This window comes from Spea bombifrons, chromosome 3, assembly GCF_027358695.1.
Source record: "Spea bombifrons isolate aSpeBom1 chromosome 3, aSpeBom1.2.pri, whole genome shotgun sequence".
Lineage (NCBI taxonomy): Eukaryota > Metazoa > Chordata > Amphibia > Anura > Pelobatidae > Spea > Spea bombifrons.
Genome location: NC_071089.1, coordinates 70,902,350 through 71,046,528, shown reverse-complemented (window position 1 = coordinate 71,046,528; position 144,179 = coordinate 70,902,350). Strand labels below are relative to the sequence as shown.

Below are 144,179 nucleotides of genomic sequence, written 5' to 3'. Positions count from 1 at the left end.
ACTTATTTTGGCATGCCCTCTACCATCAAGTAAGATGTTGTCTGGTTTCAGGTCCCTATGGATAATGCCGCGGGAATGAAGGTATTGGAGGCCACAGGCTATTTCTGCTGAATAAAACCTTGCTGTTCTCTCCTTCATGCAGCCCACTCTGCGCATGTACTGTTCAAGGCTCCCTGCAGGCATGTATTCCATGATAAAGAAGACACGGGTTTCTGTCTGGAAGGCAGCGTACCCATGGCAGAGAAACGGGCTGTTCCTAGCCAACTCCAATGTCCTCTTCTCTGGTAATATATGCTTTGTGGCTTTCTTGCTAACCATTTTAACTGCTACCATGGAATCATTTCCAGTGAATGAAGCCAACATGACTTTCCCAAATGCCCCCTGTCCTAGCTCAAACTGAAACCTAAGGCTGGACAGTGAAATGGGGAGGGAGTCTCTAGAGCTCTTCACACTTAGACAATCTTCTCCTGATCTATTTGGCTCCTCATATCTATGTATTTTCTTCTCAGGGGCACTGCTGTTTGCACTGATTTTGTGCCGTTTTCTCACATTCCTTCTTGCATCTTTTACAGAATGTTTTGTTTGCGCTGGACTATTTGCCCTGCTTTGGCACTGGATGTTCCCCTTTTCAGTACAACTGCAGCTTTCCTTTTCTCTTCTCCCCCCATTGCTCTTTTGGGGTACTGAGAGTCCTTTGTCCAAGGTCACCCTGTATTCATCTCTTCTCCTCCACCTTACTGCATTAAGTAAAGCATTTCCCGCCCTTCTGAAAAATGCACAGATTGTGCTTGGGCGGCGTTTCTGTGTTCTCCACCTTGGCAAACAGAAGAAGCTACATTCTTCCATAGCTTGTGGTGGGTTCCCACTATTTTCCATCTTGCTATTTCACAAAACTGGCTATAACACTTTTAACTTGCTATCAAAAGCACCTTGTAAGTGTGAAGCGCTGAACTGCACTGAGGCGTGGGGGAGTGGCCTGGAACTATAAACAGTGATGTCACTGGCCTTTATGATGTCATAATGCATAGATCAGGCAAAGGCAGTTTTGTTTAGATGTACGCCAGTGCTATTTAAAACCTCACTTTTCTAATTTAGGTGTTGATTTTTTTGGAAAAAAAAATGTTTTTAATTGTAAGCAATGTGTGCTTTGTATAGGTTTTACCGGAGATATTATAGTTTGATGCCAAAGTAAAATTTTATATGTATCCCAACTTTCTGTGTAGCAAACCATTACATTTTTTTTTTCTGTGGTTACAGTAAAAGGTTATAAGCTCCTCATTTCATTGCATACCTATATCAGATGGGGAGGAATTTTGTTGACCATCCAACAAAATGTCCCTGAGTCTTGATGTGTTTTTGATTAAGGATGAAATGCTATTTATCATATAATGTAAAGTGGTCTTAAAGGTGTTATTCTAGGGCTGTTATTAATGTGAATGGTATAGTGGGTGAGCCTCTGCAGTCCTTTCATATCAGTACTGCTCATATGGGATAGTGCATGTCTTAGCAATGGGCACATACCTAAGCAGTTTGCATCGTCATCAGTGTGCTAGACTTGGTTTCGAATCAGTGCGGCTGTGGGGTTCCGTACATTACTTCAGCCAAGGACAGCAGTCCCTTATCAATGTGCTTAAAGATGACTATGGACATTTATTTTTCATATGTATTTGCCTACTTTGTTGACCCACTAGGCAACCCTAAACACTGGCTCCAACTTGTGTGAGCCAATGTAAGCATAGAAATATGAATAAATAATATAGCAGCTGAATGTCAGTTATTGCGGCTTCTTGACATTGTTCTTGTTAGTTTTTCTGCATAGAGGAAACTCTCCCTGGCTGTGTTAAAATGTCACTTGAAGATGACTATTGGTGCATTCCATGTGCTGCCGGCCACCTAATTCACACAAATGATGCGGCCCATCCTGAAAATAAGTGTGTATTGCCAGGACTGCCTGGACTTTCCAAACACGCATGGATGATGCCGCAAATGCCACTTTCAAGATTAAAATAACAATGGTACAGGAAGAATAGAAATAATGTGCACAAATAGAAGCTGGCGATCATAATGTATAACACATACCTGTGTGTTTCAAGGACCCTTTCCGTGTGTTCTAGTTGGTTTTACAAACTGCTGTATTTTAAATAAGGGGTGCAGCCCTGCTAAAAAGAGGTTCCTGCATGTACAGCAAGCTAGTCTTTTCAGTTTGCATAGGAAATGAGAGAATGGGGAGGGGAAAATCAAAGAGAATCTGGTCCTGGGACCAGTCCTTATTTATACAACCTGGGCAAGTCATATGTATGCAATATGGGTGCTGGGCAAGTTCTATTTGTGCAATCTGGGTGCCAGGGCTGTCATTTGGGGTGTGCGACCTCTGATCCATGACTGCAACTTAGGGTTTTCCTACATTGTTTATTTGACCTATATCTTCAATGCTGAGTTTGCATGTGGTTTACAGTTGATCTATGCCTGCAAGGCTGTGTTTCCATGTGTTTATTTGATCTAAACCTGAACCACATGAGGGGAAGAGAAGTGTGGTACAGTGAAGGAGGGGAACAGAACACCTAAGTGCCTGAACACCTAAGGTTGGCACTGATCGTGACTCACACGTCTGTTTTGGGTTACACGCCAGGATCGTGCCATTGATTTACTATGCTCCTCTCCTGTCCTGCACATGTAGTGTGGGGACGTCTTACGCGGACTCGCGCTAGGGTCAGCAGGAGGAAAGACTACACTGACTCTGACGGTCTCCTCCTAGACTGCAGAGTCAGTATGGCAAGTACGTTTGGTTGTTGGCTTGGGTTGGGTTTGGGGCCAAATTGCATGCTAGGAAGTGTGTGTGTGTGTGTGTGTGTGTGGGGGGGGGGGGGTGAATCAATATTAAAACTGTCCTGAGCATACATTTAACACGCAATCCACTTTCACTGAAACTTTTAGATGACTCATTCAGTCAAGGCTGAAATTACTTTAAACTGATTAACTTCTCATTTCTCACGCTTGATTTGACCAATTAGTTTTTCCCCCCAATTATGGGCCCTTCAGGCTCCCCACAGATTCAGCCCTTTTCTATTGGCATTTGTTCCTCTTATTTCTATGACTTATGTACACCATCAATTTGTTGAAGGATTGTGTTTATCCTGGAATACACAGATCATCTTAAGTTCCATTCCATATATTTTTACAAAATTGTATATTTAAACTTAGGTCAAAGCTTTATTTACATCGCAGGTACCCTAAGTCACAAGGGTCTAGTAGCTGGCCCTTACATATTCTAAAACCTATATAACATGGGGATTATAAATGCTTTGCAAATTGAACTAAGTACACTTGTTATGAAAACCAAATATAGGGCTGCAACAACTAATCGATAAAATCGATGATAATCGATAATGAAATTCGTTGGCAACGAATTTTATTATCGATTAGTTGAATCGATTTTTATCGATTATAAAATGAGGGTTTTTTCAGAGCAAATGCTCTGAAAAATACCCCCCCGTGTTATAATCCGTTTAGTGTGACTCACAGGAGTCACAGCAGCAGTTGCTACTTACAGTTCCTCCCTGCAGTCACTGCCGATTGGCCCGCCCACTTCCTTTTTCCAGTCCCTCCCTGCAATCGCTGCTAGAGAAAGAAAGGGGCGGGGCCAATTGGCAGTGACTGCAGGGAGGCACAGGGAGGAAGAAAGGGGCGGAGCCAAATGGCCGATTGGCTCCGCCCATTTCCTTAGCATCGCCATGGCTGTGACACTCATCTAACTGAGTATAAAATTAATATTTGGGCTGCTGAAAGTTAGGCGAGGTGGGGGTTAATTTAGGGGCAGTTATAGTTAATGGGGTGTTTAGGGTTAACTTAGGGGCAGTTATAGTTAATGGGGTGTTTAGTGTTAACTTAGGGGCAGGTATAGTTAATGGGGTGTTTAGGGTTAACTTAAGGGCAGTTATGGTTAATGGGGTGTTTAGGGTTAACTTAGGGGCAGGTATAGTTAATGGGGTGTTTAGGGTTAACTTAGGGGCAGGTATAGTTAATGGGATGTTTAGGGTTAACTTAGGGGCTGTTAAAGTTAATGGGGTGTTTAGGGTTAACTTAGGGGCAGTTATAGTTAATGGGGTGTTTAGTGTTAACTTAGGGGCAGATACAGTTGATGGGGTGTTTAGGGTTAACTTAGGGGCAGTTATAGTTAATGGGGTGTTTAGGGTTAACTTAGAGGCAGTTATAGTTAATGGGGTGTTTAGTGTTAACTTAGGGGCAGGTATAGTTGATGGGGTGTTTAGGGTTAACTTAGGGGCAGTTATAGTTAATGGGGTGTTTAGGGTTAACTTAGGGGCAGGTATAGTTAATGGGGTGTTTAGGGTTAACTTAGGGGCTGTTATAGTTAATGGGGTTTTTAGGGTTAACTTAGGGGCAGTTATAGTTAATGGGGTGTTTAGGGTTAACGTAGTGGCAGTTATTGTTAATGGGGTGTTTAGGGTTAACCTAGGGGCAGTTATTGTTAATGGGGTGTTTAGGGTTAACCTAGGGGCAGTTATTGTTAATGGGGTGTTTAGGGTTAACTTAGGGGCAGTTATAGTTAATGGGGTGTTTAGGGTTAACTTAGGGGCAGTTATAGTTAATGGGGTGTTTAGGGTTAATTTAGGGGCAGTTATAGTTAATGGGGTGTTTAGGGTTAATTTAGGGGCAGTTATAGTTAATGGGGTGTTTAGGGTTAATTTAGGGGCAGTGGTGATTGATGGGGTGTTTAGGGTTAATTTAGGGGCAGTTATAGTTAATTTAGGGGTAGTTGTGGTTGATGGGGTCTTCAGGGTTAATTTAATGCTGAGGACTGAGGGTTAATTTAATTAATTTAATAAGGTTAACTTAAGGTGCAGTTAGAGGTAAAGGGGGGCAAACTGAGGGGAATCTAAAGCCTGGGGGCAGTGAAGATTAATCCTGTATTTATTTATAAAAGTATTGTGTCTGTGAACGAGTCTGCAAATCTATGAGTGCACTATGGCATATCAGGGGGGTATCCGGCATACCTGACTAGGACGGAGTGACATATCTGGGGGTATAAGGCATATGTGGGGAGGGCAGTGTGGCATGTCTGGGAGGGCAGTGTGGCAAGCCTGGGCTCAAATATGCATAACTGGGGGGCAGGTTGGGGAAATAAACACAAGAAAAAAAAATTATTCTGCCGTTTGTTTTTAACATCCTATGTTACTTTATTAAATAATTTAAAATAAATGAAAAATGTAATTTTTTTTATCCGATTAATCGATTAATCGGAAAAATAATCGGCCAACTAATCGATTATGAAAATAATCGTTAGTTGCAGCCCTAATATTTGGTAAAGCAAACCACTAGGCTCAAGGATCGAATGAATTTTTGTTTATTGTCTAAGCATATGTGAAGAATCTGTCGTCTGAGCATGTCTGTTAAATGTGATCTGTTCACTTGAGAGAGATCATCCAATCTGGACTGACAAAGGAAAGCCCAAACAAGAACTGGTTGTTGCAAAGATGAGGGCATTTCTGGGTGACCTCCAGACATGGTGGCATGCGCTGGAGAGATTTCCGATTGTGCTTTGATCTTAAAGTCCAGTGCCATGGAGGGGCTATCTTGCACTTTTCTAAATCTCCCCACTTGATGTGTTGAAAGAATGGGTGCTGCCTGATGTCACCTGTATTTCCAAGACGATGCTCAGGATCCTTTTTCAGGAGTTCTTTCAAGATGGCCACAGCTCGTTTGCTCAACCCTTGGTGGTAATGAGGGTCATCGTGAATAATTGAACGGGCCGTAGCTTTCTTACAGTTTCCACAATAGAAAGGAAATAGTCCCTCATTGAGCATGCGGAACAGCATCACTCCGAAGGACCACCAGTCCACAGCAGCTCCATATCCCTTGCCCAAATGTATCTCTGGGGCCATGTACAAGAAAGTCCCACGGCGTCCCGTTGTCAGTGTGGCTCCAAAAATATCTTCTGCGACAAGGCCAAAATCACTTATTTTGGCATGCCCTCTACCATCAAGTAAGATGTTGTCTGGTTTCAGGTCCCTATGGATAATGCCGCGGGAATGAAGGTATTGGAGGCCACAGGCTATTTCTGCTGAATAAAACCTTGCTGTTCTCTCCTTCATGCAGCCCACTCTGCGCATGTACTGTTCAAGGCTCCCTGCAGGCATGTATTCCATGATAAAGAAGACACGGGTTTCTGTCTGGAAGGCAGCGTACCCATGGCAGAGAAACGGGCTGTTCCTAGCCAACTCCAATGTCCTCTTCTCTGGTAATATATGCTTTGTGGCTTTCTTGCTAACCATTTTAACTGCTACCATGGAATCATTTCCAGTGAATGAAGCCAACATGACTTTCCCAAATGCCCCCTGTCCTAGCTCAAACTGAAACCTAAGGCTGGACAGTGAAATGGGGAGGGAGTCTCTAGAGCTCTTCACACTTAGACAATCTTCTCCTGATCTATTTGGCTCCTCATATCTATGTATTTTCTTCTCAGGGGCACTGCTGTTTGCACTGATTTTGTGCCGTTTTCTCACATTCCTTCTTGCATCTTTTACAGAATGTTTTGTTTGCGCTGGACTATTTGCCCTGCTTTGGCACTGGATGTTCCCCTTTTCAGTACAACTGCAGCTTTCCTTTTCTCTTCTCCCCCCATTGCTCTTTTGGGGTACTGAGAGTCCTTTGTCCAAGGTCACCCTGTATTCATCTCTTCTCCTCCACCTTACTGCATTAAGTAAAGCATTTCCCGCCCTTCTGAAAAATGCACAGATTGTGCTTGGGCGGCGTTTCTGTGTTCTCCACCTTGGCAAACAGAAGAAGCTACATTCTTCCATAGCTTGTGGTGGGTTCCCACTATTTTCCATCTTGCTATTTCACAAAACTGGCTATAACACTTTTAACTTGCTATCAAAAGCACCTTGTAAGTGTGAAGCGCTGAACTGCACTGAGGCGTGGGGGAGTGGCCTGGAACTATAAACAGTGATGTCACTGGCCTTTATGATGTCATAATGCATAGATCAGGCAAAGGCAGTTTTGTTTAGATGTACGCCAGTGCTATTTAAAACCTCACTTTTCTAATTTAGGTGTTGATTTTTTTGGAAAAAAAAATGTTTTTAATTGTAAGCAATGTGTGCTTTGTATAGGTTTTACCGGAGATATTATAGTTTGATGCCAAAGTAAAATTTTATATGTATCCCAACTTTCTGTGTAGCAAACCATTACATTTTTTTTTTCTGTGGTTACAGTAAAAGGTTATAAGCTCCTCATTTCATTGCATACCTATATCAGATGGGGAGGAATTTTGTTGACCATCCAACAAAATGTCCCTGAGTCTTGATGTGTTTTTGATTAAGGATGAAATGCTATTTATCATATAATGTAAAGTGGTCTTAAAGGTGTTATTCTAGGGCTGTTATTAATGTGAATGGTATAGTGGGTGAGCCTCTGCAGTCCTTTCATATCAGTACTGCTCATATGGGATAGTGCATGTCTTAGCAATGGGCACATACCTAAGCAGTTTGCATCGTCATCAGTGTGCTAGACTTGGTTTAGAATCAGTGCGGCTGTGGGGTTCCGTACATTACTTCAGCCAAGGACAGCAGTCCCTTATCAATGTGCTTAAAGATGACTATGGACATTTATTTTTCATATGTATTTGCCTACTTTGTTGACCCACTAGGCAACCCTAAACACTGGCTCCAACTTGTGTGAGCCAATGTAAGCATAGAAATATGAATAAATAATATAGCAGCTGAATGTCAGTTATTGCGGCTTCTTGACATTGTTCTTGTTAGTTTTTCTGCATAGAGGAAACTCTCCCTGGCTGTGTTAAAATGTCACTTGAAGATGACTATTGGTGCATTCCATGTGCTGCCGGCCACCTAATTCACACAAATGATGCGGCCCATCCTGAAAATAAGTGTGTATTGCCAGGACTGCCTGGACTTTCCAAACACGCATGGATGATGCCGCAAATGCCACTTTCAAGATTAAAATAACAATGGTACAGGAAGAATAGAAATAATGTGCACAAATAGAAGCTGGCGATCATAATGTATAACACATACCTGTGTGCTTCAAGGACCCTTTCCGTGTGTTCTAGTTGGTTTTACAAACTGCTGTATTTTAAATAAGGGGTGCAGCCCTGCTAAAAAGAGGTTCCTGCATGTACAGCAAGCTAGTCTTTTCAGTTTGCATAGGAAATGAGAGAATGGGGAGGGGAAAATCAAAGAGAATCTGGTCCTGGGACCAGTCCTTATTTATACAACCTGGGCAAGTCATATGTATGCAATATGGGTGCTGGGCAAGTTCTATTTGTGCAATCTGGGTGCCAGCGCTGTCATTTGGGGTGTGCGACCTCTGATCCATGACTGCAACTTAGGGTTTTCCTACATTGTTTATTTGACCTATATCTTCAATGCTGAGTTTGCATGTGGTTTACAGTTGATCTATGCCTGCAAGGCTGTGTTTCCATGTGTTTATTTGATCTAAACCTGAACCACATGAGGGGAAGAGAAGTGTGGTACAGTGAAGGAGGGGAACAGAACACCTAAGTGCCTGAACACCTAAGGTTGGCACTGATCGTGACTCACACGTCTGTTTTGGGTTACACGCCAGGATCGTGCCATTGATTTACTATGCTCCTCTCCTGTCCTGCACATGTAGTGTGGGGACGTCTTACGCGGACTCGCGCTAGGGTCAGCAGGAGGAAAGACTACACTGACTCTGACGGTCTCCTCCTAGACTGCAGAGTCAGTATGGCAAGTACGTTTGGTTGTTGGCTTGGGTTGGGTTTGGGGCCAAATTGCATGCTAGGAAGTGTGTGTGTGTGTGTGTGTGTGTGGGGGGGGGGTGAATCAATATTAAAACTGTCCTGAGCATACATTTAACACGCAATCCACTTTCACTGAAACTTTTAGATGACTCATTCAGTCAAGGCTGAAATTACTTTAAACTGATTAACTTCTCATTTCTCACGCTTGATTTGACCAATTAGTTTTTCCCCCCAATTATGGGCCCTTCAGGCTCCCCACAGATTCAGCCCTTTTCTATTGGCATTTGTTCCTCTTATTTCTATGACTTATGTACACCATCAATTTGTTGAAGGATTGTGTTTATCCTGGAATACACAGATCATCTTAAGTTCCATTCCATATATTTTTACAAAATTGTATATTTAAACTTAGGTCAAAGCTTTATTTACATCGCAGGTACCCTAAGTCACAAGGGTCTAGTAGCTGGCCCTTACATATTCTAAAACCTATATAACATGGGGATTATAAATGCTTTGCAAATTGAACTAAGTACACTTGTTATGAAAACCAAATATAGGGCTGCAACAACTAATCGATAAAATCGATGATAATCGATAATGAAATTCGTTGGCAACGAATTTTATTATCGATTAGTTGAATCGATTTTTATCGATTATAAAATGAGGGTTTTTTCAGAGCAAATGCTCTGAAAAATACCCCCCCGTGTTATAATCCGTTTAGTGTGACTCACAGGAGTCACAGCAGCAGTTGCTACTTACAGTTCCTCCCTGCAGTCACTGCCGATTGGCCCGCCCACTTCCTTTTTCCAGTCCCTCCCTGCAATCGCTGCTAGAGAAAGAAAGGGGCGGGGCCAATTGGCAGTGACTGCAGGGAGGCACAGGGAGGAAGAAAGGGGCGGAGCCAAATGGCCGATTGGCTCCGCCCATTTCCTTAGCATCGCCATGGCTGTGACACTCATCTAACTGAGTATAAAATTAATATTTGGGCTGCTGAAAGTTAGGCGAGGTGGGGGTTAATTTAGGGGCAGTTATAGTTAATGGGGTGTTTAGGGTTAACTTAGGGGCAGTTATAGTTAATGGGGTGTTTAGTGTTAACTTAGGGGCAGGTATAGTTAATGGGGTGTTTAGGGTTAACTTAAGGGCAGTTATGGTTAATGGGGTGTTTAGGGTTAACTTAGGGGCAGGTATAGCTAATGGGGTGTTTAGGGTTAACTTAGGGGCAGGTATAGTTAATGGGATGTTTAGGGTTAACTTAGGGGCTGTTAAAGTTAATGGGGTGTTTAGGGTTAACTTAGGGGCAGTTATAGTTAATGGGGTGTTTAGTGTTAACTTAGGGGCAGATACAGTTGATGGGGTGTTTAGGGTTAACTTAGGGGCAGTTATAGTTAATGGGGTGTTTAGGGTTAACTTAGAGGCAGTTATAGTAAATGGGGTGTTTAGTGTTAACTTAGGGGCAGGTATAGTTGATGGGGTGTTTAGGGTTAACTTAGGGGCAGTTATAGTTAATGGGGTGTTTAGGGTTAACTTAGGGGCAGGTATAGTTAATGGGGTGTTTAGGGTTAACTTAGGGGCTGTTATAGTTAATGGGGTTTTTAGGGTTAACTTAGGGGCAGTTATAGTTAATGGGGTGTTTAGGGTTAACGTAGTGGCAGTTATTGTTAATGGGGTGTTTAGGGTTAACCTAGGGGCAGTTATTGTTAATGGGGTGTTTAGGGTTAACCTAGGGGCAGTTATTGTTAATGGGGTGTTTAGGGTTAACTTAGGGGCAGTTATAGTTAATGGGGTGTTTAGGGTTAACTTAGGGGCAGTTATAGTTAATGGGGTGTTTAGGGTTAATTTAGGGGCAGTTATAGTTAATGGGGTGTTTAGGGTTAATTTAGGGGCAGTTATAGTTAATGGGGTGTTTAGGGTTAATTTAGGGGCAGTGGTGATTGATGGGGTGTTTAGGGTTAATTTAGGGGCAGTTATAGTTAATTTAGGGGTAGTTGTGGTTGATGGGGTCTTCAGGGTTAATTTAATGCTGAGGACTGAGGGTTAATTTAATTAATTTAATAAGGTTAACTTAAGGTGCAGTTAGAGGTAAAGGGGGGCAAACTGAGGGGAATCTAAAGCCTGGGGGCAGTGAAGATTAATCCTGTATTTATTTATAAAAGTATTGTGTCTGTGAACGAGTCTGCAAATCTATGAGTGCACTATGGCATATCAGGGGGGTATCCGGCATACCTGACTAGGACGGAGTGACATATCTGGGGGTATAAGGCATATGTGGGGAGGGCAGTGTGGCATGTCTGGGAGGGCAGTGTGGCAAGCCTGGGCTCAAATATGCATAACTGGGGGGCAGGTTGGGGAAATAAACACAAGAAAAAAAAATTATTCTGCCGTTTGTTTTTAACATCCTATGTTACTTTATTAAATAATTTAAAATAAATGAAAAATGTAATTTTTTTTATCCGATTAATCGATTAATCGGAAAAATAATCGGCCAACTAATCGATTATGAAAATAATCGTTAGTTGCAGCCCTAATATTTGGTAAAGCAAACCACTAGGCTCAAGGATCGAATGAATTTTTGTTTATTGTCTAAGCATATGTGAAGAATCTGTCGTCTGAGCATGTCTGTTAAATGTGATCTGTTCACTTGAGAGAGATCATCCAATCTGGACTGACAAAGGAAAGCCCAAACAAGAACTGGTTGTTGCAAAGATGAGGGCATTTCTGGGTGACCTCCAGACATGGTGGCATGCGCTGGAGAGATTTCCGATTGTGCTTTGATCTTAAAGTCCAGTGCCATGGAGGGGCTATCTTGCACTTTTCTAAATCTCCCCACTTGATGTGTTGAAAGAATGGGTGCTGCCTGATGTCACCTGTATTTCCAAGACGATGCTCAGGATCCTTTTTCAGGAGTTCTTTCAAGATGGCCACAGCTCGTTTGCTCAACCCTTGGTGGTAATGAGGGTCATCGTGAATAATTGAACGGGCCGTAGCTTTCTTACAGTTTCCACAATAGAAAGGAAATAGTCCCTCATTGAGCATGCGGAACAGCATCACTCCGAAGGACCACCAGTCCACAGCAGCTCCATATCCCTTGCCCAAATGTATCTCTGGGGCCATGTACAAGAAAGTCCCACGGCGTCCCGTTGTCAGTGTGGCTCCAAAAATATCTTCTGCGACAAGGCCAAAATCACTTATTTTGGCATGCCCTCTACCATCAAGTAAGATGTTGTCTGGTTTCAGGTCCCTATGGATAATGCCGCGGGAATGAAGGTATTGGAGGCCACAGGCTATTTCTGCTGAATAAAACCTTGCTGTTCTCTCCTTCATGCAGCCCACTCTGCGCATGTACTGTTCAAGGCTCCCTGCAGGCATGTATTCCATGATAAAGAAGACACGGGTTTCTGTCTGGAAGGCAGCGTACCCATGGCAGAGAAACGGGCTGTTCCTAGCCAACTCCAATGTCCTCTTCTCTGGTAATATATGCTTTGTGGCTTTCTTGCTAACCATTTTAACTGCTACCATGGAATCATTTCCAGTGAATGAAGCCAACATGACTTTCCCAAATGCCCCCTGTCCTAGCTCAAACTGAAACCTAAGGCTGGACAGTGAAATGGGGAGGGAGTCTCTAGAGCTCTTCACACTTAGACAATCTTCTCCTGATCTATTTGGCTCCTCATATCTATGTATTTTCTTCTCAGGGGCACTGCTGTTTGCACTGATTTTGTGCCGTTTTCTCACATTCCTTCTTGCATCTTTTACAGAATGTTTTGTTTGCGCTGGACTATTTGCCCTGCTTTGGCACTGGATGTTCCCCTTTTCAGTACAACTGCAGCTTTCCTTTTCTCTTCTCCCCCCATTGCTCTTTTGGGGTACTGAGAGTCCTTTGTCCAAGGTCACCCTGTATTCATCTCTTCTCCTCCACCTTACTGCATTAAGTAAAGCATTTCCCGCCCTTCTGAAAAATGCACAGATTGTGCTTGGGCGGCGTTTCTGTGTTCTCCACCTTGGCAAACAGAAGAAGCTACATTCTTCCATAGCTTGTGGTGGGTTCCCACTATTTTCCATCTTGCTATTTCACAAAACTGGCTATAACACTTTTAACTTGCTATCAAAAGCACCTTGTAAGTGTGAAGCGCTGAACTGCACTGAGGCGTGGGGGAGTGGCCTGGAACTATAAACAGTGATGTCACTGGCCTTTATGATGTCATAATGCATAGATCAGGCAAAGGCAGTTTTGTTTAGATGTACGCCAGTGCTATTTAAAACCTCACTTTTCTAATTTAGGTGTTGATTTTTTTGGAAAAAAAAATGTTTTTAATTGTAAGCAATGTGTGCTTTGTATAGGTTTTACCGGAGATATTATAGTTTGATGCCAAAGTAAAATTTTATATGTATCCCAACTTTCTGTGTAGCAAACCATTACATTTTTTTTTTCTGTGGTTACAGTAAAAGGTTATAAGCTCCTCATTTCATTGCATACCTATATCAGATGGGGAGGAATTTTGTTGACCATCCAACAAAATGTCCCTGAGTCTTGATGTGTTTTTGATTAAGGATGAAATGCTATTTATCATATAATGTAAAGTGGTCTTAAAGGTGTTATTCTAGGGCTGTTATTAATGTGAATGGTATAGTGGGTGAGCCTCTGCAGTCCTTTCATATCAGTACTGCTCATATGGGATAGTGCATGTCTTAGCAATGGGCACATACCTAAGCAGTTTGCATCGTCATCAGTGTGCTAGACTTGGTTTAGAATCAGTGCGGCTGTGGGGTTCCGTACATTACTTCAGCCAAGGACAGCAGTCCCTTATCAATGTGCTTAAAGATGACTATGGACATTTATTTTTCATATGTATTTGCCTACTTTGTTGACCCACTAGGCAACCCTAAACACTGGCTCCAACTTGTGTGAGCCAATGTAAGCATAGAAATATGAATAAATAATATAGCAGCTGAATGTCAGTTATTGCGGCTTCTTGACATTGTTCTTGTTAGTTTTTCTGCATAGAGGAAACTCTCCCTGGCTGTGTTAAAATGTCACTTGAAGATGACTATTGGTGCATTCCATGTGCTGCCGGCCACCTAATTCACACAAATGATGCGGCCCATCCTGAAAATAAGTGTGTATTGCCAGGACTGCCTGGACTTTCCAAACACGCATGGATGATGCCGCAAATGCCACTTTCAAGATTAAAATAACAATGGTACAGGAAGAATAGAAATAATGTGCACAAATAGAAGCTGGCGATCATAATGTATAACACATACCTGTGTGCTTCAAGGACCCTTTCCGTGTGTTCTAGTTGGTTTTACAAACTGCTGTATTTTAAATAAGGGGTGCAGCCCTGCTAAAAAGAGGTTCCTGCATGTACAGCAAGCTAGTCTTTTCAATTTGCATAGGAAATGAGAGAATGGGGAGGGGAAAATCAAAGAGAATCTGGTCCTGGGACCAGTCCTTATTTATACAACCTGGGCAAGTCATATGTATGCAATATGGGTGCTGGGCAAGTTCTATTTGTGCAATCTGGGTGCCAGGGCTGTCATTTGGGGTGTGCGACCTCTGATCCATGACTGCAACTTAGGGTTTTCCTACATTGTTTATTTGACCTATATCTTCAATGCTGAGTTTGCATGTGGTTTACAGTTGATCTATGCCTGCAAGGCTGTGTTTCCATGTGTTTATTTGATCTAAACCTGAACCACATGAGGGGAAGAGAAGTGTGGTACAGTGAAGGAGGGGAACAGAACACCTAAGTGCCTGAACACCTAAGGTTGGCACTGATCGTGACTCACACGTCTGTTTTGGGTTACACGCCAGGATCGTGCCATTGATTTACTATGCTCCTCTCCTGTCCTGCACATGTAGTGTGGGGACGTCTTACGCGGACTCGCGCTAGGGTCAGCAGGAGGAAAGACTACACTGACTCTGACGGTCTCCTCCTAGACTGCAGAGTCAGTATGGCAAGTACGTTTGGTTGTTGGCTTGGGTTGGGTTTGGGGCCAAATTGCATGCTAGGAAGTGTGTGTGTGTGTGTGTGTGTGGGGGGGGGGTGAATCAATATTAAAACTGTCCTGAGCATACATTTAACACGCAATCCACTTTCACTGAAACTTTTAGATGACTCATTCAGTCAAGGCTGAAATTACTTTAAACTGATTAACTTCTCATTTCTCACGCTTGATTTGACCAATTAGTTTTTTCCCCCAATTATGGGCCCTTCAGGCTCCCCACAGATTCAGCCCTTTTCTATTGGCATTTGTTCCTCTTATTTCTATGACTTATGTACACCATCAATTTGTTGAAGGATTGTGTTTATCCTGGAATACACAGATCATCTTAAGTTCCATTCCATATATTTTTACAAAATTGTATATTTAAACTTAGGTCAAAGCTTTATTTACATCGCAGGTACCCTAAGTCACAAGGGTCTAGTAGCTGGCCCTTACATATTCTAAAACCTATATAACATGGGGATTATAAATGCTTTGCAAATTGAACTAAGTACACTTGTTATGAAAACCAAATATAGGGCTGCAACAACTAATCGATAAAATCGATGATAATCGATAATGAAATTCGTTGGCAACGAATTTTATTATCGATTAGTTGAATCGATTTTTATCGATTATAAAATGAGGGTTTTTTCAGAGCAAATGCTCTGAAAAATACCCCCCCGTGTTATAATCCGTTTAGTGTGACTCACAGGAGTCACAGCAGCAGTTGCTACTTACAGTTCCTCCCTGCAGTCACTGCCGATTGGCCCGCCCACTTCCTTTTTCCAGTCCCTCCCTGCAATCGCTGCTAGAGAAAGAAAGGGGCGGGGCCAATTGGCAGTGACTGCAGGGAGGCACAGGGAGGAAGAAAGGGGCGGAGCCAAATGGCCGATTGGCTCCGCCCATTTCCTTAGCATCGCCATGGCTGTGACACTCATCTAACTGAGTATAAAATTAATATTTGGGCTGCTGAAAGTTAGGCGAGGTGGGGGTTAATTTAGGGGCAGTTATAGTTAATGGGGTGTTTAGGGTTAACTTAGGGGCAGTTATAGTTAATGGGGTGTTTAGTGTTAACTTAGGGGCAGGTATAGTTAATGGGGTGTTTAGGGTTAACTTAAGGGCAGTTATGGTTAATGGGGTGTTTAGGGTTAACTTAGGGGCTGTTAAAGTTAATGGGGTGTTTAGGGTTAACTTAGGGGCAGTTATAGTTAATGGGGTGTTTAGGGTTAACTTAGAGGCAGTTATAGTTAATGGGGTGTTTAGTGTTAACTTAGGGGCAGGTATAGTCGATGGGGTGTTTAGGGTTAACTTAGGGGCAGTTATAGTTAATGGGGTGTTTAGGGTTAACTTAGGGGCAGGTATAGTTGATGGGGTGTTTAGGGTTAACTTAGGGGCAGTTATAGTTAATGGGGTGTTTAGGGTTAACTTAGAGGCAGTTATAGTTAATGGGGTGTTTAGTGTTAACTTAGGGGCAGGTATAGTTGATGGGGTGTTTAGGGTTAACTTAGGGGCAGTTATAGTTAATGGGGTGTTTAGGGTTAACTTAGGGGCAGGTATAGTTAATGGGGTGTTTAGGGTTAACTTAGGGGCTGTTATAGTTAATGGGGTTTTTAGGGTTAACTTAGGGGCAGTTATAGTTAATGGGGTGTTTAGGGTTAACGTAGTGGCAGTTATTGTTAATGGGGTGTTTAGGGTTAACCTAGGGGCAGTTATTGTTAATGGGGTGTTTAGGGTTAACCTAGGGGCAGTTATTGTTAATGGGGTGTTTAGGGTTAACTTAGGGGCAGTTATAGTTAATGGGGTGTTTAGGGTTAACTTAGGGGCAGTTATAGTTAATGGGGTGTTTAGGGTTAATTTAGGGGCAGTTATAGTTAATGGGGTGTTTAGGGTTAATTTAGGGGCAGTGGTGATTGATGGGGTGTTTAGGGTTAATTTAGGGGCAGTTGTGGTTGATGGGGTGTTTAGGGTTAATTTAGGGGCAGTTATAGTTAATTTAGGGGTAGTTGTGGTTGATGGGGTCTTCAGGGTTAATTTAATGCTGAGGACTGAGGGTTAATTTAATTAATTTAATAAGGTTAACTTAAGGTGCAGTTAGAGGTAAAGGGGGGCAAACTCAGGGGAATCTAAAGCCTGGGGGCAGTGAAGATTAATCCTGTATTTATTTATAAAAGTATTGTCTGTGAACGAGTCTGCAAATCTATGAGTGCACTATGGCATATCAGGGGGGTATCCGGCATACCTGACTAGGACGGAGTGACATATCTGGGGGTATAAGGCATATGTGGGGAGGGCAGTGTGGCATGTCTGGGAGGGCAGTGTGGCAAGCCTGGGCTCAAATATGCATAACTGGGGGGCAGGTTGGGGAAATAAACACAAGAAAAAAATATTATTCTGCCGTTTGTTTTTAACATCCTATGTTACTTTATTAAATAATTTAAAAGAAATGAAAAATGTAATTTTTTTTATCCGATTAATCGATTAATCGAAAAAATAATCGGCCAACTAATCGATTATGAAAATAATCGTTAGTTGCAGCCCTAACCAAATATTTGGTAAAGCAAACCACTAGGCTCAAGGATCGAATGAATTTTTGTTTATTGTCTAAGCATATGTGAAGAATCTGTCGTCTGAGCATGTCTGTTAAATGTGATCTGTTCACTTGAGAGAGATCATCCAATCTGGACTGACAAAGGAAAGCCCAAACAAGAACTGGTTGTTGCAAAGATGAGGGCATTTCTGGGTGACCTCCAGACATGGTGGCATGCGCTGGAGAGATTTCCGATTGTGCTTTGATCTTAAAGTCCAGTGCCATGGAGGGGCTATCTTGCACTTTTCTAAATCTCCCCACTTGATGTGTTGAAAGAATGGGTGCTGCCTGATGTCACCTGTATTTCCAAGACGATGCTCAGGATCCTTTTTCAGGAGTACTTTCAAGATGGCCACAGCTCGTTTGCTCAACCCTTGGTGGTAATGAGGGTCATCGTGAATAATTGAACGGGCCGTAGCTTTCTTACAGTTTCCACAATAGAAAGGAAATAGTCCCTCATTGAGCATGCGGAACAGCATCACTCCGAAGGACCACCAGTCCACAGCAGCTCCATATCCCTTGCCCAAATGTATCTCTGGGGCCATGTACAAGAAAGTCCCACGGCGTCCCGTTGTCAGTGTGGCTCCAAAAATATCTTCTGCGACAAGGCCAAAATCACTTATTTTGGCATGCCCTCTACCATCAAGTAAGATGTTGTCTGGTTTCAGGTCCCTATGGATAATGCCGCGGGAATGAAGGTATTGGAGGCCACAGGCTATTTCTGCTGAATAAAACCTTGCTGTTCTCTCCTTCATGCAGCCCACTCTGCGCATGTACTGTTCAAGGCTCCCTGCAGGCATGTATTCCATGATAAAGAAGACACGGGTTTCTGTCTGGAAGGCAGCGTACCCATGGCAGAGAAACGGGCTGTTCCTAGCCAACTCCAATGTCCTCTTCTCTGGTAATATATGCTTTGTGGCTTTCTTGCTAACCATTTTAACTGCTACCATGGAATCATTTCCAGTGAATGAAGCCAACATGACTTTCCCAAATGCCCCCTGTCCTAGCTCAAACTGAAACCTAAGGCTGGACAGTGAAATGGGGAGGGAGTCTCTAGAGCTCTTCACACTTAGACAATCTTCTCCTGATCTATTTGGCTCCTCATATCTATGTATTTTCTTCTCAGGGGCACTGCTGTTTGCACTGATTTTGTGCCGTTTTCTCACATTCCTTCTTGCATCTTTTACAGAATGTTTTGTTTGCGCTGGACTATTTGCCCTGCTTTGGCACTGGATGTTCCCCTTTTCAGTACAACTGCAGCTTTCCTTTTCTCTTCTCCCCCCATTGCTCTTTTGGGGTACTGAGAGTCCTTTGTCCAAGGTCACCCTGTATTCATCTCTTCTCCTCCACCTTACTGCATTAAGTAAAGCATTTCCCGCCCTTCTGAAAAATGCACAGATTGTGCTTGGGCGGCGTTTCTGTGTTCTCCACCTTGGCAAACAGAAGAAGCTACATTCTTCCATAGCTTGTGGTGGGTTCCCACTATTTTCCATCTTGCTATTTCACAAAACTGGCTATAACACTTTTAACTTGCTATCAAAAGCACCTTGTAAGTGTGAAGCGCTGAACTGCACTGAGGCGTGGGGGAGTGGCCTGGAACTATAAACAGTGATGTCACTGGCCTTTATGATGTCATAATGCATAGATCAGGCAAAGGCAGTTTTGTTTAGATGTACGCCAGTGCTATTTAAAACCTCACTTTTCTAATTTAGGTGTTGATTTTTTTGGAAAAAATGTTTTTAATTGTAAGCAATGTGTGCTTTGTATAGGTTTTACCGGAGATATTATAGTTTGATGCCAAAGTAAAATTTTATATGTATCCCAACTTTCTGTGTAGCAAACCATTACATTTTTTTTTTCTGTGGTTACAGTAAAAGGTTATAAGCTCCTCATTTCATTGCATACCTATATCAGATGGGGAGGAATTTTGTTGACCATCCAACAAAATGTCCCTGAGTCTTGATGTGTTTTTGATTAAGGATGAAATGCTATTTATCATATAATGTAAAGTGGTCTTAAAGGTGTTATTCTAGGGCTGTTATTAATGTGAATGGTATAGTGGGTGAGCCTCTGCAGTCCTTTCATATCAGTACTGCTCATATGGGATAGTGCATGTCTTAGCAATGGGCACATACCTAAGCAGTTTGCATCGTCATCAGTGTGCTAGACTTGGTTTAGAATCAGTGCGGCTGTGGGGTTCCGTACATTACTTCAGCCAAGGACAGCAGTCCCTTATCAATGTGCTTAAAGATGACTATGGACATTTATTTTTCATATGTATTTGCCTACTTTGTTGACCCACTAGGCAACCCTAAACACTGGCTCCAACTTGTGTGAGCCAATGTAAGCATAGAAATATGAATAAATAATATAGCAGCTGAATGTCAGTTATTGCGGCTTCTTGACATTGTTCTTGTTAGTTTTTCTGCATAGAGGAAACTCTCCCTGGCTGTGTTAAAATGTCACTTGAAGATGACTATTGGTGCATTCCATGTGCTGCCGGCCACCTAATTCACACAAATGATGCGGCCCATCCTGAAAATAAGTGTGTATTGCCAGGACTGCCTGGACTTTCCAAACACGCATGGATGATGCCGCAAATGCCACTTTCAAGATTAAAATAACAATGGTACAGGAAGAATAGAAATAATGTGCACAAATAGAAGCTGGCGATCATAATGTATAACACATACCTGTGTGCTTCAAGGACCCTTTCCGTGTGTTCTAGTTGGTTTTACAAACTGCTGTATTTTAAATAAGGGGTGCAGCCCTGCTAAAAAGAGGTTCCTGCATGTACAGCAAGCTAGTCTTTTCAATTTGCATAGGAAATGAGAGAATGGGGAGGGGAAAATCAAAGAGAATCTGGTCCTGGGACCAGTCCATATTTATACAACCTGGGCAAGTCAAATGTATGCAATATGGGTGCTGGGCAAGTTCTATTTGTGCAATCTGGGTGCCAGGGCTGTCATTTGGGGTGTGCGACCTCTGATCCATGACTGCAACTTAGGGTTTTCCTACATTGTTTATTTGACCTATATCTTCAATGCTGAGTTTGCATGTGGTTTACAGTTGATCTATGCCTGCAAGGCTGTGTTTCCATGTGTTTATTTGATCTAAACCTGAACCACATGAGGGGAAGAGAAGTGTGGTACAGTGAAGGAGGGGAACAGAACACCTAAGTGCCTGAACACCTAAGGTTGGCACTGATCGTGACTCACACGTCTGTTTTGGGTTACACGCCAGGATCGTGCCATTGATTTACTATGCTCCTCTCCTGTCCTGCACATGTAGTGTGGGGACGTCTTACGCGGACTCGCGCTAGGGTCAGCAGGAGGAAAGACTACACTGACTCTGACGGTCTCCTCCTAGACTGCAGAGTCAGTATGGCAAGTACGTTTGGTTGTTGGCTTGGGTTGGGTTTGGGGCCAAATTGCATGCTAGGAAGTGTGTGTGTGTGTGTGTGGGGGGGGGGGGTGAATCAATATTAAAACTGTCCTGAGCATACATTTAACACGCAATCCACTTTCACTGAAACGTTTAGATGACTCATTCAGTCAAGGCTGAAATTACTTTAAACTGATTAACTTCTCATTTCTCACGCTTGATTTGACCAATTAGTTTTTTCCCCCAATTATGGGCCCTTCAGGCTCCCCACAGATTCAGCCCTTTTCTATTGGCATTTGTTCCTCTTATTTCTATGACTTATGTACACCATCAATTTGTTGAAGGATTGTGTTTATCCTGGAATACACAGATCATCTTAAGTTCCATTCCATATATTTTTACAAAATTGTATATTTAAACTTAGGTCAAAGCTTTATTTACATCGCAGGTACCCTAAGTCACAAGGGTCTAGCTGGCCCTTACATATTCTAAAACCTATATAACATGGGGATTATAAATGCTTTGCAAATTGAACTAAGTACACTTGTTATGAAAACCAAATATAGGGCTGCAACAACTAATCGATAAAATCGATGATAATCGATAATGAAATTCGTTGGCAACGAATTTTATTATCGATTAGTTGAATCGATTTTTATCGATTATAAAATGAGGGTTTTTTCAGAGCAAATGCTCTGAAAAATACCCCCCGTGTTATAATCCGTTTAGTGTGACTCACAGGAGTCACAGCAGCAGTTGCTACTTACAGTTCCTCCCTGCAGTCACTGCCGATTGGCCCGCCCACTTCCTTTTTCCAGTCCCTCCCTGCAATCGCTGCTAGAGAAAGAAAGGGGCGGGGCCAATTGACAGTGACTGCAGGGAGGCACAGGGAGGAAGAAAGGGGCGGAGCCAAACGGCCGATTTGCTCCGCCCATTTCCTTAGCATCGCCATGGCTGTGACACTCATCTAACTGTGAGTATAAAATTAATATTTGGGCTGCTGAAAGTTAGGCGAGGTGGGGGTTAATTTAGGGGCAGTTATAGTTAATGGGGTGTTTAGGGTTAACTTAGGGGCAGTTATAGTTAATGGGGTGTTTAGTGTTAACTTAGGGGCAGGTATAGTTAATGTGGTGTTTAGGGTTAACTTAAGGGCAGTTATGGTTAATGGGGTGTTTAGGGTTAACTTAGGGGCAGGTATAGTTAATGGGGTGTTTAGGGTTAACTTAGGGGCAGGTATAGTTAATGGGGTGTTTAGGGTTAACTTAGGGGCTGTTAAAGTTAATGGGGTGTTTAGGGTTAACTTAGGGGCAGTTATAGTTAATGGGGTGTTTAGGGTTAACTTAGAGGCAGTTATAGTTAATGGGGTGTTTAGTGTTAACTTAGGGGCAGGTATAGTTGATGGGGTGTTTAGGGTTAACTTAGGGGCAGTTATAGTTAATGGGGTGTTTAGGGTTAACTTAGAGGCAGTTATAGTTAATGGGGTGTTTAATGTTAACTTAGGGGCAGGTATAGTTGATGGGGTGTTTAGGGTTAACTTAGGGGCAGTTATAGTTAATGGGGTGTTTAGGGTTAACTTAGGGGCAGGTATAGTTAATGGGGTGTTTAGGGTTAACTTAGGGGCTGTTATAGTTAATGGGGTTTTTAGGGTTAACTTAGGGGCAGTTATAGTTAATGGGGTGTTTAGGGTTAACGTAGTGGCAGTTATTGTTAATGGGGTGTTTAGGGTTAACCTAGGGGCAGTTATTGTTAATGGGGTGTTTAGGGTTAACCTAGGGGCAGTTATTGTTAATGGGGTGTTTAGGGTTAACTTAGGGGCAGTTATAGTTAATGGGGTGTTTAGGGTTAACTTAGGGGCAGTTATAGTTAATGGGGTGTTTAGGGTTAATTTAGGGGCAGTTATAGTTAATGGGGTGTTTAGGGTTAATTTAGGGGCAGTGGTGATTGATGGGGTGTTTAGGGTTAATTTAGGGGCAGTGGTGATTGATGGGGTGTTTAGGGTTAATTTAGGGGCAGTTATAGTTAATTTAGGGGTAGTTGTGGTTGATGGGGTCTTCAGGGTTAATTTAATGCTGAGGACTGAGGGTTAATTTAATTAATTTAATAAGGTTAACTTAAGGTGCAGTTAGAGGTAAAGGGGGGCAAACTGAGGGGAATCTAAAGCCTGGGGGCAGTGAAGATTAATCCTGTATTTATTTATAAAAGTATTGTGTCTGTGAACGAGTCTGCAAATCTATGAGTGCACTATGGCATATCAGGGGGGTATCCGGCATACCTGACTAGGACGGAGTGACATATCTGGGGGTATAAGGCATATGTGGGGAGGGCAGTGTGGCATGTCTGGGAGGGCAGTGTGGCAAGCCTGGGCTCAAATATGCATAACTGGGGGGCAGGTTGGGGAAATAAACACAAGAAAAAAAAATTATTCTGCCGTTTGTTTTTAACATCCTATGTTACTTTATTAAATAATTTAAAATAAATGAAAAATGTAATTTTTTTTATCCGATTAATCGATTAATCGAAAAAATAATCGGCCAACTAATCGATTATGAAAATAATCGTTAGTTGCAGCCCTAACCAAATATTTGGTAAAGCAAACCACTAGGCTCAAGGATCGAATGAATTTTTGTTTATTGTCTAAGCATATGTGAAGAATCTGTCGTCTGAGCATGTCTGTTAAATGTGATCTGTTCACTTGAGAGAGATCATCCAATCTGGACTGACAAAGGAAAGCCCAAACAAGAACTGGTTGTTGCAAAGATGAGGGCATTTCTGGGTGACCTCCAGACATGGTGGCATGCGCTGGAGAGATTTCCGATTGTGCTTTGATCTTAAAGTCCAGTGCCATGGAGGGGCTATCTTGCACTTTTCTAAATCTCCCCACTTGATGTGTTGAAAGAATGGGTGCTGCCTGATGTCACCTGTATTTCCAAGACGATGCTCAGGATCCTTTTTCAGGAGTTCTTTCAAGATGGCCACAGCTCGTTTGCTCAACCCTTGGTGGTAATGAGGGTCATCGTGAATAATTGAACGGGCCGTAGCTTTCTTACAGTTTCCACAATAGAAAGGAAATAGTCCCTCATTGAGCATGCGGAACAGCATCACTCCGAAGGACCACCAGTCCACAGCAGCTCCATATCCCTTGCCCAAATGTATCTCTGGGGCCATGTACAAGAAAGTCCCACGGCGTCCCGTTGTCAGTGTGGCTCCAAAAATATCTTCTGCGACAAGGCCAAAATCACTTATTTTGGCATGCCCTCTACCATCAAGTAAGATGTTGTCTGGTTTCAGGTCCCTATGGATAATGCCGCGGGAATGAAGGTATTGGAGGCCACAGGCTATTTCTGCTGAATAAAACCTTGCTGTTCTCTCCTTCATGCAGCCCACTCTGCGCATGTACTGTTCAAGGCTCCCTGCAGGCATGTATTCCATGATAAAGAAGACACGGGTTTCTGTCTGGAAGGCAGCGTACCCATGGCAGAGAAACGGGCTGTTCCTAGCCAACTCCAATGTCCTCTTCTCTGGTAATATATGCTTTGTGGCTTTCTTGCTAACCATTTTAACTGCTACCATGGAATCATTTCCAGTGAATGAAGCCAACATGACTTTCCCAAATGCCCCCTGTCCTAGCTCAAACTGAAACCTAAGGCTGGACAGTGAAATGGGGAGGGAGTCTCTAGAGCTCTTCACACTTAGACAATCTTCTCCTGATCTATTTGGCTCCTCATATCTATGTATTTTCTTCTCAGGGGCACTGCTGTTTGCACTGATTTTGTGCCGTTTTCTCACATTCCTTCTTGCATCTTTTACAGAATGTTTTGTTTGCGCTGGACTATTTGCCCTGCTTTGGCACTGGATGTTCCCCTTTTCAGTACAACTGCAGCTTTCCTTTTCTCTTCTCCCCCCATTGCTCTTTTGGGGTACTGAGAGTCCTTTGTCCAAGGTCACCCTGTATTCATCTCTTCTCCTCCACCTTACTGCATTAAGTAAAGCATTTCCCGCCCTTCTGAAAAATGCACAGATTGTGCTTGGGCGGCGTTTCTGTGTTCTCCACCTTGGCAAACAGAAGAAGCTACATTCTTCCATAGCTTGTGGTGGGTTCCCACTATTTTCCATCTTGCTATTTCACAAAACTGGCTATAACACTTTTAACTTGCTATCAAAAGCACCTTGTAAGTGTGAAGCGCTGAACTGCACTGAGGCGTGGGGGAGTGGCCTGGAACTATAAACAGTGATGTCACTGGCCTTTATGATGTCATAATGCATAGATCAGGCAAAGGCAGTTTTGTTTAGATGTACGCCAGTGCTATTTAAAACCTCACTTTTCTAATTTAGGTGTTGATTTTTTTGGAAAAAAAAATGTTTTTAATTGTAAGCAATGTGTGCTTTGTATAGGTTTTACCGGAGATATTATAGTTTGATGCCAAAGTAAAATTTTATATGTATCCCAACTTTCTGTGTAGCAAACCATTACATTTTTTTTTTCTGTGGTTACAGTAAAAGGTTATAAGCTCCTCATTTCATTGCATACCTATATCAGATGGGGAGGAATTTTGTTGACCATCCAACAAAATGTCCCTGAGTCTTGATGTGTTTTTGATTAAGGATGAAATGCTATTTATCATATAATGTAAAGTGGTCTTAAAGGTGTTATTCTAGGGCTGTTATTAATGTGAATGGTATAGTGGGTGAGCCTCTGCAGTCCTTTCATATCAGTACTGCTCATATGGGATAGTGCATGTCTTAGCAATGGGCACATACCTAAGCAGTTTGCATCGTCATCAGTGTGCTAGACTTGGTTTAGAATCAGTGCGGCTGTGGGGTTCCGTACATTACTTCAGCCAAGGACAGCAGTCCCTTATCAATGTGCTTAAAGATGACTATGGACATTTATTTTTCATATGTATTTGCCTACTTTGTTGACCCACTAGGCAACCCTAAACACTGGCTCCAACTTGTGTGAGCCAATGTAAGCATAGAAATATGAATAAATAATATAGCAGCTGAATGTCAGTTATTGCGGCTTCTTGACATTGTTCTTGTTAGTTTTTCTGCATAGAGGAAACTCTCCCTGGCTGTGTTAAAATGTCACTTGAAGATGACTATTGGTGCATTCCATGTGCTGCCGGCCACCTAATTCACACAAATGATGCGGCCCATCCTGAAAATAAGTGTGTATTGCCAGGACTGCCTGGACTTTCCAAACACGCATGGATGATGCCGCAAATGCCACTTTCAAGATTAAAATAACAATGGTACAGGAAGAATAGAAATAATGTGCACAAATAGAAGCTGGCTATCATAATATATATATATGCTTCAAGGAGCCTTTCTGTGGGTTCTATTTCTTTTTAATACTTTTGTGACAAAATGTAGTATTAGAATAATCATTTCCAGGACTGTGGCATCCCCAAACCCTTCCCACAAACAATTCTGTAGTGAAGGAAAACTTTGCCTCATTCTTAATTTTCACGTGGAGAAAAGCCAATTGTGCACAGCTGAACCAACTGATTGGGTTGCTTCCAGTTGCATCCCAGGGGGATTGGTCACAGTCGAGGCAATGAGAGCTCTCATTCCCTCACCTGAAACTCACATTTTAACGTGTGCCGATAAACAACTTTCATTTTAATGAATTTGTGAGTTGTTTTGTGTGAGTTATGATATGCTTGTGAGGGTATGCAATCTTGCTCAAGCCTGGTCATAACCTTTAACCTGACTTATATCACTCAAGTTTTGAACTGGTCCCTTACTCTCTCTCACATCTTACCTTTTCCAATTATATTTTTTATAACAAAAGTAATGGACTGGATGAAATAGGCTCTAAATCATATGGTGCTAGTTGGGATATGAAAGATAGTCAAACCCTTAAAACAATTATGTCCCAAGAATAATTCCCACCCTACATGTAAATTATAATCTAATTTTGATTTATCTCACAGTTAATTCTATAGAATATTAATGCAGTTAACATTTTTATTTTTGTCTAGGGTAAGGGTATTTCTTGATAAATTGTAATTTCTCGCAAAAAATGACAATTGTGAGCCAGCTCATTGGACAGCTGGTCATAACTGAAACAAAAATGAAGTTTGGATTGCATGTTTTCCCTGTTACTCTTGTTAGATTGGATGTACATGTATATTCAGATGGTAATATTAAAACGCAGTTATGCATTAGCAAATCATTTTACATAATTGTGCCTTCGATGTTGTAATGCATATATGAAATGAAAGAAAAGCTAAATACTATCACAAGGTTAGATGTTAAGAGGACCTAAAAAAAGAAAATTAAGATTTTAGTAATGGTTTAATCTACAATATTTTCAGTCATAAATATATTCAGTATATATTTTTATACATATTCACTCCAAATACAAATGTGAACACAATCCATATGTAGTAGACAGATCAGAATATACAAACACATTTTATAAGTAAAAGAGTTTAAACACACAGAAGAAACTCAGACTCATGATGAAGAGACTAAGATTCAAATCACTCTTTGGTATTGTCTTAAATTCAGGATAACCTTACATCTATCCAGTGCTCACTATTGTAGTCAATTCTATGTCTGCTGCGAAGCTGTTGTAGTTATCTACCACCCTCTGTGTTTATTTGCATTTGAGTTTGAAGTAGTAAGTAATGTGAGCTGGATATTACGCCCAGTTTGTGAAAGGGAAGGTCTGCCAATGGGGCAATTGTTCCTATGGGCCACTAGGCTTGGGTTCCCAAGTAGGCTTGGGTTCTACTTTTACATGTATCCACTGGGGGACTAGAATTACAGAACCTTAATGCAGCATTTAGGTATTAACATGATGCTTGTGTGGACCTCTTACGGGTTTTCTGTGCATTCTCATTCTGTAGATGTGTTCTAGACAGTACAGAATTACACACATTGAGACTATTTGACAGATATGTTATGGGCTGTGTGGTGACTGGGCTGCTTGACTGGGCTTTCCCCCAGGGCTGAATGCTAGCCTCCCATTGAGTACTTGTGCCAACGCGCTTTCATCTCTAGCAATTAAAACATTTTTTTGCAGCTGTATAAATTAGTAAATATATGCCCAAGTCCTAATCATGTACCATACATTGGAAAGATACACAAGAGAAGCAATGATACGTGTGACCCTTTGGATAAGTATTTCCCCATGTCAAGCAATAGACAATTTCCAACTATACATCTGCTCCAATAGCATATCTCCAGTCTCCCTGTGGAAGTCATAGTCCAACGGGCTGCAGAATATCATCCTGTTGGTAAATCCATCTGTGTGTAGTACTTTTATGAGCAGTATGTCCATATACCTGTTTTTTTGTTTTTGTTTGTTGTTTTTAGAAGAAGCATGACAAAATTTCCATTTGCTGAATGCCATTGAAAAGGTCCAAGAGAACACTATCAATATGTGTCCATGGGTCTTGTTCTTTGGCTAGAGCTTACAGATGATGATAGAGTGCTTCCAGAAAGAAACCGTGATCTTTAGTAGCATTTGCTGCATCTGTAATATTAATAAGGTTATCCCAGATAAAATACAACACAGCTCAGTTCTTTGGGAAATAACTTTTACAAAGCTTTTCAGACACTATGGCACTGGACAACCACATAAAACATCTCTATGTGGCACTGAGTGTTCAAACATTAGCTCAGACTTTCATGGACACATTGACTGACATAGCAGTAATAACCGTGTAGTTACTGGTTTTCTGGGGTCAAATGCCCATATGATCAATAGCCATATTAGCCCTGCTCTTTTTAATTGGCTTAATGAATCCTGAAACCGGCTAAGATTATGGTTTTAAAACTAGCAAAATCTAATTCATACAAATGTGATACTGTACAGAAAAGTTCCATGCAAGAAAACTATAATATTAAAAAAAATAATGCAGAAACCTTACAGCTTAGAACAATTTTCTAAATACCCGATATCCATAACCATTTTTTCATCAGATGTTGGACGGCCTTAGCGGATATCCACAAACCAATAACTGTTATAAATCCCAATGCTCTACAGATTTTAATATTACAAGTGACCTTTAAATCAAGCTTTTTTGCAAAATTATTAAACTATACCTTTCATTTACAGTTTCCATGAATATCCGGCCAATTGTTTTTTATCCATTTGCAACCTCTGGATCCAAAATTGCAGATCTTTGATGTAGAAGCTCAAGATCTAAATTGATCTGTGTTAATAAATCAATAAATAAATCTGTATTAAGCAATGTTCTTCTGCTTCAGAATATTCATCTAGGTACTTTTTTGTTTCTAGTACAGCACAAAAGAAAATGCATTTCTGGAATATAATGAATATAGAGTATAATTAAAGAGTGTTCACAATACAGAAACCTATGTGTAGTTGAGCCCTCAGTGGTTCTTCTGATAATGCTCATGTGTATCTTAATATTGCCACCTCTCACAAACTTTTTTCCATGGTGCTTGAGAAGTGCATCAACGGGGAAAGGTAGCAACTGAGTACTATGATCTGGAGTGTTTATCTAACACTGCGGCAATTCATGCCTTTGATCATTTTTTAATCTCTCCATCACATGTATCCTACAGTTAGAGTGAACAGCTCTAGTTTTTGGGGTGTACATATGAAAATGAATGGAATGCAATCATTATTAGACAGTATATACAACATGGTCCACTGAGGAAAATTTTTTACAGGTTCTGGACTCAACGAAGGATACAACGAAGCGCCAGGATATGAAATCATAATCTGGTACATAGCATCAGGCACTGGCACACATCACGAGAGCAGTAAAGCAGAGGTCAATAGGAACATGGCTCACTTTATTTAGGGATGGTTAGAGGGAGATTCATGAGCTCCCCAACAAGCCCTGCTCCTCCAGTGTATTATGTGGTAATCATACTAGGTGGAAAAACAAAGGGTTACAGCAGGAGATGAGGGGTTCAGGGGTGGATCAGATCTAATATGTGATAATCGTAACACATGAAAAACAAGGGGTTACAGCAGGAGATGAGGGGTTCTGGGGTGGATCACATGTACCGTATTTACTTGATTATCAGATTTGCGTAGGCAACTTCTGCTGCAGCCGGAAGGAGGTGCGCTTAGCAGCAGGGGTTGTCTGCGTCCATCGTGCATACACCCTCTGACTGTCAGAGAGAACTCTGCTCTCTGACAGTCGGGGAAGGTCTGCGCGATGGAGTTGCCTGCAGCGGAAATTGCCTACACAACACACCGGGGAGTCAAAAGCACTGGTAAGTTTGGGGGGTACCAGACAGGAGGATCCAGGTCCCCAGCACCGCTGCGGGGGACCTGGATCTTAGTCTCATAGTCAGACCTCTATTTGAGGTCTGATTATTAGACGACCCCGATTATAAGACGAGGGGTATTTTTCAGATCATTGTCTTATAATCGAGCAAATACGGTAATATGTGATAATCGTACCACATGAAAAACAAGGGGTTAGAGCAGGAGATGAGGGAACCAGAGGTGGATCAGATGCACTGAGATATATTTTTTGAATAAATATATTAAGATGAATACAAGTATTAACTGCAGTCAGGTCTTGAGAGACAACGTGTATTAACCCTTTGAGTGCGAGACGTCTGGCCAAGTATTTTCCCCTGGGAGACTGGCACATTTTCAATAAATTCCACATCCTTTTGTTTAATTGTCGTTCACTTTACCCATGGAAATGAACAACACATATACCGTATTGGCTCGAATATAGGCCGCACTTTTTTCCCCCACTTTAAGTTTTAAAAGTGGGGGTGCGGCCTATATTCGGGCTCTAGCGCCCGACGCCCGGGACATGCAGTCCCGGGCGCCGGGCAGGCAGCGGGGTTAAGATACAGATCCCCCGCAGCGGTGCAGGGGACCTGCATCCTTCTCCCCGATACGCTCAGACAGCCTCCCCTGCCAGCACTTCCCACGGGGGGGGGGGGGGGTGCCGGCACGGGAGGTTATCTAAGCGTTTTACCTCTGCCCACCCCCGACTTACCGGAGCAGACTCCCGGGTGTCTTGCGGGGCCGGCGGGAGACATTTACGCAATACGCGCATGCAACTTCCGGTACCGGAAGTTGCATACGCGTATTGCGTAGATGTCCCTCGCCGGCCCCGCAAGACACCCGGGAGTCTGCTCCGGTAAGTCGAGGAGGGGGGGGCAGAGGAGGACAGCGGCAGCGTATCGCGGGGAGGGAGGACAGCGGCAGCGTATCGCGGGGAGGGAGGACAGCGGCAGCGTATCGCGGGGAGGGAGGACAGCGGCAGCGTATCGCGGGGAGGGAGGACAGCGGCAGCGGATCTCGGGGAGGGAGGACAGCGGCAGCGTATCGCGGGGAGGGAGGACAGCGGCAGCGGATCTCGGGGAGGGAGGACAGCGGTAGCGTATCGCGGGGAGGGAGGACAGCGGCAGCGGATCTCGGGGAGGGAGGACAGCGGCAGCGTATCTCGGGGAGGGAGGACAGCGGCAGCGTATCTCGGGGAGGGAGGACAGTGGCAGCATATCTCGGGGGGGGGGACAGAGTGGCAGCATGTTTTTTTTGGTGCTTTTTTAAAGAAAAAAAACTTTTTCTTTAAAAAAGCACCAAACTTTTAGGGTGCGGCCTATATACGGGGGCGGCCTATATCCGAGCCAATACGGTATATATATATATAAAATGTTGTTTCTTCTGACAGATGTTCAACATTTGGCCAGCAGCTGAATTGAGGTAAACTGTCGATCACGGGGTCATAAAAAAAAAACTATTTGTTGTAAAAGGGAAGGTCTTCACTCTGAACAGGGCAGCTTTTCAGCCTCTGATTGGATTCGGGAGGGGGGAAAGTGCAACTAAGAACAGCGTACATTGTTGGCAGTGGAAGACCACTTCGCAAGCTTCATATGATATACGTAGCTAGCACGTAAGGGCTCCATCCCCACTAAAGAAGAATACACATTAAAGTACACTGTCATTCTTTAAAAAAACACCACCACCTGTGGTAGAAGCTTTAACCTTAACCTAAAGGTACTTGACACTGATCGGCTGCTCCAAGGAGCCAATCAGTGGTAGGAAATCATTCTTATGGAAATCATTGGGAAAATGCCTATGTGGGGGCACGAACATTTAAAGGGACAATGTACATATGACGGCTGAAGTATCCTTTTAAGACGGCCACTTTAAATAACGAAAGTCACATGACGTTACACATATTGTTTCGGCTGCACAGACATTCACGTGATGGGCTTCTCTCCCTATTGGCAGAATATGCGCTCCTTGAGACGTCACAACAACATTGCACGGCCCGTCCCTACAGAAGGAGCACATGATTGGCTGTCACAGCCACGCCTCTTGGAGGCCATACTGGTGTTTGACCAATCAACGTCATGCCGCTGTAGCCATTCACCCTGCAGTCCCGTATTGCTGGAGTGAACATGGCGGCGTTACGTGTTGTTGTAGCTTTAAGCGGTGGCCGGGCTGCTCGGCATGTGTTGAAGTGTCCTCTGGGTAGCATGCGAGCCCCGGTCAGAACGGCTGCACACTTCACCTTCCAACCGGACCCGGAACCTACCGAGTATGGTAAGAAAACCGGTGCAGCCTGGGCTAGAAGAGAGGCGCTGCACGGTGACATTGGGGGCCAGGCACCAGCGGTTGTTTGACATGATGTGTACGAAATGCAGAATTTAGCAGTGTGTGTGTGTGTGTGTGTGTGTGTGTGTGTGTGTGTGTGTGTGTCTGCTGTGTTTTAAACTGTGGGCTTTTAGAACGTATGTGTGACATTCCGTGCCATGTACTACTGACAGGTGTATGCAGAGCCGGCCTTAGGTGTTCCGGCGCCCTGTGCGAACTACTCCTCTGGCGCCCCCCCTCACTACCCCCCCCCCTGCCCCTTCAAACTACCCCCCCCTGCCCCTTCAAACTACCCCCCCCTCTGCCCCTTCAAACTACCCCCCCCTCTGCCCCTTCAAACTACCCCCCCTCTGCCCCTTCAAACTACCCCCCCTCTGCCCCTTCAAACTACCCCCCCCTCTGCCCCTTCAAACTACCCCCCCCCCTCTGCCCCTTCAAACCGCACAGGGCGCCACACTCCAGGGGGCGCCGCCGCCGCCGGGTCCTCCCCCGCCGCCACGGGGTCCTCCGCCGCCGCCGCCCCCGCCCCGGGGTCCTCCTCCGCCGCCGCCCCGGGGTCCTCCTCCGCCGCCGCCCCGGGGTCCTCCTCCGCTGCCGCCGCCGCCGCGAGGTCCTCCTCCTCCGCCGCCCCCTCTGCACCTAAATGAAAACGTTGTTTTTTTTGTTGTTGGTTATTTAACTTTATTTAACATCCTCCGTGTTAAATAAAGTTAAAAAAACCAACAACAAAAAAAACAACGTTTTCATTTAGGTGCAGAGGGGGCGGCGGAGGGGGCGGCGGAGGAGGAGGACCCCGCGGCGGCGGCAGCGGAGGAGGACCCCGGGGCGGCGGAGGAGGACCCCGGGGCGGCGGCGGCGGAGGACCCCGTGGCGGCGGAGGACCCCGTGGCGGTGGCGGCGGCGGACCCGGCGGCGGCGCCCCCTGGAGTGTGGCGCCCTGTGCGGTCGCACAGGTCGCACACCCCAAAGGCCGGCCCTGGGTGTATGGCATTTCAAAGGATCCGGTGTGTGACATTGTAGTAATAAACAGAACTTTAATACTGCGAACACACACACACACTGATCAGTCTGAGTTGTACACACACACACACTGATCAGTCTGAGTTGTACACACACACACTGATCAGTCTGAGTTGTACACACACACACACACACACACACACACACACACACACACACTGATCAGTCTGAGTTGTGTGCACACACACACACTGATCGGTCTGAGTTGTACACACACACACTGATCAGTCTGAGTTGTGTGCACACACACACACACACACTGATCGGTCTGAGTTGTACACACACACACACACACACACACACACACACTGATCGGTCTGAGTTGTACACACACACATTGATCAGTCTGAGTTGTACACACACACACACACACACACACACACACACACTGATCAGTGTGCATGTTAGATATTGCGAGATATATGTGCTGATCAGGTAGCGCATTAGACATTATGTGTCCACAGTTGCTTTTGTTTAATTGTTTCCAGCAGGATACCATGTGCGATTTGTACAACTCTTTTTAGCAAGGATGGAGACTTCTTAGAACACTGTAGTAGTTACCAAATTACCAAAATATCTGTGTGTGTATATATTATATATATATATATATATACACATCTATACCAGAGTATATATATTAATGATTATGTACAGTCAGGCTGGTCTTGCAGAAGTCCTGGTTGTCACCAAGGTCGCAGACGTGCACTGCCTTGCTTGTGAGAGTTTGCTGGTGTTATGTTGTCTTTGAGAGAACGTCACAATAACATTCTGTGTTGGAGAAAGGTAACAGGTTTATTCACAAAGCCAGGTGTTTGCAGGCAGTTTTCTCCTCGCCAACCTCTGTGAACTTCTCCAGCATATAGGGCTGAGCTGTGGTGTCGCCCCACCAATTTATGTATGGATTATCCCAGGCCAGCTCGTCCCTTCTAAAAGGAGACACAAGTCAATGTGGACCATCTCCAGAAAACTTCTAATGCACAGAGACAGAGTTGTCCCTGTACAAGGCATATGTTAATTGTACTTGCTTAACTATGGCTAACATGGTCCTTTTTGCAGGAGAAAACTATTTACCCACAAAGTACACTGACAGCTGCTTTCAGTCAAATATAATTTTAAATTAAGTCTATAGTAAAATATCTCCTCAACCCTTCACAACAAGTCCAAGTGATACACTTAGTTTAGGAAACTATGTACTAAACTATCTTTGATAAGGTTGATGTCCCTCAAAAAGGTCATTGATTAACTCAACATCTGGTTCCTGAGTCATAATTTCAGTTGCCAAAAGCACTACAACCGGAGAAACAAAATCATTTTTTGGTTTAGACAGAATGGTAGAAAGAAAGGTGGCTGGAATTGTTTGAGATTTACTACCCTGAAGGTGAACGTGTGTAAGAAAGGCTTGGCTGCGGATCTAGTTGTATGTTATTACCGCACAGTGCAAGTTAGGGAAAGTGACCTCGTTCTGATCACGATAAACACCTTTAATGACCTGTAAAGCAAATAATTGAGCTCAGATGAAGGTAGGCATTCTATTTAAGTTCTTACAATGGGACATGTCTGAGGACAAATAGTAACTGAAATAAGCTACGACAGGGAATAGTATCCTAAATCTACTGGCACATTTACATTCTCTAAAATTTGCGAGAACAAAGGTTTCCTTGATGACGGAGGGCAATAAAAAATGCTTATACCAAGTATAGAAACTGCATTGGATGATTTACCTTCTTTCCATGGACTACCATATCAACTTTGTAATAACAGACAGGTGAAGAATTTTTTATTTTTTTTGCTTTCCTAGATATAGACGTATGAATGAATATCATGCCATCTAAAGAGGGACTGTTGAGGAAAGTTACAGTTTCTTCTACCTGACTTCACTTTTATGTTATGATGGGCTAACCCAAGTAAGCTTCTGTGCCTGGATTGGATGGCCCCGAATAAAGCATTTTGAGTTTGTGAGATTTATTTAAAGTTTCTTCACAAAGTAATGTGGGGCTAGCTCATGCATAGGGGAATTTACGAAGGCTCACCCTTTTATAATACACGGTAAATAAAGCTGAAACTATGCGAACCCCAGCTCTAGTGACTAAACCCTTTAACAAACCATAACCCGGTATTCTCTGATTCAATATTGTGAAGTACACAGGTAAGAAAAAGAGAGGCTATCAAACCTCCCCTCTACCTGCAGCATTTGAGTCATGTGGGGAACATTAACTTGGACACCACTGCCATAAAACTACGAATTAAATATTTTACATAGACTTAAATGCCCTCCAAAATCTGCCCTTTCCACCTGGACACTGCGTTGCATATCATGAAGTGGAACGAATATAATATTTGGGACATTGGATGTACACATTCCCATTGACAATATTTTGGATACAAATACACTAGGAGGCCCATTGTTGCAGTCAAAATCCCTATTCCCCTGTTAATGTAATGTACCAACCTCTAATTAGCCTCACAAAGGGGGAGAAAGATAAGCACCGTACCGAATATGATTACTTTGTAATCGTTTCCTAACATGTGGACAGAGGGAAGGAGAGGAGGACATGCAGGCCCATCAGCTGTATGCATCACTTTTTATGCCAGTGTTGTCGTGATGACATCACTGGGCTCCCATTTTATTTCACTTATATTTGATTCCCCCCCCCTTTTTTGGGAGGGGAGGGGGAGAAACTAGTTTTTTCCCTCCTCCTGATCTGTTTATGCCGATCTCAATGTGACCTGCAAACAGGACTCCATAGCCCTGCTTTGCAGATTTAAGGACAGGGGAACAATTACCTATTGCTGTTAATTTGGGTGTCCTGATAGACGTTATATTTTCAAAGAAAAGGCATAATGTTCTTTTTTTTTAAAAACAAATCACTGTTTTAAAATTTCCCCCTTATATCAGTTAGGGATAAGATTTAAAAAGAAACTAAAACATGATTGGGGAAGAAACTGGCTCCTACATTTTTTTTTTTGGCTGGCTCCTAAGTCCAAACCAAATTTGTCAACCCTTGTTTTGAGGTGTATAAATACGTTGATCTGTTGTTAAAGGTCCATTTGTCCAAAGTGGTTTGGTAATACAACATATGCATTTTATTTTGTATGTCCGATACTCGTTTTACTGCTTGTATCATAGTTATTTAAAACAAATTGTGAATATTTTTTGGAACCGTACAGGTGAAAATGCATTAAAGGAACTGTCATTTAGTAGGTGATTTCAGCGTGACACAGCACAAGTAAAACCGGTGTGACGGAAGGTTATCAAGACTGTGAAGCAGATATCTTTGGAATGTGTTCCTTCAGAGCACCAAGTATAGATTTGTTAACTAATTTAGGGCCGGTCAACAGGAGCTCAGGGTAATGGTGAAAAATCAAACCGATGTGGTTTTTTTCGCCTAGAGCTATCCTATAACAGATTGTGTGGCCTACGCCAAGTGAGCTTAGATGATACGATCTGTCTTTCAGTAGAACTCAAACACAGCTCTTTGATTTTTTTGGTGGCTGCTTCCTAACTTGCAGTAAAGCTGCCCTGGTGGGACTTTTCCTATAGTCGGTTATCCCCTAGTGACTGGATTTAGCAGGGAATCCTCATGCATGTGACCTACAAGCTTGATTGGTGCTGTTGCCTAGCATGCTAGATCACAGGAAAGGAGGGCCATAGCAGGGAGTCTTGGGAAAGGGAAAAAGAGGGCAACACCGATCTCCTTCTCCCTGGTCCATTGAGAGACCGGAGAATCTCCTCAACCAGCCTAGGCTCCCTACTGTCTGTACCCCCTACAGTGCCTGAAAATGGCAACTTTCCCGTGAAAACTGTGCTAGCCAGAAATCGTGGCCCGGCTGCAGCTCTCAAGCCCTGGAGTTGAAAGCCACTGATTTCAGGCAATGGCAGGCAAGCATCACATGCAAAAGAAGTACATTAAATGTGTATGTCTGAAAAAGAAATAAATATTATGTTCTTATTAAAGCCAAACTGTGAGACGCCCTTGGCTAGATGCAAAGTGATAAACTGTTAGTGATATGTAAATACTTATAACTCATACGGTTTTACATTACTTGGTTATACTTGCTTACCTTGAGGACTTATCAGGAGTGTTTAGTCCTTCTTAATATGTAGGACTCTTAAGCTGTCTACAGTGTTGTTAAACCATTCCAATAATTACTACAAAACATAGAAACATGAAGCTAATAGATAATTTCATTAAATTACTGTATTCACCTAATTGTTTAATATTATGGCTTCTATACGTTCTAACTAGAGTGGACGTATGGAATATACCTTCAAATATTATAGGAACCATTTATTGTCTCATCACATATGTACAATAATTCCTATTCAGTCATTTTTTTTGTTTTGATATATGGTTAGATAGGTCTTAGATATTACTTTTCTATATTTTATTGTTCATGCTTTCTGGCAGAAATAATAACAATTTGAAGACAGAAATAATTATTTTCCTTTTTTTTCTGCATAGGAGCAACACAGAAGATGAATCTCTTTCAGTCCATACAGAATGCTTTAGATAATACACTGGCAAAGGATCCAACCGCAGGTATTGTGGCTTTTTATTTATTTTTTTTTTATCATTCCTACCCAAAACAGGGTTAATGTCCAGGTAAAGGATTTTAATTTTTCTATATAAAAAAAAAAAATTAAATAAGCCAGACTTTACCCTTGGGTGCACAGATCACCCTATGTATTTCGGTGTAGCTTCTGTGGCCCAGGTAGCAAGCAGTAGCGAGGAAACTCAGTAATGTTGCTTTTTGAGTTTGTTAAATACTTAATGTTGCTGTTCCGCCAGCAGTAGGTGTTACATCCACTTATGTCCGATAAAGAGGCAGATTAATTCTGGCTGGGTTCTTTTTGGATGCCTATAGGGAAAAAAAATACATTAAGGCCAGTCTTGGGGCTAAAATCATATAGATTATTTAAATTTAAGGCTTAATCTAGTAGCTTTGGGCTGTTTTTTGTGAGGATTTAGTTTTGGGCTGTATTTATAAAACGGTTTCTTGTCCCTGTACTATCAAGTGACACGCCATGATTGTTTTGGCTTTTAGGTAACGGTAGAACTTGTTGTCTGGATATCTTGTTAAGGACTTTTAATACATGAAATAGTTACAGCTTTTTAAACCTGACAATATCAAGGCACGGTCCTATAAAGTTTTTTGTTTTGTTAGGCAAACCTTTTAAAAATCAAGCAGCTGACATTTTTTTTTTTCTTTTTCTTTTCTTTCTCTTGTCAGCTCTTGTTTGTTCCGCGTGACATTTCTCTTTTATTTTTGTACCGGTAGCAGGCGGCTCTGAAATGAGTAGTATACAGAGTTGTGCTGTCTTTGTGTCATGGGTTTTAACATGATGATAGTTATGCTATGAGATACTCTGTATCTTTAGATGTTCATGCTGACATCTGTCACAATCCCACAGAGAGTAGATGACTATTAGAGTCAGGAAGTTATATTTCATCTGTTTTGTTTTTTCTTCTTACCATATTTTTTTGTGAATAATTTTTCCTCCTCTTTAAACCTCTGAGGCTCTTTCTTGGAAGCTGTGTCACATATAATAGGGATTTTATATATCTATATCTATCTATATATATATATATATATAGATATCTATAGATATATATCTATCTATAGATATATAGATATATATATATATATATATATATATATATATATATATATATATATATATATATATATATATATATATATATATATAATATAAATTATTCTTCACAAACATTTTGCTGGGTCTGTCTCTTTCTCCTCACTGAATAAACCCATGTTTATAAGCAGAGGCTGGGACTGGGGATTGCTGTTCCTTTAAAGCTAATTAGATGTTTTAGTATAATTAACAGACATGAGGAACACAGGAGCAGTTGTGTTGCGTTCACACAATCTCATATTATGAATGCTGTCTATATCTGCTTACCTTTTTTTTCTCCTATAGAACTAGGGCAAAAATACTTACAAAAGGACTGTTCTTCGTGGCTTAATTACTCTGCAGTTCTAGGATCAGTATTTCATTTCCAGTTCATACAGCCTTCTTATTTTACTAGTCTTTGTTATTTTGTAATTTTGGGACCAATTAGCGATACAGATAATAAAGGAATAATCATACTTGCACAAAGGGTTGTGAAGGAACAGCCATATGATGTATTTTGTTGGGTTTTTTTTGTTTTGCAGTAATATTTGGAGAGGATGTTGCTTTTGGAGGCGTCTTTCGATGTACTGTTGGGCTGCGAGATAAATATGGTAAGTTAACTTTATAGTTATAAAATATGTAGCTAAATGATCGTTATTGTAGGACAATTCATCTTTTGTTAAAATCGTGTGCCTTATGGAAATTTGCCTGTTGGGTTGGACTATACACTGGTACTTTTCACAGTCTTCTCACCTAGGGCACTTGGATGGGTGCCATCAGCGGGTATGTGAAAATGTGAAATCTTGATTGTATTAAGCTGGAAGTTTCCAGAACCAAATGGAGTAAGGACTGGGTTCTCCCTTGTCCAAAAAAGAGAGCTGCAGATATAAGAAATGCTATTTGAAATAACGGTGGTCTTCGCTACATATTTTGTCTTCCCGAGTTGAAACCAACTGTGGGACAATAACAACCACCAATAGCCAGGAGAATACAGTGGTTGGCCACCGTTTTTCTTTTCTTATTTATTTATTAGAAGACGTACTTCCTCCTCATCCTCTAATGTTACATGCATTGACAGAAACACACTTGGGCTTCTAGTAAATTGTATTTATGGTTGACAGCACTGATAAGCTTGAGTATTTATGACATGCTGGATGAGCATCATTTGTTTTTTATTTGTGACTCATTAATGACGCTATTCCTTGTTTCACCTCCTATTCGTAAATATGAGAACGGGAACAATAAAGATCTATATGAAGAAGAACGTTTTTCTTTCCTGTTGAAATAAGTACTGTTTTCCTGCTACAGCCCTTCTTTCTCTACAAAGACAAGAGAAGCTTGTGTTTCCTATGCATGGTACTAGGATTTCCTTGTGTGTTTAGCACAGGAGATATGAGCCTAATGCAAACTATAGATCTTCATGGAGTAAAGTACTATAAACCATAAATACGCTTGACTAGTTGTCTCAATTAGTGTAACGTACCAGGAGAAAAACCCAAAACACAGCAACAACCCCAGTTTCCAGCCTGCTGTGGTTTAACTTTACGGCTGAATCTACAGGTGAATGTGTTGCTTAAGCTATAAGATGATTTGTGAGACCAAGAGGAGTATTGAATCCTGCAGGTGCACGATTTCTCCTCACCTTAAAGCACCCTGTTGTAAGTAAATATAAATAATACACGGAGAGCATGTGTGCTCCATAAAGTTCGGATGCTGGATTTTTTGTGTGCACGTCAGCTGTCAACTCTGTAAACTGTATTAAAAAGGAAACTCGTTTAGACGCAGAAAATCAGCTTAAGTGTGTTTGGCACTTCAGTTGAAAAAAGGCTCCAATATGACATCAACTTAACACCTGATAAGGCCAGTTGACCTAGAACTTTTATTGTTCTCAAGTACTAGGTTTTTATTTTTCTATGACTGACAAACTCTACATCCAATGATCCAAGTTCCTTGACTTGTGAGCAAGACTTGGGTACTATGGTTATACTATTTTCTAGTGATTTAAATTACTCCTGTAACCTCTCAGGATAGCGCTTCCTGTGTACATGGATGTTTGTGGCCATTTCTTTGTCCAGTTTATGTGATAATTAGAAATGTCTGTTGAAACAGGTGCTATACTGTCATATAACCACAAGGTGGCAGGCAAATATAACATTTTAACTTGTTTATTGTTGCTTTCACCCAATATGAGTGTATAAGGGCTTGTGTTTTTTATTTTAATAGGTTCTTATATTTTGTGTACTATGGATTTGATCTTGTTTCAGTGAACCTTTTGTCACATATACAATGTGCTTTCACATATTGCAACTGTGGCTGATCTAAAGGAATACGCAGTGCATTTTTAAGGAATATAGTTTAAAGAATAGCTGTAGGGCATCATTTTACCAATTTGTATTACTTTGTGACCTGGTGATATTATGCAGCTGTATTTTTTTTTTTTTTTTTTACTTTATTCCTCTTCTAAGTTAAATTGTATTTTGTTTACACAACTTAATTTCTGAACACATTGTGTGCTATTAATGTACACATTATTGTGATATTTAAGGCTGTAGAAGACAGTGATATTTCAGTTGCATGTACGCATTTCTGTGTATACCGTGCGAAAAAAAATAAAAATAATAAAAATCTTAACGTTCTGTGCCTGAATTCTGCATGATCAACCCTCTCTATTAAATGATCTCCCAATATAACCGTTTCTTGATATAAGACAAGAAAAAGTCTCTTGCGAACCAATGACGTACCACAATTGTGGCCATGACAAGGGTGCTGCTGCTGTCTGCCTAGAAGTCCAGACAGACCTATAACGTTAAGAAAGGACCCCTGAGCCTCTGATCCCACAGGAGCGATCGTTGAGGCTTGAAAAAAAATACGCTTTACTTTAATGTTTGGCCCAGATTGGAGATAACATGGTTAGTGTTAAAATGTCCCTATTAAAATATACTTTAGCAGTTTTGCAAAATCAGCACAAAATACCTAAATATTTTTTCAGTTGTACTGGCTATGTATAGTTCCCCCCCCCCCCCCCAGGTCAAACTGAGAAAAAAGTGCATTTTTTTATTAATTTTTCCATATAATATATAATATGCTAAAAGCCGTGAAAGCATAACTTTCTCGAGCTAAAGGAAGAGGCTCTTCACCTCTCTGGCTTTGCAGTGATTTTTAGAGAAGGCTGTCCTGTAGCAGTTTCTTTGTTCTCTATATGTACCACAAGCAGTATGTTTTAAAAAAGCTTTGTCCCACAACATCTATTTTTAATGCCATAAGCTTCTGTCACATAGCTTAAGTTGCAGACAAAACACTTTTTCCACGGTCAACTTGACTGAACACCATGGGATCTACAGTTCAAAAGCACTGTCTACAGGGTCTTGCGAGCCTATGGACCAATTAAGAAGATCAGAAACGCTACCCAGACCGCAAGGGATCATGTGACCCGAGACCTCTCTCTCTCGCTCCTTTATCTTGCTTGTGTGCACAACCAGATGATGCATGGCGCTGGACATGCCGCCATCTCTCTAAGCGATGAACATTTGGAATCGGTTTGTGGAAATTTACTGCCATCATGGATGTAAATATAATGTAATTTCATGGTTAATTAAAGCACGATCGCAATTACAAAACACAAAGAAGTAATTGTTTCTTAACTATTCTCACACTAAGGAAACTGGGCCGTTTTTAATTAAGAAGGATCATCAACGTATTTTTTTCTCATATTGGAAAATTATTCATCTTTATGAAAAGGATTTAAAAAATCTGTTTCAATGTGACTTCATATAACAGATTATTAGTTCCAGATATTGCAGAACTAATTATAAGTTTGGAACAAGCGTTTTTATGCTGGGAAAACGAAGTTGATTTTATCACCATGACTATGACTGGATTTACTGAAATCAAGCAGTTACTTTGCACTGTGACAGAGATTAGTCTCTAAATCCGGAGCGATGTTCACCTCAGGGTAGAAAATCTTTAATGGGGAGAAAACCTATTTATTCTCGTACTCTGCCTTTGAGCATAGTAGGCGGATTAGATCCTGTTCACTTTATCCCTCAAGTCTTCATAAAATATTTGGGTTTTTTTTGTTATATTCTACTAAGGAAATGCTTTATAACATCTAAATGCCGAGCCAGTGCCAGCCCACACATATGCATAGTGGAGTTCTGTGATGTCCCAGATAAAGAACCGACGGAAATAGTCGTATTACATTATGCAGGCTTATACGTTTTGTCATGTCGTGTAACTTTTTTCCAGTGAATTACCAGTTTTAAAGATGGTTTTAATAAGGTCTGCTTTACTGCATTCATCAGACACCTAGGGTATTGGCTATGTCTAGCTCATCACATTTGCTATGAAATGCACATGAATAACTTGGTCCATGCAGGACACATTTTCTTGGGTTGGCTTTATCCCCAAGTCTTCATAAAATAATAGATTTTTTTTTTTATATTCTAATAAGGAATGTATATTCTACATTAAAAATTACTTTTTAATGAATAATCCCCAGGGGAAGCAACTAAAGCATATTGGGGACGCAATATTTGGATATGTGATGGAGGGTTGCGAACAGGATTTGCGAATACAGCATTTGAATGGGGTATTTGTGTGAGGTAATGTACGGAAGAGCTGACAGCTTCTGGCCAGGGGACATGTAAAGCTAAGTTTAACTAACATAAATTCGCTCTAACTTTATTCACTAAGAAATCATGTGGCCGGTCGACTTGAGGGTTAACTCAACTGAGCAAACTCCTCTCCGGTCGCATGCCCTCACATGCTAACACTCGCAACACAACTTGCAAATTCACTAATCTGCAAGGTGTTAAAGGCATGCAAGTGCCTGTGACTTAAAATGTTCAATGTAAGTTCAAAATATTTGTGTTAACCAAAGATTGATGACACCTCCTCCACTTCCCTAGTTTTATTTTTTTTAATTTGTTTAATGGTAGAAACCTGCAAGTTCTAACTTACATTTAAAGTTGTGGGCAGCTTGCATGTTACTCAATTTGTCAGTTTTATCATTTTTTTTTCTTTTCTTAACTCTCATGCATTCGTATAGACCAGGGGAGGGCTGGCAGCCTAAGGCCTGGGGGGCAAGTCTAGTCAACTGGCCCATTGCACCATCAAAGCGGCTGCGAGCGACATTGAAAGCGGCCGTCGTGCGGCAGTCACTCCACCAGTGCCTAATGAAATTAAAGTGGCCGGCGTGCAAACACCGCATGCCTCAGCTCTTCATCACACCCCTTTTAAGACGTGGGAAGAGGAGCTGAGGAATGGCCATTGGGTCTGACATCCACATGATGCAGGGGCGTACCTAGAGTATTTGGCACCTGTGGCAGACCCTGTATGTGGCACCCCCCACACACACTTTAAAACTGCATAGTTTCTATGGTTAGGCAAACATTGACAGGGGTACAGCATATTTGTTATTATATACTTAGGGATTATGCGGTACCACCGTCAATGTGTGCCTATACATTGAGCCAGACACTGACAACCCCTATCACTATATACTAAGCCAAACATTGATGTGGTGTAGGCTTACCACTTTAGTGACTGGCATAGTATATAGTAGTGATGCACCGAAATGAAAATTCTGGACTGAAACTAAAAATTCAGCATTCACTTGGCCAAAACAGAAAAAAAAAACAAACAAAAAAAAAACTTTAAAATACTTTATTAAAAGTAACACCAAAATTAGACAAAAAAATCAACAATAATATTAACACATATACATATATATATATATATATATATATATATATATATATATATATATATATATATATATATACACATATATATAACAACAATCACAATGCTATCATGCCCAGGTTCTAGCATGTGCTGGCTGACTTAGCATGATAGGAGTGTGATTGCTGTTTGCAATTATATATTTCAATATATATATATATTAATACTGTCATTGAATTATTCTGTCCAATAAAAGTGTTAACACACCGAAGTTGGACCAAAAAATAATTTATAACAGCAATCACACTCCTATCATGCCTAGGCAGCCACTACATGCTGGAATCTGGGCATGAAAGGAATGTGATTACGGACTCCCTATGCCAAGCTATCCCCCAACACTTACACATCCATGCTATCTGAAACCCTCATTCACAAACATTCAGCATAACACCCATCACTCTCACACACTTACATTCAGCATAACACCCATCACTCTCACACACTTACATTCAGCATAACACCCATCACTCTCACACACTTACATTCGGCATAACACCCATCACTCTCACACACTTACATTCGGCATAACACCCATCACTCTCACACACTTACATTCAGCATAACACCCATCACTCTCACACACTTACATTCGCAATAACATCCATCACTCTCACACACTTACATTCAGCATAACACCCATCACTCTCACACACTTACATTCAGCATAACACCCATCACTCTCACACACGTACATTTAGCATAACACCCATCACTCTCACACACTTACATTCAGCATAACACCCATCACTCTCACACACTTACATTCAGCATAACACCCATCACTCTCACACACTTACATTCAGCATAACACCCATCACTCTCACACTTACATTCAGCATAACATCCATCACTCTCACACACTTACATTCGGCATAACACCCATCACTCTCACACACTTACATTCGCAATAACATCCATCACTCTCACACACTTACATTCAGCATAACACCCATCACTCTCACACTTACATTCAGCATAACACCCATCACTCTCACACTTACATTCAGCATAACACCCATCACTCTCACACACGTACATTTAGCATAACACCCATCACTCGCACACACTTACATTCAGCATAACACCCATCACTCTCACACACTTACATTCAGCATAACACCCATCACTCTCACACTTACATTCAGCATAACACCCATCACTCTCACACACTTACATTTAGCATAACACCCATCACTCTCACACACTTACATTCAGCATAACACCCATCACTCTCACACACTTACATTTAGCATAACACCCATCACTCTCACACACTTACATTCAGCATAACACCCATCACTCTCACACACTTACATTTAGCATAACACCCATCACTCTCACACACTTACATTCAGCATAACACCCATCACTCTCACACACGTACATTTAGCATAACACCCATCACTCTCACACACTTACATTCAGCATAACACCCATCACTCTCACACACGTACATTTAGCATAACACCCATCACTCTCACACACTTACATTCAGCATAACACCCATCACTCTCACACACTTACTAATCCACTCTCTCCTACCTTTTCTTCTTTCACTCTCACGTTTCCTCTTCCTCCTCTTCTTCTTCTTCTTCTACTTCTTCTTCTTCCTGTCCTTCCGGTGCACTGAGCGCGGAAAATGTTGGGCGTGGCTTCAGTGTTGTTGCCGCGCGCACCGAAACGGGAGGGGGCGGTCCGCCCCGGCTGCCGCTCATCTGAGGGGTGCCACCATGCCGGCACGCCTCCAGAAACTGGAGGCGTGCCGGCATGGTGGCACCCCTCAGATGAGCGGCAGCCGGGGCGGACCGCCCCCCTCCCTCCCCCGCCAGGTACGCATGACGGCCGCATTCAATCCTGCTCGCGGCCGCTTAGTTTTTAACTTTGCAGCCGCATTGAATGTCTGTCTGCCGGTCGTCCGTCCGGCCCACCGGCCCGGATTTAGGGCGGCCTGGGGGGCAATTGCCCCCCTGCCCCCCGGCCCAGCCCGCCCCTGGTATAGACTCCTATCACTTGCATGTGAGTGTATGTAAGTCCCCCCCCCATTTTGTGTCAGTCCAAGTGCGAGTTGACTTTAGTGAGGCGTTTGGGCAGGCCCTGTTTAGAGAATTAGGACTGCGCCTGGTGGCAATTTCCCCACTTGCCCCTGAGTCAGCCCACCTGAATATAAGGAAGTAAAGTAGCTAAAGATCAATTTTTAAAGTCACAGTAAATTAGCTCTTTATTTTTATTTATGTATTTCTGCTTTATATTAGCCTAATTTAAGTTGATGTTTGAGTGAGAATGTTACGCTGTGGTCTGTCAGGTCACCATAACATAATATTACGTAAGTGCTCACTCCCTGAATACGTGTCTTGGGAGTTTATCATGACAATAAGGCACATTTATCAAAATGGGTAGGAAGAGTAGAAGGCTTAGAAACACTAACCTATCATATGTTCCTAAAGTAATTTACTTCATGAAATGTCATACATCTACTTGAAGTTAAAACAAACCGGTTATTCCTAGAAAGTCTAGACTGTTTATACATTCAGCAGTAGAATAAAGTCTTCTTTACACTGGAGCTTGTTCTACGAAAGGATCATTTATTTGCTTTCTGTGAACTCCTGGAAAATGAGTTTATAACCAGTAGCTGTAGGCCAGAGGTGACTTTTCGGTTGTCTGGCATGGAAGTGCTACATTCACTGCATGCTCTCATTTTCTTTTTATTATTATGTGAGCTCCGTCCACCTGGCCTGGCGTGGCCACCTGGCATGGCGTGGCCACCTGGCACACCAGGTAAGCTCCCAGTGGGACGCAGGTGGACATTGCACAATACCGGCTGAATGTGCCCTGTCCCACTGTGTGAGTTTAGGAACGTAATTTAAAAACTCCGTGTGGTGGGTGTGGAAGACGTAGAAGGTGCTAATCTTGTATCGAGTTGTTAGATTCTCACTAGAGTCCGCAGACCGAAAAAAACGAAACCGTGGCTGTACAGATGAACTTCCCTTCAAAGGCCATGAATAGTTAAATGTTTTCATACACTTTGTATATTGTGAATAAGAGACTGCATTTACCAATAAGTAATCAACCCAGACCCGTATGGCACAGGGTTAATTTCAGCAGCTGAACAGAAAGCTAAATGTAGTCTGTCAAACTGAGACAAACTTAACAGTGATGGCTTCTGTTGAATTTCCAGTTGATATGACATTTCTCAGGAAATGGTTTTGGGCGATTAAGATTAGCTGGGTTGGTAAAACATACTTAGAATTAAAGGAGAACTGTCACATTCACAGCTTTCACCATACAGCATTTCTTAAACCCTGCAACTTGTGGTTTTGGCATATCTTAAAGCTGCTGTCCCACTTACACAAAGCATTAATTTCACTCTAATATGTTAAGCAAACAAATCTTGGCAGATATGTTACTTTATTCGGTTTAGTCACAGTAAGAAACACAAACTTTTTAAAAACTTTTTTTTTTCCACTCTGTGTCACAATGCTTGCTTTAGGGTCCAATGAATGGATTTTTACATGATTAAGGATTGATTCTCTGAATGCTTTGGATATTCCGGCATGTAAATGTGTTACACAGAGTAGATGGAACAACGCCTTGACTAATTCTATAACTGTATTTATAGAATAATGGTAAGGACAGCCAGTTTAAATACCTAATGGATTTTTTGGATTATGCCACTCAATTAACTCCTACCCTTTAGTGTAAATTGCCTGTCTCTCACAGACATACAAGGGAGTTGAGATCAGGACATGGAATGGATTAGCTATGCTGATGTTGCCCCATTTTTCACCCAAATAAGTATAAAAAGTTAAATTTTGTGTTATTTTTTTTTAATCTTTGAACTTCCCTTCCTCAGTCTTGCTGTTTTCACAAAAGCTTTGCATTGAGACGGGCTGTTAGCATTGGCCACTGGTTTGGATGGGCAGCCATCAGGAGTGTTTTTTTTCTTTATTGTAGCTAAATACTGGATTAGTTCTATTCCAGAATGTTCCAGAGTTCCGTTCCGGAGTGTTCTATGTGAGATAGTGATTTGTCCATAGGCAGGGCCAGGAAAAACACAATTGTCTCTTAAGGTATTTAAAGAAGTATCAAGTTTTCCTTCTACAACACAGAAGAACCGTGTATATATATACAAAGGGGTTGTAATTTTAGCTTTTGTTGGGCACCATTTCACACATTCTTTTTCAGCTTATTTTAAATTGAATATAAATAAAGAACTAAGGTTATTTCATGTTTCTTCTTCTCAAGGTTTTTATCTGTTTTACATTTAGAAATGTTGAAGCATAAAAGCACACTCGCCTACGAACGTTGAATGCAACTTGTTATGGATGATGACAGAACTTAGTCTAATGTGTTAAAATAATTTTTGATGTGGGAAACATTTGTAGTTGCAAAACTGTTGATTTCAACCTTGACACTTGTATCATTCCAAATGTGAATGAATGAAGATAATCCAATAGCTAATAAGCATTAAGTGCTTGGCTTTTGCACCATAGATAGCCGGTTCCAATATGAGGTTATCGACCTGTGATAATGCTTGATTTAGGCGCTTTTTAAGGTCTATTTAATACTTTCATAATTGGCCATGCGTATTTAGGAATTCAATTGCTTGCCACTGGTGAAGAAAAGTATGAGCAATTTCAACTTCATTTGGTAAAGATGATACCTTTATTGGCTAACTGACATATAATGGATTGCAAGCTTTTGAGACTAACTACTCTTCTTCAGGCATGTTACACTGTATTCTCCAGAGAATTAATTATATTTGAGAGACTGAATAGACACATAGACACAATGGAAGGGATACATCAGTGTGTACTGGAAAAATATTAATTAATACAAAACTGTCCCACCTTATCTGTGCACAGACCGTACCGACTATAAAAGTGGACGCGAGACATAACAAAACAACGACAAGAATACCATTTACATATAACATAAATGAAATACGCAAGTGTAATAACAGACTATTAGCTCGAATATAGGCTGCACCCGAATATAGGCCGCACCCTAAAAGTTAGGTGCTTTTTTAAAGAAAAAAATTTCTGCCCCCCGAGATATGCTGCCACTCTGTCCCAAAGATGTGCCCCCCTGAGATATGCTGCCACTCTACCCCCCTGAGATATGCTGCCACTCCAATCCCCCCCCCGAAATGTGCCCTCCGAGATATGCTGCCACTCTGTCCCCCTTCCCCTGCCAGACTTACTGGTGCAGACTCCACGGGGTCTTGCGGGACCGGCGGGGGACATCTATGCATAACACGTTGAATACGCGTTATGCGTAGATGTCCCCCTGCCGGTCCCGCCAGGGAGATTGTTAAAGCGCATCGTGCAGACGTGCCGGCAGCGGAGGCTGTTTACGTGAATCGCCGGTGAACGTCTGCACGATGCGCTTAGACAATCTACCGTGCCGGCACTGCACCCGTGGAAAGTGCTGGCAGGGGAGGCTGTCTGAGCGTATCAGAGAGTAGGATGCAGGTCCCCTGCACCGCTGCCGGGGATCTGTATCCTAACCCCGCTGCCTGCTCGGCGCCCGGAACTGCATGTCCTGGGCGTCGGGCGCTAGACCCCGAATATATGCCGCACCCCCACTTTAAAGATTTAAGGTGGGGGAAAAAGGGCGGCCTATATTCAGGCAAATACGGTAACTAATAAAAGCAATTGCAGTGATAGCAATGTATGCAGAACAGAACCTTTTTACAGCGCTATGGAAGATGATGGCTCTATATTAATCAATAAACTGCGTAAGGTAATGGCCAGTTGAAAGGCTGCAATCATCGCCCTTACTTTCCCAGGTTCTGAGTAAGTCTGTGCGAGACCAGCATATGCTTACACGGCAAAATACCTGAAGAAGAGACCTAGATAGTCTTGAAAGCTTGCAATTCTTTACTTTTCTAGTTGGTATGGTCTGTGCACAAATAAGGTGTGACAGTTTTGTATTGATAAATAACTCCCATTATTTTTCCCAGTTCACATTGATGTGGCCCTTCCTTTAGCAATGTGTCTATTCAGTCTCTCAGATACACTGTACTCTGCAGAGAATTCATTCAGTTATTTACGGAGCAGACAAAGACTGCTTGTGTATTTATACAGTTACACTGGACTTGGGCCAAACTAAATTAGGATTCTTCGAAAGTCTGATCCATATCAGTTTGAGTGACCGTATGCTGGGAGAAGAGACGCTGCTTTGTAGATAGCAGTAATTGAAGCATCCCTTTGATCGTAAAAGCAAAATGCACCCCGTTCTGGCTTTTAAAATATTTTTGCATAGCCAGTTTCATTTTTTCTTTATATATAGATTATTAGTTTGACAACCATTGACGTGGCTGCTGGGGGTTTTATGTTTTTGACTTGCTCTCCTGCAGCACATACAGTACTTTGCATTTAACGGTGTTCGGCTGTGAACATCCATCATTGAGTGTTGCAGGAATTATAATAAGTTTGAACTCAAGAATAATCACTTTGACTACAAAATCCCTTTGCCACAGAGGTTTAAACTCTGTGTCCCTCAGCACCAGGTAGACCAACTAATTCTATCGACAGGAAGAATTCGGTGGGAGGCGTTACTGTACACTGAATGCTCGGGATTCTTTAACCAAAGTATGAGCTGCTGCAACCCGATTATCTGAGTGTTAAGTATATATTGGGGGGGGCACCCTAAAAACATTTCTCTTCAGGGAAGCCTACCACTGATATAAACTTCAAAACTTCTCTCTCGCCCATTTATAACCCTTATCTCGCCCTACATTAATGTCATTCACTACCACTCAGTCCTCACCTCCTGTTTCTCACCCCTTATCCACCTAGATTGTAAGTTCCTGTGGGAACAGGGCCCTTCATTCCTCTTGTGTCTGTATGGCAATTGCTGTATTGTACTTGTCGTTATCCGTACAATTTTCATCTTGTACATCGCTGCGGAAAGTTATGTGTTATGGAGGGTCAGCTTAGCTGGAGACCCTTGCCTTCCTCTGCATCTAAAACGCATCACTTAGTAGAAAAAATACCCAACACATTTGCTGTACTCCTTGAGAAAATGGTCAGCGGTAGAATGCCAGCAGTAAATCTTCACGGTTTTCTCTTCGAAGAAGTCCTATACAGCCTACTTTAAACTGCCTTGTGCTGTCACGGTAATGTTTCACCCATCGTCAACAGCAGTATTCTCAAAGCTTTTTTCTGCCGCACTTCATAGACGAGCACTGACTCAGAATGTATGATTGTAGGGTTTTGATGGGTAGAATGATAACTTTCTGACCCATAGTTAAAAAATGTGTTCCCTTGTAATAAAGCTCAGAAATTGTGTCATCTCCCTTTAGGCTTTAGAAGAAGAAAACGCTGATTTTTTTTTTATGCAAGAAGTTAGTGACGGGTATGTTTTGGAATATTTTAACATAATTTTATACTTTAGGGATTTCTTAAAAATGTTATGTAGAATATATTTGCTCTTTTACCGTGTGAATCAGTTTGTGTCTTCTCCTTAGAGCTTACATTTATTTATTGAAACTTCTAATACTGACATCTTTTTCATCTTAGATTATCATTTTTTCATTTTCTGAACAAGGATGTGGTGCTGACTTATCTGTTTAGACAGCATTCTTTGTATCATCCTCATGACATGGGTGCTTGGCTTGGACTTTCAGATGATTACCATCCTTCACGTCAGGCGCAATGTATATCACTGTACTAGACGTGTTGTGTTTTTTTTTTTTTTTTTTTTAAAGAATGTGAAATTGCTGTTTTCTAATGCATTAGCCTTCATACTGATCATTATTTTTATTACTATTATTCAGTTTATATTAAATCACAGCAGGCTTCTAATGTCAGCTTAGATATGGTTTTATGAGCAGCATTTTTTTTAAAATGTGCATACAATAGATATTTATTGCTGTTAATGCTACTCATTGCTCTTTGGTCTTTAAGACTTTAAGATTTCCATTTAAAGTGGCTTCTGTGATTCCATGGGAGTTTAATTTTTTTTCCTTTTTGCATTTGATTCAGTATATGTAACAACACATATTCTTGTGTTTGTGATTTGTTGGTTAATCTCTGTTTTCTCCGTTGGGAGACAAAAGGGCACCAGCCATTTCGGTTGGTGGATTTTGAAGCAAACTCATAACAAGACAGGTTAATTGGAACCGACAGCCGCACAACGACTTCCTCTGTTGGTGACGCAGATGGTTTCGTGTAACCTGGCCCGGTGCACTCACCTATGGTCAACATTCAGCCGGGAATGTCTGTCTGCCCACGTCTGCTTCTTTATCTTTGACGTAGGCGCAGACACTGTCCTTTAGCAAAATCAATGTCATTATTATGTAAATGAAGATGCATTAATGCTTGGCAGCCCGTGACGACGGCTTCTATTTGAGACCTCTGTTAACTTTGTAACGGTGGAAGACAATGCTCAATGGGTTCTCTGGAGTTTAGAAGAATTGTATCGTTTTCCTAAAATCACATAAGAATAATTTGGTAACAAATATAAAGTAATTGTTTAATATATGCACTTGTATACTGTTTGTGAAGTTAATACATTTGGTACATTTTTAGATCATAGATGTTCTTAAAAGTCTGCAGTGATAACTTGTTTAACATTAACCCTACAGCAGCCACTCAAAGCTCCAGAAACCAGTTCAGTTTGCAACTAGTTACGGTTCTCTTAGTTGTTTCGAAATGCTGGGTAACAAGAGCTACTTTTAACTAAATATAATTACAGCAGATGCGTTGCCGCAGTGTGCTGCAGTTTGGTTTGGGCATAAAATCACGTGTACGCCAGAGAGGATCATGTGTACCCTACAAACTCTTAAAATTAAAATCTTAATGCGCCCAAGGCAGGGTTCAAGAGTAGACATCCCTTTCTTGCACCGTAACAATTTGCTCTCAAGAAGTATGCGTTTTGGAGTCATTGTTAGCCCTGCTTGAGTGTAGCTTGCCTTGTGTTTTAACCCTTTCAGACATCCATATTTTCTTTTTTTTTTACTTTTTGAGTAAAAATGAAGAATACATAAAGCAATCTTATATTTTCACCAGTAGCATCCCCCATGAATTGAAATAATCAATCAAATGACATCACTGTCCATAGAAACATACGCTGTGGCTTGTTCACGTTGAATTCTTGGATGTGCATGGTGTTCTTGGTGGAAAATGATAACATTGACATGGGATATACTGCATTGGGGAATTTGTAGGAATTTTTGCTATACCTCTGAAGTGCTAAAAAATTTAATTTCCTGTTGGAAAAATAGTCCTCTGCTGCTCGGGGGACTCCTAGATGTGTTAAAAGGGGTTTACGGGTGTGTACAGCAAAGCAAGTTATAACATTTTCAGAATGCTGCCATACAGTTATCTAGGTTTAAAGTAAAAAAAAAAATGCTGTAGAGTTTTTTTTTTTTTTTGTTTTGTCAACCGCAACGTGTGAGGAAAGGGATTTAGGGGTAATTATTTCTGAGGATTTAAAGGTAGGTAGACAATGCAGTAGAGCAGCAGGTAATGTTAGCAGAATGCTTGGTTGTATAGCGAGGGGTATTAGCAGTAGACAGAGGGAAGAGCTCATGCCGTCGTACAGATCACTGGTGAGACCTCACTTGGAGTATTGTGTACAGTACTGGAGACCGTATCTCCAGAAGGATATAGAAATGTTGGAGAAAGTTCAGAGAACGGCTGCTAAAATGGTTTATGGATTACAGGATAAACCTTACCAGGAAAGGTTAAAGGATCTTAACCTTATGTAGCCTGGAAGAAAGAATTGACAGAGGGGATATATAAAACAAATAATAAGAAACATTTAAATACTTAAAGGGAGTCAACATGATAAAGGAGTTTATTTAAAATGAGAAATACTACCACAACAAGAGGACATACTTTTAAACCTTTGCCCCTCTAGTTTAAGACTAATATCAGGAAATATTACTTAACATCTACCACTTTTTGCTGGAAGGCTATTCCATGCATCCACTACCCTCTCAGTTAACACATTGAAGGTGTTTAAGCAAGTAGGTTCCTATGTGCTGTCGCTTTCTGTTTGTTTTTCTCCTTGCTGGTGGAAATTTGGTGGCTGTCTTTTGTGGAGTTGTTTGTACTCGCACATTCCTAACCACTTTAATCATCTTCTAACATACAATAATTATTTCCTATTGTGTGCACGTTTCCTTCCCGTTTCCGGCATTACCAGCATTCTGAATAGGAAATTGAGTTTTTAGATTGTGACTGTGGGGTGTAGCTGCAATGTAAACCAGTGAATGGGTAGGTTCATAGGGCTATTAACTGTTGTCGGATTCTTTTACAAAACCTTATAAGCAAATGGAATTTATATATAGCATAATGAACGTAGTTAACCAAGTCAAAACCACCTTTTAGTTGATCAGCACACTTGATGCCTTGTACCTACATAATCTGCTTTGGATGCACGTTAAAATACTTTTGATGGTTTCCGTTTTTAAGCCACATTAAAGATGCTGTTTCATATTCCTATTTCTGTAGAATGCCTAAACCCTTCCCAGAATTAATTATTTAGCTTAGAACAATCTTTTTTTGTTGTTGTTGTTGTTGTTGTTGCCGGGAACGCATGTGACGCAGAAGCAGGCACTGATAGGTTATTGCCATAGAAACTGAAAACAAATGTGATTTCTTTTATTTGATTAATAAAGATTAATAAAACATTGGCATAATATACCAGAGTGCACGGTTACATGATAAAACCATGAGACTTTTATGTACGTTGACTGTCCACTCTAAAATCATCTTTAAATAAGGCAGTATTCTTTTCCTAGTAGATATTGGGCGGTTTTAAGCCGAACACAATAATTACTTTTAGTTCCCTTTTCCGCAGCTGTTGCGTTACTACTAGTGATAAACATATAACTAGTGGAACGTCTAAATGTAAAATAAATAATTTGGAATTGTTAATATAATGAAAATCAACTAAAGTGAATCTTAATGAAGATAGTCTTTATAGAACTGCATGGTGCGTTTGACCTTAGCTGTAGAGGAACCGACCTTGCTATGCTGTATGAGAATGAAAACTAGTAATAGTCAAAGTTATAAAATCTTTCTGGAAACATATTTTTGGCTTTACATCGAATAATATAATTAAGACCAAGTGTTTCTTTTGAATCTTTAAAGAAGTCTTGGGGTTGCCAGAAATAATAGGAAACCGGTATGGTAAGTTAAAATTGTGAAGCGAGAAACAACGCTTGGTATAGGAAAGAAGCACATAAAGTACACTGTTTGGAAACTTAAAAAAAAGGAATTGACTGTAAAAACAAGATATATAGTTCATTGAGTGATTGTGATCATTTCACAGCATAGTGCAGTATTTAAAAATCACATTGACTGGAAAACTGGTTCTCTCCTGTGAAATACTGTTCTTAAAAGAGAGGAAACATTGTAACCAGGATTCAAAACCAAAATCAAATATAAATCTTGACTTTTTATTTGCAATTTTTGTGTGTTGTGCTCAAAGGGTCCAACTCAACGCATTGAAAATGCTTCTGTGGATCTAGCTCAGGTTTCATAATTGTTACAGTTCGGCAATCACTATAGAGACTAGGCATGTCAGATACAGTCTGTCTGTATCTATCTATAGCGTAGGAACATGATGCAAGGCTGAGTTCTAGGCTTATTTGGTTAAACATGACCTTTGTGCTCGAGGTAGATTGCGTTGAGGAGCAAAACTGTTTGCTTAGCCAGGGCTGGTAATTCATTGAACACCCCAACATTTGTCAAGGAATTGCCAGACACCCATGGCTATTGTGACACTGGGGGGTTCATTTTGGGAGGCCAACCAAAGGTGGGGAAAAATCAACACAGTTGTCCTCCTTGTGAACCTTGTAGAACGTAACGTACTGTCTTCAGTGGGTGATCACGTAATGCAATAAACATGAAAAATGTATAATCTCTTCATGCCAAACCCTACACAGTAACTATATTTTCTTTGTAGTGTTGTGTATATCATTTGTTTTGTGATTTATAGTACAGATAATGTAACATGTGGAGGCATTTTTATGGTAATCTGTAAAAGATCCCAAACACTTATGAAACTGATGTAATTTAGAAACAGGTTTAATACGAGATTGATTATATTGATAAACTTGGCTGTCCTGTCTAGGTTTACGCCCAAGAAATTAGCTAATTGTTTAACATTTCCATATTATGTATTACATTTTACTATAGGTATGCCCAACTATGATCACACAACCACACAAAAAGCAGTGTACTGGTCTGCCATCGAAAATAAATATTTGTATGCTGTAACCATCTACAAATTATATAATTTTAGAAGGGTTTTACCATCAATTTACTCCTCTGTTCTGCTTCCATTTCCCATACATTTCAACCTATTTACTTAATGTTTTTTTTTTATTTTTTTTTTTACTGTTCTCTAACTTTTGTTAACTCAATATCCAGTGTGTTATGTGATACAATAGTCTTTTACAATATGTGTGTTTTGTAGAGAGACTAGATGATTCATTTGAAATGGCGTGACAGGTCTGGCAAAAATGTAATTCTCAAAATAGGAAAAGGATAATTGTACCTACATATATTTTTTTTCAGGACAAGTAGGGCTAAAAAAACATGTATTTTTTTTATACACCCTTTTCCCAGTTTTGTGGCTGTAACTATAACCGCAAAAGAAAATTAGGCTAAGACATATTTACCCTATTATCCGGATTATAGGGCGCACCCTTATAGTTTGTTTTAAAGAAAATTTAAGTCCCTACCTACTCCACCGACTGATTCTGTGAGCTTTTCTCATATTCCACAGCTCTGCTTCTTCTCTTGCCCCTGTTTGTTCTTCAGTCTTATGTGTTCTTTTTTGGTCTTTTTTCTCCCCCAGCATCAGCTCTGTTAACTAGGCCTCCTGGAGCACTTCTTCAAAAGGGAACCCTTTTGCAGAAGTACTCCAAGAAGCCAGAACAATGCAAGCAGAGAAAGAGGTGCAGAAACACTACTTTTTCCTAGTAAACACAATGCATTTTTTAAATGATTTCATAATATATGTTTTGTATAGAAGGAAAAATAGATATCCAACCTTACCTTGCCCTATGTGAAAAAGTAACCCCCCCCCAGTTACTAAAACAACCATTTAACCAAATGTAATTGATAATTGGGTTCAATTTCCTTAGCCATACCTAGACAATATTACTGCCAGGTTGAATGCAAATATCAATTAAATAGAAAGTGCACAGTAGGCTAAAAGGTCTGAAAAAGCAGCACATGATGCCATGAGCCAAAGAAATTCAAGAACACATGAGAAAGCAATTAACATTTATCATTCTAGAAAGGGCTACAAACATTTTTCTAAGGCTTTGGGAACCACTGTGAGAGCCATTATCTCTGTGGAGAAATTTGGAACAGTGGTGAGTGGCCGGCCTACCAAAATTCCTCCAAGAGTGCATCGATGACTCTTCTAAGAAGTCACAATAAACTCAGATTAACCTGTAGAGAACTGCAGCCCTCACTTGCCTGAGTTAAGGTAAGTCTCCATGGTTCCACAATAACAGGCAGTGCAAAAAAGACATCCATGTGGAAATTGCCAAATAACATCTTGATGATCCCCAAGACTCCGTGGACCAATGAGTAAAAAGTGGAACTTTTTGGAAGACATTGGTACGGTTACATCCGACATAAAAGCTACCACAGCATTCCACAATAAGGCCTGGGCAACTTGCCATAATGGAACCTTGAATTTTTTATTTTTTTTTATTTTTACTACCAGAAAATCCGGTAGAATGTCTGGCCATCAGTTTGTGAATTACAGGTCAAGTGCAGTTGGGTTATACAGCAGGACAATCTGAAGCACACAAGCAAGTCCACCTCTGAATTGCTTAAAAGAAACAAAACAAAGGATTTGGAGTGACCTAATCAAAGTCATGACGTGAATCTGATTGAGATGCTGTGGTATAACCTTAAAATGGAAGTTCATGCTCGAAAAACCCTACAATGTGACTGAATTAAAGTAATTAAGCCAAGAAGAGTGTGCCAAAATTCCCCCACAGTGATGTAAAAGACTCATTCCCAGTTATGGCAAAGGTTTGATTGCAGTTGTTGCTGCCAAGGGTGGCATAGGTAGTTATTAAGTTTAGGGAGCAGCTACTCTTTCCAATAGATATAGCGTTTGATTCATTCTTTTACCTCCAATACATTAAGCGGTCATTAAGCAGCTACATTTGTATTTTTATTTGTCTTTGTCTTATTAAATTTAGTTGGATGATTTTAAACGTTTAAATGTGACAAATAAGCAAAAATAAAAGAAATGAAGAGGGCGATGAATACTTCTTCACAGCTCTGTATGTCAAACAATCTGTCATACTGGTTACAGGCACATAATTCATTGTTGTTTTTTTTTTTTTCTTGGTATCTTCATGTTGCCTTTTACACATCTCATTTGTAATAGTTACTGACTGGCTTATATTCCTACATGTTAAAATATGCCCTTTTAACACTAATACATTTTAAATAAAAGTGATTGCAAGGAAGAAAAAAAATGTATCACAAGTCGCATAAAAGCTTTAATGCGTCTTAGCTGTAAATGAATTGTTTGAAAGGTCATTAAATGTGCAAAATGGTTCCAAGCTGTAAGCAATTAAAGGTGCTTAGCTTATAGGTGTTTTCCCTCGGGTCTATAAAGATTTCCAAGCTATTCATCTGAAATATCAATTATGAACACAAACGCTCTTTCATAGCAAGTCAACGATAAAGAAAAGATCTCAGTTTAGTAAGCTACGTCATTAATAAGTAGGTTAGAATTATTCCCCTATTAATTGCCATAGTATAAAACTGATATTATTTGAGTTGATACTCTTGGTATTTTATTTCTTTATTCCAAGGGTCAGCATATTTATTTTGTCTCTAGGAGCCAGCCAAAAAATGTAGGAGAAGGGGGCCCCCCATCATGTTTTTACTTTTGTATATTTATTGTATGTGTTTTTGATCATATCTCCCCTCTCCCTTCTATCTTCTAAGGTGATGCTCAACCATCCAATGTTACTTAAATCTAAATACATATATTTGTTATAAATAGAAAAAAAAGTTTTTGAAGTATTAATCAATACCAAAAATATATTGATAATCCCTTTTAATAACGAATTTATAAATAAATTAGCTAAAAATCCATTTAAGAAACAAATGAATCAAGTTTCTAGTTGATACATATCAATTGCTAAATAAATTAACTAACATACAGTAACAGACACTAATGTGCACGCATGCTAAGACCATACACTAATGCACACAAGGGCGTAGGAACCGGCCAGAGGAAGAGAGGCACTTGCCTCTCGCATCATGCTGTATCCCCCCCCCAATTGAAACGCTGTACTGCACCCAGGCGGAGGAGAGAGAGGAGTGCCAAGAGGTCGCTCATGAAAGAATTTTCGGCAACCGCTCGGCGCCCCTCTGTCTCCTCTGCTCCCTGCCACCCGCCTTAGCGCTTCACCAGGCCTCATTCACCAGTACCAGAGATACATCCCAGGCGCCCGGAAGTTATTTCTATTCTATTGTCGTGTCATGAAGGCTAGCGTTAAAGTCAAGTGTCTCCTTGCCATGTGTTCTCTTCGGCATAGAGGTAGCGCTTTGTATCCAAAAATATAGAAATGTTTCCCTTTTTTTGAATTTCTGTTTAGGTTACATCACCAGGTTTGAAGCATATCTGCTTAGTCATTTAAAGAAATATAGCAGGTATTTTTAGTGGTCTTAATGAATTCATTGCTATCTGAAGGCTTATGATTTTCCATTTCCTAACAGCATGCCATTCACAATACCCTCTCTGTGTCATGGTATGATCCACTTTTTACCGCAGCTAGGGCCTGTCTGACATTACATAATAGGGTATGTCAGTCTTCCCTAACCACACAATGTTTACCAGCACTTACAACGGCCGCAGTGTTTCTGATCTTGATGTTGTGTATGTTTTATTAAGAGTCTGGTTTCCTTTTGCCGGCAGTGATTCATATTTGAGCTGAATTCTAACCAGATTTTATAACTGTTAGCTTGATCAGGTAATGTGTCAATTATTCTATTTGTTTTGCAGGTAAAGACAGAGTTTTTAACACACCCTTGTGTGAACAGGGTATTGTTGGATTTGGCATTGGTGTCGCAGTTACTGGCGCAACCTCTATTGCAGAGATCCAGTTTGCAGACTACATATTTCCAGCATTCGATCAGGTTTGTACTGTCTGTTTATGGAATACCGAAATTACACTTTTTTTTTTTTTATATGATTCACGGAAGTCTAAGAAAGTAGCCCGACTGTCAATTTGTAGACTAAGACTGTTTTTATCCACAGATCCAATAGTAATATTTCAGATGGCAGGTCAACATGCGTGTTTATTTTCAAATCAACATTTTCTTAAGTGTTTGCTGTTCTAAATAATTTTGTCCCAGTTATAAATGGCTGTTTTCTTTGAGATTATTTTTTTAATAATACTGCATTCTTACGTAATGCAAATCCACAACCCATCATCCCAAGGCCTTCCTAAACATCCAGTTTGGTCTTATAGGGTCTTTCTGATCCTATTATGAGAGGGTTTATTTTCTTTGGTTGTCAGTTCCTGCAGTCAGACCACAATCTACTAAACCTTCTCATACTGTCTGTGAAAATAAATTGGCTCAGTTTTAGTCACCCAGCTGGACACGCTGATAAATTATACTCTATGTATGAAAGGACTTCAGAGCATCGCCATAAATAATTAGCTCAGTGGCTGTGCAGGTCACTCAAAATATGACATGGCGGACAACTGTGGCAGCCTCAGGACTGCAGATTAAGGATGTCTATTGGAACAAATCTAGGTAAAACTGGGTGAAAACAGGAGATATGTGCTCAGTCTACTTGCCAATCACTTTAAATCTAACCAATGAAGGAAGAAATTGGAGTTATAGTTTTTAAACCCTTATAACCCACCTTAATATAATAATTTAGTTGAAACACATAAAAATATTCACAAACATTTAACAGGTGTGCCAGATATTCCAGATTACAGAAAGCTGACTATTTTGTCAGGGACCTTGAACATCTTTATATAGAGTCCAAGAGAAATTAGATTTGGGAGATATTTTACTGAAGATTACAGAACATTTAAGCAAAGGACTCTGTAGTTTGCCTTCGATGCGCAGAAGTACATACAGAGCAGAAAATTGGTTAATAAAAAGGGAGAATACAGATGTTTGAGGTATAAGTGAAAGGAGAAAAATCAAGCAATGAATTAGTCAGACTGGCTCAGTGACAGGAGAGGAACTTAGAACAAAAAGATGTAAGTGGATAAAAGTGATCGGGCACTAATTTCATTCACATTAAATGTGAATAATTAAATTCGCTCACTAGTTTTTAGAAAAACAAACATAAAAGAAAAAAGGAGCTCAAGAAGTATAGTAATTTAAACCAGTGAAAAGAATTGTGTAATATAATTTGATAATGCCTATATATTTGTATAACTGTCTGCAATGATTGCTTGAAGATGTTGTGTATTGTATAGTTGTACTGGAAAATATAGTGCTCTCTGTGTAATAAAACAAAAGGAATAGCTATACATAGTTATAAAATGGATCGCTGGATAAGAAACATTTGGCTGTAGTCTGACTTTTTTCTATTGTAATAGCCTCAACCCACATTTGGTGTATAGACCCCCCCCCTTTTATCTAAGTTATAAAGGGCACATTTATACTATTTGTATCACCAATATTTACCCTTTTCTGAATTGGGGCACTGCTTGTAGCTATTAAGCACGTTGTGCTAATGTGAATAGAGAGTAGCCTCCCCATAGGTATTTTTTAAATTTTGTTCTACTCGTGTTTTATGGCTATAGCTAATAAAACAAATGCATTGGTTTAGTAAACTATAGTCGTTTCTGCATTTGTTTGAAAATGTAAAACCAAAATCCTATGCCAGACACTTTATACTTGTTCATGTATCTTTCAAACCTTATTATTCCAAAATTACCTCTTATATGTTAACATACCAATATTATTACCTTGTGGGCATAATTGCTTTCCTCCCTTGAAAGCCCTCTGCTTTTTTTCTTTTTTTTTTTTTTTTTTACAGTAGCTCAACTTGAGCGGAAGTGTAGATATATGATTATAGACTTTGTGATTTGCAATACCTGTCATTTCCTTAATACAAAACAGCTGTTCCACCAGTATTAGAGCAACTTTCCTGTGTTCGGTTTGTTTGCTCTGGAATATGTACAAAATACTATGCATTTTATAAATTATTACCATACTCTCCAGTAATTGTTGGGTGAGTTATGCCAGATTAATGGCTAACCAGTTCTAAATAACCCTGTCAATATTTCCCTTTATATGTTTGGAAATATGTTGCTCATGCTTATAAGTTGTCATCTACAGCTGGTTCTTAGTGAATATTCATGTAATTAATACCTCAATATTTAACTTAATTTCAGATAGTTTTTGTGTTAAACTGGCTGTTTCTGTGTTACAGATTGTAAATGAAGCTGCGAAGTACCGGTACCGATCGGGCGATCTGTTTAACTGTGGCAGTCTGACGATCAGAGCTCCGTGGGGCTGCGTGGGGCATGGCGCATTATACCATTCCCAAAGTCCTGAAGCATTCTTTGCTCACTGCCCTGGGATAAAGGTAAAAATAAACTGTTTTCAATTGGCAAGCTTATTGTAAGATTGAAACATTTTAGTTTAAACATTAAATACCGCAGCCTTGCAGAAATATGTTGGCTTTAAAAATCAAAAAAAAATTACAAGCCAATGAAAACAGGTAATGCATAATATGAATATTTTTGAAAGGCTAAGTTGTAGAAATGTTTCTTCCCACAGATATAGGTCACTTATGGTTGAATTTCAGCTTTGCATTTAAAAAAGTAGTGTCGGATTCTTATAATAGGTCTGAAAATAGCCATGTTTATTAATTAAAGCTGTGGCAGCCACTTGTAACCCCTTTTAATGCTTCATATAATAAGGATACGGGTGAGTTATTGTTATTCAGTGTTGAAAGAGAGGCTCTGAACCATTACTTTCATTCACTAATATGAAGTAATCTGTAACCTGAAAGCATTGGCGTAAAATCTAAATTATAAAACCTACTCATGCATAAAATGGCTGCTTAAGTATGCTGTTCCACCTACCGCAGAAACCTAATTGCTGCTGAATTCCCAACCTTCCTAAGTAATAGTTCTTCAATTATGTAACGTTTTATCGAATACATTTCCCAAGGGAGCACTTATTTCTCACGTGGCTTAAAAAGAGGCAGTGATATATTGTTGCCATAGAAACTGAAAATGTCTGTGTTGTGTTTGTGATTGAATCCTAAGAGGAAAGACTAAAATAACAGATCAGCTAAGGTGTATTTACTTAACAGCACTATTCATTTATAGAAAATCTTTATACGTATGACTTGTTTTGTATTCTTGTCTAATATACACATAAAAAAGAAAAAAAAATGTAAATTTTTATTCATGAGATTATTCCAATTAGATTATTTTTCAGTACTCATTGCTACTTTAACATTTGTATTCAAGCGGAACACAGAATCTGCCAACAGCAAACCAGTATAACCGACCAAAATAATAAGACTAGATGAAAATGGGGTAACCCTGCTCTGGCTCCATCAGCCAGCATGGGAGACTCGCTTAAATGACAATATAACACGAAGGAAAGTTATTCATGGGTCACAACAACCCAGTAGTGACAATAAATATAACAATCTCATCGAGATACACCGCTACCCTTGCCGAACTGATTATACTTAGCATGATAATGTTTAAATGTATGTTAGTATTAATAGATCAATTTCAAAATGATAATAATCCTGTCATGGTCAGAGCTCCTGATGCAAAAAACGTAAAGGACCGAAAGAATCATTTGAATCTAATGAACAAGAGAAGACATATATGAATTTCCAATATAAAATATAAAGGAGTGCTTTCCATAGTGTCTAGAATTAAAGAGAGTACTCATCTAATGTGACTTTTTAAATAAATAACATGTAGATGATCAAACTGGATAATGGAAAATCAATATATCAATAAGTACATAAACTAAGCAAAAGTATAATACCAGATGGATTAATTAAATACATACAAAATTCCATACGTAAAAGCATGATTATATTTTTGGGTTACTGAAGAAAAAAAAAAAAGGAATTTCCCTTGGGTGATAAATCTGTCTCCATGCCTTCAATCTCTCGAAATTATGCCCTAGTGTGTGTGGGTTTTTTTTTTTTTTTTTTTTTAAATTTATTTTTGTTTTTGTCTTTTGTAGGTGGTTGTTCCTAGAAGTCCAGTTCAGGCAAAAGGATTACTGCTCTCTTGTATAGAAGATAAAAACCCATGCATTTTCTTTGAACCCAAGATACTATATAGAGCAGCAGGTAATGCAGTTCACTGTGTCCGAGGTTATACATGTGGCTGGCTTTATGATTTGTTCAGAACATGATCTAAAGTTTGGCTTATCCTTATCCAATGCATGGCCGCTCTCGTGTGCGAGCAAATGTTTTCCGTTAAAGCAACAACTGTATGCTTTGGCTAGCAAGTATTGTGTTGGCTTTTCTCTGTTTTGCTTGGCGAAGTCTACCAAGAGTTAGTCATTTTTTATTCTTTGAAGAAAAAGAAAAATTGAATTTTCTTTTATAAAACGTATGCAGGCTCTTGTGCGTTTATATGTTATGTTTTTCCAATATTTGAAGACTTTTGTCCAATGGCACCCAGCATAGTTCACCACAGTTTACACATCTGCTTTCACGGCTGTAATTTAATCATATTTTCTCAACTACAAGCAGATTGCGATCTGATGGACTGATCTCTGTAAGCTAATAGGCAGAACTGGTAACCCATGTATGATTCTTGACACTCGTTCTAAGATTGGCAGGATCTTGGTGCTTGGTGCTGACAGTGGGTTTTTTTCTACATTGTAAAGTATACTGACAAGGCTCTGGTGTGTACATAGGCACTAATCCAAGCCCGTTTAACCAGACAGTCGTATTATTGGTAAGATCCCACTGTAATTGCATACTAGCGCGTGATGCAATGTGACCGTGTTGATTGGTATGGCACTTACGTTGTCAATCAGATATGTACAAGCATTTAAAAGCATTCAAGCTTAAAAAAATATTTTAAAGAGGAAGTTTGATTGAAAAAAATTGTCTTTGAGCATTAAATACAGTGCTGTATACAGTAAGGTTGTCATCTTAGCACAAAGAACTTCCTTTATCTACAAACCTAGATGTTTGTAGGAGGTCATGCTTTTTGGAGCGATTTTTTTTATTTATTTATTTATTTATTTATTTTTACTCAAACCCCCCCCCCCAGCTCAAACACCACACTGAACTGATTCTTTATGGCAATGCTATATATATATATATATATATATATATATATATATATATATATATATATATATATATATATATATATATATATATATATATATATATATATATATATATATATATATATATATATATATATATATACACACACACACACTGATTGTCTGGAAAATATTTGAATGTGATCATAAATAAAAATATTAATGCAAATCATAAAAATAGCTTTGAATTAATGAGTAGCTTGAATCAAGAGTATAGAAAAAAATATAAAAACCTGCTCTTATGATGTATTGTCTTAATTTGCAAGAAAGTGTTATACATTTTCCATTATTAATAGTTAGTTGCACACTTCAGTTACATACAACTGGTATCTGCCACATCGCATTTAAAACTTTCTTAACCTCTCTGTTTCCGTGTCATTACTTTCTAGCTAATATACAAGATTTTTTTTAAAATTTGCTTTTACGTTAGCCATGTGCAAGCACATAGAAAGGAATTATTTCTGTAACACGTGCCACCCAGGAAGAGAAAGGTCACTGTCATTAATACTGATCTTGGAGAAATTGCTCTAAGCAATTCATAGGTAGCACTGACATCTACGCTGTTCAATCAATATGTTAAACCAGACCTTATGGCTACTTGTGATGTAAAAAGATTGCTATGATACAGAATTAGGATTAACGCCATGAATCCCACTATTAACAAAATACTATCTGTACATTTCTGCATCGTTTTCCCGATATTATTACTTGATACTTGCTAATACATAATATGAAAGAAGGCTTGATGTCCCTGTTGCAAATGCATGGAGATAATTCTGCAGAATACCCCAATATGCATTTGCCCCCCCTTACATTGCCCTCCCCTACATTATAAAGCACCAGCAGGTTCCGTAGCGCTGTTACAATCAGTTGGCAAATTTAAAGTCACACACAGTAACTGGTACAGAAGGAGAAGAAGGCCCTGCTCTTGCGAGGTTACTATCTAGTTGCTGGTTGAGAGGGTGGGAGTGAAACAATAGCAGAGGACTGCTTGGATGGGGATGAGTTGATCGGGTCTGGATGATCTGTTTAAGTTGTTGATCGATCAGATGGTTCCATAAGGATGATGGCTGAGAGCGTTAGGAAGAAAGCTGTACGCTTCTCGAAAAAGGGTTTTCAGAGAGCTTTTGAAAGTTGCGTACAAGGGAGAAAGTCTGAGGGAACGGGGAAGAGACTTCCACAGGATGGGTGCAGCGCGGGTGAAATCCTGAATACGGGAATGGGAAGAGGTAATAACCTGCTACTGGTAATAAGAGACACTTAATGGTTTCCTCCAATGAGACTCCCAGGAGAAAGGATGGCCATGTTCCCTTGGGACTCAATGCAGCTCCAATCCTTTGATCTCCATTGTTTTTCCAGTACATGTAGCGAAACAGAAAATATTTAACAAAAATGTGAAACTAGGATACATAGTGCAAACTCTCACAACAGGTATATTATTAGTTACAGTTCTTCTTATAGCACATTAACCAACATTTGCATTTCATTTCTTGTCAATAAGGATGTAATGATAAACAGCGAGGATGGAAAAATGAGTCACCTTGACATTCTCCCTCTCAGGCGGTAACGGAGAAGCTTCTGAGAGCTTGTTTGACCTTTTCTGTTTAGTTTATTTGTATCGCATGTGCCATGCAGGAACTGATATAGAAATGAATATAACTTGCATCAATGGTTACTATAGAGACAAACAAGGTAGGGCTGATATTGTGCCCCTTCTAATTTATCATTTGAATCAAATCCTTGCAATGCATTAAGATTCAGAATTTAAGATTTGACAGAATTGTTTGGCATTTAAAATTTTTCATATTGAAACCTTATTGTGCGCATTTAATGTTTGTCTTATATTATGCCAACAGATTCTGCGACACTGTACAACAAGTTTGTGTGTTTTTAATTATTGCACAAAATTATGCACAAAAAACAGGGACAGAGAGTATGTAGGGCTCTGCTCTTAGAGAAACACGTATACATACAGACACACACGCCTACATAATTGGAGCCAGAAATGGCTACATCAACGTGTCCATATTCTCGCCATATGTATATAAACATTACTAAATATGCAAACAAATCTATTTAGAGAGCGCCAGCAGATTCTGTAACACTGTTACAATAGAGGAAAATGAAAAAGTTACCGCAATCTTAACTGACGATATACTAATTAGTATGCGATATACAAAGTAACAGCACACAAGAACAAGACAAGAGGCTCTTGCAAGTTTACAAGCTGCTTATATATGTATCCATTCCCCAGTCATCGGTAACTATTGGAATTTTGTGTATCTGACCATACACCAGGACAATTGAAAGAACATTCTTTTTGTAATCATTTTGCAGTCATACTGGCGCTTTGTTTGCATAGAATAGTCAATGTTTATTACATGTATCTTCATGTCTGAAATGTTACGCTAGCTGGTTTTACAATGCAAGATATAATAAAATAATGGCAGTTTTTTTCCCTGGGTAACAGATGCATTCTTTAAATGCCTGACTGTTTTATTTTACAGTGGAACAGGTCCCTGTAGAGCCTTATTACCTTCCATTATCTCAGGCCGAGATCCTGCAGGAAGGAAGCGATGTTACTCTGCTTTCCTGGGGTACACAGGTCAGTTTTTATTATTATTATTATTATTATTATTATTATTATTATTATTATTCATTTACCTAATGGTATTTCTGTTTTGTCCTCTAAATTAACAAACTCATTTTGTTCTTATAGTGAAATATAAGATCTTATGCTCAAATGCAACACATGAAAGGAAGCACAGAGGTATAAAACGTGGTGCAAAGAAATCCTAAATGATGAAGTATGTAAGGGATGCCACCAGATACAGATCTAAAAGTTCTTTAACCACCTCCTTAAAAGTAAAAAAGTTCTTGCGCTCTGAGTTGATGCATCTGTTTGCCCATGGAGCAGAAGATAAAACTTGATATTTTTGTCTCTTTGGCAGTCTGGAGGCCATGTGCCACTAATAATTTAATACCATACAGATGAGTGACCTTTTCACCTTTAGTATCTGCATCGGTCCTGAGCACAAGTCTAGACTAAAAACAAAAGCTTTTAGACTTGAAATTGGTAAAAAAAAAAAAAGAAAAAAGAAAAAAAAAAAAAACCTCTTAGCTCACTGCAACCATCACTTTGAACAATTAAATGGATGGTTTAATGTCCCTGAAACTCGCGCTATAGAAGAATGGACCCCTTAATGACCATTGACGTGCAAGTCACGGAAAAGCAGATAAGGACCAAAGATCCCTTTCTTCGCTTAGCCAGCGTTGCTGACATTTCTCAAAATGCAGACATTTTGCAACACCAAAAAACAAACAAACACCCTATTGGAATGCCATGTGCCCTTTAAATATGGTGCCGCCCTTCTTCCATCGTTCAGGAATTGAGACGCAAAAGTAGGTTGTTACCAAGGAAACTGGAAAAAGTTGAGCACATCTTCTTTTCCTTCGGTCTAGCATGCGAATGGCACTTGCAAGATGCTGCGAATATGTGGCATCTATATTTAGCCCAATCACAGCTTGTATTAATTTGTCTGGACACGAAATAACAAGTTTGGTATAAAGCAAAGAGTTTTTGTAAAGCCTCATTGTTTTATTGAAGACGTCACATTCTGTATACTTAAAGGCCTATTTAGTAGTTTGAACCAAAAAACATAATCAATGCACATGGTCCATAGCGGATATCAAAGAAGATTTACAGTCGCAATAATGCTAAAAGACAAAGTGGAAATTAACAGGAAAGCCTGTTTTGGCACAAGGGACAATGATGTGTGTTGGAATCGGGGACGCGATCAATTCATACAGCATCAGAAAAAACTTGTTTAATGTATACCATAGGCACATGTAATCAAATACATCAATTATTAACATAGGTTTTTTATTACGAAACCTGATTTTACATTTTCTTGTTTTAATTCCAAAGTTACCCCAGAACAAAATCTATGTAACAGACTGTCCAATAATGGGTCTTCCAGGTATTGTCAGACTGCACACCCTGATCCCCAGTAGGTCCTTTTGGGACTTGTAGTCAGCAAGCTGAGGAGGGCCGAGTTATGTAGCCTGTTTAACATGCATCTCACTGAGCTTTACTAGTTACATATTCACCACAATTCATATAATAGGTGGAATTCAATATCTTAGTGCAATTTACTTGTTAATTATTTTTGATGCACGGTACACGCTTACCATATCCACCCTTTGGCATTGCACTTCAGTTCAGTGTTTTCACTAGATGATTCGCACATTGAGATAGCTTTCATTATATCACCAAATCAGAAAAGAGTACATCCGCCGTGCCTCTGTAATTCACACGTTGACAGACCAACCATATAATAAAAAAGTATTGCTGGCTGTAAAACACTCTTCATTTACTGTACGTCTGAAGAGAGGCCTCTTACGACAGCCCGCTTGAAGTTACTGCTGCTGTTCTCCATACAAGTATGTGAAGCAGATTGTAGCAATTATTTTCTTATATTTCACATTATCAAAGAAATAGAATGCTGTGAGTAGATTGACATCTGTTTTGTGTCAATTCCAGGTGCCGTAGAATCCTGCTTCACACGAATGCATGGAGTATCATTGGCTTTTTTTTTTTAACCAATGTCTTTTTTTTTATTAATAAAAAAAAAAAATGTTTATATATTATATATATATTATATATGTATATATTATATATGTATGTATGTATGTACCCTTAGTTTTGCTCTATGAAGAATGACGGTAGTCTCACTACTCAATAAAATAGAAGATGATTATTTCCTCCCTATTACTCCTGCACATCTCAACTGTCTCACTGCTGGTTAATAAATGTTATATTAATGTGCTTCTTTACCATTGATGACCGTTTTTATTCTTAGTAGGGCAATGGTTTATGCATACAGGGAAAATGCTAATCAACCCCAATCTCAATTCTCACACCTATATGCAACATATTACTATTATTTGTCTTGTATTAATGGCAGATCAAACATAACATTGGTAATACTAATATTTATATCAATCCCATGTTCTAAATTACTTCTTGTACATATATTTATATGAATATTTTTCAAAAAGCCATTAAAGAGAAACTGCACCCCTGTAAACAATCTATGATGAATATTGTGTGGATTCTACCAAAATAAATTAAAAAAATATATATATAGGCGAAATTCACGAAGCAGGTTACAGCTTCCTACTAGGACTGATGTTGGGATTGCGGTTCAATGTCTATTCTATTCCTTAAGGGGAGGCAGTTCGATGGTCAGGGCTAAAAAAAAAAAAAAATAAATTAAAAAAAAAAAATCCTGATGTATTAGTAGAGCATTAAATAAAGATAATAAGACAAATGGTTTACAGTGCGGGATTAAAGTATGATTTCCATCACGTGTGTCAGTCACCTGTTAAACTTTATGTGACCTGTGATATTAATTTCACTGACTTTATACATTATGAAGGATTGTCTGCGATGGGCTTTCCCCAAGGGGGGGTGTTGTGACCCTGCATAATGCATGGTAAGATCTGTGAAAGGACATAAATCTCCGTGCATTAATTTCACAAAAGAAGTTCGTTGGTGTTGTTCCTTTATTATATACAGTCAAATTAAAACTGCCAACTTCTGCTTATTGAATATACCACTTAATTTCCTGATGTGTCGGGAATGCTTGCTTTTTGTATGTTTTAATTTCTTGCTTTTTTTTTTTTTTCTTCTTCTTACCGCTTGCTTCTAGGTTCATGTTATACGTGAAGTTGCAAGTATGGCACAAGAAAAGCTTGGCTTGTCCTGTGAAGTGATCGATTTGAGAACTATTTTGCCATGGGACATAGAAACAGTTTGCAAGGTACAGCGATATGTTTATTTTTTGGAATTTCTATTAAATCCCTACTATGCTATGCCAGCAATTTACAGGGGAAGAGTTTGGGGTATTTTAAAATGTGGAATCAATAAATTCTCTTGCACTTAGAATACTTCACTTTGCTATGAGAATGATACTATCATTGAACAGGATGAACATGGAACCAAACCAGTTTAATACTTCCTTTGTGCGATATTGCCATATTTTACATCAGCGCTAACTATGCAACAGGGACTTTGTATTTAGTCCACAGTAAGGAGAACTAAAGCCTTCTGGCTGATTAAGAATTTAGATTTTATACAGTTTTCTAGCTGAAACCAGACCGAAAACTAGCATCTTCAGCTTTAGAAATTGCAAAATGACGATTTTGTTCTGGAGAAGTAGGACCTTTTTAACATAGTTAGCAATACATAAAACATAATAATTAGTGATATTAGAAAAAAAATCATTAACTAAAATAGACTTAACTTTTCTAATATACTTTCTTTTTTTTTACTTGTAGTGGTAAGGGGCAATTTTTGCTGATGATGTCATAATGACATCACTGGGCTCCCAATCAACTTTTCCAACATTTTCCCCAAGTTTCCCATTTTTTTTTTTAATTACATTTTTTTTAGAATGTAAATTTTTGGATGGGGAACAAACACTGTCACACACGATCAGTCAGCAGGAAGCCGGCAATGCTGGTTTCTGCTGACGGATTAGAGTCTAGGCTCTCGCTACAAAAAAGTCAGAACGTATCTGTACTTCCTAATGGGTTTCTTGCCACAAATTTTAAGGACATTCAGGTAATGTGTCTGATTCCAAGATTTGCAGACTTCAGCGGTTTCATTGTAGTGTATAGAATAAAATAGTGTCAAAGAGTTGTTTAGGATCTTGAGTTGTATTTGAAGAGTCTATAAACAAGTGTGATTATTTTGTACTTCATCTGGTTTCATAAGGTATTTGGTCTTCACAGTTTAATCCTCATGCATTTATCATTGTCATTAAGATCAGTTAGAAATACATTTTTCTTGTCGAGATTCTGTGAAATATATAATATGTCTATGTATAGTATAACTACTGTGAACCCATGGTCGGGACCTAGATATTGGTTCAACTTTGAAAAATAGTCTGACAAAAGTTTGCATCCGAAAGGTTTTTTAAAACATAACCCCTCCACTGTGTGAGTTAATTGGCAGTGCTGAGTGGCTACTGCGATGCAATGGTTTTCCTTCCATATTGTGCTATGAGCAGAATGTCCTCCGTGATGTGCTACTACCTTTTGGCCCAAGGAGCAGGGATGAAGGATCCCATACACTCACACCAACCACCTCCTTCCAAACCTCTCAAGACCTCAGCACACACACACACCCCCCACCTGCTCTGCCCATTCCTGTTATAAGCACTTAAGGCTGATACTTTTCATCTACAGGACCGCCTAACATAGTATTAAGGGGCCCTGCTGAGCACTTGCCTTCCACAGCATGGTGGCATCTCAAGAATGTGAGCCAGTCCTCCTTCATGAAATCTGCCCACCCATGGAAGTGCTGGCCTGGTTTGGCCAATGTGCCATGTTAACACTGTTGGAGACATGTTACTGTTATGAAGAATGTAATATCACATGTGTGCAGACTCTGGTGGGACTCTGGACTAAAGCTTTCTTGCGCCCACCATAAACTGCTGTATAGTGCCTAATGTAATCGTTAAGTCCACTTTGTCTCAGTGATGTTTTTTTTCCGTTTTGGTCTATGCAGATGCTTGGAATTTTTTTTTGTAATACAAAAGCTTGAAATTCTGGCATTTCATTGTTTATATTGGGTGAGTTTGTTTTAATTTTCTCAGTATACGTTTTTTTCTTTCTCTGCCTGGTGAGCTGTATAGCTTATTTTTATTATACTTAGCCAATGGCCACAAAATAAGTTCTTGTATTTTGGTTGTTACTTTTTCTGTGAGCTAATGTTTTCCAACTGTTTTAGTCTTTTTGGACATACAAACTTCACTTTGGCTGCAGAACTTACACCTTTCATTGTTGAGCAAATTGTTGGTCGATGTTGATCTTGGCGCTCGTCTATTGTTCTGTATGTATTCCTTTTGTTCTCCACTTTAGATTATAGCTGTAGAATATTGTCTTGATTGAAGGAAACACTAACGACTAATCCAAATGATTTTACAAGGTGCCTGATGAAGTTATAGGGTCGTAAAGTCAATCCTCAACTATTAAATGCCCCACAAAATAAAGGTACAGCAACAAGTTCATGCAGAATTAAGTTTGTCAAAGTTTCAAGTACAGCTAAACTTTTGCATGTGTAGGAAAAATTATTGATTTTCTGTCATCTCTAATACCTCTGAACTCTTTCCATCCAAAAAAATAAAACTGTTAAACATTGCATTATTAAACTACTCTCTAGATCTGTTCCCTGGGAAGATCATAGAAGGTGGGATTTAAATCCGGAGAGTCTTACGCACCCTTAATATTTTGCATATTAGGCTAGCATGTAATTGAATCCCTTCAGGCTTGGGAGTTTTCATAACCAAAGGACCAAAATATTTTTTTTTTCATTTTTACCATGTCTGTTAAAGCATGATTGCCCTTTTCCTTTTTTGATGAACCTGCACAAATTATCCATCATTTTGTTCAGATGGAGTAGGGTCTTCTTTTAAAATCATAGCAATACATAAAACATAATTATTGGTGATAATAGATAAAAACGCTTCTAAAATAGAAAATATCACAAGAAAATATCTGGCTCAAATTTTCTTCTATACTGTAAGTGCCTCACCTGAACAATGACCCAATTTATGTTCAGCAACATCTCCTGATTACGGTCATACTCTACATACATATTTTTATGTTCAAGAGGGCCGCATCCATGGTTTACATATTACCCCATATTACATATTTTTTGAATACTATTGGCTTAAGAAGTGTGGGGGGTAGCAATTTTTTGCTAAGGGGCAATTTTATTTAAGAAAAAAAAAATATTTTCATATAGTTCTTGCACTTTTTCCAGTGCAGTATGGCTTGAGATCCCTTTGGAGACCTCATACGTTTTATTTTATTATTATTTCAGTATTTATTTGTTAATTTTTTTCGGAACATGGAGAAAATATTTTTCCTCTCTTAATAATTGCAATCTGCCATCAGAGGGAGCAATGGCAGAGCCCAACAGAGTCTAGAAAGACTGAGGCTCTCCTGTCCTCAAGTGTACTTACTGCGACACCCACCGGGACACCTACCGCACGGGAATGTGCGATTCCTTGAATGACTGCATACCGGCGCTAGCGGCATCAGTTGGCAGGAAGGCAGCAGAGGAGCGTCCAGGTTGTCGATGGACAGTCTGATCTACTGTGTTCCTGCCACTGCAACAAAGTCAGGATGTGCCTTTACATCCTAATAGGCTTCTTGAAACAGGTTGTAAGGACGTTCAGGAATGTCGTAATGGGACCGAAGGCGTTACACAGTGTTTTGTTGACCCATGACTATGGTCCATTTGTTAAGCTTAACTGTAAAACGTCATTGTTTTAAGACGGCCTTGCTCACCAGCTAATCCAAAACCCCTTTGAGAAACTAAATTGCTGGGGTGAAAGGAATCTGAAATGATAGATGGATATTGCTTGAGTCATAACATCTATTTGGCCTTATTTAATGTCCGTCACATGACGCACAATCTTTAATACTGGCTCGAGTAGTACAAATTCCACATTACGTTGCAAATAATTAGTATGTGTTTTACATTTGGGCATGTTTTTCTTAATCTCGTTTGTTTTAGCTTGTTCTAAATCTCGGGAGAACTTGAATATGAAATATTGAGCTGTATGCTGGACTGCATTATTTAAAATTATTGTAATGTCCATTTCTTTGCAGGGGCCAGTGAAATAAGCCATGGGTGTTTCACAAATACCTCTCACTAAACCAGCATTATATCAGTTAGGAACACTACTTTAGTTTGTCTGCTGCTCACCGAGGTAGCACCGTCAGAATTATGCATGATGCGACTTGTGCTTTCAAAAGCATAGATTTGCTTTCATGAACTTTCCCAGGTGGCAATACACTGTAGGGTAAGCTTTTTAAAGTGACTGCTCGCGGCTCACCTCTCTTGTATGTATTTTTCCACATGCTAACTGGGATACTAACCATCCTTTAAGTGACAAGACCCGTGTAGGCCATAACATATGTCAAGGGCTGTTGTTTCTCTCGTTCTGAAGAAACCACCTTTGCATTTTGGTTCCAGACTACCTTTGTGAGTGAGACTAGGATTCACAGTGGGGCAAATCTATTTAAGGTTTGTGTATTCTTAAGAAAGTTAGTCTCCCCTTATTGAATGCGCTTTCACATGAAAAGAGCCCTCCAGTCTTTTTCACACAAAAACACTTCAAAAAACAAGTCGAGACTGTAATCACCGCTAGATTTAATATAAACATGTATGTCCAAAAATATAATTTCTGTTTATTTACATAGTATATGTTTCCATTTAATATATTTGTACTTGGAAGAAGCACCATTGAAAACTTGACATATGTAATGTTCTTACCATATAGTAAAATTACATTTGTGATTAAATGATGTAGCCTCCACAAGGGCACAGGCATTTGGTTCCCAGAAAGAGTCTGTGTCTCCTAAACAGGGACGCTTAGACAAATGCATTAGTCTGCCTGTCATGAGAATTCTGAATATATACAGGATCATCAACCTGTCTTAAATATATTCATTTTGTTTTCATTTTCTCCTTCATCCTAGAATGTTACTTTGGAAATGTTTTGTATCCAGTGACTAATTTCTACTCTTTCTGGCATTCAAAATATAAAGCCACAGTCAACTTAGCCTAGGGTTTGTTAAGCCTTGCCATACACTTACACACGGTTAACACCATACAGTAACATTCTACATGCTAACATTCTACACTCATGTACACACATGCTAACAGCATACACTAATACACACACACGCTAACACTATATGCTGACATACACACTCATGCTAGTGCAATACTATAGCATTCATAACGTCATACAAACTAACACCACACTCTTATACACATGCACACACTATCCAACAACATACACTCACACACATGCACTGGCAAACACTATGCATACAGTGTCAAGAAAAAAGTAAATGAACACTGGTTTCCTGCATTATGCTTAGAAATGAATAGTTGTAAATGCACATCAAGAAACGGGATATTATTGTAAAGTATTGTAAAGTCATTTAAAAAGAGGGGGTAGGGTCAGGGAGGTTAATTGCTGCAAATTGCGGAAAGGAAACCATGGCCGAAAATGACAGTAAATGTTTATTAATCCAGACTGACTTCTATAGAATGTAGTGCTTGCCTGTTAGGTACAGGAAGACCTTTTTTTTGTTTTATTTAATTTTATCACAACCACTAAAGAAAATTACCATTTAAAAGCGTTAGCAGAGTACTGTAAGTTCCGGTCATGCCACTTTGGTACTACAATCCACTAGAGGCCCCTCTAAGACTTGCTCTTGTGTTCGTAAAGTGATCGGTCTTATGATTTATTGACAGTACAAAGTGGAGTGTATTTCAGAACTGTGTATGTGTGTAAATGTGTATATGTATGTATGTGTATATATATATATATATATATATATATATATATATATATATATATATATATATATATATATATATGTGTATGTGTATGTATTTAAAAAATATATTAAATATGCTCATAAAGTAAATGTTCTTACTTTAACTTATTAATTGCTGGCCAAAGTAGTTTTTTTGTGAGTCTGAGAAGTGTTGCATCTCGCCTGTGTTGTCTTAGAGCTAAGAATGCCAGCTTGAAGAAAGGCGGAGGCAGTTACTGGCAGCATAACGGCTTCATTTGGAAAGTATACATTCACTAACTCTTGGGGTATTCCATTTTTAGCAGTTTCCCATTCTCATTACCAAAATACATAAACCAAAGCACAGACCAGACCTTTTATGTGGCTGGGGACAGTCAGCTCAGACTTAAACAAACTTTTAAAATTACTGCTTTAAAGCTAAACTCTGTGTATTTTCTGGTGTGTTTTTTTTTTGGTTCAGACTAAAAAAGTACAGAACTTGCAGACTGGCAGTTTAATTATGCAATTTAATAAACGTAAGTGTATTTTTGGATTATTGAACGAAGACGTGCAAAACCGTGAATCCCCAAAGCCACCAATTGTTTGGCTCGAGAAATGACATATTGCATATATTTTTATATAGTTACATTTGACATAAATCCATCATAGAAGGCAGTAACGTACATTTAGATTTTTCTTTTATATGAAAATTGTTGTAACCTGGTAGAGAAATAAGATTCCGGGGTGAAGGGTGCCACAGAGTGTGTAATTAAGGACATGGTTTTGGTGTATTCCGCTTCATGCTCTTATATAGCATTCCTTCCTACCGGTTGTCATTTAACAGAATTATTTTTGCTAATATGGTAATGTTGTGCATTGCAAATGAGCTGGGGAAACTGCATTTGTTTTACAGTTTAGAATTTGGTATTTTTGGATGCATAACAATACTCTCCTTTGTGAGACAGCATTATGCTGTAGTTTGTTTCATTGATATTTTAGTTTATATATATATATATGTGTGTGTGTGTGTGTGTGTGTGTAGGTATGTAATATATAGATATAGATATAGAGATATAGATATCTATATAGATATAGCCTAAGCCAGTCTTCAAATAAGTATAATTGAGACAGAGAGTCCTGTCCCCTGCACTACCCCACGCAGGCACATGCAGAAGATCACGCAGGCACATGCGGACTATGGGACCAGGAAATTGAATTGCTTACTAGTGAGTATGGTTTTAGCATTCATTCCAGTCTTCCTCATCTCTGCTATACATTCAGTGTAATCTTGACTGGTTGAGATCTATCACAGCTGGCTGTACTCCTGTAACCTGGCTGTGGTCAGGCAAAATGTATTTGTTCCTCAAATATTTGTTAAAATACAAAATAAATAATTGTTCTTTTCATTTTCTAATTTTACTACTAACATCTGTTGTCCTAAAGAGTAACTGCCATGAACCGTAGCTGCTGTGACTTGGGTTTGGTATGTGTTTTGTCATTTCTTCTAGGCATGATTATGGAAGCTTTTTGTGTGTTGTTTTTATTGTAAATGTATAGTGTTTATAGCGTAAATCCACAGATGACAAATCTGAGTATAAATTACAAGGAAGTGCAAGTATTTAAGGTGCTATTATATCAACGCTGCTGAATTTACTTTAAGTAAATGCAGAGTTTTATAACTAAATCATAATTCCTAGTATTGCTAAAGAAAACTTTCTTAAATGCTTCTGTGTTTTCTGTAATTAAGCTTTCAGATGAAAGAATCTTATTTCTGATTAGCCAATACTTATTTTCTCGACATACTAGGGAGTGCAATTCATTTTATTACTTAGGTGGAACAGAACAACCCCTTCACAGCAGAGAAACTAGGACTGAAGGACCGAAGATGTCATGGCCATTTCAAGGCTTAATCCCTGCCTGTGAATGGGATATCAGGCAATGGCAGCTTGGCTTCCCCACTGACAGCTGGGGCCAAAAAGTTTGGCCCCAGAGCTGTCCGATAGCATGTAACTGTACTCCATTACATTAAGTGTTAAACCAAATATAAAAATATATCACAAAGGTTCGTCTACATTCAAAGGTATTTATTATAAGGTAATAACACAGCAAACACATTTATCCCAAATACACACGCATAGCCAAACCCCACAGGACAACGACCCCCTTTTATCTCTCGCTCTATATACATATATTTATAACTATTCTCTTCCACACACTTTGATCTCACCCGCTGTAAATCATCCACATCTGATAATAGCTCACTGCTGGGAGCTGACCATAGAGGAAAAAAGAACAGAAAGATTTCCTGTGTGGCATTATATTATGTACCCTTCATTTGACATCACATCCTGTTTCATGCATCACTTCCTTTAAGCACTTGAGTCTTGAACTGTGGGAGGGAAGGAAGGATTCTAAGAACGCCCACCTAAACCTATGACATACAGGGCCACTATAGACTCAAATTGGGTTTTCTGCCACTGTAACCTACTGAATGATCGCATGGAACTGCCATAAGGCTGCTGAGAGGGATCTCTTAAAGATTCCCTGACTGCTGTATAGGGAAACCGCACAGGGAAAACAAAGTATTAAATATATATATATATATATATATATATATATATATATATCCCTCATATCGATCCCATCCCTCTTAGATGGTGTGACACCCATGGGTATTTTACTTTTGAAGTTACAGTGCCATCCTAAGTTTCATTTTTTCTCAACTAATAATATCTGCACTGTAATGGCTAAGATAGATAAACATCCTAAGCATATAGGTTCATGGTATTTTTTTTCTCTATTGGCTCTAGTTGTGTATTGGGTTTTGTTTCATTTTTTTGCCATATTTATATAGTTTCAAAAGAAAACCCTACTTGTCCTGAAAAAGACAATATATAATTTGTGGGTTCACTATATGAGAAAGAGGGACGCTAGGGTTGAACGGAGGCATAGTAAAAACTCAAATTGCCAGTGTCCTGTAGTGTAAAATAGCCACGGTCCTTATGGACTTAAATTTATACACTGTTGAAGTGTTTTGTTTCATTTTAAGTATTCCTAATTTCAAAAGGAATTTTAGAACACAGATTCTATTCCCCTTTTTCTTCAAGTAATATTTTATTATTTTGTCAAGAAATCCAATGACGACAGTTTGTTCATACTTGTGCTAATCTAATATGATAAGAAAGGTATCTAGGTCACTAGAATATATTTAGCACTTAAGATCTTTATTTTAATCTCTGATTATGGCTTCATACCATTAATAGTCTAGGTCAGTTGGTAGAAGTCTGAGGATTGTGAGTAAAAGTTTGTGGCTGAAACCTGGTGCAATGTTTGACTTACTGGGGTGATTTATGTTGTATTTACCGGAAATACATCATTTTGCAGGAACTAGCTTCATTGTATTTTGTAATGCATCAGTAAGGCATGTGCCTATAAAACAGTATAAAGCAGCAGACACAAGCCTAGATTCAGGAGCTTTGGTCCCAGGAGGAATTGTACAAGAAGAGCCCCTTCTCTGTATTCCCTAACATAAGAGGCCCCTTGCATTATGGGGTGCCGTCTGCCCAAAGGGGACCCCCAATGCCAGCGTAGCCCCACCAAACCCATACCCACACTAGGCTGTGCATACCTCTGGGCTGGAGAGCCACACTCTGCCCCCATTTTGTGTGTAAGAATGTTAGTATGTTACTAAGGCTTGAGCTGCCCACAATGTTGACAAAGACCGGGTGGAATGAGCTCTAAGTCCTTTAGGAATACATATTCTGTTAAGTTCTTGAAATAAGAGAGAGGTAGAGGTAGATGCAGAGTGGCCTCTTCTGGAACCCACCAGGATCACAAATAAATGTGATGATTGCTGAAAGGCGATATCCAAATTATGCCAGATGTCTTCCTCCAGAGACATAGGAGCGAGTAAAAGACGGGCAGGGCAATATACTGATTAAGGTGAAAACATGTGAACACTTTGGTTCTCTGTCCAGTGTTTTCTAACAGTTCCTTCTCAAAGCATTGAGGAGTAGGACTTAACTGGAGGTCTGATACTCATCACAGCCTTGAAGAAGCTTTGAAGAACCAGATTAGTACTCCATCTTTTGTTAAGTGCCAAAAGCTCCCTGAAACATGGACTTCCCCATAATGGCAGAAATAGCCTGAGGGGAACAATGAGAAACAAGGAGACCAGCCATAGAAGATTAACCCTTCCTATGTGCAAAAAGCACTGCAAGGACATCTTTATTTGTATATGCACACAGACACACGTACCTTCATAACCCAGGGAGACCAATATTCACTATGGCTACAATCCGGGTTCTTCAGAAGGGAAGCACTCTGGTAGGCACTATAAATAAAAGAACCAGATGAGACAAAATAATACAAAAACTGTAGTGGCTGAAGGACAGGAAACAAGACTGCAGACATCCAGATGCCCAGGTACTCTCATATTTCAATTATCCAATTGAATCCTGTCCTATTGGCAGAAGGGAGAAGCTACTATTTTTTAAATTAATTATATGTAGGATGTCAAAATGTGCATTACTGTTCTTGTCCTTTGATTTTTTTACTTACCATTTGTTAAATCTTACAACCAGAGGAAGGGAATTCATAATGGAAACAATTAGTTAAGCAGTTTTAGCCATTAAAATAGCTTTGGATACACCGTATTTGCTCGATTATAAGACGACCCTGATTATAAGACGACCCCCCAAAATCTAAATATTAATTTAGGAAAAAAACAAAAAGCCTGAATATAAGACGACCCTATAGGAAAAAAAGTTTTACTAGTAAATATTAATTCATGTAAACAATTTTTTCATATTTAATAAAAGCTATGATTGAGAAAAATATATATTTTTTTATTTCCTTTTATTTGCCAACCTGTCCCCCCAGTTATGCACATCTGCCCCCAGAAATGTCTTATACCCTCCTATATGCCACTCTGTCCCATGATATGCCTTTTAACCCCCTATATGCCAGAGTGGCATATAGGGGGTTAAAAGGCATATCATGAGGCAGAGTGGCATATAGGGTGTTAAAAGGCATTTCTGGATGTATATATAACTGCTAACAGCAATCACACTCCTATCAAGCCAAGGCAGCCAGTACATGCTGGAACCTGGGGATGATAGGAGTGTGAGTACAGCCTCCCTATGCCATGCTACCACCACCACCTCCCTTACACATCCATGCTATCACACACACACTCATTCACAAACATTTAAATACTCATTCATTCCATTAATCACACATACTTCACACATTAATCACAAAAACCCTCCCCCACCCCCTTACCTGAACTGCAGATCTCTCACTCGAAGACTTCTGCAGGGGCCCGGCTGTGCGAGCAACTTCTCTGGCCCCGCCCCCAGAGGAAGGAGGGAGAGGCAGAATTGTGTGACACTCTGCTAGCTTCCTGTTCTCCTGCTGCTAGAAGAGACTCTGCTCGCAACCAAAGCACCGGTAAGCAGCCTGGCCCCAGCGGACATTTTTGAGGTCTGATTAGAAGGCGACCTCGGTTATAAGACGAGGGGTATTTTTCAGAGCATTTGCTCTGGAAAACCTCGTCTTATAATCGAGCAAATACGGTAATAGTTAATTTAATCAAAACTAAGGGGGTAGCAGAAGCATTATTAAACACTCATCTACAGACACCAGACAAGCCCATAAGGCTTGTTTTTCCCTCAGAAATCTCATGGTGCTGCAACAACCACAAAGGATTCTGGGTAGGCGCATGCAAATAAGGTCAGCAATTTTAATCAAAACCAAATTATTAACTAGAAAACAATGATTGTCAATTAATAATGGAATTTATACTAAAGTTTTGTGGTAACAGCTTGGTAACAGTAAATATTGTCTACTGTGCATTCTTGAATGTTCTAAATAGGTATATCCTTCAACCTGTAGATTCGTCAGCAGCTGATTCTATGCCTTTTCAGGTATTGTAAAGATTATGGATTTAAAAAAAAAAAAAAAAAGCATCCAGTTGAATGATTACTTTAAAATATTTCTGCGTAACTGGGCTCAGGTGCTACCGTGGCTTTTGACTCTTGACTTTAACTTTGTGGTACATGAGTTATCCGGGATTTCCAGCTGTGTTTCATGGAAAAATACTTGTGCTCAGATATTTCTTGATGTTAGTCGATTTATAACTGTTGACATGAGAGAGGCATAGATGGTCCAATTTTTCTACTTCTGGTCTTTTTTTTCTTGAGTAAGTATTCCAAATGTTAGATTTCAGTGCCTATACAAAAAAGAAAATTTTAAAATGCTACATTAGCAAACATGACTTAAAAATAACTTTCCAGACAGATGTTTTTAACAGTTTGGTGACTCTAAAAGGCTATTTAAATAACCATTTTACCAAGGAGGTTTTACCAGGACATCAAAATGACTAGCCGGGGAGTGAAAATATACTATTTTATTTAGTTAGCACTGATAGATCTGAGAGTGCTGTACAAGTGACTTGTTGTGCATGCATAAACTGCACATAGGCAATACTCAGAGACACGTGTAGTACGCTTCAATCCTTAATGAATATATGATTACATACATTAAGTCTAAAGAAAATAAATCTAGGAATAATACAGGTGCTGTTCCAGCTACTCTGCTGCATGAGAAACATTATTCTTGTTACTGCTGACTATTTTCATAAATAATTTGTTAATCATGTAAAACTTTGTCTCATTCATCATTTTTGCTAGCTACATTTAATTGACATATGATCCAAAAACAGGCAATGGTAGGTTGTTGCCATAAAAAACAGAAACTGGTAAAAGTTTGTCTTTTCCCTTTATCTGTTTTATCTGGGTTTTTTCTTTCTTTCGAACATTCAGAGGTGGCAATAAGGTGAGAGATCTGCTAACATGTATTTGCTTAACATACTTGGGTGTAATTAATGGGGGGGTTTATAAGTGGAGATAAGTAGATACAAGAAATGGGATACCTAAAACAAATTTACCAGAAAATTGTAAATATTTTAGGAATATTCAACTTATGGCTTGGATTTGAACTTCCCTTTTTAAGTCGTTATTTTCAAATTGTGGATGACTGCCCGCATCTGGATATCATATTTGGTAGTTCAACCTATACTTTTTTTTGAAACGGAAGATACTGGGCATCATGTGGTCGTGAACAATATAATTAGAAGACTGAAGGATTTAGGCAGATATCTTCAAATAAATCATGTGTTTACATTTTGTATTTAGGTTTTTTAGCATTCCTGTTGTGTACTTCACTTTGTTTTATTTGAGTAGGGACACTATCATTACCAAGCAATTCATCTTTCTGTTGGACCCTGTTTGAGTTGGTCAAGTCTTTGTAACACACCATAAATCTTTGTTTCTATAAATTATACCCCTGTCAACAAAATACATTGTTGGTTCAAGAATTCTGATAATGCTGTAGCACTGTGATCCCGTTTTAATCGCCTTTCGTGGCATTTTGGGCTGGTGGACTTGCTGGTTCAGAACGTTTTGCTAGGAATACTTGACATATGTCTGCACTTATTTTTCAATGAGCTATTCCCATTATGCTAATCACTGTTTAAAGTGCAACAAAATATTTTTGTTTCCTTTGGAGTCTGATGTTTTGCACCCCTGATTGATGCTTGAAGGAGCCAATGAGTGGCAAGAAAGTGCTCCCAAAAAATCAAAGGGAGCACTTTCCTTGCATGTACATTGGGCTCTTACTAGACCTCCCCCTGCATAGTCAATCCAGCACGGAAACTGACTGGCGGTAAATATATCACATGCAAGGAGATGTGCTCCACTGAATGTATCAGTAAAGCCCCATCTCCTAGCCAAACCTTTATCCATATCCCTAAAACAATAAACATCTTTGGATATTTAAAATGTTGATTAGTATTCTTTACGTGATACATTTGTCAGCCAAGGGCCTGCAGAATACACACCTCAGCACTTACATAGTATATACAGTTAAAACAAAATAGTTTGATTAGCACTCTATAGTCAATATAACTCTCCCTATTACTTGCACTTTGTTCTTGAAGCTTATCTTAGCTTCTGGCAGAAGCATTGAGGAAAGAGGGATTAAGGACTCCTTGACTCCTCATATCATTTATTGACCCTAATAAAGTAAAACTTTAGGCTTACTTTTTCTCTTATCAGGGGAAGGGCCAATACAAAAACCCTTCTGATACCTAATGGGTTTAGTTAAAGTGTTAAATTGTAAGAAGGTCATCAAATGGGAGGAACATTTATATTATACAATAGTTGCTGTAATGCTGATGGGGGTTTCTTCTTTGCGGTTTTATCCAAACTTGCAACTGTACATTACCAGGTGTGTAATATAACTTCATAGCCTGTTCATTTCCACCAATAATGATTTAATCTGTTTTTAATTCCCTGGACAGCTGAATAATGCAAGCCATATTTATTGAGCAGTGTTCTGCCAAAAATAAATAAATACTGCCACGAGGTACTTCATGCCTTGTTCATTTTAATAGACTTGTTTAAATATATACAGCAGGTGGTATGGATGTTGCTACAGAATCCTACACAACACATGGTGTTTTCGTTGCATGCAGTTTAGTAATTTGGAATACAAAAGCAGAACATAGCTTCCACATTCATACTTAGCCTTTCATACTTAGCACATGCGTTTCACAGCAGTGGACAAACCCTCTATTGACTGTATAGTTACATAGTACATAAGGTTGAATAAAGACCTAAGTCCATCAAGTTCAACCCTTCTACCTAACCTTCCTACTTTTGATTCAAAAGAAGGTAAAAAAATAAACCCCTAATTAAGTTACTTCGAATTCTGCCATCAGGGGAAAAAATTCCTGCTTGACTCCAAAAGGATTTCTCCTTGGAGCAAGAAGCTCTAAACTATTAATTCTATTTATATGTATGAAACAACAAAACTGCATGTGACATTACATCAAATTGTAGATTGGGGATATATATATATATATATATATATATATATATATATATATATATATATATATATATATATATATATATATATATATATATATATATATATATATATATACCGTATTGGCTCGAATATAGGCCGCACTTTTTTCCCCCACTTTAAGTTTTTAAAGTGGGGGTGCGGCCTATATTCGGGGTCTAGCGCCCGACGCCCGGGCCATGCAGTCCCGGGCGCCGGGCAGGCAGCGGGGTTAAGATACAGATCCCCCGCAGCGGTGCAGGGGACCTGCATCCTACTCCCCGATACGCTCAGACAGCCTCCCCTGCCAGCACTTCCCACGGGGGGGGGTGCCGGCACGGGAGGTTATCTAAGCGTTTTACCTCTGCCCACCCCCGACTTACCGGAGCAGACTCCCGGGTGTCTTGCGGGGCCGGCGGGAGACATCTACGCAATACGCGCATGCAACTTCCGGTACCGGTACCGGTACCGGAAGTTGCATACGCGTATTGCGTAGATGTCCCTCGCCGGCCCCGCAAGACACCCGGGAGTCTGCTCCGGTAAGTCGAGGAGGGGGGGGCAGAGGAGGACAGCGGCAGCGTATCGCGGGGAGGGAGGACAGCGGCAGCGTATCGCGGGGAGGGAGGACAGCGGCAGCGTATCTCGGGGAGGGAGGACAGCGGCAGCGTATCGCGGGGAGGGAGGACAGCGGCAGCGTATCTCGGGGAGGGAGGACAGCGGCAGCGTATCTCGGGGAGGGAGGACAGTGGCAGCATATCTCGGGGAGGGAGGACAGTGGCAGCATATCTCGGGGGGGGGACAGAGTGGCAGCATGTTTTTTTTGGTGCTTTTTTAAAGAAAAAAAACTTTTTCTTTAAAAAAGCACCAAACTTTTAGGGTGCGGCCTATATACGGGGGCGGCCTATATCCGAACTAATACGGTATATACATACACACACACACACACACGCAAAAAAAAGTAAGTGAACCCTATGTATTTACCAGCATTTATGTATACATTTGTCTTAAAATAAGATATGATCTATTACGATAATGAACAAACACAATCTATTTTGACAAACAACGCACAAATGATTGTATTGTTCTTGTCCATACGAAACACATCATTCAGGCATTCACAGTGTGTGTTGGAAAACGTATGAACCCTTAGGCTAATCACTTCAGCAAAAGCTAATTGGAGTTGGGAGTCGGCAAACCTGTAGTCCAATCAATGAAACCAGATTGTAGATGTTTAGGAACTAATTTGACATTGAAAAAAAAAAACCACTCAAATATTTTGAGTTTACTATTCCCAAAAAGCATCAGCTGTTGTGAACCATGCCTTGGAAACAAACAAATCTTAGAAGACCTCCAATCAAGAATTGCTGATTTGCATAAACATGGAAAGGGTTCATCAGTCCACAGTTAGACGAATTGTTGATAAATGGAGTGTGATTTAGTACTGTGGCTATTCTCCCTAGAAGTAGACACCCACAAAATTCTCAATGGGGTAAAAAAGAAACCCTAGAGTAGCAGGGAAATGCTTGAAGGAATCATTGGAGCTGGCTAACATCTCTGTTCATGAGTGCACCATACTCAAAACATTGAATAGCATTGGCTCAGAGAGCTTTGTGTATTAAGTCTAATGAAACACTTTTGCGACACCACCCCATTTTGTTTGTGAGGCTTCATGAAACACCGGGATGTCCCTATAAGTATTCCTACACACTTTTTAACCCATGAAACACCATGTCGGTTATGCATTAAGAGATTCTAGTGGTTAAACAGTGGTCTTATCCTTGCAACCAGAAATGCTCCTGCTGCTTGTTCCTGTCCGTTGGTTGCTATTGTGATAAGGCACCTTTTATCACAGTCCCTTTTGTTTTTTTTACATAACCCCCATGTTTAAAATGTCCCACTTTTGCTGCAATACATTGGTGAATTATTGATACGAAACATCTAGTTATTCACCTTATGTTTTTAAGTAGATTTTTGTGTGACTGAGATCATCACGAAAAATGTTTCCAAGGACGTATTCGTATTATCTGTAGCACAATAGTCCCTGTCTTATCGACTTTTTTTCCCTTTGGTTAAAATGACATGCTTTTATAATCACTTAGTCACTTCACTATGACTAACACTTGTCGATATGAACTCACATCTGCGGCTTGAGCTGAATGCTTTTCTGTTTTATTATTATATACAAAGTTCAAGTCAAGAGATTTGTAATAAACTAAAAAAACAATAGTATGTGGACACCCATTTAATTATTGAGATGTTTCAGCCACAGCAATTACTAACACGTGTATAAATTCAAGCACATAGGCAGTCATCTCCATAGACAAACATTGGCAGTAGCATGCTGAAGAGCTGATTGACTTTAAACTTGGCACTGTCACCATATGCCGCCTTTGCCACAAGTCAGTTAGTGAAATCTCTGCCCCTGCTAGATCTGTCCTGGTCCACTGTATTATTATTGTGAAGTAGAGGCGCTTAGAAGTAGCAACAGCTCCACCACATGCGGTATACAATGCACACTCGGAGCGGGGCTACTGAGTGCTGAAATGTGTATCACGTAAAAATTGCCTGTCCTCTGTAGCATTGCTCACTAGAGTTCCAAATTGCCTCTGAAAGCAACATCAGCACAAGCACTGTGCGTCGGCAGCTTAATTAAATGGGTTTCAGTGTCCAAGCAGCTGTGCACTAGCCAAAGATCACTATGCGCAATGCCAAGCGTCAGCTGCAGTGGTGTAAAGCCACTGAACTCTGGAGCAGTGAAAATAATGTTCTTTAGATTGAGGAATCATGCTGGAAGTCTGATGGATAAAATTGTGTTTGGCTGATGCCAGGAGAATTCCACTTATGGGACTGTATAGTGCCTTCTGTGAAGTTTGGTGGAGGAGGGATAATTGTCTGGGGCATTTCTTGTTCCACAATGACTGTGCCCTGTGCACAAAGCAAGGTCCATAAAGACATGTTTTTTTGGTTTAGTGTGGAAGAACTTGAGGGAGCCCTGACCTCAACCTCACTGAACACCTCTTGGATGAATTGGAATGTTGTTTGCGAGCCAGGCCTTTTCGTTCAACATCAGTGCCTGACCTCACAAATGCTATTTTGGCTCAATGGCCACAAATTCCCACAGACACACACCAAAATCTTGTGGAAAGCCTTCCCAGAAGAGTGGAGGCTGTTATAGCTGCAAAGGGGTCCAAGTCCAAATTAATATCCCAGGGTTTTGCAATGGGATGTCCAACAAGCTCATATAAGTGTGATGGTCAGGTGTCCACATATTTTTGGTGGTATAGTATATACATGTTTTTTTTTCTCATTTAGGCAGTGGTTTTAGTTCGCTATACCTAGTCGATTTATTGGCTAGACTTTAATTTATTGCAAAACAATGGCAGTGAATAACTAAGGGTTTCTAGCAAAACATGTTTATTTTGTTTATTTAGGGTCCGTAAGCTATGTGTTGCAGTACCATCCTTGATGCTATGCTCTTTTAAGAATGTTTTCTTTCATTTTTTATAAGTCATTCTACAGTAATCGTCAGATTTCTTAAAATCTGTATGTGATTGTCTTTGAAAGAAGCTGCTTTTGTTATTGCTACCTGAAAATTATTCTGCTAAATAATTGAGATTAGTTGACCTACTTGCATTAGCATGTATACACTTGCAGCACAAGCATTTTAGAATGCGAATGCGATCATCCCAGGCGTAGGATATTGAACACATGCTATCAGTAGTTTGCAGATCAGGAGTAGCTGTCTGACTAACGCAGAGTAGCCCTCAAGTCATCTGCTTACCGCATATCTTTAGGAGAATGGTTGTATATATTGTTATCTATTTAACACAATTAACCACAGAACAAACTGCAGAAATACTGAAAAGGCTGAAGAGGCTTTTACCAAATGAAAAATCTTAGGCTTATGCCACCAAAACAAAACCTTTTTTTCCTATGCATTTTGGGATTGTTGCAGAAAAAGTCTATACACTAGTTCTTGGTTAATGTTGGAGTCTCTCTAGTATTTCATTTTCGATTTTAACAAACTTGTCTTTGTGTTTTTTATTTTTTTTATTCCGATTATATGTGTTCCCAAAGAATGAAAAGACTTTATGAATGCCTTAAAACAGATCACTTTCTTTTTAAATACTGCACAGTTTAATGCTTTTATGAAGCGCTTAAAACGTTGTTTTATCAAATCTAAAGTAAAATGAATTCCCCAAATTCATATGCCGTGACATTTTAAATGATTTTATTTTCCTTTCAGTCTGTGACGAAGACCGGACGATTATTAATCAGTCATGAAGCTCCGGTGACAGGAGGCTTCGCATCTGAAATTAGTTCTACTGTACAAGTAAGTCTGTCTGTGAAATTGTGTCTTTGTGTTTATTAAATCCTGTTAAAGTGCCCAGGATAATTTCTGCTGACATGATTATGTTGGTTATGTTTTAAATGTGCTTTTCCATCTGCTTATTTTTCCAATTGTTGTATAGATAAAGCCATTTGTAGAAAGGTGGTAGTAACTCTTTACAGATCTCTGGTCAACCTTTACCTAACGTACTACGTAGAGCTCTGGAGACGCCATCTCCAGAAGGATATTGACATTTTAAGGAGGCCTACTAAAGTGATGAGCAGGAAAAAAAAAACTGGAAAGATTTAGGGGTCTTAAAATATGTTTCTCGGAGGAAAGAAGAGGGAGTATATGTGATAGAACATATGTAAAGGAGGGTATTTAACAAAGTATTGGGAGGCTTATTTAAAATGAGAGGAAAGTCAGAGGTTTACAGTAATGTATTTTACTAAGAGGGTGGTAGATAAGTGGAATGGCCTCCAAGAAGAAATAAGAGGCTAATACGGGAAGGGAATCAGAACATGCATGGGATAGGCATAGGATAGGCATGTTCCAAGTATGCTCCCCAAGGCTTAGTCTTTTACCATAGAAGTTTTTATTTGGTTGTGTTTTTTATGTTATTTAACAACTTTCATAATTTAACTTAAATATTTAAGCTTTTTCTATGCATTCTTGTTGAAATTATGGCACTGATAATTATGAGCCAATGTGAGGGGTCCATGTGGAACAATACACTGGGGTGGTCTACAATGTAATCAAGACTGCACAAGGCACTTGCATTTTTATGCGTGCCATGTGTTGCGGAAACTTTCCGTAGACATGATTTCTCTTGTTTGTTAAATAGTTTGTATGGTGTATTCATTTTAATCTAGTGTTATGGATTGTCATTTTAGTAATTCTTTGCTAAGGCCAATCGGAGCAATTGTAATACTTAATATAATTCACAATTTTGAACGCTAAAGAGCATGTCTTTTGTTTTACTTCTTTACTACTTTTGTTTATGTTAAACATTATAAAATTTACACTACTGTGACGAAAATGATTTGCTGGAATGAAGAACGTATTGAAAACAAATTATATTTGTAGCATACGGTATATTTACTTTGCTTTTCCATTAAGACGTCAAAGTTGAATTTTATACTAACCAATAAAAGATTGTGCATTGTACTTCTCTGGGCTTAAATATAATAAATCTACTGTAAAGTACTGTTAATCTGTCATTTAAATCAAGAAGGCATCATCAAGAACTGCTACTGCATGGATATTCAATGTTTCACCTTATTTTCACAAAATGTCAGGTGTTTTTTATAGTCCCGAAGCTACAATAGAATAAAAGATTTAACCACCAAAATATTTGAAGCATCCAGTCTTAGTTTTTCTCTGCTTTAGCTTGCACAAGGGATGGACTTTGGGCTGTTGGCTTTGTCATATGGGACTCTGCTGGTTTAAATGTAGAGGTACATGCCCACCATGCAGGGGTTCCTTATCTCAGACTGCTTACGCATCACTACTCCATGCAGAAGGTTTTTATATCCTTTATTAATGATCGTTCCATACTACAGAGTCCACATGCTATAAAATACAACAATTAATCATATGCCTAAATTACTTTTACATTCACCCAGTGATTGACTCTCATTAAAAAACATCATTTTTCTAGCATATACAAATGCCAAATAAACAGCCGGCTGTAATGTATTGTCGAGATACAGGATGTGCTTTTGTGTGTAGTGTACTAACGTGATTACATTTTTTTTTAACGCAAATACATTTACAGACGCACATTTTCTCAGGGCTTAAGCTAATCCTCCTTTTGAGTAATTGTAATTGAAAACATATTAGTTTAAACAAACAAAGTGTGCACTGCATTTAGGCCCATCAAAATATAAACCATAATCTCATAAACAATATAAATATTTTATTCAAGTATTTTATTACTTTGTAATTTGGTCATTCTTTTGTGGTCTGACAAATACAGTGAGATGTTAGATGTCTTCTATGAATGTGCTCTATGGAGGGGAAAAAAGTAAAACGAAATTTTTGCTGGATTAAGGTTATGATCTGAGAGCCAAACTGTTAGCGATCGTGGTTGATTTTTCTTTTCTTTTTTTTTCTGAAATACATGTGGAAGTAATAAGGCCTCAATGAGGAGTCCAGTAGGAGTGCATGGTTAGTTTCCGTATATTTGTTCCATCCATACAGTGAGATCCTTTTGCTCAAAATAGGTATGGTGCAGTTATTAGCAAGTACTCACATTCTTCAAAACCGTCTCTTCTGTGCATATCAGAATACGTGGACCACAGCCCTTTCACTTACTATTAGGAAAGCAATGGGCAAGGTGTGAAAAATCTTATAAAGCAAGAATGCTATCAAAAATAGTTTATTTATCAAAATGAGTGAACAAAATAAAAAGCTAAATCAAATATTTCTTGTGACCACCCTTTGCCTTGAAAACCGCCTCAATTCTAGGTACAATTACACACAGATTTTTAAGAATGCTTGCGGATAAATTGTTCCGACCTCATGAGGAATATTACTGTGTAATGCAACCAATGAGAGGATGTTTTGGTCTCTAAATATCTGGTGTGAGGAGCCAGCAGTTTTCATTATATCCCTGACGAAGCTGAGCTACGTCTCAGCGAAACACCGTTGGGTTGCTTTAAACAATTAATATTTTACCGCTCTTGGTTAGGGTTCTTTTTAGTCTGTTAAAGGGATAATCGCGTAATAATTATTGGGAATGCTGGGATGCTGCCTTGTGATTCTAATGGAGAGTGCTTAGTTAATTTTGTTGAGCCCTTAGTGGACTTTATTTTGCAATTATAATTTTTGGTCCCCTTGATTATAGCCCACAACAGGGGCAATTTAATTTCCCAACACTTTCAAAATTAATTTTATTTTAATAGATTTTTGAATAAATGTAGATTTTAAGTCTTTTTTTTTTGGTTTTGCTGCTCTATTTCAAGGTACAAAAACTGTTTTTAAAGAGACTCAGATGCTTTAGGTTCTCCCATGATGCTAGGTCACATACATTAATGGCAACCCATTACGTGGGATCCATTGTTCTCAGCACATGGGCTACAGTTGGTTAGCGGAGCATTACCATTGATCAAATTTGCTTGAAATAAGCAATGTGAAAGTTTCAAAAGAGGAAAAGCATGTACCATACAGAAAAAGTTACATTTGGATTCCTTTCTATTTACAAATAACTTTACTGTGTAAAATTCTGGGCTTTTTAAAATATTATTTTTGCACCAATGGGTTTTAGTAGTCCAGAAATACTTTTCATTTATGCAAAACTGAAAGCAGCTGTTTAATTTCAAGTCCTGTTGCTCTTGCGGCTCTTTATTTTATGTTGTCAGCCTGTTTTTAATTTATATATTGATATATGCAATTAAACTATTGGGAATCATTCCGTCTTCAAACATTTCCGTTCCATTTAGTATTGGTAATTACATGTTTACTACCCAGCCTGGCTTCTCACATTCAATTTGCATAGTTTGCGGTGATACCAAACTCATAGAGGGAATACATATTTTTTATTGAAAACTTTTTCTTTCTGTTCTCGATACCGGTATACCATGGCATTTGGCACTGGGCATTGTGATGTTGACCAGTTCTTAACTACTTTTCCAGTGATGATCTCATACAGAAATGTAGAAGTCAAGCTAATATACCATACATTTATATAAAACGGTAATACTTTCCACACAGTGTAAAGGCAATGTTTGAATCACTACTGTTACAGGAAAAAAAAAAGAATGCTTTCACATTGATTTATATTTCAGACAACAAAGTGACCTGTTATCCCCCTTGAATGAGTATGCATAAAACTTCAAATTTCAAATATTTTGATTTGTATTCTTTAAGTTAAATTACTGTGATTATTATTGTTTCATCATCTTCCACTGTGCTTAAAAGCCTTTACTGAGTTTGTATTAAAATTAATTAAATTACATTTAACACCTCACTTTCTAAAATCTCACTCCCCTTTAAACCCTGTCAGTAGTTAGGAGACTTCACACCTTCTCTTTACAGCAGTCACAGCTGCACAGTGGACTCAGTGTTTTAAGTGCCTTATGTATTTCTTTATAAGAATGGTTCTTGGTGGTGTACACTGTAACATTTTTTATTGTGTTTCTTTACATGTGATTTCCACTATTGCCAAGTGGATGAGATACCTGGAGGAGGATGATATAGAAGCAGACACATAATGAAACATTATTAATATTTGTGTTAATTTTGTGCCTATGGTGCATAACCCTTGGGGTGAAAAGTTTCATAGCCCCAGCCATAGAAGCTTAGGACCACGTACACTCACAGAGCAGGACTGCGAAGTGATGAAGCACATAAAAATCACCTGTTCTCTGTAGCATCACTCACTAGAGTTCCAAACTGTCAACCAACTGGAACCAACATCAGCACAAGTACCGTGCATTGGGAGCTTCATGAATTGGCCAAGCAGCTGCGTGCAAGCCGTAGGTCACTGTGCAACACCAAGAGTCAGATATGGTGGTGTAGAGAACACAGCCACTAGGCTCTGAAGCAGTGAAACCACATTTTTTGGCATGATGAATGGCACCTCACTATCCAGAAGTCTGATGGACAAATCTGGGTTTGGCGGATGCCAGGAGAATTGTGTGGATTTGTAAAGTTTGGTGGATGAAGTATAATGGTCTGGGGCTGCTTATCTGTTTGGACTAGGTCCCTTTATTCTAGTGAAGGGTAATGCTAATACTACAGCATACAAAGTAAGTTAGACAATCTGTGCCTGACCACACAGATGCTCCTTTGGCTGATTGGGCACAAATTCCCACAGACACATACCAAAATATTGTGGAAAGCCGTCCCAGAAGAGTGGAGGCTGTTATAGCCACCATAGGAGCCCAAGACCATAATAATTCCCCATGGTTTTGGAATGGGATCTCCAAAATGCTCACATAGGTCTCCACATACTTTTGTTCATAGAGTGATAATGGGGACAGTACATCACAGGCTGGCTGAAACTAGTGAATTTGCTTCTTTCTATCGGGATGCAGAGTTACTAATGTGCAAACACTTAGTCCTACAACTCCTCAGCAAAATGTAATATCTCCCACAGTGGGATCCCCTGAGTGGTATAATCCATCCTGCACTTCTTAATGATAACCTTCTCTGTGTTGGGAACCATAATCATCACTATTAAAATATTATTTAACTATATCCTCCTGAGCTTCTCTACATCATTCTGTGGCAGAGTGCATTATGTTTGCATTTTGTCAACTTTTTTTTTATACAAAGCCATTGTTTTTTTTTTTAGTGATTAATACCTTTCCATTTTTATAAATTTCATTCTTCTATGAAAACACACTTTTTAAAATAACATTTTGATTTTGCCAAGTGCGTTTATTAGAAATAATTACCAATCCTTATATAATTTGAAAATTATTTCATGTTAATATGTGATGTTTTCTCTACATTGTCTGAGGTTTTTCCAGAGTTTGTTTTGCTTTTTCTTTCTGCGAAAACATGCAAAGGGGTAACATTTCTTTCAAGTGGCACTTAGTTTCAAATAAAATGTAGACAGGTATGGGGCATCAACCTCACACTCACTGCTTAACCTAATCTCTCTCACACTCTCATCTCCAGCAACATTAAGGTGCCATTAACACAAGAAATGGGACTTTACATTACAGATTACTGTCCCGGAAAGCCTCACCAAAGAAGAATGCATATTAAAATATGTTGAGTAGTTTTAGATATGCATTGTTTAAAATGTAAAAAAAAAATAATACTTGGAGCCAATGATTTTCACCACCAATCAATTGCTTGAATTAGCTAGTCAGTGACACGGAAGCTATGGTGGATTCCCGTTGAAATCAAGATTTCTTTCAGAGTTGTGAACGGTTTGTAATTTTACGCTTAAAGAAACTGTTCAACATAGGATGCCTTTTAAAATATCCTCAGATAAGTTCTGCATCAGGTAGACAGAAGTAAAAGAAAGCTATCATTTTTGCTCTTTAATGCTCCCTGCCTCTTAAAAATTGTTAAAAACATTTGAGATACAGTTGCCTAGCAACAGAGTCCTGTCATTCAAAGCCCTCTCCTGTGTATCACAGTATCACAGCAGTGTGAACTCCAGTAGCCTGCCGTTCCATGCTCATGCATGTGAAACAGCAGATCTTTACACATTTACGCATTGATGTCCGGTGAGTGTGAATTGAGTAAGGTGTTCTGCGTGATAGGTGTGATGAGTTTTATTAGAAGAGCTTAAAGGTAACACTCCCGTGATGTCAGAGATGAGCAGGCTTAGCAATAAGGACAGACAGGATACTGTTACTAATGTCTTTGTAAATTGTTACTTTGACGTACCTTATAACCTGTGATGCGGTTGGAAAATGCATAAATCTGGGCCAAATAACTGCTCCATTGTTTAATGTAACTTTTATAAGCATTCCTGGCCATTTGGTCACCTTACATAAACATGTATGATAATTTTCGTCTTCAGGAAATCTTTACATTTATATTTTATATCCATGGAAAACTAATTGTAATAACACAGTGCAATAATCAGCCCCAACAGCTTGTCCTTTGGCTGCCCCTTTTAGAATCTGGGCTGTCAGGGGAAAAATAATAGAACTCATATTTTGTTTCCTTTTTCTTAGATTAAAGTCTACGAGCATCATCTGGCTTGTGAATAAGCAATGGATTATTTATTTATTTTTTCATCCATTGCAGCTGCGTAATAAATCCTACAAATTTTACTCATACGCGCACCTTCTTTTTGAAGCTATGTATTTAAGATGGTTGGATTGCAATGTTCTGTATCACAGAGACAGTGGAACCTGATGGATCAGAGCCAGCAGATGCAAGAAGCATGGAGATATATAGAATAAGAGTTGGTCTATGTGATAATGCTTGTCTAATTTGGTGTCTGTGTGTACTTATGTATGAAGGTGCATGTGTGTAATATATATAGATATATAGATGTATAGATGTGTGTGTTGACCCAGCCAAACCATAACCTGGGCTGTCACTGCGCTGTATCTCTCCAAACCAATCATCTATTGTAGTAGTCCCAGGGACACTAAACTCTGTTTCATAGTTAAATTAATTAATTTTTGAAGCTTGTTTGAGCCTGGCTCTTTTCAAATTCTCCTTCCTGATTGTTATGTGACACACTACATGTTATGCCCTCTTTATCCACTGTACAGCACTGCAGAATATGATGGCATATTCTAAATTGTTATCACTTTTCTGTGTTCCGAGTACAATATTGCAATCTCAACGGAAAAAACCTACATTTTCTGTGCTATTACATTGTGGCAAAATAATGTTCCTCTATGGTATACGATCTGAACATGACAATAATAAGGGATTGTCACTAAGAAAACCAAGAAATATGTTTCTAATGCCTGTTTCTTATATATGTGTTTTATACAATCCAAGGCATGTATATTTTTATGGTTTAAAGAAACTCTATTTAGACTTGTTTTTTTAATAGTTTCTAGTATGTTTAACTGGTACACAATCACTTTTGGATAGTAAGGAGTTAACTGTAACTTGGCTTTACCACATACCCGTCTGTGCTATTTAATCCACATGAATATGTTCATTGAATTCCGTAAATCTTTAATTTCTAATATTTTGCAGTTATAAATGATCTAACCCTCTATGTATGAGTTTTTGCTTTTCCTTCATATGCTCCTCCTAAACCATCTGCCCTGTCTGGCTTTGTCCATCCGCCACCTTAGCTCTACATAGAAAGCAGAATCGGTGCCCAAGCAAACTTAAAGGCACTGGTAAAATGTTTCCTGTAAATCATACAAATTGAGATTTATACAGTTGGAGTAATGCACTTTACATTTACCAAGATACCAGAGGCTTCTACATTTTCCAATATTTGTGGAAAGTAATGGAATAGAGCAGGGGTGTCCGACCTGCGGCCCTCCAGATGCTGGATTACTACATCTCCCATAATGCTCTTTCAGCTAAGGGGCTGGCTGAGGAGTATGGGAGATATAGTCCTCCAGCAGCTGGAGGGCCGCAGGTTGGACACCCCTGGAATAGAGCAAACCTTTATACTGTCAATATATAGGAATTTGTGTTTTCTGAAATAGACCACTTGTGTGTGTTCTTCATTGTCGGGCTTATCTATATATTATGTATTTTTAATTTATCAATAATGTTGTTTTTTTTAATTGTAAATTTTAAAACATACAGTTAAGTGTACTGTATTCTGTTGTCCATATGGGCTCGACATAGTTGTTTTGCTTTTGTTGTGTTTCTTTTCTTTCTTTTTTTTCCACCTGTCTCTAATCTCAGTAGCTGTCATCTATAAATGTCTTTTCCATCGATAGTATTTAATAACTCTTGATACATATATTTATTTGTACATGTTGATTATATATAATGTGTGCACTGTCTATTATGGCTTGGTTGTCCTGCATGAAGCCCAGCTGGCCTTGCATAATGTATAGTTCAATGGGTGGAGGAGATTTTGAAGAAAAGCGATTTAACTAAACCTTATATGGGGCCAGGCAAGGTCTTCCTGCAACGGAAGCCTACTGGGATTGACCCTTTATTATATACAGCCAAGGTTAAAACCACAACTCACTATGCTTTGATAAACAGAGCCTAATATTAGTGGTGGACTTATGTAGAGCAGCCCAAAAGCCTTCCTCCTCAGATTGGTCTAGCAATAAGGCAGATGCTGTGTCTTGGCCATCAGCTGCGCAACAGCTGAGATGTTTGGTTGTAGACCACAGTGTTATTTTATTGAAGCCATGGTATGTGATAACATATCTAAATAATATCCCACAGAGGACAGAAGTGAGAAGCATGTTGTCCAGATATCGAGCACTCACACCCTTTTATGATTTATACAATTAAATATTTAGACTTCTTTTTGTTTTTCAGCAGTTTCTCATGAGTAATTATTTGATGAAGCATCATCAGCATAGTTGACATGCAGCTTTCTGCTTTAGGCTTAGAATTGACCCCACAATAAAAATAAGAGAATACAGAGTTCATTGGCCACTTGGCCTTATCTTCTGTTATATCAGGCTGCAAATGTACACTACCACTATCCTCCACGTCCTAAGCAGTATACCTCTTAAAATACATATACAGAACATGGTGGTTGGGTTTTATCCTAACTTTCCTTTTTTATCTTGTTTTAAAAAAAAAATCATATAAATGAAAGCTAGTAGTGCACTGGATGGATGCATAATAAGTTGGCACTTACCCTAAAATATTTAAACCATTTATTGTTATACACCCCAGGAAATAAATTTGATGTAAGTCCTCAAGCATTTCAAGGCGGTGTTCATTTTTTCTTCTTCTTCATTATAAAAATAAACTATTTGAACCAAGTAAAATGTAACACACAATTTCTGTCTGGCCTGGAAGAAACCGCATTACTCCCACGCAGCCATCGCATATGTACATGATACAGTAGTCCACGGTGTTTGCAGAATTATGAATGGGCTGAGCGGACCAGATTTATCCCTACCCTGCATTTTCTTTTCCTACTGCGATGTTAAAGGTTAGCACTTGTTATTGCATTAGTAATTAGAGGCATGGGAAGCTAAGTGTTTAGCATTTTCCCCAGCCGTGCCTCACTTCATTTACAGGGCAAAATATGCATGCAATCACAGTTTTCTCTGGTCGCTTGGGTGAGGAATTAATTATTGAGCTCAAATGCCAGGGATTTATATGCAGTAAATATTACCTTCACCTCCTCCCTGCTCTGTGTGTCTTGCCTTCATTTTTATGCTCGTGTTTTTATAGCACATACTTATCACCTGGACAAAATGTATTATGTGGAAAAACAATTAACTTGCTGGAAATCAGATGCTAGTCAAAGTGTAGACATCTCATTGGAGGAGCGAACTGCTGGTTTCTAACCGTTATACAAGTGAATTGGAGTATATGCCAGTAGTCTATTAAATAAATAATTATTATTATTCCTGCTAAGTCGTTGATGAGTTTTAATCGTTTTTTTAATGTCTATGTGTGTATCAAACCTCGCGCTCCGATTTTTATATGTTCTTTAGGCATTTTATTTTTTTGTACCAAAGCTCTACCTTCATGTGTGCTACCCCCCCAACATCATATATATCATCATTATATATCCTGCAAGATCCTGTCCCCATATGTGAAGCCAAATCGCCTACACACATGGGTGCACAGAATGTCATTCCATATAAATCGCTATCGAACCAGAATTAATTTTTATACATATTCCTGTAGTGTTCTATTTTCTTATAAAAATATTGTGGATAGCTCAATAAAAAAACCCACAGTTCCCAGAGTTGTAAAATGCCATTCCTGCCTTAAATCACTTAGTTCTGACTATTAATATTACACTAGTATGGGTACAATCTGATGATCTGGACTGGTTCTCTACATTCAAACCTCCATCGTCCATCGTCATCTCAGATTCTGGTGACGTCCAAAGGTTTGCATGTGTGGGAGAGTGCATTTGATTTCTATCTTAAAATCTGTTTCACAAGGGATGGGATAAAATTGGGAAAAGTGTTGCATTTCAATAATAAAATATAAGAAGTGAGAGTGTGCTTGTGAGAATCTAACCTCGAAGATAAAGCTTTATTTACTAAGGTAAAGTATCTGAATTACATTATTTCCTCAGATTCAGTATTTCAGATACAAAATTAGAAGAATAGTTTGAGCTTTCTTAATAAAAAGGTTTTGCACTCCGCTAAAGACCGTCTTCTCTTGAATGAAGTGCTTACATATAGTAGAAAGACAGTTGTAATAATGCTCTGGAGAAGTTGGAAGGTTTATGTAATTATAGTAGAGCAGGATGATGGAATCATATTTCAAGATTCTTTCTTTTTAAGCAAAATAGTAGCAGTCAACATTACATTTAATGACAAACAGGAGAGCGTTATATCATAGCTATACCTTTTTGCAATTTTTGTAGAACATAATTGAAAACATAATGACCTTTTCATTCTACTAACCAAGTATATTGGGAAATAACCCAAATGAACAGCAGAGGAAGACGGGGATATCTGAAAGTAAAGTAAACTTATTTAATATGTTGATGATAAGCCTACTCTGCCACTTTAATTAAAGGCATAGAACATTAGATGTATGGCATGTGGACATGGATATTGTTAGCCTTTTTATATCTTTTTAAGTTCAATTTAGTGTAAATTAGGGCACCGTTAGGAACAATATTAGGCTTTGTATTCCATAGTCTTTTGCGCATGCGGCACGTAAAGTGTCTTTCACTGAAAATAAGGATGTGTACACCTCTATGGTTACATAAATTTTAAAATAGGTGATGTGATTTTCGTTGTGCACTTATTGTTCTTATAGTTCTTCTGTTTCTATCCTTTGAATGTCTGCCATTCTGCACAGTTTTAGCATCTCCTTTCGTGGTAATGACCCTGGGATGTTTTTGACATTGAAAATCGGTTTTACAAACGTGTAAAAACTTTTGAGCTCACTTGAAATAAACCGCAATTGAGGAATGATACCAGGATGGCTGCAGGCTACTTTGGAAAATTCCTTGTTTTATTTTGTGCTAAAATACAGTAAAAAATACCACTTTCCCATTCTTTTAAGATTAAAGGAAGCACAGTGGCACTTTCTGCTAAGGAAATTGTATCTTGGTAGCTTTAGTACAAGACTTGATGTTGCAATGTCAAGTATATGTGATGACAACTAAAGTAGTCTCTTAAAGTAGACAAGAAATAATTGCAATGATTGATTTCCGAGAAGTTTGCCTTGAGCAATTATCTCACTATTTTGACCAAATACTAAAATGTTGAATTGAAGGAATTTCTCTGCTTTTGTTCTCACTTTCCCAAATAATAACTGTGATGATTTAGGTTAAAAACAAGACTTCAACTTTGCTTATTTAACTCTTAACTATATATATATATATATATATATATATATATATATATATATATATCTATCCTCCGAGGGGAGGGCATGGATCCTCGGCTTTGAGTCCTGTAGGGAAAATCTGGGATTGGCATTGCCTGTATTAGTGTAGTTAAAATAGGCAATATTTGAACTCAGTATTGTTATATCTTATTGCCTATTTATATACATGAGAAACTTTTTAGTGGGTGGTATGGCATTGCATTATGAGAGTCCTTTTTTTTTTTTTTTTTTTTACTTTTATTTCCTTCTTTATGTTTTTGTTTTCCTACCTAGCTACCTACTGCCACTACTTATACAGTGTATAAAACTAACTTTACGTTCCTTATGTAATCATTTATTAAAAATGGAAAAAATTCCATAACAAGCCATACTGGGGAAGAAAATGGCTTATTGATTTAATGTTATATGTGTGTGTATATGTGTATTTATAAAAACAAAATAAAACATTTATAATGTTTTATTGTAATGCTCTTTATTTACACCACTGGACTAACACAATTATCCCAATCGTCTGTCCGTCTATGTGTGTGTGAAAATATGTGTGAAGTACAGTGCTTTATTTCCCCTGATCATGGAGAGTGTTTGTGAGTTCAGGGTATGTTAAAATAATAAGACTTAGCAAGTGTACTAACAAATTTCCACCCTGGGACACTTGTCAAACCTTATGAATGCTGCTATCCGTTTTATGGAAGCCACAGCTGGCCTGGTGAAGTACTTTGATAGGCTCTGTAGTATTGCGTGAGCCTTCCTTTTTGAGTGTTGCAGTAAATTGTCACATATCTGCTTTAATGACCTCTATAGCTTTTTATTATGTTTTAAATATCCAGCTGCAAATCACCTTCTTCAGTTTTTTCTTTAATTGGTATATTTTCACCCCCCCCTCCTAATTCTGCCAATAACTAATGACGGGTCTTGGAAGATTGGAAGATTTAGTGCTCTAACGGTGTGCAGTAACAGTGTTGAATTCCTAATACTATTTCTTTTTCCAGTTCTAAGTGGGGACAAGTTTATTCCAAGATTTTTAGCCACGCTTGTCAGTTGAGTAGGATTTTAAATGCCTTGGGTTCGCATAATCTTTGTTAAGAAAAGAAAAAAAGAGTACCGCTGTCCTTAATGTATAGGTTTCTACAGAACGGGATATTCTCAAAGCTAGGTTATCCCAGCGGGGAAGGAAAAATGGCAATATAAGTCGCATCCAAAGGGGATCCGAGAAACAGCTTTAATGTGTAACAGTCCAAAGGCAGCCAGCCTGGTGTTCGGAGCATAGGACATTATAATGAGAAAACTTCATGCTTTTGTTGGAACGCTGTAATGATTGAATCTAGAAATATTTGAAGATTGGCTGCAGCTAGAATAGAGCCAAACCTTCATTGCTCAGTATTGACACAGAATAATACTAGCTATCTGCAAGCCTAAGTTAATTAAATCTTGGAAGGTCCTTTGGGTGGCTAGCATTGCCTGGTGGATTTCCCCCTTTTTTTTGAGCGTGATTCATATGTGTCACACACGCAGATTAAATATGCTGGTTGTGATATGCTAAATACATTTCAAGTTATTTTCCACTGTGCAGTTTGGTTAAAATAGTTTTTAAATACCATTTGAAGTGATTAGTGCTCCTGGAAGAATAGTCTATTTATTATATATCTAATAATATCTAATATATATACAAAGGTGTAGCGTTTGAATAGAACATCAATCATACTAGGGTAACAATAACAATCAGCTGAGGGTAACAATTCAGATTTGTGTTTTGAATAACTGATATACTAGAGTCTTAAGAATGAATCAGTCCTAATCAGCCTCTTTGGGTATCCGCTGTATGCTGCATCTTTGGAGACCTAAACAGAGACAGCTGGAAGTGCACCTGATTTCTCCACTCATTGCCGTTATCCAGGGGTTTCCGATTTGAGTTGCTAGAGCGTGAACTCGGAGCACTTAATTAGTTTGCCGTTTGAATATGTGAATCTTGTGTGTAATGGAAAACAGATGTCTTTTAATCCATCATAACATCGTCGTGAATTTTAGCTTTAATATTAGTAAACTTAATTTCTCGAAAGTCGTTTTGTGTATACTAAATAATTAGTGTGACCCTAAAAAATAGTCATTCACTGGAACAAAGCACTTTAGAAAATGTATTTATAGGAATATGAAACATACACACTTTTTCCCTGTTTTTTTTTTATTTTTTTAAATGAGTTCTAATTTATCCACATCTAATGTAGTCGTTTTAAATTGAACGTACGTCAGTGACGGTACAAAGCTATAATGCTTTTCCCTTTCACAATGCATATTCATGAATAGACTGCTCGCGTGAATTGAATGAAGATTAGCTCTTTAAAATCATCTATTTCACAACTCTGCAAACTTGTGGAACAAATGTAGAGGACATGCAGGAAAAGTAGCAGCCATACTATCTTAATTTCAGATTACATGCTTTTCAATTACATTTTAACTACACACAATACAAAAACTTTGTAACTGAGCGGGATGTACCTGAGCTTATTATTACGGTCAATGTTAAATAGTAGAAAGTAGTTTTTTTTCTCCAATATTTGGCAAAAATAAAACAGTATCCCGTGATTACTTAATAAAATGTATAGTCCTAACAGAAATAAGATTTTGCTGGATGAATTAATATACTGTTATTCTAGAGAGTTAAATCTTCGGATCGGGTTTAACGTACCGAAACGTAGGTGGCACATTTTATATCTGCTCGGTGTTAGTGTGTGCTATTAATACCAAGGGACACATTGTTCACTATGCTTGCTAAGGTTATCCAGTACACAAAATGACAGAAATCACATTGACCTTTTAATAAAAACAAAAAAAACACACGCGCATACATGTTAGCATGTCTGGCTTTTACTTCCATGAAAGATAGAAATATATCCACTAATATGAACACAAGTCCTCAGGGGAAATAATATTAGCTCAAGAAACATAAACCATATATGATTAGTTTGCCCAAGAACGTTGTGTAACTTATGTTGTTTTTATATTATACATTTGTTTAACTTTTGCTTATTTTTTTTAACCCTTAACTCTACACACTGAATTTAGTTGCATATATCAACTATCTGAAATTTGTGTGTATATATATATATATATATATATATATATATATATATATATATATATATATATATATATATTATACACTTACAAACACACACACTGTTCTGGCTTTGTTGGCTTTGTTCTTATCCTATAGACCGTTAAATGTAATTATTTTATTTTTACATTCTCAAAATAAAACTGATTTAACATAATTTAACATTCTGTCATCTCAAACTAACAAACGGCTACCTAAAGCACATATTATTCAAAAGTCCACCTTGCTTCATGGTTTTATTATAAATGCAGTATTTTATGGTATTTCAATGCTGTGTTGTTTCATTTAATGATATCCCCGTGAATCCTGGAACCCACCAGGCACATGATCTGCTGACCTGCAAGCCTGTAAGATGACCTTAAGAACCTGCAGAGCTACAGAAAGAGTTGTAGAAAATGGATTTCTAGTTGTTATAGAATTTTTGGAATTCACTTTTTCCTTAATATTCCTGTGATTTAGAGAGGGTTAATTTTATATATATATATATATATATATATATATATATATATATGTAGTTATGTGGATTTAAGTGTATTGTATGTAGTTATGTGCATTTAGCTCGGCTTATCCTCAAGCTGGATGATGGTAACAATAGGACATGCTATTTTCCCTAAAGTATTTTTTAAAGTAGTTTTTTGTTTTAAAATTTATGAAGAATATGCTGTGCAATTTTTCTATTTGGCATACCTTTTTTGTTCTTCTTTCATGCATATACTGCTTTCATATTTCCTGATCACAATTAATATTCCAATAATTTTCTCTCCATCCATAAATATTTCAGTATTATAAAGGTAGCACAATTTGTTTATTAATAAATCCTAGCTATAAAGCCTATTTTAAACTACTTGTATGCATAAGAAACACACCAAACTTACGGTGTGTGCTTGTTTTTTGTATATTAATACTTTTTAGTTACAGTTGCAAACTCCAAACAAATGCAAATTATGCAACTTTGTGGGCGGCATAACAAATGTACAACAAATATAACAGAAAAACCCATTCTTTATTGTTGACTTATATAGCGTCTTCCTATTCTGCAGCGCCGTATATTGGGCAAACAGAACATAACTAGTGCATAACATAATAACTTTGACTTGCATAAACACAAATATTTTCAGTGTAATCCTTCGCAGAATCCTAATCCAGTTTTGTGAAATTTCTGAAATTTGATATAAATGTATATTAAAGTATTAAAATATTTATACATATACTATAAGATATAAATAGTTTATGCACTCCAAACTAAATACAAGATGTGCTTGTAAATATTAAGGGTAACTAATCAGCAGCTCCCCTGTTGCTTATATGGTACGCAGCCTGCAGTGTTCATATTGGAGCTGACTTGAACGCCTGTCATCATTCTGCGGGTGAACGACTGTGGGTACAGTCTGCACCCGTTTCCATGCCTGGGGTTGCACGTACATGTATGTGTACCATAGCTACATATGATTAAAATGAAAAGGATCTTGTTGGCTTACTAACGCTAAGTTTACTGCTTGTATACGAACTAATGGTAGCAATCACTTAACAAACCTTTACAATATAAAGGACCTACCCGTTGCGCCAAGGCCTCTCTATCTGCCTTTGATTGTTCTTCTCAGCCTTTAAAGCTCTGCTGCTCCGGATCCCACTGTGCTATAAAATGTACACAAAACTCCTCGTAGCAGCAATAAGGGAGTAAAATGAAACCGAGCTAGTGACTCATTCTAAGATCCTATGCTATATTTTTAGCTTCACTTTTTTAATAGATCAAGTTTTGACCAAAAAAAATCTGTATTAACAGGATATTCTTCACTGAGAATGAATAAACTTGAGAATTAATACCAAAAAAATGTTAATCCTGTAATTTAATGTTGAACAGCCAAAATTCTGGAACACATGGTCCATATTTTTATTGGGTATAAACAAGTCACATTTTCTAAATGTAATAAAAAGAATGTCTGTATTACAAATTAAACTTAGTTTCCTCTTGATCTAAAAAGCACCAGATATATTTGTTAATAGAGTGTATTGTTAAGACAAAATATAAAGTTTTGACTATTTCCCCTCATACCTGGAAACTTTCTACCCAAAGCTTCCCCTCTTTTGGTAGGAGTGGTTTTGTGAGATAGTTGGGCCAGCTGCATGAGGGGTGGGGCTAGATGATAGGTGGGTGTGGAGTAGGAGGGGCTAGGCATGGTCAAACACCACAACCCATGCCCAATGAAAGAGGAAACTGAACTGGAGACTCCGGGTCAAACTCTGAGAATTCTCAGATGTGGTCATCTTCTGGCGCAACTTCAGGCCTTAAGTGCCTGTTTTGCCACAGCACCTGCTATCCAAGATTTGACCTTAATTCCAGCGTACATGACTGTTTTGAATTATCTGAAGACTGTCAGATTAAAACTGTTGCTAACTATATTGCACATTACTGGCAGGGATTTAAGAAGCAAAGTTGGATGAGACTTTGTTGAATATTTTGTATGCTTTCTCTGAAGCATGGTCAAAGCATACATAATCCAATCATCAAAACTATGCTTATTAATCAAAATGCTTTCAAGAGCGAAATGGAGGAAGAAAATGGTTTCTATTAAAATATTCTTTGCGGCTCATACATCTTTATAAGTTTGTGTTATATCAACAGTGATCTTAAGTGCCAATTTAAAATCAGGCACGTTGAACTCCTAAAAAATTATATTCCATATCTTTGCAGATATATTTTTTTGCTACATTTCATTCACTGTGTTTGGTGTATCTTTCTATTTAGTGGTTATAATTGTTCTCCTGTGTGCATTGTGACCTCTTTACAGAAACTTATGAGAAACCATGGCAAGCGAATGAAAAGACTACTGGGTAATCTGCGGATTTGCCCTGGAGGAGTGCTGGCTTGAGGGGCTTTATTACCTTCACCTGCACCCTCTGCAAACCAACTATTTCCTTACTTCTAATGCTCATCACACAATACTAACACTGTGCATATAGTGCTGGTGTGTGTATGAATGTATGTGTGTTTATGCATGTATATATATAGTCGGCAGTAAGTTACAATACACAATAGTACTATGTAATTTTTTTTAAATAAGTAGATTTTTGTGATGCTGATTTCTACACTATGTACTAGCATTTGGTTTAGTTAACTGTCTTCAGTACACACTCCTACGGACAGACAGAGTGCGATAAATCTCAGGGCCTATGTGTTCAATGGAGCTCAAGGTTTTCGGCTAAGTTTGAGGTTGCGCACTTGCATTCCTATTACTTAGGAACAGGCTTTTACCTGGCCAAAAAATATATCAAGAGCACTTGATTATTTGAAATAATTGTTTTAGAGTGCAACATACCTGAAGAAAAAAGTATGTAAACTGCACGTGTGCCCTTTCTTTCAGGATGGTAATGAGATTTCACCATGTATAGGCAGTCTACCTGGAATGTTTAATTTGATTAATATGATTTGACTCTTTGCTTGCTGTATATGAGTTCCTGGAATCATATGGAGAGTGAAGTGCCACTGGGTTTTCCTTTAAGTATATTTTACTCTGGCCACGTCTTACTTTGAGGCACCAGGAACAATCTTCAAACTGAAATATATCTTGAGAACATAACCTCTTACACATTTCTTTGAGTCTTAAACCCTGGGCAAGCAAATGGCTTCAGGGTGTTGTGTGCCATTCTAATTTAGTTTAACATTTGAGAACATGGTCCCAGTCTGCACTTAACCAACCATAAGATAACATAGAAAGGAAAACACAATTCACATAATACAATGGATTTTTATACATCAAATAAATGGAAGTAAAAGTTGTATTGAAGCCTGTATAGCATGACTGAGAAACTCTTTCATCTTTGGCTCTGCTTGGGAAAAAACAGTCATCTGGAACCTTATTTGGTTTATTAGCCCATTTTTATTTTAATTTATAATCCTAAAATATGGCCAGTCTGGTGCCTCATTTCTACCAGATGTGTCAGTATGACTATCCGACTTAGATTGCGATAAAGCAATTTTTTTTATTTCTTATTAGCTTTTGTATAGGGGTAAAAGGTATTTCACACAGTGCTATTGCTGCTATTTTATTGTAGTGAAGTTAAGCTTTTAATATGTATTCATTCTTTAACTGTAGTTGAATAGATTTATTGTATTCTTATAGTTCACTTTTCTATGCAACATTAAACTGCTGTATTTGTGTTAGCAACCAAAAGAATCGGCTTGTCACCACCTTAAGCATAGACACATTACGAATTACAAGAGCTGTTAATGTCCTTCAGAGATGGTAAAGAATATTCTCTTGTATCAAGTTAAAAGAAGAAAATGTCCATTTGGGAACAGCAGAACCGTTTTGTTTTTTCAGGTGCGGAATTCTTGTTTGGGCTATGACGATTACCCAAAAAACAAAATGTATTATACTTGCAGCAAGTTTTTATGAAATACTAAAATATATGCTTAAGTAACCATACTATTGTTGTTTGTTTCCAACAATCTCTTGTGTATTAAGTTAAACGTGACTGGACGTATATGTAACACATTTCAGTTATAATTTTTTTTAAAAAAAATAATGTAAGCCTGTATGTCTTTAACCCCTTCAGGACCGGGATTTTGATACTAACGTGTCGCTAAAGGACCAGAGCCGTTTTTGTGTTTTTGCCATGTCTTTCTTCAACTGTAATTTCTCTCTTATCAATTGGTGCACCCACACAAATCATATATTGTTTTTTTCAGCACAAGTAGGGCTTTCATTTGAAACCATATTAAGCTGGGTAGTACATTGTTGTGTTTGAAATAAACTGGAAAAAGTGGGGAAAAAATGAAAAAAAAGCATTTTTTTACAGTTTTGTATACATACAAATTGTACACACATTGAACCAATGGGAAAAAATTATCCCAAATATATTCATTAAGTTGTCCTGATTTGGAAACCACCCAACATGGCCAGGATTTTTATCTATTTTGACCAGTATAGGGCAAATATTGCAAGGCATGCATTACGTTTTTGAAATGTAATTTTTTTCAAATTTGGCATGGTAGTCTAATAACTGCAATAGTTGTCACAGATACTGATTATCCCCCCAAAATTATATGTTTATGAACAGTAGATAAGTCAAGGTGTACAACTAGGGTCATTTTGACACTTTTCAAATAGGGATTTTATCGCCAATTGCTGCCAAATTTTGAGGTATTTTTATATTTTTTTGGTTTTTTTTGCATTTGTTGCAATGTTGCTTTAGATTTTATATTATATTTTGTATAGAATATGTGCAACTGCAGAACAAAACACCAAATTGCGTTCACCAACATCCCCCGGTTCCAACAAGGCCTCACATGCATGGTTCATGCATTTTTTGAGGAAGCTATGAGGGCAAAACTGGAACATGCGCATTTTCCTTTTCAAATTTGGAATTTTCAGAAATTGGTTTGCTGAGCCCATATCCCATTTGGGACATTTTGGAAGCCCCCCACTGTAAATTACCCCATAAAAGTATATATTTATGAACAGTAGACAAGTCAAGGTGTTCAACTAGGGTAGTTTTGACAGTTTTCAGCCAGCCATTTCTTCACTGATGTCTGCCAAACTTCACAGGGAAATTATTTGATTGCATTTTTAACGCATACATTTCAATGTTGCACTGAATTTCTTGCACAGCATAAGTGCAACAGTGGAAGAAAACACCACATTTTGTTCACCAACATCCCATGAGTCCAACAAGGCCTCACATGCATGGTTCATGCATTTTTTGAGGAAGCTATGAGGGCAAAACTGGAACATGTGCATTTACATTTTTTTAAATATTTTTTTTTATCAGATTACTTGTAAGTGACAGGTTTAGGCAGCTGACATCAATCAGGGAGACCGATCAATAATCAGCGACTTAAAATGTCACCGACAAGTGATCAGGTAATAATTATGATTTTTTTATTTATTAATAATTTGTGTTTTTTCATAATTAACCTAGATGACCCCTCTCTCTTTGTAGAGCAGGGTCATCCATGGGCTGCCATAATGATCCGATCACTCCTTTTGGCCAGGAGCGATCTGATCAGCCCAGCCCAGCATTTGACCTGGAAGCACCCTGGACTTTCAGGTCAGTGCTGTTATTTTTTTTAATTATTATTATTTTATTAATTATTTATTTATTTATATATTTTTTATTTTTTTTTATTTTTCTTTATTATAATTTTTTTTTTTTTAACTCTTTCAATGCTGATGCTCCATTGAAGCACAGCATTGACTGATATTTAGTCCCCACAAGCTTGTGGGGACTAATATTAACCCCTGCAATGCTGCGATGGGGGGGTCATACACAATCGCAGCATTGAAGGGGTTAATTGAGGAAGAGGGGGGGTAGGGGTTAACTGAGCAAGGGAGGGGGTGGGGGGGCTGGTCTCCACACTCATGTGGAGACCAAAGAACCCTGTCTCCCTGTCCCTGAAGCTGCCTCTGGCAGCTGGGACACAATCTCCAATAGACTGGAGATTGTAGGGGAGGAGTCTCTCTGATCAGTCCTACAGGACTGATCAGAGGACTTCTGGGGGGTCATTTTTGCTGTTGCTGGTCTGCCTGGGCTTCCAGGCAGACCACCAGTAGCAGAGCCCCCTACAAAACGGCAATTAACCCCTTCAATGCCGCGATCGCGGCATTGAATGCCGCGATCGCGGCATTGAAGGGGTTAACGCTGCACTGACGCTCTCATGGAGCGATCAGGCAGCAGGGGGGTGTTGGATCAGGTCCCCACACTTGTGTGGGGACCCATTCAACACCCCCCCCCTTCCCTGAAGCTGCCTGTGGCAGCTGAAACCGCGATTGCAGATTTTTCTGCAATCGCTGTTTCTGCCTACAAAATCACTCCGTGGGAGTGATCGTAGGCTTGGGGGCGGGTTTAGACAGGCTGTGCTGTCTGCCCAGGAGTCCTGGGCAGACGGCAGCAGCAGCGCCTCCACGATCACCGCGATTGTGGTGATGTGGGGGCGTTTTTTGGAGGAGACGTACCTGGTACGTCCCGGTCTACCGGTGACTGTTAACCAGGAAGTACCAGGTACGTCCCGGTACGGAAGGGGTTAAAAGAGCAATTTCTCTGTTTTTATATAATTAATTATTTGTATCAGGTAATTTGAGCATTTATTTTTAGGGCAACAGTCTTCCTTTTAATACAGTACTTATTGAATATCAAATAACTGTATTGTACTGTATTTCCCCATGTATAAGACGCTTAATTTTGGGGCCCGAAATTTGAAAAAAAACGTATTACATAAAGTTATTAACTCAAGTTTTATTCATCATAAAACTCATACTCATCATCCTCATCATCCTCATCACTCCCACCCATTAACTGCCCCTAAATTAACCCTAAAGACCCCATCAACCATAACTGCCTCTAAATTAACCCTAAAGACCCCATCAACCATAACTGCCCCTAAATTAACCCGTAAGACCACATTAACCATAACTACCCCTAAATTAACCCTAAAGACCCCATCAACCATAACTGCCCCTAAATTAAACCCTAACTCCCCTAACTTTCAGCAGCCCAAATATAAATTTTATACTTACTGTTAGATGAGTTGCTGAGCAGTGTGGATGCTATAAGGAAAGGGGGTGGGGCCAATCATCAGTGTGACTGCAGGGAGGGACTAGGAAGCAGAAGGGGGGCAATGGTCAGTGTTACTGCAGGAAGGGAAGTAGTAACTGCAACTTTCTTCCTTGTGATTTATACTAACTTATTTAAACAGGGAATCTTTATTTTTTAGTTCTAAAGTCCAAATAATTAAACAAAATGATAGGCAAAGCACAGGGTTGTCTTTAGGCAGGGTCCTGCCCAACATCCTGAAGCACAACTTTGTTCCAGTCCTGACTGGCATATGTTGTTAGATCCACTACTCTCAAACTTACTGAGGCCATGGACATGAGAAGAGAAAGGCCTACTTGCCCCTTTCTAAGGTCAGAGGATCCCCTAAAATCATAAGGACATCGCTGACAAAGCAAATATTTAATACCTGCTTGCTGCATTATTTTTTTTTTAATTTTGTTCACTCTGATTTCTAAATGGTTTTATATTTTAATGTTTTATTTTGTTAGACATTTGATGCACATCAGTCAGTTCCGCATACTTGCTAAGTTTTGGTATGTTCCTTCTGTGCATTTCTTGCTCCATTTCCATTACAACTTGGAATCGTGCCCATAACCATTAAAGAGGCATATTTGAGAATGAGCTTTAACATTAAACAGTTAAAAGCAATTTTCATTTTCTAAGCTACTTTCATGTAATTCCTTCCTCGCATAGTTTGTTCAGATTCAGTCCTACTATCTGACTCTTGTCCAGAATACAAGCTATGATTTTTTTCGGCATATGTGAACAGGATTAGTTATTCAAAATGTTTAGTATAAACAGCTGATCGAATGACACTTATGTAAACCGTTTGGTTAAAGATCTTGGGCTCAGATTCAATATTTAGACGTTTTCCTTTCTAGTGTGTTTTTCTTAAGTGTCCAAAAATATTTCAGTAGATGACTTGTTTGTTAACACGTTTGAAAATATATGGAAATCATATGATGGCAACTCCTTTTTTTTTTTTTGCAACATATGAAATCATGGATAATGAAACCAATTCTAGCTTTTGCATATTCTAGCAAGTATGTCAGAAATCGTGATTAATGCTTAGTACAACATGTAGATATGGTATTGTAAAAAAGCTGGTCTGATAACTAGTAGGGAACTTGTGAAATCCGAGCATTCTTTCCTATTCTGCCTATATAGGAGTGGGTAAAATAAGAAATATGAACAAAAATGACTATTTTCTCAGATTGAAGAAATTAATAAGGACTGTTAAGCAGTGGGTTTTTATTTTTTTTCTATTTTAATTAGATCAGTTCCGATGTGGTATTTAACAACGAACAGTGTTACACAAAAGGAAAAAAATATTTAGACATTCCCCATGTTGCTGCGGGCATTTTGCATGTGGATGTGTATGCATGGTAGTGAGGGGCCTCTAGCATAGCAAAAATGTGAAAGACAAATACGTTGGTCCATTAAACAGGGAATGTCTCCATTCATCCATCATCTGTTTTATTGATTCATTCTTGTGCCTAGACTTTTCCAATTATGTTATAAATATAAAAATACTTTAATGATACAATGGCTTATTATCTTTCAGCCCGTTTATTTCATAGAAACATCTGATGTTTTCTGCAGTGTTCATAATAAAGCACATCCAAGCTTCTTATTTTATTTAGGCTATTAAGCCATTACAAAACGCAGACTTTCCTGTAACATCCTGTGGTACACATATTAAGTAAAAATAATTGCGTAGTCATTTTTATGTAAAGCAAAGGAAACGTGCATGTTTAAAAAATGTGAGCAATGCTATATGTTTGCATGTGTGCAGCTGTATAGTAAAATTAATAAGTTTACTTTAGTTAGCTTTATGTTAACCAGACACATAAACATTATGTTAACAGGAAAATAGTGGCTAATTATTGAATTAAATTGAATCAGCTACTTTTTGGTGTCAAAATCCTAAATCGTAGCCCTTCATCAGGAATTACTATAGGATCTTCACAAGTATAAAAGAGGACGAATATTTCAGGGGAAGATACATGTTATGGCACAAGGTCATAATGGGGTCAAAGATAAGTAGATTGAGAGGTAGTCGAAATATACATACTATGAAATTCATGATACATTGACGACTAAAGTTTCAGAAAAACTTTAAACACAGCCTCATGTCATTCTGTATACCTTGAATAAAGTTTCCTAAAATACGGAAAAAAATGAAATTAAGCCAGAAATTCAGCAGTTGCAACAGCAGAAAATGTATTTGTTTGAATTGCAGTGGATTTTTATCTTGCAAGAGGTTTTGTTTGTTTATAAAGCTTCTAATTTAATGTTGCGATAATGGCTTTCCAGCTGTGCATCCTTTTGATGATGAATATTCTTATCAATGGTATTTGTGTAGTTACCATGGAACCAATTAAGTATTTGTCAGTCCTAATGCTGAGTCTTACTCTGTTTTACCTGCAGGAAGAGTGCTTCTTGAATCTTGAAGCTCCAATAGCCAGAGTCTGTGGCTATGACACCCCATTCCCTCACATTTTCGAACCTTTCTATATTCCTGACAAGTGGAAATGCTTTGACGCACTACGAAAAATGATAAACTACTGATTGGGGGATGGTTTTCTAAGTAAGTATTTTAATACTATTTTTTTATTGGCGGAAGAAGATTGTTTCATTGCTTGCTATTAAAAGTCCACTGCTGTTTCTGATGTCCTATAAAGTGGTGTATTTAGTTTTTGTGCTTCCCTAGGTCTGACTAAACATACACCCCCTACTTAATTTTCCCCACCCCTTCATGCCCAGGCCACACCTTTCTTTATATTGAGTGTGGATACTGAGTTTTTATTATTTTTATTATTTTAAGATAATTTTTAACAAAATTCCTGAAAAAAATTTTAAATGTTAATTATACAAGAATGAACACAGACAATCAAATCGTTTGAATTGGCAGATACCATTTGCACCATACATACAAGACAGTGCCAGTGTACATATCAACACATCCAGTCTTTTATTTGTAATGGTTGCTAAACATAATGGGAACTGTAGTCTACAGCAGCTGGATTGTCATGTAAGCCATTAGGGTTGTCACCTTTTCTTAAACAAAATAAATACTGGCCATAGTCACAGGTCATGATGATGCCATATTTGTTCCCAAGCAGCTTATTAGCAGTGCCCCCTTTGTCCCCAAACTGCTTCCCAGTGCCAACTTTGTCTCCAGCTTGCAAGCTTAACTTGCTTGTGGTTACTAGTTTTGCCTGCTCTATCATCTTTGTGGATAGCGCCGCTCATAAAAATTATTGACCAGACGGGTTCATTTCAATTAAGTTTGGGTTGGACGCCCTTACCTGCCTGAAGAAGAATTTAATCTGTCCGCTCGGTAATTTCTGTGGGCAGCACCGCTCAAGAATGGAAGATATTTGTTACTTAGATTGTGCTTCTATTTTGTGTACGCACATAATATGTACACTGGTGCGTTATTCTGATTTTATTGTTTTGTGCAGCATTATTTATTGCCCCCTTCATGAAAGAGGACATGAAGTAACTTACATATGCAATGTAGAACCTTAAATATTGTGCTTGTTTAAAGGGACCGTGCATGTCTGAAGGATAAAGGGTTTTATATTCTGCCACAAACAACTCTCAGAAAAAAGTACAAAGAAACTAAAAATATAAATTACGTGTTTAAAATATATTTAATCCGTAAAATGCTTCTCTTTTTTTTAGTACTTTTTATAGCAACACCATGTCAAAGACCCATTCCTTATTAGATATCCAACTATATACAGTAATTCCAACATACAATGTACTGAACTGTGATGCATTCTTCTTCCATGTGTATGCCTCAGACATACTGTCCACAAAATAGAAGCTGGAATGCTTATTCTTTTCTTTTACAAAACATAGGCAATACATTTTACCTGTGGTAATGTGTATTCATTGACACTTAGAGCAAAAAGAACACAAGTCTTGTCGCTACCGTACAATGTGTTTTTATTTCTTTTTTCATGCTTCCTCCACTTAAATTCATGTTCTGTCTTCCTCCTGTTGTGTTGCCAAAATATATTGATTTATTTTCTTTCACTCAAGGGCTGGAATTGATTTGCAACCCATTTTTCCATCCTTGGTTACCAACATAATGTATAACCTTTATATTGGGCTTGTGCTGAAGCTAAGGAAGCATTGTTTTCATTAAAAATAGTTTTACATATATATATAATTTCAAGATCATATGATGTGACTTTCAAATGTTAATATCCTATTTGGGGAAAATCATATACAGTTAAATACATTTTCTTGTTGGTATAAGTTTCATTTTGGGATGGCTTTGGGAGCAGGAATAAAAAATCATGGAGCAAACCTCACATTCAATGAAATAGCTTAACACTTGTCCGTATCTGAGAATGAAATATAATGTCAAATACAACTCTGAGGAAATCTTACAATTATAATAAGTTAGGCCCTTTTCCTCTGCCGTGCTTCTTCTGAGCAGTTCTTGAGTAAGTTCGCCCACTTGCAGTAGGTGGATCAACCTTAGAACCTGGCTGTGAGGATACACGTGTGATGGGTTATTGGGATGTAGGAAACTACACCAGGGCCATCTGACATGATTTGGCATGAGATGGCCCTGGTAGTGAATTTTTATACACTGCATACTATCCCTAATTGTATATTTTGTAATATGTCTTACTTATACAAAAACTGAGTTTCATGTAGTAGGGTTCATGGTGTATTTTGTACTCTTAGACACCATTAAAGAGTTAATATCGATATATAATAGTTATTAAGCTACTCTTCTCTTACTTCCTGTTCTTCAAACTTTAAAGTTGAAATGTCCTTTCTTCCTTATAGATAAAATTGCACCTAAGTTGAAAGACTGATACAGCTAAAATAACCCTATTCATCTAATAGAAAAATAATGGTGAAACTTTTTACTTGAATGTAGTAATTTACTGCTTCTCTTTTTATATTTTTTGCAGAACTTAAAAGCACATGAAGACTGTGTGAACCTGCAAGTGACTCATAATAAAACTTATTGGATAACTCTCCTACAGCAACAAATACCACAGTCAGGACTACACAAACGTTATAATACCTGCAAAAGAAAACTTGATTTTGTCAAGTTGAGGAGTTCTTCATTCCGTAAAGTTTTTTTTGAAAACATATATCTAGACACTTAATAAATTTCATTATAACTTATTTTGTAGTATGTTTCTTTTTTTTCTTTCATGTTTGTTTATCATGTTATTTAGTTCATAATAGTGGACTTGAAATATACTGGGTCTGTAACAGTACGTACTGACAGTAGGTCATTTTTGTTTACTGTCCTCTCGATTAGCCATTGACGGTACCATTTTTACAAAATGTTTGTGATTTGTTTTTTTACAAACGTACATTTACATCTGTTGTGTCAGCTAATTTGGAGATGTTTATTACCTCAGGGAAACTTATATCTGCGCCTGACATACAGGAGAACTAAATGAACATTGAATAAAGCACAGTATCTACACATGGTATGATGGAACACCCTGGTTTTCACTTTCACAGGAATATAATTGTACTGCATTAGCAGTATATAAAGCAGAGGCGCAAACCTAGTAAAAGATGGTTCTGTGGCTGAGTGAATTGCAATAGATCACAAACTGAAGGCCTAAGTATCTGCCTGTGCTGGACATTGCTCCGTTTATAGTTATTTAGATATGGTATATTGTGAACTGCTCTTGGTAACTTAGAAACAAATATTTTTGTGGCAAATAAGTGAAAGTTGCATATTGAGTTTACATATAGAAAGAATTTTTTTTTTTTAATTTTTAATACATTTTTATAGCAGCACCAGGTCAAAGTCCTCCATAAAAAAAAATCCCAACATACAATGTACTGCTGATCTCTTCATTTTACAAAACATAAAATATATTTTACCTGTATTAATGTATGTTCAAAGATAATTCGTTTTTTCATGCTTCCTCCACTTAAATTCATGTGCTGTCCTGTTTCGTTGCCAACATATATTGATTTCTTTTCTCTCATTCAAGTGCTGGAACTGTTGCCCACTGATTATATGGGTTCTTTAGGTTTCTTGTATGATAGAATCACCTATGGTTATTTTTAAAGAGCAATTCAACATGCTCTCATGACCATAACAATTCACCAAATTAAATGTTTCTGCTGAATAGCTCACTATAACCTTTTATGCCCTTGAAAATAGAAAATTACACACCATGCATTAAAACCCTTCAATTAATATGATCCTGTTTTGTATGAGCAGATTACTATTGATTTACCCACAATCATGCTCAAATTAACATTTGATCAACACGTTATTATTCATCGTCAATTTCAGCTTGGATAAAGAATACTGATTCAACACTTTCACACTTGCACGACGGCTGTGTCAGTAAGCTACACTTAAAAATCTTATTTAAACACCCTGTATCACTTTAAAATCTTTGTCGAAATCTCTCTAAAAGCAACTTTTTTTTTTTTTTTTTTTTTGAAAGAAGGAAAGATTCTAAAACCTATCTTTAAATAAAACAGACCTGGATAGATTTCTAAAATTCTATATAATTTGGCATAATTAAATGTAGCTATTTTATCCTACTACAATTTACTTTCCTTCTCTGTATTCCTGCAATTTAAATGCTTACCATGGATTCAAATGGTTTATTTAAGTGTATTCTAACCCACACATACAGGATGCAGATTTGCAATTATCTGTTTCCCAAAAAGAGGCAAACATTACTTCTGAGCAGTGAGTGGTATACTACGTTTGGAAATATGTTCTATAAAGTAGTAAAGAATGCAGTGACATTTTATTAAAAAGAAATGTCCGTTTGACAGTTACTTCATACTAAATCCAGATCACAGTTGCAGCAGATTGGACACAAACCCATCTTTTTACTATAGATTTATATTATCTAGGATCCCCTGAAGTGTGTAAATATATACACACATTATGGACAAAAGTATAGGGATACCTGACCATTATACCAACAGGGACTTTTATAGCATTGCATTCTAAATACCTAGACATGTATGTAGTTCCCATAAAGATAGAAGCATAGTATTGTCTTGGTATGCTGCAACATTAAGATTCCCCATCAAGTGAGGAGCCTAGCCCAAGCCCTGAAAAACAGGCCCATACAGTTATACCTCTTCCACCAAACTTTACAGTTGGCATAATGCAGTCAGGCAGGTAACGTTCCCCTGACATCGGCCAAACCCCAACTCGCCCATCAGACTGCCAAATAGTGAAGTTTCCACTTCACAAGTCTGGTGGCGACGTGCTTCACACCCCTTGATCTGATGCTTGGCATTGTATTTGGTGATGTGAGGCATGTCTGCAGCTGCTTTGCCATGGAAACACGTTCCATGAAGCTCGCGCTGCACAATTTCTGTGCTGATTTTAATGCCAGTGGAAGTTTGGAGCTCTTCAGCTATGGAATCAGTGTTAGTGACTTTTGCTCACCATGCGCCTCAGCACTCGGTGACCTCGCTCTGTGACTTTACTTGGTCTTCCGCTTTGTGGCTGAGTTGCTGCTCTTCCTACACACTTCCACTTTCCAACAACACCAATTACAGTTAACTGTGGAATATCTAGCAGGGATAACATTTCACAAATTGCAAAGGTGGCATTCCAGAGAGCACCACACTTAAATTCGCTAAGCTCCCAAAAGAGCTGTGAGTTAATGGCAATTGGTTTTCTACATAAAAATAATCTCATTAAGCACGATAAGGATTAATAGCGCAGTTTAAGATTCATGTCAGGGGCTATTATGTAAGTGTGCAGAATGCACGCTAGGTCTTTAGGGCCACAAGGGGTCCAATGACACTGCAAGTAATGTATATTTAACAAATATTTTCATATCAATATACCACATTTTTTTTTTAACTGTGTGCACAATTATAATAACAAATAAATTAACACATGCACTGTAACATGTTTTGCGTGATGTTTTGTATCCTCAGCAAGTTACAAATATGGCTGCCGCTCTCAGCAAAAGAGTGTTAGAATTTTATACTACATTATATGTAACAATCTGATCTATATGTATATATCAAATATTATATATTATATTATGTATATAATTGCACACACACACATATTAAGTATATATGAGAATTCCCTACCCCATTTTATTAGATTATCTTCTACTAGTACCTATTCAGAGACTCATAAAACCTCCCTCCTAGTACCCTACACCTTCATCCTGAAGATACCAGCTGTCCTCTCCACCTCTGAGATCTCCACTACACTGACTTCTCCACATCACCCTTGCTGAAATCAAATCATCCCCACCCAAGCGGTCTCTCATCCCATGTTGTAATAACAGAATTACAGCATAATTACAGAATCTGAAGACAATCTATAATGAATGTAATGTTATATATTGCAATGGAAGCATGAGATACAGGAGAGGGAAACAGGAAAATATTTACCAGAAATACAGAGGGTAAGTTATACTATTAGACAATATCATTAAAGCTAAAGCAAGGGAAATCAAAGATGGTGCATTAGCTGCAAGAAAAAAATAAGCATTGCAGATCGGAGTTATTATTAGAACCATAGTTAGCATGTATTTGAAGGTAGATATCAAGGACTGATAACCTAAAAGAGGAACATGTTGTTAACCAATTAATTGTAAATTAATTAATTGGGTATACACGGAAGAATGTATCTGGATGGTATGTTTAAAAAAAACAGTGTAAAGTGTAGTAGAAGTGTAGAGATTAAGAAAAGTCCTTGCTTTGAGGACACAAACACAGACGTAGAAGAAGAAGCGTGCTACCGTTACCACTTGTGAGAATCATGACAAAGCCAGACTTTCGATTACTCCAGTTTGTAGGATTCTAAAAATAATTTATATATGATTAAAAAAAACTGATTCAGGTGCAACGTTTCAAAAAACCCATTCAAATATTGTTTTATCGATGGTAAATTAACTGCGCTAATAGACATTTTGATGGAATTTGTGTAAAAAAACAAAAAAAAAAACCAACAAACGCTTGTAGACAGAATCAAAGATGATTGTGATTATGTAACCGCAGTCACTAAAACAAAAATGTGTCATGGATCGTTTTCCCCCATCTGCTTCAAATTTTGTTTATTGAGGTTGTAATTATTCTCAACTTTCCTATGATCTGACTAATGAGCCATATGTGGATAAACTCACATAGTTTGTGCTGGAAATGTATCCTAGTGCACAGTTTGAAGTAATGCGGTTATTGTGTGTTCAAAATACAGACATTGTCACCAGTTTTTTAGGGTTTGCTGACATTTGGAAAACCTCATTTGATTATTACGCTGAATTACAGCACCATATAACTTATGTTTAAAAAAATAATAACACAAATGCGTTTATAATATAGAAAATTTCCTCTTTGCCGTATGCAGTCTGTGTTTTACAAAAGATTATATCAAAATTAAAAGTTCTCAGTGCTAAATGCATCTGTGATCAACAGTGTGCCACAATACCCCGGTCACGAGAACATTACTCTAAACATCTTATCTGTTTTCTTTATGTCAGATACTTACACAGAAGGTGCGTATTATATGAAAATTAATCAAACCTACAGTATTGTCCAAAAGACGTGTGAAAAAATGCTGCAAACTAAAAATATATAAAGAATTTGCATATTCCTTCTCAAGTTCCTAAATTGCTTTGGAAGAATCCATAACAGGATTAGCTTTAGATGTTCTATTTAAGAGATATCAGGCACTGAAAAATACTAATTTACCTGTTCTGGAACAGTAACATATTTTGATACAAACAAGTCGATTCATACATATAGATTCAGATCTATAGTAGAAGAAATTACTATTGAACTTTTTGAATATGTTTAGTTCATTATTTTTAATTTATAATTCAATTTGCTACACGAATCTACCTCACATTATTATTGTCTGTCACTTTTTCTTCATGGAATGATGGATTCAAATTAAATTTAACATTATATATTTATAGATGCATCAGCATACTCAAAGGCATTCATTTTACACGTTATACTGTACATCTGAGCTTTGGAACCCTTCTGAATCTGTATTTCCTCGAAAACTGTATACCCATCATTTCATTTTTGACTGGTTAATGATTAATGAACAGCTTGACTGAACGGAATAGAGGTAGTCAAATACTGTGTTTCTGGGGCATACATTATGTAGGATAATCCTTATTATTTAGGTGATTATCACTTGATCCTGTAATGCCTGATCAACCTTTTAATTAAATTGCTCTAAATATGAATAAATGAATATGAATAAAGCTTATAAACGATATATGTTCAGGTAGCACCCGTGAAGGTATACAAAGGGAATAACATGGCATCATTTACTGAAATGAACATCCTTTTCAATTTAGAACGTTAGCTGTTAATATTCATTTGGTTCATTGCAGAGCTCCAATACTTTTTTTCGCTGTTCTGTTTCCCACATGACTGCTTACAAAAGTATTGCTCTCTTTCCTTCCACAGCAACTAAGTAAATATTGATACGGAAGAGAAACAGCCTGGCTTATCATGGTTTGTAAGAGCAGTCTTGTGGGTAACAGGAATGTTAGATGAACTTACGCTGCCATTCTACAATGACATCTTCCAAAGTGAGGTATTGATGCATAAACACGTCAGTCTACAGTAATAACGGTCACTGATGCATACCCAGTAAAAGAAAACATTTCTTTGATCACACTGCTTAAACCAGTTACCACTTATTAGTCAACTGATAGAAGCCAAATACATTCGTGATGCCTCTTAGATGATCCCATATGGTCCTTAAGGTATTTATGTTATTAGAAAAAAGAGTATTAAATTGGACTTGTCATCAAAGAAAGTGTGCAAGACAACGTCCACTGCAGGTTAGTATAACAGAAGAACGTATTCTTACTTGAAATTAGTTTCTGGGGACTCTCAATATGGCTGCCTGAATGTTGTGTGTGCTTGATGCTCATCCAGACTGCTGGCATGCACATCATTTTGTGATAAAGCATTAAGGATTATTTGTGTTCACACTAGGGCTGCAACTAACGATTATTTTAATAATCGATTAGTTGGCCGATTATTTTTTCGATTAATCGATTAATCGGATAAAAAATGCAATTTTTTTTATTTAAAATAATGTAATAAAAAACGTACAATTTACACTTTCATCTTTTTATTGCAATGGCCTCTCGCTATTCACCTTCTACTGACATAATAAATCTACAAGAACCCAAACACAGTGTACAAAGTTATTAGTAACTAATAACTTAGGGAGATCTGGATTCTAGTGTTATAATCCGATCTCTGTTTGAGGTCGGATTATAAAAAGATAAAATTGATAAAAATCGATTCGACAATCGAGTTGACAATGATTTTCATTATCGATTATTATCGATTTTAGCGATTAGTTGTTTCAGCCCTAATTTTGTCACAAAAGTGTTAAAAAGAAATAGAACCCACAGAAAGGCTCCTTGAAGCATATATATATATTATGATCGCCAGCTTCTATTTGTGCACATTATTTCTATTCTTCCTGTACCATTGTTATTTTAATCTTGAAAGTGGCATTTGCGGCATCATCCATGCGTGTTTGGAAAGTCCAGGCAGTCCTGGCAATACACACTTATTTTCAGGATGGGCCGCATCATTTGTGTGAATTAGGTGGCCGGCAGCACATGGAATGCACCAATAGTCATCTTCAAGTGACATTTTAACACAGCCAGGGAGAGTTTCCTCTATGCAGAAAAACTAACAAGAACAATGTCAAGAAGCCGCAATAACTGACATTCAGCTGCTATATTATTTATTCATATTTCTATGCTTACATTGGCTCACACAAGTTGGAGCCAGTGTTTAGGGTTGCCTAGTGGGTCAACAAAGTAGGCAAATACATATGAAAAATAAATGTCCATAGTCATCTTTAAGCACATTGATAAGGGACTGCTGTCCTTGGTTGAAGTAATGTACGGAACCCCACAGCCGCACTGATTCTAAACCAAGTCTAGCACACTGATGACGATGCAAACTGCTTAGGTATGTGCCCATTGCTAAGACATGCACTATCCCATATGAGCAGTACTGATATGAAAGGACTGCAGAGGCTCACCCACTATACCATTCACATTAATAACAGCCCTAGAATAACACCTTTAAGACCACTTTACATTATATGATAAATAGCATTTCATCTTTAATCAAAAACACATCAAGACTCAGGGACATTTTGTTGGACTCCTCCCCATCTGATATAGGTATGCAATGAAATGAGGAGCTTATAACCTTTTACTGTAACCACAGAAAAAAAAATGTAATGGTTTGCTACACAGAAAGTTGGGATACATATAAAATTTTACTTTGGCATCAAACTATAATATCTCCGGTAAAACCTATACAAAGCACACATCGCTTACAATTAAAAACATTTATTTTTTTTAGAAAAATCAACACCTAAATTAGAAAAGTGAGGTTTTAAATAGCACTGGCGTACATCTAAACAAAACTGCCTTTGCCTGATCAATGCATTATGACATCATAAAGGCCAGTGACATCACTGTTTATAGTTCCAGGCCACTCCCCCATGCCTCAGTGCAGTTTAGCGCTTCACACTTACAAGGTGCTTTTGATAGCAAGTTAAAAGTGTTATAGCCAGTTTTGTGAAATAGCAAGATGGAAAATAGTGGGAACCCACCACAAGCTATGGAAGAATGTAGCTTCTTCTGTTTGCCAAGGTGGAGAACACAGAAACGCCGCCCAAGCACAATCTGTGCATTTTTCAGAAGGGCGGGAAATGCTTTACTTAATGCAGTAAGGTGGAGGAGAAGAGATGAATACAGGGTGACCTTGGACAAAGGACTCTCAGTACCCCAAAAGAGCAATGGGGGGAGAAGAGAAAAGGAAAGCTGCAGTTGTACTGAAAAGGGGAACATCCAGTGCCAAAGCAGGGCAAATAGTCCAGCGCAAACAAAACATTCTGTAAAAGATGCAAGAAGGAATGTGAGAAAACGGCACAAAATCAGTGCAAACAGCAGTGCCCCTGAGAAGAAAATACATAGATATGAGGAGCCAAATAGATCAGGAGAAGATTGTCTAAGTGTGAAGAGCTCTAGAGACTCCCTCCCCATTTCACTGTCCAGCCTTAGGTTTCAGTTTGAGCTAGGACAGGGGGCATTTGGGAAAGTCATGTTGGCTTCATTCACTGGAAAGGATTCCATGGTTGCAGTTAAAATGGTTAGCAAGAAAGCCACAAAGCATATATTACCAGAGAAGAGGACATTGGAGTTGGCTAGGAACAGCCCGTTTCTCTGCCATGGGTACGCTGCCTTCCAGACAGAAACCCGTGTCTTCTTTATCATGGAATACATGCCTGCAGGGAGCCTTGAACAGTACATGCGCAGAGTGGGCTGCATGAAGGAGAGAACAGCAAGGTTTTATTCAGCAGAAATAGCCTGTGGCCTCCAATACCTTCATTCCCGCGGCATTATCCATAGGGACCTGAAACCAGACAACATCTTACTTGATGGTAGAGGGCATGCCAAAATAAGTGATTTTGGCCTTGTCGCAGAAGATATTTTTGGAGCCACACTGACAAGGGGACGCTGTGGGACTTTCTTGTACATGGCCCCAGAGATACATTTGGGCAAGGGATATGGAGCTGCTGTGGACTGGTGGTCCTTCGGAGTGATGCTGTTCCGCATGCTCAATGAGGGACTATTTCCTTTCCATTGTGGAAACTGTAAGAAAGCTACGGCCCGTTCAATTATTCACGATGACCCTCATTACCACCAAGGGTTGAGCAAACGAGCTGTGGCCATCTTGAAAGAACTCCTGAAAAAGGATCCTGAGCATCGTCTTGGAAATACAGGTGACATCAGGCAGCACCCATTCTTTCAACACATCAAGTGGGGAGATTTAGAAAAGTGCAAGATAGCCCCTCCATGGCACTGGACTTTAAGATCAAAGCACAATCGGAAATCTCTCCAGCGCATGCCACCATGTCTGGAGGTCACCCAGAAATGCCCTCATCTTTGCAACAACCAGTTCTTGTTTGGGCTTTCCTTTGTCAGTCCAGATTGGATGATCTCTCTCAAGTGAACAGATCACATTTAACAGACATGCTCAGACGACAGATTCTTCACATATGCTTAGACAATAAACAAAAATTCATTCGATCCTTGAGCCTAGTGGTTTGCTTTCCAAATATTTGGTTAGGGCTGCAACTAACGATTATTTTCGGATAAAAAAAAATTTAATTTTTCATTTATTTTAAATTATTTAATAAAGTAACATAGGATGTTAAAAACAAACGGCAGAATAATTTTTTTTTCTTGTGTTCAACCTGCCCCCCAGTTATGCATATTTGAGCCCAGGCTTGCCACACTGCCCTCCCAGACATGCCACACTGCCCTCCCCACATATGCCTTATACCCCCAGATATGTCACTCCGTCCTAGTCAGGTATGCCGAATACCCCCCTGATATGCCATAGTGCACTCATAGATTTGCAGACTCGTTCACAGACACAATACTTTTATAAATAAATACAGGATTAATCTTCACTGCCCCCCAGGCTTTAGATTCCCCTCAGTTTGCCCCCCTTTACCTCTAACTGCACCTTAAGTTAACCTTATTAAATTAATTAAATTAACCCTGAAGACCCCATCAACCACAACTACCCCTAAATTAACTATAACTGCCCCTAAATTAACCCTAAACACCCCATCAACCACAACTGCCCCTAAATTAACCCTAAACACCCCATCAATCACCACTGCCCCTAAATTAACCCTAAACACCCCATTAACAATAACTGCCCCTACGTTAACCCTAAACACCCCATTAACTATAACTGCCCCTAAGTTAACCCTAAACATCCCATTAACTATAACAGCCCCTAAGTTAACCCTAAACACCCCATTAACTATACCTGCCCCTAAGTTAACCCTAAACACCCCATTAACTATAACTGCCCCTAAGTTAACCCTAAACACCCCTTAAACTATAACAGCCCCTAAGTTAACCCTAAACACCCCATTAACTATGCCTGCCCCTAAGTTAACCCTAAACACCCCATTAACTATAACTGCCCCTAAGTTAACCCTAAACACCCCATTAACTATACCTGCCCCTAAGTTAACACTAAACACCCCATTAACTATAACTGCCCCTAAGTTAACCCTAAACACCCCATTAACTATAACTGCCCCTAAGTTAACCCTAAACACCCCATTAACTATAACAGCCCCTAAGTTAACCCTAAACACCCCATTAACTATACCTGCCCCTAAGTTAACCCTAAACACCCCATTAACTATAACTGCCCCTAAGTTAACCCTAAACACCCCATTAACCATAACTGCCCCTAAGTTAACCCTAAACACCCCATTAACTATAACTGCCCCTAAGTTAACACTAAACACCCCATTAACTATAACTGCCCCTAAGTTAACCCTAAACACCCCATTAACTATAACTGCCCCACCTACCCTAACTTTCAGCAGCCCAAATATTAATTTTATACTCACAGTTAGATGAGTGTCACAGCCATGGCGATGCTAAGGAAATGGGCGGAGCCAATCAGTCGTTTGGCTCCGCCCCTTTCTCCCTCCCTGTGCCTCCCTGCAGTCACTGCCGATTGGCCCCGTCCCTTTCTTTCTCTAGCAGCGATTGCAGGGAGGGACTGGAAAAAGGAAGTGGGCGGGCCAATCGGCAGTTACTGCAGGGAGGAACTGTAAGTAGCAACTGCTGCTGTGACTCCTGTGAGTCACACTAAACGGATTATAACACAGGGGTATTTTTCAGAGCATTTGCTCTGAAAAAACCCTCATTTTATAATCGATAAAAATCGATTCAACTAATCGATAATGAAATTCGTTGGCAACGAATTTCATTATCGATTATCAACGATTTTATCGATTAGTTGTTGCAGCCCTAGTTCACACGTGCATATGCAGCCCACCACAATAAAAATATTTGTAGTTTTTTGTCCCTATGCCAGATTAGTGTTGGCTAATAAAATCTAGAGGTGAAGAGTTACCCCCCCCAAAATAACACCTTGTAATTTTTCAATGGCGGGTGCACTTTGAATAGAATATATTACATAGGACAGTGCTTTGTGAATCATGATGGCAGGAAGAAGGTTAAATAGTATCCATTCCAAACTAATGTCAAATTAAGTGTTACTTATTGGCTGCATTATTTTGTATGTCTATCATATCCATTACAAATGTTTTGGTACCATTGGCTTTATTCATCCTTGGAATAACAGAATAATGCTATTTATTATTAATATTATTATACAATAGTTATTTTATATCGTGCAATCATATTCCACAATGCTGTACAATTGGTAAACATGACATAACAAGTAGTAAATAATAAAACAATTCAACTTACAGAAACAAGAGGTAAGAAGGCAAGCTTATTATCTAAAAGGAGTTGGGTTATATTACAGTACAAGTATTGTCAGAAGGCAGTTGATGGACTAGCAAGGGTGAGCTAAAGGAAGATGGGAGGAAGGGAGTTTGTAGGCGTCCCTAAAGAAGTCTTGATGAATTTTTTGAAGGATCGAGGGCAGGCGGAAAGACGAATAGGTGAGCGGAGAGCATTCCAGAGGATAGGGGCAGCCCTTGAAAAATCTTGGCGGATTCCTTGGTGGCACTGGTGGATTCCTGGGGAGACCCCTTACTTGCCTGCCCAGTCCCCTCTTATGCCTAAGTCTGCCCTAACCAGACTCTCATGAACTAGCCGGCTATGGGGCGCTACAATGAATGGAACTGTACGGTGGTTAGGAACCACAGCGATGCCCGCCAACAATTGGAACTGCGTTGCTATGGACACCCTTTGCCCCACCTCGTCACTCTTTTAAGGTTACATTAAGCTTGTGGTGGGCAACACTTGCTGGATGTTACGGTGTTTTTTTTTTTTTTAACCAATGTTTAGGACCAAGATGAACCCATCTGTGGCTATGGAACTCTGGCCAGGCTACCGCACAGTGCTGGGGAAGTTTCCGATGCTGTCGATCAGGGTCCCACTGTCGGATCATGTCAGTTTTTGGACCATCACATCCTCGAACCCTGATCTCTCTATTGGAAGCACAGGATTGATGCCACTCCCTCAGGATCACCCAAATAAAGTGACTCTTTGTGAGGTAGTGTTACATGAGGTTAGCCTGGTTTCAGATAGAGCAAGAAAGTGCAGGGAACTAGAGGTGAAATTGTCATGTATGACTGTTTATTACGTATAGAACAGGCATTCCAGAGAACAAAGGAAAGAGGATGACAGGAGGAGTTGCAGGATATATAAATAAGATTATTCATCTTGAGTGGGAGAGCAGAGGAAAGGGAGCAAAAAGGGAGGTCTGGGATTTAGGGAGATATTCTCAGCTGCTAAAAGTAGGACAGAGTACAATAAGTGGGAATTGGATTTGTGGGAGCGCAAGAAGAGAGGAGAGAGATGGGGGGTGAGGGAGAGAGAATTGATGAAGGTTAAAAGCACCTGGGATGAGAGAAGTGGAGTAAACACATAAAAGTGGAACTTAATAAATAATTTATTTCCACACTTGCTACTGTATAACTAATACATTGTTACAAATGTATCTCTTACCAGTGCTATATGTAAGTAATTCACCAATAAATAAGCCGTGTTGTATGAAATATGCTGTTAGTCTAGGTTTACGGAATATATATAGTATTCAACAAATAAATAAAATGAGAAATAATTTCTGCAGACATATATATTGTGAGCTGGAATTACACAGTCTTGGGGTTTAAAATACCACACAAGGTTGTTTCTTTTAGAAATTAAAGTCCTTTTTATTAAAAGTTCTGGCAAACAAAAAATAAATATAAAACAAACAATAAGAAAAACATTGCTCTCTGAGCACTAAATAACATTTGTAACTGACTATCGCTGCCAACAAGACATAATGAGGCACAGACCTTTTTCCTTCTTAAGGAATCATTCAGCAGACTCTTTTAGAGAGAAATGCAGTCTCACTCACTGCTTGCGTCTTTCTCTCCTGAATCCCTCACTGAGCAAGTTTTTGTAGCAACCTCCTGCTGCTCATTGGTGACAGGTGATTAACTATCTGGGAGACCCAGAACTCCTGGACTGGACTCCTCACCTGCTGCAAGTAAACTATGTAGTGGAGCACTGGCCCTCCATTCTCTCCAAATGTTCCACCCCAGGGACCCAAACGTAACCATTACTTTGTCGGTAACAAAACATTCTCCCTGGGGTTATCGAATACATTGCACTGCAGTATTTTGTGAGAAATATACATGTTATCCACCACCATTCCTGGCTTTCTGTCACAATATATATATATATATATATATAGTAGAAGTATTATTAAACACTCATCTACAGACACCAGACAAGCCAGAAGGCTTGTTTTTCCCTCAGAAATCTCATGGTGCTGCACCAACCACAAAGGATTCTGGGTAGGCGCATGCAAATAAGGTTAACAATTATCACCTTTGCCTCTATGTCCACTTTATACATGGATCCCTTGAAAGTAATTGCCTGCTGTACAAGACAGCCTTTGGACAAAACTCGGATAAGAGACGCAATAGCCAGATCACCACTCACGGACAGCTGTTTGTCCTTAATGGGACTCGTTGGCATGAGGTTGTGATACTGGCTTAATAGTTGAGGCTTGTTAGTAAAACAATTGGGATGTAGCCATAACATAATCCATGTTATACAGAGAGGATAGAAAAGGTAGAAAAGGAGTAGAGGTTAGATGTTGTACTTTATGTAAGAAATAGCTTTAAATTTAACCTTATACAAGATAAAGAGGAGAACCTAGAGATAGCTTTGGTAACTTTTAGAACTTGGTAACAAAATGGTGCTTAACACAAAGATAAGCTAAGCCCTCTGCTACTTGAAGAAATGACTAAGGTGTCAATGAAATGTGAGGCTATCATTTGTGAGACTTTAATATTCCAGATGAAAACTGGAAAAACCAAACAGCTGGGTCAGCCAGGAGTACAGACATCCTAAACTCTTTACAGCGCTTGATAGAGGAACCAACAACTAAGGAGGCTGTGCTAGATTTAGAATTTAAAAGACTTTCGGATGTCACTGTAGAAGAGTGTTTGGCCTCCACTGATCATTAATCAGTGTGGTTTAATATAAGGACAGAATTTACATTACACTACAATAAAATAAAAATATTATGTTTTTAAATTTGTCTTAGAGGGTCTGGACATGTCTAGGAGAAATGTAACTTTTTGAGCAATGTTCTAACAGCATCAGAACTTTGCTTTAAACTTTGTTATTAAGACCAAAAGGAAAAGGAAACTGCTATGGTAGGTGTGTCAAATATATTGAAGGGGAAAAAGACAGCTATTAGGAACTATAAACAGACTCAAAACAGAAATCAAAGGAGCAAATATAAAGCTTAGGGAGGCAAATTGAATTATTAGAAAATTGTCAGGTTAAGACATAGGTTGATAAAGCCTTTTTGAGATTTATAAGTGAAAGAAGAAAACATAAACCAGGAATAATTAAACTAAATACAAATTAAGAAAGCTATAAAAATTAGAATACAAATCAAGCCAACTGCTTAAATAAATACTTCTGTTCCATTTTTACAGAGGAATGTGAAGCTCAGGGACCCCAGTTAGCAAAGAGAAATTGCAAAACTGCTATAAGACTTATTTAACCAGTCACTAATGGCAGGTGTAGTTCAAAAATCGTAAGTTGGTAATTGGAGTACCACTCAAAATATGGTAGCAAGGAACACTTTTCCCACTACAGACCAATAAGTCTTATGTTTGTAATTGGCAAGTAAATGAAAACCATGCTAAAGGATAGGATTGTTAAATATCTGGATGTAAATGGTATGCATGACTCAGAAACCGCACGGGCTTACTACAGGGAGATCTTGTCAAGCTAACTCAAGTTTTTGACTGGTTAACAAAAATAAAAGGCCAGGGAGAAGCTATCGATACAGCATATCTAGATTTCACTAAGGCATTGGACACTGTCCCCCATAGAAGACTTAATAGAAATAGAAGAAATATATCTCAGTCTTTGGGTCTGGATGGAAAGCATAATGTAATGGTTGAGCGGCAGGAGACAGAAGGTTGTAGTTAAAAGTATTCAGAGGAAAGACCCAGGGATCAGTATTGAGACCCCATACTTTTTAGTATTTTAATTAGTGATATTACAGAAGATCTTAATAGTATGTTTTTTTGTACATAATACAAAGCTCATCAACAGGGTACAGTGAACTCTTGTTCAGATTGTTTCTGAAGAAAGGACCTCTGAATTTTTTAATTTAGATATCCCAGCTAGAGGTCAGGCACCTACAAAATTAATTAAATTACTTCCTTAGAATTCCTTGCTTGTTTGCAACCGTTGAGCCCTGGGTATTTTATACATCACCAAATTAAGGTTCACATTTGTAAGGAAACTAGAAAATTAATATTGGATATTATTACCCATTAGGATTGACAATCTATGAGTATGAATTTGTGGTCGGCTGGAAACAAAAAAAAAAAATCAAGACGTTCACTCGCAATACATACACTTCCAATGGTGTAGTGTCTTTGCGTTACTTTCTGGCAAGTAATATTATTCCAGATATATGATTGCTAAACATTATATTTCTGTCTCCTGAATTCTCATTCCAGTTGACGTCTAATGCTTCTTGTCTTCCTTTGTGTAGCCCTTTCCTGTAATATCAGCCTACAGTAATCTTAAGAGACACCCCTGTCTTCAGCTGTGCTTCAAGATGCAGATGTTATATATAGTGTAACTGATCTATTAGGGCTACAATGCAGTCCACATTGTGAAGATCGCTGCAGATACTTCAAATTCAATACTTCCTGTAACTAAGTTTTGTTGGCAGTTGTAATTTCATTTAATTTATTAAAACCGAGGCTGCAGATTTGTCGGCTGCACATCCATGATGTGAATCTTCCGTTCCACCACATCCCAAAAGTGCTCTATTGGATTGAGATCTGGTGACTGTGGAGGCGATTGGAGTACAGGGAACTCATTGTCATGTTCAAGAAACCAGTTTGAGATGATGTGAGCTTTGTGACATGGTGCATTATCCTGCTGGAACTAGCCATCAGAAGATGGGTACACTGTGGTCATAAAGGGATGGACATGGTCAGCAACAATACTCAGGTAGGCTGTCCCATTTAAACAATGCTCAATTGGTACTAAGTTGCCCAAAGTGGGCCAAGAAAATGTCCCCCCTGTGATGTAAGTTCAGTAGGAGCCCAGTATGCGGGAATGGTAGTTTCACAGGAATGAAAGGGTTAACTGCTCTGTGCAGGAATGCAGGAAGTGGTAAGTAGATGGCAGCAGAAGGGTTCAAAGTTCAGGGTCTGGTTGCAAGACACTATAGATGTGCAGCAAGGTATAACAGGGGTCCGTAGATGGAAACGGGAGGTACACAGGAGGTACAGTGTTAACGTAGCCAAGGTTGGGGGCACCAGAGAAGCAGCCAATCCAAAAGGAAATCCGAGGTCAGGGCAATAGGCAATCACGGTAAGCGGTGAGCAATCTGGGTCAGAAACAATTAAAAAAATTCAAGAAGGTAGAAGACAATACACCAAGCGTCTTTACAGCAAGCAGGGAACTCTTTTGAATGCTCCCGGGCAGGGTGACATCACAGCAAGCATGCTTACTGGACCACCCCCTTCACCGCATAAGGGAAGTCGGAGGTAGTGCATGTGCAGGAGGCTCTGTGTTCCTGCTCCATCGGACACCCCTACACCATTACACCACCACCAGCCTGAACCGTTGATACAAGGCAGGATGAATCCATGCTTTCTTGTTTTTTACGCCAAAGTTTGACCCTGCCATCTGAATGTCGCAGCTGGAATCGAGACTCATCAGAATGGGCAACGTTCTTCCAGTCCTCCATTGTCCAATTTTGCTGAGCCTGTGTGAATTGTAGCCTCAATTTCCTGTTCTTAGCTGACAGGAGTGGCATCCGGTGTGGTCTTCTGCTGCTGAAGCCCATCTGCTTCATGGTTCGATGGGTTGCGCGTTCAGAGATGGTATTCTGCATCCCTTGGTTGTACCAAGTGGTTATTTGAGTTACTGTTACCTTTCTGTCATCTCGAACCAGTATGCCCATTCTCCTGTGACCTCTGACATCAACAAGGCATTTTTGTCCACACAACTTCTACTCACTGGATATTTCCTCTTTTTCAGACCATTCTCTGTTAAACCTAGAGATGATTGTGCGTGAAAATCCCAGTAGATCAGCAGTTTCTGAAATAATTAGACCAACCGTCTGGCACAGACAACCATGCCACGTTCAAAGTCAATGAAATCCCCATTTTTCCCCATTCTGATGCTTGGTTTGAACTTCACCTTGACCACGTCTACATGCCTTTATGCATTGAGTTACTGTCATGTGGTTGGCTGATTTGCTATTTGTGTTAACTAACAATTGAACAGGTGTACCTAATAAAGTGACCAGTGAGTGTTTATTTGATGGGAGCAGTAATAATTAAATTTTAAACCTAATAAGAAACATGGCGTGAATGCCTTGCAACTTCATTGTCATGTATTTTTGAAAACTGACTTATTTTTCTCTGTTTTGTTCTAAATATTTCTAAATATTTCTGTTATAATACTTTACAAAGTAGTTTGCTGACTATGACCTTTTTAATATTTCTACTGAACTGGTAATGACTGTTCCGCAACTTTAATGCACTTTGTTTGTAGTATAGGAAAGGCACATTATCTGAGCAGTAGAAGATAAATTAGAAAATTTGGAAAGAGAAGTTTACTCTGTGCCAGATGTTTGGCAGTTAGATTGAACTGCTCTCAGAGGTTTCATAAAAAATAGAAAGTGATACTCATGATAACTGTTTAATTAAAGACAATCCATAAAAATATGCACAACAAAGATGAAAATCTGATGACATGAAAGTTGTTTTTTTTTTTAAGATATAGACATCACTGGCCAATGGAATTCTAGAAAACTATAGCTTTTGGTTTGTTTCTGCATTTCTTTGTATTTGTATGTTTCTGTACTGTTTAGTGAATGGTAGCATACTTAGGTCAAGACTGGATAGTGTTCACTGGACTTGCTGTGGTACTTCCTGAGGAAAATATGAATACTTACCATAAGGTTTCCTTATTGAGACTCCGGCTTGGGAAGAAATTCCTATTTTTCAAGGGAAAGCTAAATTGCCATGTGATACGAAATGGAAAAATCCAAAATAAAGAAGCAGAGGCTCAGCACTCAAATGGTAAGGTGAGTTTATTTCACACAGGCAACGTTTTGACACACAGGTCTTTCTCAACCTGTGTGTCAAAACATTGCCTGTGTTTTAGACAAAAATTACAGTGCATTTTACATTTGGAAACTAAATTTGTTGTTACTCGTCTCATTCACTCTTTCATGCTCTTTCACACTCACTTACTGTCACGGACTGGGTCCAAACAGATGAGTGAAAGGACCCAGCGCGCCCAAAGATTGTGTGCAGGAGTCACAGTGCAGTAGTGGAGTTGGACAGGGCCTGGTGCAGGGCGACCACCCTCACCCAGGTGTTGAACACCTAGGGTTGTGCAGCCACATACCAGCACTCTGACATAGCAGCAGATGTAGTCCAAAAGGAAACGAAGTGATATCCTGCAGGCACCCTGGAGCAGGCATGAAACATATCACTGGAATCACGTGCAGGATGCTGCAGGCTGGAGTATGGAAGCCAAGCAAAGGATATACCAGAAACATAACAAGCAAGGGACAGGGAGACCAGGCACGAAACATAACCAGACAAGACATACATGATACAGGGCACAACAAAGGACAGGGAACAAGGTAAGGAACACAGGGGAAGGAGTGAGGAGCCGGAATCCTCGGACGCTTCTCCTTTAAGCAAGGATAGGCCATATTGACTAGGACATGGGGAGAGGAGAGAGGAACCAGAATCCTCAGATGATACAAGGAAGAAGGGCAAAGGTACATAAGAGACAGACAAATATGAATACAGGAACTAGCCTAGAACTATGTGATAACAATTGGAGATTCCGTCACATCATATGGCCATAGTATGCTTAGCCCACCACTACACCAAAGTACTCCAATGACGGTGGGTCCTAACGCTAATTCCTGCTGACAGTGGTACGAAACAAACCAAACATGTAATCCAAACACATAGCACTGAAACATACCTTAGACTGAAGACTGAGACAAACAGAACACACGGGTGGGGCACACCCTATAAAGGAAACAGAGCTGAAGCAGAAGCAAGGAATGGAAGATCAGAACAAAGCAAAAGGAAATCCAGGAATGGATCGAAGCAAAACAGGGAAACTGAAGCGAGATATGCAGCTCCGCAGCCTGGGTAGGACGTGACACTTACACTCTCATTCATATTCTGTTACACTTTCTTGTATTCTCTCTCATGGTCTCTCTGAATCTCCCCCCTACCTTTTCTCCTCACCGCGTCCGTATGAAGACAGATTCATTGAGAAAGAGAAGCATTTGGACCTTTCTTTCCCTACCATCTATCTGCATTATCATCTATCTGGCCTCTCTGTTCACTTCCACAAAAGGGGGAAATCAGCCAATTGGGGAGGGACCGGAAAGAGTGTGCGCGGAGGCTCTGCCCTTTTGTGAACGTTCACTGGGAGGCCATGTCAGATGAATAAGGTAGACACAAGGAACAGATAACAAAGAAAGAAAACAAAAGAACATGAAGATTCACGAGAAGAAGTGGAGTTGCATGGCAAGGAGAGATCACGGAAGCGGTCTTCAGGAAATGTAGGGAGACATTCAGAGAGAGAGTGTAAGAATGTTAGAGAGGAGTGGTTGAGAGTGTGAGATGGTGTGAGTGAGAGAACCAACAAAATTCAAACGAAAATTTGGAGCGCTTCATTTTCGTTTGTTTTGTTGGAGGTCCCTATTTTCTGAGATTTGTATGAATAAACAAAATTAACAAATTTTGTTAAAATTTAAATTGGTACCAATCCGAATGCACAAGTCTACTAGAGAGTGTTATCAATGTGCTGTACAATTGGAAAAATACCTTTTATTTTTTATTATAAATAATGGCCAGGTGAGAACACTGATGAAAATATGAGATCAAAACACATCACAGTTCTATTGTTTCTAATGTGAATACTATAAAGATTTACTTTTAACCTTTCCCAAGCTTGTATTGCTTGTGACATCAGTAAACACTATGTTAAAACCTGAATAGTATCTAGATGTTACTAGAAGCATTTATATTGTCGGTAGTGATGTCTTTGATTAATTGTCAAATGATATGTTCTATAGCTTTTCAATTATTATGGTACTGACTTTTATTTTCCGTTTGCTACTTGATGTTGTTTAAAGGTTATAAGTGTATTTGTTGATGTTCCTCTTCTGTAAGATGAAGTTATTTTTTTTCAACATTTCAGTGTTTACATTTTTTATACTAAAAGCAAACAAAGTTCATTTTAGTCTTTGTGTTACTATGAAGGGTTGAATTTCAAAAAAGCCCTGATTTGTGCTAGACCAGTTTGCAATTTCAACTCATTCGTGTAATTTTGTGAAAAGCTAAGCAGATTTCTGAAATCATAACAGAAAGATGCAAGTGGGTAGTTTATAGGATAAAAACTGTACAGGTTTACAGGATAAATCATTTAAAAGGCATTTCAAATTTTCCATAGATTTTAATCCAACATGAGTATAAATTACATCCCACCTCCCTGAAAAAAGATTACATTTAATTTTTGCTATGTACATTTGTTTTAAGAAATAAGTTTAAATCATTTAACAGATACCCCATAGTATGTCTATAACATGTGATACCATCTTGAGATCAGGAAAACAGACCTATATTAGGAAAATATTGGCACATTTTATAAAATGATTCCATGTCAAAATTCAATGTCTGCATGAATCACAAAAAAATGTATGATAATAAGTATGATCTCATAAACACTTGCTGGTCTCCATCAAATAAAAATGAATAGCATAAGAAGCCAAGTACGATCATCATCATGCTTTCCATCTTCAACGTAGAAAGGGCTGGAAATCTACTGAATGCACTCGTTGGAGACTCCAAGTACTAAAATTGAAGACTAAAACTGAAGACTGACAAGACAAGAGTGTTTTGGCAAGAGAGACTATTTAAGGGCATATATAGTCAGTGCTATATCTGCTGCAGGGCAGACAAGGCAACTGCCTTGGGAGGCAGATTTCAGGGGATCGAACGCCCCCTGCAAGTCAGTGGCGTCAGCAGGGGGGGGCCCACTGTGTACACCCCAATTGAAACGCCGTATTGTAATATTTTTTTGCAGCTGCGAGGGAGGAGAGAGAGGGAAGGTCGCTCAGGAATACGTTTTCAGCAACTGCTCGGCGCCCCTCTCTTTCCTCCACGAGGCCTCTGCTTTGATTGCAGTGCTGGTATTTCATGCTGAGAGCCAGAATATGATGTCATAACTGGCGGTCAGCAGTGAAGCAGCTTGCACCGCGACAGAGGCCTCACACTCCCACCGCAGGACTTCTGTAAGGTATGTGAACTACAAAGGGGGAGAGGGTAGATAGTGAGATGAGAGGGGGTAGATAATGAAGAGAGGTGGGTAGTACGAATATTTAAATAAATAAAAAGTGAGAATGAGTTAATGTGTGGCTGAATTGTGTGAATGAGTGAGAGTATAAATTAATGTGTGGATGAATTGTCTGAATGAGTGAGTGTATTAATTAATGTGTGGAAGAATTGTGTAATTGAAAGTGTGAGTTAGTGAGTGACTGAAAAAGTGTTTGTGTGTATCAAAGATGGCAGAAGCAGGGTGTTTAAGCCTTGGGGACCAAGATGGCACAGGTAGCGGGTTTATGTGACAACGACGGCGTAGGCTGGGCTGTTTGGGGACAAAGTCAGTGGGAACGGAGGGAGTGTGGAGTGTGGCCCAAGGAAATGCTTTCCTGGGGTCCAATTTTTTTCAATATAAAATATATTGTCAACAGGGTCCAATATTAATATATATTGGCAGCAGGGCCTATTATTAATATATATATTGGCAGCAGCGGCTAATATTAATATATATTGGCAGCAGAGTCTAATATTAGTATATATTGGCAGCAGGGGCTAATATTAAGATATATTGGCAACAGGGGCTAATATTTATATATTGGTGGCAGGGGCTAATATTAAGATATATTGGCAGCAGGGGTTCTTTTTTGTTGTCAGATTCTATGTTTCTATGTAACAAGACCGCTTTGGCAGTGGCTAAGGTTAAATGTATTGTGAAGGATAGGGTCTCGCAATGTGACCAATTGAATTATTCCTCCCAAATACTATCAAAGGAAATGTTTGTGCTTCATTTCATAATTTACAATATAAACCCTTCTTAATTCATTTTATTATTTGTATGTTTCAGTATTTAGTCTCCTTATTAAGACAAACTGAATAAAATGCACACATAGAATTACCATCAATGGTAGTTGACAGCAGAATAATCTCTCAAAGAACCAACAGAATGTGCTAGTTATTTTATAGGTATAGCACAGATAATCTTTCATTCTTATAAACAGCTGGGTGCCCTGATTATTTGTCTACATGTATCTATTTTTACAAAATCTATTTCTTTTTTTTTCTATACAATGGATAGGTAAATTACCCTTTTACCTAGGGATGTCATTTATGTCTTATAAAAGTATTCTGCAACTGAAAAGGGTTTAGAGGCTGGCAACAAAATGTAGTAAAGACACGGAAAGTTTAAAACCTTTCCAAATTTCCAATAAATGAAATCAAATGCAGATATCTTCATACTGACGATATTACAGCTTACTTGGGACTCATTTTAATGTTAGAGGAAAAGTGATTTACAGTTGGTCAGTTAAGGTGTTTAGTTCACTTCCTAATGAAATTTCGGACTATCCAATCAATACTGTTAAAAAAGAAAAATAAAATCCTTTAACATAAGTAATGTTGATACAAAAATTGACATGGACTTTTTACTCTACTGAGAAAAGTCTTCCATAGTCGAAAAAAATGCATCAATATTCAAAGCAGAGATGTTATACCAGTGCTGGTATGGACCCCAAACTTGATCTAACAATCATACATATACAATCATTGTAGCTATGGGCAGTGGCGTCGGCAGGGGGGGCAGAGGGGGCCATGGACCCCCTTACATCATGCTGTGCCCCCCGTGTGCACCCCCGGTTGAAACGCCTTTTTTTTTTTCCCCCGCAGCCGTGATAGACGAGGAGAGTGAGAGGCGCCGGAAGAAGTTTTAAGCAACCGTTCAGCGCCTATCACTCTCCTTCGCGAGGCTTCTGTCTTGTCGCGGTGCCGGCATTTCATGCTGAGCACCGGTATATGACGCCATATTCCGGCGCTCAGCAGTGAAGCCGCGCACACCGCGGCAGAGCTGGGAGACAGAAGCCTCACGATCCCATCGCAGTACTCCTGGAAGGTAAGTGAACTTCAAAGGGGGGAGAGGGTAGATAGTGAGACGGGGGAGAGAGGGTAGATAGGGAGAAGGGAGAGAGACAGGGGGATAGGGGGTAGATAGTGAGAAGGGAGTGAGAAGGGGTAGATATGGCAGAAGGGGGTAGATATGGCAGAAGGGAGTGAGAAGGGGTAGATAGGGAGAAGGGAGTGAGAAGGGGTAGATAGGGCAGAAGGGAGTGAGAAGGGGTAGATAGGGCAGAAGGGGATAGATAGGGCAGAAGTACAGGTGCACTTCATTGGTTGATGGCAGAGGAGACCCCTGCCGGTGACCATTAGAGTAGCTTGTACGGACATTTAAAATCCTGGCGCCAAACCTGCTGCGTAGTGCGTACTGCGTTAACCCCGTATTAACCACTTCTACAAAAAGTGCAAAAAAACGAGCACGAAGAATGTCCATGACTATTCGCCCGAACCGAACACAGGAACGGGCAAATATTCGTGGAATACGAAGATTTTTTCCCCCCACGAAGACGAACATGAAGAGTTGGCCGGTGCGTAAGTCTAGTATTTATGGCTGCTCTCACACTATTTACAACTTACATTGACTTGTATGGAATTTTATTTATTTAAGAGTTGTTTTAAAAAAAAGGGAAAATAAGCTACACTGCGCATGGGTGAATTTCACTATTTATTACACATGCTCATGCTCAACAGTATGAAGCAAAAAGACATTTTAAATTATTAAATATTGTTTTATTGTTAAGGTAACCAGTTATAATTATGTTTTCTCTTATTCCTCTTGATAAGGATGGCTCTTTGGTGAGCAAGCCTGTTACATTGTCAGCCAAAATTATATTGAACTCTCATAAGAATTGGCAATCAAAGTACTTTTGATTTACAGTAAAACGTTGGGTAAATCTTTTATAAATATATCATGCTGGTATTTCATTGTTTAATCTTTTTTATATCCAGATGCCTGCTGCGTATTCTTTTATTATAAGTATTTATTTTTAATCAGATTACATTTTTCAGTACTTAGCTTGCCTGCTGAGTTAATCTGTTCTTTTTGTGCTCAAAAATTGAAAATCAAAAACAATTTTACTTATTATTTTGAACATAAAATATGGTTCCATTTCTGTGTACATTGTGTTCTTAGAATAAAATATTTACCTTACAGGCATAAATTTTGTTATTACTGGTTTGCTATTACTATTGCTATTACTGTTATTACAAAGATACACTATAAATGGCATTTTGGGGTGTGAATTTTATTTCATATTTTACAATTTTATTTTAGGTTAGTGGGGGTTCACATGCATACATTTTATCTAGAATGTCACTTTCATACCAAACTTTATGTTGATATATGAATTTTTTGTTTATAAATTTCTGTTTTTCTAGAAGGTTTGTCTAAATTTATTTGAATGAGTATAGGAATTCTGGATGACTGCTGATGCAGAAAAAAAATTATCTTCACTGCAAAAGGCATGACACATATTATGAAAACCAGGATTTTTTTTCTTTTATATTTTTATATATGATCTGTCCCTACCTTCTTTTATCTAATGTCCTCACTGTCTCGATTTTCTCAGAGCATCGGAAAAAGAAGTAATCTTTTGCCATATTACAGTTATACTTTTTTGTTAATTAAGTCAATTAATAAGTGTAACTGAGAAAGTCTATGTAAACTCAAAAGTTTGAGTTGAAAAATGTTTAGCGATGGCAAATGAACTTATAATTATAATTGTGTGTAAGTAAACACAAAATTCATAAATAAAACAATAAAATACAAAGATTTAAATGAACAGATTTGTCTCTGTCTTGAGTTGGTGTTGAATGTTATTTGTTGTTTTGGTTCAAATAATTTTTGTAAGTATATAATTGGGGCAGATTTTGTGCAACAATTTTTTGCTTTATTTAACTTTAATATTATATAAGCATACATAGGAAGATTTAGAAGCAGAACTGGAATATTTTGCTAGGTTCACTCCACTGTTCACTATAGCCACACTATTTTACTTCCAGCCTATACATTTTCCGCCTGTTATTCAAAAAACTAAAATAAGACTAAAATAACATATCAGTGGCATCTGTTTCGTCTTTGTAAAATAATCTTTTCTGAAAACTGTTCCAAAATCTCTGTTTATAAAGCCATGATTGGTTAAAAATGGAAAAGTGGAAAAGTTAATAAAAAACACACACAATTAAAAATAGAATAAGGTTGGATCCATATCTGTGCCCTTAAAGTAGGAGCTAAGATGAATGAAGGAACCTGTTGGTGCGATTTCAGGCTTTCTGCATATTATTGTGAAAAATATAAAGTATTAAAAAAATACTAGCAATTCTGAGATTATTACCATATTATGAATTAATGATCAGGCCCAAAGCGTGGGAACTCCAGTTCTGCATAACCAGCTCCTTCTGTAAAGGATGATTGACAGGCCTCTACATCAGCCTTTTGATGTCCAGTAGACGTGCAAACGGGACAAAACAACCTTTTTGGTCAACTAATTATGTTCCCTGCCTGTTCGGTCTGGATCAAAATCAGGAGATATTTTTAATTCTGGATCAAATTAGGTGCCCAGTGCCCAGATTCACTTTCACCCACTCTCTCACTCACTCTCGTTTTGTGTTCACTTTCTCTAGATGTTTCCCTGCCTTCTCGGACGACTACTTCCACTTCTGCT

General features: G+C 38.8%; 1 protein-coding gene across 1 annotated transcript; it reads left to right on the top strand.

Annotated features, from left to right (window-relative positions):
• The first annotated feature begins 32,033 nt into the window (after positions 1-32,033).
• On the top strand, positions 32,034-118,153 carry BCKDHB (branched chain keto acid dehydrogenase E1 subunit beta). The gene is made up of 11 exons (XM_053458758.1): positions 32,034-32,226; positions 37,761-37,838; positions 39,475-39,543; positions 60,686-60,819; positions 63,089-63,244; positions 64,882-64,990; positions 68,496-68,593; positions 71,703-71,813; positions 90,536-90,622; positions 115,620-115,779; positions 118,133-118,153. The coding sequence occupies exons 1-10, from the start codon at positions 32,082-32,084 to the stop codon at positions 115,758-115,760; spliced, it is 1,128 nt and encodes a 375-aa protein (XP_053314733.1). The 5' UTR covers positions 32,034-32,081; the 3' UTR covers positions 115,761-115,779; positions 118,133-118,153.
• Positions 118,154-144,179: the final 26,026 nt, after the last annotated feature.

Excerpts from the sequence above, each read along its gene's own strand:
- BCKDHB (XM_053458758.1), top strand. The coding sequence starts at position 32,082 with ATGGCGGCGTTACGTGTTGTTGTAGCTTTAAGCGGTGGCCGGGCTGCT. Across the intron at positions 37,839-39,474 it reads GGCAAAGGATCCAACCGCAG|TAATATTTGGAGAGGATGTT; the intron begins GTATTGTGGCTT and ends TTTGTTTTGCAG. Across the intron at positions 90,623-115,619 it reads AAATTAGTTCTACTGTACAA|GAAGAGTGCTTCTTGAATCT; the intron begins GTAAGTCTGTCT and ends TTTTACCTGCAG.